Raw genomic sequence first — 122119 nt, forward strand, 5'->3', positions numbered from 1 at the left:
TAACCACATAACCATATAACCACATAACCACATAACCACATAACCATAACCACATAACCACATAACCACATAACAACATAACCACATAACAACATAACCATATAACCACACATAGAACACATAACAACATAACCACATAGAACACATAACCACATAACCACATAAACACATAACCACATAACCACATAACCATATAACCATATAACAACATAACCACATAACCACATAAACACATAACCACATAACCACATAACCATATAACCATATAACATAACCACATAACCACATAACCACATAACCACATAAACACATAACCACATAACCATAACCATATAACCATATAACATAACCACATAACCACATAACCACATAAACACATAACCACATAACCACATAACCATATAACCATATAACAACATAACCACATAACCACATAAACCACATAACCACATAACCACATAACCATATAACATAACACATAACCACATAACCACATAACCACATAACAACATAACCACATAACCACATAACCACATAATAACATAACCACATAACCACATAACCACATAACCATATAACAACATAACCACATAACCACATAACCATATAAACACATAACCATATAACCACATAACCAACATAACCACATAACCACATAAAACCACATAACCACATAATAACATAACCATATAACCACATAACCACATAACCACATAACATATAACAACATAACCACATAACCACATAACCACATACACATAAACATAACCCATATAACCATATAACAACATAACATAACGACATAACCACATAACCACATAAACACATAACCACATAACCACATAACCACATAACCACATAACCACATAACCACATAACCACATAACCATATAACACATAACCACATAACCACATAACAACATAACATAACCATATAAACACATAACCACATAACCACATAACAACATAACATATAACCACATAACCACATAACAACATAACCACATAACCACATAACCACATAACCACATAACCACATAACAACATAACCACATAACCACATAACCACATAACAACATAACAACATAACCACATAACAACATAACCACATAACCACATAACCACATAACAACATAACCACATAACCACATAACCACATAACCACATAACCACATAACCACATAACAACATAACCACATAACAACATAACCACATAACCACATAACCACATAACCACATAACCACATAACCACATAACCACATAACCACATAACAACATAACCACATAACCACATAACAACATAACAACATAACCACATAACCACATAACCACATAACCACATAACCACATAACAACATAACCACATAACCACATAACCACATAACCACATAACCACATAACAACATAACAACATAACCACATAACAACATAACCACATAACCACATAACCACATAACAACATAACAACATAACCACATAACAACATAACCACATAACCACATAACCACATAACCACATAACCACATAACCACATAACCACATAACCACATAACCACATAACCACATAACCACATAACCACATAACAACATAACAACATAACACATAACCACATAACAACATAACCACATAACCACATAACAACATAACCACATAACCACATAACACATAACCACATAACAACATAACCACAAACCACATAACCACATAACCACATAACCACATAACCACATAACCCATAACAACATAACAACATAACCACATAACCACATAACCACATAACCACATAACAACATAACCACATAACCACATAACCACATAACACACATAACCACATAACCACATAAACATAACCACATAACCACATAACCACATAACCACATAACCACATAACCACATAACCACATAACATAACATAACACATAACCACATAACCACATAACCACATAACCACATAACCACATAACCACATAACAACATAACCACATAACCACATAACCACATAACCACATAACCACATAACCACATAACCACATAACCACATAACAACATAACCACATAACCACATAACCACATAACCACATAACCACATAACCACATAACCACATAACCACATAACCACATAACAACATAACCACATAACCACATAACCACATAACCACATAACCACATAACCACATAACCACATAACCATAACCACATAACCACATAACCACATAACCACATAACCACATAACAACATAGAACACATAACCATATAACCACATAACAACATAACACATAACCACATAGAACACATAACCACATAACCACATAACCACATAACCACATAACCACATAACCACATAACAACATAACCACATAACCACATAACAACATAACCACATAACCACATAACCACATAACCACATAACAACATAACCACATAACCACATAACCACATAACCACATAACCACATAACCACATAACATAAACATAACCACATAACCACATAACCACATAACCACATAACCACATAACCACATAACCACATAACCACATAACATAACACATAACCACATAACCACATAACCACATAACCACATAACCACATAACCACATAACAACATAACCACATAACACATAACCACATAACCACATAACCACATAACCACATAACCACATAACCACATAACCACATAACCACATAACCACATAACCACATAACCACATAACCACATAACCACATAACCACATAACAACATAACCACATAACCACATAACCACATAACCACATAACCACATAACCACATAACCACATAACCACATAACCACATAACCACATAACCACATAACCACATAACCACATAACCACATAACCACATAACCACATAACCACATAACCACATAACCACATAACCACATAACCACATAACCAACATAACCACATAACCACATAACCATATAACCACATAAACACATAACCACATAACCACATAAATAACCATATAACCACATAACCACATAACCACATAACCACATAACCACATAACCACATAACCACATAATAACATAACCACATAACCACCACATAACCACATAACCACATAACCACATAACCACATAACCACATAATAACATAACCACATATAAACACATAACCACATAACCACATAACCACATAACCACATAACCACATAACCACATAATAACATAACCACATAACCACATAACCACATAACAACATAACCACATAACCACATAACCACATAACCACATAACCACATAACCACATAACCACATAACATAACCACATAACCACATAACCACATAACCACATAAACACATAACCACATAACCACATAACCACATAACCACATAACCACATAACCACATAACCACATAACCACATAACCACATAACCACATAACCACATAACCACATAACCACATAACCACATAACCACATAACCACATAACCACATAACCACATAACCACATAACCACATAACCACATAACCACATAACCACATAACCACATAACCACATAATAACATAACCACATAAACACATAACCACATAACCACATAACCACATAACCACATAACCACATAACCACATAACATAAACATAACCACATAACCACATAACCACATAACCACATAACCACATAACCACATAACCACATAACCACATAATAACATAACATAACCACATAACCACATAACCACATAACCACATAACCACATAACCACATAATAACATAACCATATAACCACATAACCACATAACCACATAACCACATAACCACATAACCACATAACCAATAACCACATAACCACATAACCACATAACCACATAACCACATAACCACATAACCACATAACCACATAACCACATAACCACATAACCACATAACCACATAACCACATAACCACATAACCACATAACCACATAATAACATAACCACATAACCACATAACCACATAACCACATAACCACATAACCACATAACCACATAATAAATAACCATATAACCACATAACCACATAACCACATAACCACACATAACCACATAACCACATAACCATATAACCACATAACCACATAACAACATAACCACATAACCATATAACCATATAGAACACATAACCACATAACCATATAACCACATAACCACATAACAACATAACCACATAACCATATAACCATATAGAACACATAACCATATAACCACATAACCACATAACCACATAACCACATAACCATATAACCATATAGAACACATAACCACATAACAACATAACCATATAATAACCACATAACCACATAACCACATAACCACATAACCATAACCACACATAACCACATAACCACATAACCACATAACCACATAACCACATAACCACATAACAACATAACCACATAACCACATAACCACATAACCACATAACCACATAACCACATAACCACATAAACACATAACCACATAACCACATAACCACATAACCACATAACCACATAAACATAACATAAACCAACATAACCACATAACCACATAACCACATAACATAAACATAACAACATAACCACATAACCACATAACAACATAACCACATAACAACATAACCACATAACCACATAACAACATAACCACATAACCACATAACCACATAACCACATAACAACATAACCACATAACCACATAACAACATAACCACATAACCACATAACCACATAACCACATAACCACATAACCACATAACCACATAACCACATAACCACATAAACCACATAACCACATAACACATAACCACATAACCACATAACACATAACCACATAACAACATAACCACATAACAACATAACCATAACAACATAACCACATAACCACATAACAACATAACCACATAACCACATAACCACATAACAACATAACCACATAACCACATAACCACATAACCACATAACAACATAACCACATAACCACATAACAACATAACCACATAACCACATAACCACATAACAACATAACCACATAACAACATAACCACATAACCACATAACCACATAACCACATAACCACATAACCACATAACCACATAACCACATAACCACATAACAACATAACCACATAACCACATAACCACATAACCACATAACCACATAACCACATAACAACATAACCACATAACCACATAACCACATAACCACATAACCACATAACCACATAACCACATAACCACATAACAACATAACCACATAACCACATAACCACATAACCACATAACCACATAACCACATAACCACATAACCACATAACCACATAACCACATAACCACATAATAACCACATAACCACATAACCACATAACCACATAACCACATAACCACATAACCACATAACCACATAACCACATAACCACATAACAACATAACCACATAACCACATAACAACATAACATAACAACATAACCACATAACCACATAACCACATAACAACATAACCACATAACCACATAACCACATAGAACACATAACCACATAATAACATAACAACATAACCACATAACAACATAACCACATAACCACATAAACACATAACCACATAAACACATAACCACATAACCACATAACCACATAATAACATAACCACATAACCACATAACAACATAACCACATAACCACATAAACACATAACCACATAGAACACATAACCACATAACCACATAACAACATAACCACATAACAACATAACCACATAACCACATAACCACATAACCACATAACACATAACCACATAACCACATAACAACATAACCACATAACCACATAACAACATAACCACATAACCACATAACACATAACCATATAATAACATAACAACATAACCACATAGAACACATAACCATATAATAACATAACAACATAACCACATAGAACACATAACCATATAATAACATAACAACATAACCACATAGAACACATAACCACATAACCACATAACAACATAACCACATAACAACATAACCACATAACCACATAACCACATAACCACATAGAACACATAACCATATAATAACATAACAACATAACCACATAACAACATAACCACATAACCACATAACCACATAACCACATAGAACACATAACCACATAACCACATAACAACATAACCACATAACAACATAACCACATAACAACATAACCACATAACCACATAACCACATAACAACATAACAACATAACCACATAACCACATAACCACATAACCACATAACCACATAACAACATAACCACATAACCACATAACCACATAACAACATAACACATAACAACATAACCACATAACCACATAACCACATAACCACATAACCACATAACCACATAACCACATAACAACATAACCACATAACCACATAACCACATAACCACATAACAACATAACAACATAACCACATAACCACATAACCACATAACCACATAACAACATAACCACATAGAACACATAACCACATAACCACATAACCACATAACCACATAACCACATAACCACATAACCACATAACAACATAACCACATAACCACATAACCACATAACATAACCACATAACCACATAACCACATAACAACATAACCACATAACACATAACCACATAACCACATAACAACATAACCACATAACAACATAACCACATAACAACATAACCACATAACAACATAACCACATAACCACATAACCACATAGAACACATAACCACATAACCACATAACAACATAACCACATAATAACATAACCACATAAACACATAACCACATAGAACACATAACCACATAACCACATAACAACATAACCACATAACAACATAACCACATAAACCAACATAAACATAATAACATAACACATAAACACATAACCACATAACCACATAACCACATAACCACATAACAACATAACCACATAACAACATAACCACATAACCACATAACCACATAACAACATAACCACATAACCACATAACCACATAACCACATAACAACATAACCACATAACCACATAACCACATAACCACATAACAACATAACCACATAACCACATAACCACATAACCACATAAACATAACAACATAACCACATAACCACATAACCACATAACCACATAACCACATAACCACATAACAACATAACCACATAACCACATAACCACATAACCACATAACCACATAACCACATAGAACACAAAACATGTCCAGTATAAAGGATTGTTACATGAAAGACATAACAACATAACAACATAGAACACAAAACATGTCCAGTATAAAGGATTGTTACATGAAAGACATAACAACATAACCACATAGAACACAAAACATGTCCAGTATAAAGGATTGTTACATGAAAGACATAACAACATAACCACATAGAACACAAAACATGTCCAGTATAAAGGATTGTTACATGAAAGACATAACAACATAACCACATAGAACACAAAACATGTCCAGTATAAAGGATTGTTACATGAAAGACATAACAACATAACCACATAGAACACAAAACATGTCCAGTATAAAGGATTGTTACATGAAAGACATAACAACATAACCACATAGAACACAAAACATGTCCAGTATAAAGGATTGTTACATGAAAGACATAACAACATAACCACATAGAACACAAAACATGTCCAGTATAAAGGATTGTTACATGAAAGACATAACAACATAACCATATAGAACACAAAACATGTCCAGTATAAAGGATTGTTACATGAAAGACATAACAACATAACCACATAGAACACAAAACATGTCCAGTATAAAGGATTGTTACATGAAAGACATAACAACATAACCACATAGAACACAAAACATGTCCAGTATAAAGGATTGTTACATGAAAGACATAACAACATAACCACATAGAACACAAAACATGTCCAGTATAAAGGATTGTTACATGAAAGACATAACAACATAACCACATAGAACACAAAACATGTCCAGTATAAAGGATTGTTACATGAAAGACATAACAACATAACCACATAGAACACAAAACATGTCCAGTATAAAGGATTGTTACATGAAAGACATAACAACATAACCATATAGAACACAAAACATGTCCAGTATAAAGGATTGTTACATGAAAGACATAACAACATAACCACATAGAACACAAAACATGTCCAGTATAAAGGATTGTTACATGAAAGACATAATAACATAACCACATAACCACATAACCACATAACCACATAACCACATAACCACATAACCACATAGAACACATAACAACATAACCACATAACAACATAACCACATAACCACATAACCACATAACCACATAGAACACATAACCACATAACCACATAACAACATAACCACATAACAACATAACCACATAACCACATAACAACATAACCACATAATAACATAACCACATAACACATAACCACATAGAACACATAACCACATAACCACATAACAACATAACCACATAACAACAAACAACCACATAACCACATAACCACATAACAACATAACCACATAACCACATAACCACATAACCACATAACAACATAACCACATAACCACATAACCACATAACCACATAACCACATAACCACATAACCACATAACCACATAACCACATAACCACATAACCACATAACCACATAACCACATAGAACACAAAACATGTCCAGTATAAAGGATTGTTACATGAAAGACATAATAACATAACCACATAGAACACAAAACATGTCCAGTATAAAGGATTGTTACATGAAAGACATAACAACATAACCACATAGAACACAAAACATGTCCAGTATAAAGGATTGTTACATGAAAGACATAACAACATAACCACATAGAACACAAAACATGTCCAGTATAAAGGATTGTTACATGAAAGACATAACAACATAACCATATAGAACACAAAACATGTCCAGTATAAAGGATTGTTACATGAAAGACATAACAACATAACCACATAGAACACAAAACATGTCCAGTATAAAGGATTGTTACATGAAAGACATAACAACATAACCACATAGAACACAAAACATGTCCAGTATAAAGGATTGTTACATGAAAGACATAACAACATAACCACATAGAACACAAAACATGTCCAGTATAAAGGATTGTTACATGAAAGACATAACAACATAACCATATAGAACACAAAACATGTCCAGTATAAAGGATTGTTACATGAAAGACATAACAACATAACCACATAGAACACAAAACATGTCCAGTATAAAGGATTGTTACATGAAAGACATAACAACATAACCACATAGAACACAAAACATGTCCAGTATAAAGGATTGTTACATGAAAGACATAACAACATAACCATATAGAACACAAAACATGTCCAGTATAAAGGATTGTTACATGAAAGACATAACAACATAACCATATAGAACACAAAACATGTCCAGTATAAAGGATTGTTACATGAAAGACATAACAACATAACCACATAGAACACAAAACATGTCCAGTATAAAGGATTGTTACATGAAAGACATAACAACATAACCACATAGAACACAAAACATGTCCAGTATAAAGGATTGTTACATGAAAGACATAATAACATAACCACATAACCACATAACCACATAACCACATAACCACATAACCACATAACCACATAACCACATAACCACATAACAACATAACCACATAGAACACATAACCACATAACCACATAACCACATAACCACATAACCACATAACCACATAACAACATAAACCACATAACCACATAACCACATAAAACATAACCACATAATAACATAACCACATACACATAACCACATAGAACACATAACCACATAACCACATAACAACATAACCACATAACAACATAACCACATAACCACATAACCACATAACCACATAACCACATAACCACATAACCACATAGAACACATAACAACATAACAACATAACCACATAACCACATAACCACATAACCACATAACCACATAACCACATAACAACATAACAACATAACCACATAACCACATAACCACATAACCACATAACCACATAGAACACAAAACATGTCCAGTATAAAGGATTGTTACATGAAAGACATAACAACATAACCACATAGAACACAAAACATGTCCAGTATAAAGGATTGTTACATGAAAGACATAACAACATAACCACATAGAACACAAAACATGTCCAGTATAAAGGATTGTTACATGAAAGACATAACAACATAACCACATAGAACACAAAACATGTCCAGTATAAAGGATTGTTACATGAAAGACATAACAACATAACCACATAGAACACAAAACATGTCCAGTATAAAGGATTGTTACATGAAAGACATAACAACATAACCACATAGAACACAAAACATGTCCAGTATAAAGGATTGTTACATGAAAGACATAACAACATAACCACATAGAACACAAAACATGTCCAGTATAAAGGATTGTTACATGAAAGACATAACAACATAACCACATAGAACACAAAACATGTCCAGTATAAAGGATTGTTACATGAAAGACATAACAACATAACCATATAGAACACAAAACATGTCCAGTATAAAGGATTGTTACATGAAAGACATAACAACATAACCACATAGAACACAAAACATGTCCAGTATAAAGGATTGTTACATGAAAGACATAACAACATAACCACATAGAACACAAAACATGTCCAGTATAAAGGATTGTTACATGAAAGACATAACAACATAACCACATAGAACACAAAACATGTCCAGTATAAAGGATTGTTACATGAAAGACATAACAACATAACCACATAGAACACAAAACATGTCCAGTATAAAGGATTGTTACATGAAAGACATAATAACATAACCATATAGAACACAAAACATGTCCAGTATAAAGGATTGTTACATGAAAGACATAACAACATAACCACATAGAACACAAAACATGTCCAGTATAAAGGATTGTTACATGAAAGACATAACAACATAGAACACATAGAACACAAAACATGTCCAGTATAAAGGATTGTTACATGAAAGACATAACAACATAACCACATAGAACACAAAACATGTCCAGTATAAAGGATTGTTACATGAAAGACATAACAACATAACCACATAGAACACAAAACATGTCCAGTATAAAGGATTGTTACATGAAAGACATAACAACATAACCACATAGAACACAAAACATGTCCAGTATAAAGGATTGTTACATGAAAGACATAACAACATAACCACATAGAACACAAAACATGTCCAGTATAAAGGATTGTTACATGAAAGACATAACAACATAACCACATAGAACACAAAACATGTCCAGTATAAAGGATTGTTACATGAAAGACATAACAACATAACCACATAGAACACAAAACATGTCCAGTATAAAGGATTGTTACATGAAAGACATAACAACATAACCACATAGAACACAAAACATGTCCAGTATAAAGGATTGTTACATGAAAGACATAACAACATAACCACATAGAACACAAAACATGTCCAGTATAAAGGATTGTTACATGAAAGACATAACAACATAACCACATAGAACACAAAACATGTCCAGTATAAAGGATTGTTACATGAAAGACATAACAACATAACCATATAGAACACAAAACATGTCCAGTATAAAGGATTGTTACATGAAAGACATAACAACATAACCACATAGAACACAAAACATGTCCAGTATAAAGGATTGTTACATGAAAGACATAACAACATAACCACATAGAACACAAAACATGTCCAGTATAAAGGATTGTTACATGAAAGACATAACAACATAACCACATAGAACACAAAACATGTCCAGTATAAAGGATTGTTACATGAAAGACATAACAACATAACCACATAGAACACAAAACATGTCCAGTATAAAGGATTGTTACATGAAAGACATAACAACATAACCACATAGAACACAAAACATGTCCAGTATAAAGGATTGTTACATGAAAGACATAACAACATAACCACATAGAACACAAAACATGTCCAGTATAAAGGATTGTTACATGAAAGACATAACAACATAACCACATAGAACACAAAACATGTCCAGTATAAAGGATTGTTACATGAAAGACATAACAACATAACCACATAGAACACAAAACATGTCCAGTATAAAGGATTGTTACATGAAAGACATAACAACATAACCACATAGAACACAAAACATGTCCAGTATAAAGGATTGTTACATGAAAGACATAACAACATAACCACATAGAACACAAAACATGTCCAGTATAAAGGATTGTTACATGAAAGACATAACAACATAACCATATAGAACACAAAACATGTCCAGTATAAAGGATTGTTACATGAAAGACATAACAACATAACCACATAGAACACAAAACATGTCCAGTATAAAGGATTGTTACATGAAAGACATAACAACATAACCACATAGAACACAAAACATGTCCAGTATAAAGGATTGTTACATGAAAGACATAACAACATAACCATATAGAACACAAAACATGTCCAGTATAAAGGATTGTTACATGAAAGACATAACAACATAACCACATAGAACACAAAACATGTCCAGTATAAAGGATTGTTACATGAAAGACATAACAACATAACCACATAGAACACAAAACATGTCCAGTATAAAGGATTGTTACATGAAAGACATAACAACATAACCACATAGAACACAAAACATGTCCAGTATAAAGGATTGTTACATGAAAGACATAACAACATAACCACATAGAACACAAAACATGTCCAGTATAAAGGATTGTTACATGAAAGACATAACAACATAACCACATAGAACACAAAACATGTCCAGTATAAAGGATTGTTACATGAAAGACATAACAACATAACCACATAGAACACAAAACATGTCCAGTATAAAGGATTGTTACATGAAAGACATAACAACATAACCACATAGAACACAAAACATGTCCAGTATAAAGGATTGTTACATGAAAGACATAACAACATAACCACATAGAACACAAAACATGTCCAGTATAAAGGATTGTTACATGAAAGACATAACAACATAACCACATAGAACACAAAACATGTCCAGTATAAAGGATTGTTACATGAAAGACATAACAACATAACCACATAGAACACAAAACATGTCCAGTATAAAGGATTGTTACATGAAAGACATAATAACATAACCACATAGAACACAAAACATGTCCAGTATAAAGGATTGTTACATGAAAGACATAACAACATAACCACATAGAACACAAAACATGTCCAGTATAAAGGATTGTTACATGAAAGACATAACAACATAACCACATAGAACACAAAACATGTCCAGTATAAAGGATTGTTACATGAAAGACATAACAACATAACAACATAGAACACAAAACATGTCCAGTATAAAGGATTGTTACATGAAAGACATAACAACATAACCACATAGAACACAAAACATGTCCAGTATAAAGGATTGTTACATGAAAGACATAACAACATAACCACATAGAACACAAAACATGTCCAGTATAAAGGATTGTTACATGAAAGACATAACAACATAACCACATAGAACACAAAACATGTCCAGTATAAAGGATTGTTACATGAAAGACATAACAACATAACCACATAGAACACAAAACATGTCCAGTATAAAGGATTGTTACATGAAAGACATAACAACATAACCACATAGAACACAAAACATGTCCAGTATAAAGGATTGTTACATGAAAGACATAACAACATAACCACATAGAACACAAAACATGTCCAGTATAAAGGATTGTTACATGAAAGACATAACAACATAACCACATAGAACACAAAACATGTCCAGTATAAAGGATTGTTACATGAAAGACATAACAACATAACCACATAGAACACAAAACATGTCCAGTATAAAGGATTGTTACATGAAAGACATAACAACATAACCACATAGAACACAAAACATGTCCAGTATAAAGGATTGTTACATGAAAGACATAACAACATAACCACATAGAACACAAAACATGTCCAGTATAAAGGATTGTTACATGAAAGACATAACAACATAACCATATAGAACACAAAACATGTCCAGTATAAAGGATTGTTACATGAAAGACATAACAACATAACCACATAGAACACAAAACATGTCCAGTATAAAGGATTGTTACATGAAAGACATAACAACATAACCACATAGAACACAAAACATGTCCAGTATAAAGGATTGTTACATGAAAGACATAACAACATAACCACATAGAACACAAAACATGTCCAGTATAAAGGATTGTTACATGAAAGACATAACAACATAACCACATAGAACACAAAACATGTCCAGTATAAAGGATTGTTACATGAAAGACATAACAACATAACCACATAGAACACAAAACATGTCCAGTATAAAGGATTGTTACATGAAAGACATAACAACATAACCACATAGAACACAAAACATGTCCAGTATAAAGGATTGTTACATGAAAGACATAACAACATAACCACATAGAACACAAAACATGTCCAGTATAAAGGATTGTTACATGAAAGACATAACAACATAACCACATAGAACACAAAACATGTCCAGTATAAAGGATTGTTACATGAAAGACATAACAACATAACCACATAGAACACAAAACATGTCCAGTATAAAGGATTGTTACATGAAAGACATAACAACATAACCATATAGAACACAAAACATGTCCAGTATAAAGGATTGTTACATGAAAGACATAACAACATAACCACATAGAACACAAAACATGTCCAGTATAAAGGATTGTTACATGAAAGACATAACAACATAACCACATAGAACACAAAACATGTCCAGTATAAAGGATTGTTACATGAAAGACATAACAACATAACCACATAGAACACAAAACATGTCCAGTATAAAGGATTGTTACATGAAAGACATAACAAAAACAGTATAAAGGATTGTTACATGAAAGACATAATAACATAACCATATAGAACACAAAACATGTCCAGTATAAAGGATTGTTACATGAAAGACATAACAACATAACCATATAGAACACAAAACATGTCCAGTATAAAGGATTGTTACATGAAAGACATAACAACATAACCATATAGAACACAAAACATGTCCAGTATAAAGGATTGTTACATGAAAGACATAACAACATAACCATATAGAACACAAAACATGTCCAGTATAAAGGATTGTTACATGAAAGACATAACAACATAACCACATAGAACACAAAACATGTCCAGTATAAAGGATTGTTACATGAAAGACATAACAACATAACCACATAGAACACAAAACATGTCCAGTATAAAGGATTGTTACATGAAAGACATAACAACATAACCACATAGAACACAAAACATGTCCAGTATAAAGGATTGTTACATGAAAGACATAACAACATAACCACATAGAACACAAAACATGTCCAGTATAAAGGATTGTTACATGAAAGACATAACAACATAACCACATAGAACACAAAACATGTCCAGTATAAAGGATTGTTACATGAAAGACATAACAACATAACCACATAGAACACAAAACATGTCCAGTATAAAGGATTGTTACATGAAAGACATAACAACATAACCACATAGAACACAAAACATGTCCAGTATAAAGGATTGTTACATGAAAGACATAACAACATAACCACATAGAACACAAAACATGTCCAGTATAAAGGATTGTTACATGAAAGACATAACAACATAACCACATAGAACACAAAACATGTCCAGTATAAAGGATTGTTACATGAAAGACATAACAACATAACCACATAGAACACAAAACATGTCCAGTATAAAGGATTGTTACATGAAAGACATAACAACATAACCACATAGAACACAAAACATGTCCAGTATAAAGGATTGTTACATGAAAGACATAACAACATAACCATATAGAACACAAAACATGTCCAGTATAAAGGATTGTTACATGAAAGACATAACAACATAACCACATAGAACACAAAACATGTCCAGTATAAAGGATTGTTACATGAAAGACATAACAACATAACCATATAGAACACAAAACATGTCCAGTATAAAGGATTGTTACATGAAAGACATAATAACATAACATGAAAGACATAGAACACAAAACATGTCCAGTATAAAGGATTGTTACATGAAAGACATAACAACATAACCACATAGAACACAAAACATGTCCAGTATAAAGGATTGTTACATGAAAGACATAACAACATAACCACATAGAACACAAAACATGTCCAGTATAAAGGATTGTTACATGAAAGACATAACAACATAACCACATAGAACACAAAACATGTCCAGTATAAAGGATTGTTACATGAAAGACATAACAACATAACCACATAGAACACAAAACATGTCCAGTATAAAGGATTGTTACATGAAAGACATAACAACATAACCACATAGAACACAAAACATGTCCAGTATAAAGGATTGTTACATGAAAGACATAACAACATAACCACATAGAACACAAAACATGTCCAGTATAAAGGATTGTTACATGAAAGACATAACAACATAACCACATAGAACACAAAACATGTCCAGTATAAAGGATTGTTACATGAAAGACATAACAACATAACCACATAGAACACAAAACATGTCCAGTATAAAGGATTGTTACATGAAAGACATAACAACATAACCACATAGAACACAAAACATGTCCAGTATAAAGGATTGTTACATGAAAGACATAATAACATAACCACATAGAACACAAAACATGTCCAGTATAAAGGATTGTTACATGAAAGACATAACAACATAACCACATAGAACACAAAACATGTCCAGTATAAAGGATTGTTACATGAAAGACATAATAACATAGAACACAAAACATGTCCAGTATAAAGGATTGTTACATGAAAGACATAACAACATAACAACATAGAACACAAAACATGTCCAGTATAAAGGATTGTTACATGAAAGACATAACAACATAACCACATAGAACACAAAACATGTCCAGTATAAAGGATTGTTACATGAAAGACATAACAACATAACCACATAGAACACAAAACATGTCCAGTATAAAGGATTGTTACATGAAAGACATAACAACATAACCACATAGAACACAAAACATGTCCAGTATAAAGGATTGTTACATGAAAGACATAACAACATAACCACATAGAACACAAAACATGTCCAGTATAAAGGATTGTTAAAACATAACCACATAGAACACAAAACATGTCCAGTATAAAGGATTGTTACATGAAAGACATAACAACATAACCACATAGAACACAAAACATGTCCAGTATAAAGGATTGTTACATGAAATACATAACAACATAACCACATAGAACACAAAACATGTCCAGTATAAAGGATTGTTACATGAAAGACATAACAACATAACCACATAGAACACAAAACATGTCCAGTATAAAGGATTGTTACATGAAATACATAACAACATAACCATATAGAACACAAAACATGTCCAGTATAAAGGATTGTTACATGAAAGACATAACAACATAACCACATAGAACACAAAACATGTCCAGTATAAAGGATTGTTACATGAAAGACATAACAACATAACCATATAGAACACAAAACATGTCCAGTATAAAGGATTGTTACATGAGCTGCATAGGTTTATATGGGAGACATAACAACATAGGTTTATATAGAACACAAAACATTATATCCAGTATAAAGGATTGTTACATTTAAAGGAGAGCTGCATAGGTTTATATAGGAGAGCTGCATAGGTTTACATAACAACATAACCACATAGAACACAAAACATGTTTCCAGTATAAAGGATTGTTACATGAAATACATAACAACATAACCACATAGAACACAAAACATGTCCAGTATAAAGGATTAGGTTTATATAGAGAGCTACATAGGTTTGAAGGAGACATATAGGAGAGCTGCTTAGGTTTAACATAACCATATAGAACACAAAACATGTCCAGTTTATAAAGGATTGTTACATGAAATACATAACAACATAACCTGCATAGAACACAAAACATGTCCAGGTATAAAGGATTGTTACATGAATACATAACAACATAGGTTAACATAGAACACAAAACATGTCCAGTATAAAGGATTGTTACATGAAAGACATAATAACATAACCACATAGAACACAAAACATGTCCAGTATAAAGGATTGTTACATGAAAGACATAACAACATAACCATATAGAACACAAAACATGTCCAGTATAAAGGATTGTTACATGAAAGACATAATAACATAACCACATAGAACACAAAACATGTCCAGTATAAAGGATTGTTACATGAAAGACATAACAACATAACAACATAGAACACAAAACATGTCCAGTATAAAGGATTGTTACATGAAAGACATAATAACATAACCATATAGAACACAAAACATGTCCAGTATAAAGGATTGTTACATGAAAGACATAACAACATAACCATAAGAACACAAAACATGTCCAGTATAAAGGATTGTTACATGAAAGACAACATAACCACATAGAACACAAAACATGTCCAGTATAAAGGATTGTTACATGAAAGAGGTTTATAACAACATAGCAGATATATATACATATGCATATTTACAATATAAATAAATAAATAGTTGAAGAGTTGTGCAGTTTGATAGACGTTGGCACCAAACTAGAAGCTGCTTAGGTTTATATAGGAGAGCTGCATAGGTTTATATAGGAGAGCTGCTTAGGTTTATATAGGAGAGCTGCTTAGGTTTATATAGGAGAGCTGCATAGGTTTATATAGGAGAGCTGCATAGGTTTATATAGGAGAGCTGCTTAGGTTTATATAGGAGAGCTGCTTAGGTTTATATAGGAGAGCTGCATAGGTTTATATAGGAGAGCTGCATAGGTTTATATAGGAGAGCTGCTTAGGTTTATATAGGAGAGCTGCATAGGTTTATATAGGAGAGCTGCATAGCTGTGACTGGAGGGTAGGGGGCTATGCTAGTCATTCAGTGTGTTAAGTCAAAGGCTATTTGTTCCCCCTTCTTTCTCACTCTTTTTTTGTAGATGTCACTGAGGGGTTCCTGGCAAGTTTATCCAATGCCCTTTCCACTGACTCTCACCTCTATTAAAGATGTATACATTGAATTATTTCACACATTGGAACTTCATACTATGATAAACAGTAACTACCCATTGCTAGCAGTATTTATTTTGTTTTATTGTCATCCATGTTTTGGATGGAATTGGAATTGGAATTGTAGGACGCCAGTGCAGTACAACGAAGACGTTAATGGGTTGTAATGTTAGATGCTGTATTTGTTGTGCTTGACCCATTGTTCTCAACTAGGAGATAGAATCCCCTTATATTTCAACCCCGCAACAGGACAAACAGAAGTGTACAATAGTTACTGCCAGGGCCCTCCCTATGTCTGTCTATTACCACTGTGAACAGAGGGACCCAGGGCCCTCCCTATGTCTGTCTATTACCACTGTGAACAGAGGGACCCAGGGCCCTCCCTATGTCTGTCTATTACCACTGTGAACAGAGGGACCCAGGGCCCTCCCTATGTCTGTCTATTACCACTGTGAACAGAGGGACCCAGGGCCCTCCCTATGTCTGTCTATTACCACTGTGAACAGAGGGACCCAGGGCCCTCCCTATGTCTGTCTATTACCACTGTGAACAGAGGGACCCAGGGCCCTCCCTATGTCTGTCTATTACCACTGTGAACAGAGGGACCCAGGGCCCTCCCTATGTCTGTCTATTACCACTGTGAACAGAGGGACCCAGGGCCCTCCCTATGTCTGTCTATTACCACTGTGAACAGAGGGACCCAGGGCCCTCCCTATGTCTGTCTATTACCACTGTGAACAGAGGGACCCAGGGCCCTCCCTATGTCTGTCTATTACCACTGTGAACAGAGGGACCCAGGGCCCTCCCTATGTCTGTCTATTACCACTGTGAACAGAGGGACCCAGGGCCCTCCCTATGTCTGTCTATTACCACTGTGAACAGAGGGACCCAGGGCCCTCCCTATGTCTGTCTATTACCACTGTGAACAGAGGGACCCAGGGCCCTCCCTATGTCTGTCTATTACCACTGTGAACAGAGGGACCCAGGGCCCTCCCTATGTCTGTCTATTACCACTGTGAACAGAGGGACCCAGGGCCCTCCCCTACCACTGTGAACTATGTCTGTCTATTACCACTGTGAACAGAGGGACCCAGGGCCCTCCCTATGTCTGTCTATTACCACTGTGAACAGAGGGACCCAGGGCCCTCTCTATGTCTGTCTATTACCACTGTGAACAGAGGGACCCAGGGCCCTCCCTATGTCTGTCTATTACCACTGTGAACAGAGGGACCCAGGGCCCTCCCTATGTCTGTCTATTACCACTGTGAACAGAGGGACCCAGGGCCCTCCCTATGTCTGTCTATTACCACTGTGAACAGAGGGACCCAGGGCCCTCCCTATGTCTGTCTATTACCACTGTGAACAGAGGGACCCAGGGCCCTCCCTATGTCTGTCTATTACCACTGTGAACAGAGGGACCCAGGGCCCTCCCTATGTCTGTCTATTACCACTGTGAACAGAGGGACCCAGGGCCCTCCCTATGTCTGTCTATTACCACTGTGAACAGAGGGACCCAGGGCCCTGGTGGATTGTAATGAAATTTGCTCTATTTGTTGAATGTGAACACTTATTTCAACATTATAGGAGTAAGGACAGGCATTTCTTTATTTTTTACTTCAGTTTATTTTAGTAAATACTTTCTTAACACTTATTTTTCTTAAAACGGCATTGTTGGTTAAGGGCTTGTAAGTAAGAAATTCACTGTAAGGTCTACCTACACCTGTTGTATTCGGCAAATGGGACAAACAAAATGTAATTTGATTTTTAATTTGAGGTAGAAATGTATTGTATCCCCCTAATGTCTACATGTTACAGAGGAACCCAGGACCCTGCTGGCTCACCTTGCCTTGCACCTACTACTATTGTCTCTGCAAGGATGTAGGATCAGGCCCTTTGGCTGAGTAGAGGTCAGGAGACACAATCCTATGTGCATACAAGTGGGTTTAAAGTGCCCCCTCCTTTCACAGTGGAAGAAAAGAGACCCTCCCCTCAGCATATAGCGTCAATTCTAGCAGCTTCCCAAGGGACCAAGTTCTTTCTCTTGCATCCGGGTGCTGTTCCTCTCTCTCTCACTTTCTCACAGACACTCACACACAGCCTAATGTAACCAATCACAACAGAGCTCCATGAGTAACCCCAGCCTTTCGTAAGCCCTCCTGGCAGTGACTGAGACCTGTGACTTCCCCAGTACACGTGAACCCATTGGGAGAGAATAGGGAATAGGCTTTGCACATGTAATCCTTGTCTCTATGTTTATTTTTTGGTTCATAGACTCTTTCCTTCAGCGGGGAGAATGTGTGCTTAAAATGAGGCGTAGTGATTCCCAACCACGCAAAAGGCCTGATGAATCTGCACTGGTGTGTGTGTGTGTGTGTGTGTGTGTGTGTGTGTGTGTGTGTGTGTGTGTGTGTGTGTGTGTGTGTGTGTGTGTGCGCGTGCGTGCGTGCGTGATTTATACCAATGTACTGTAATGACAATCTAACTATTGAGGGAAGGGATTCAAATGAAATATCTTAGTATTCATGTAGTATTGAAAAGCACATTTCAAGTACTCCTGATAATCTGGTAATACAAATATAGATCATTTTAACAAAATGAAAGGGTGCAGGAACAATAGTTATATTTTTTCCCATAGTGCACGTTTCTCACAATATGCAACGTGGTCATGATTGAATCTTGCCCAACAAGTATTATTATGTTCCTGTATATGTTTTATTACACAGATTACACTCTGAATATTTTCCCACATCATTGCCTTAGTTTTCAACACAAACAATTCAAATCAGACTAGTTTAGTGTCAGTGGTATTTCTCTGAAATTCTATCCTCCATTATGAGTGTTTTGTCAAAGTAATTCCCACAAAACATATAGAACCAATTGACGGCTTGACATTGCCTCTTTTGTCATTGGATCATTTGATCAATAATCATAGTATGCACCTTCTTTTTGTTCTCTCTCGAAGAGCTACTGTTTTCAGAAATATGTACATTTCTGAAGATTCCTATTGTGGATCTGAAAATCTGTGTGTTATGCACTTATTATCATAGTAATTTAAATATACTATATGCACTTTGTCTATTTATGATTTATCAGTGGGTTTCACAGTAACAGTATTTTGAATTGTTTTATTTCTAAATTAAATGTAATTATTTTCTTTAAGGCCCAGTGATGTCACCAGGCGGTAAATGAGTTAATAGACCAATAACATTTACATTTAAATTTAAGCCAACCACGCAGAGCAGACGCTCTATAACAAAGAGAGTTCCAAACCTCTGCCAATAACATCTAGTTTTCAGGTTTCCCTTCCCCACTCAGACCACTCCCAGACAGTCCTAGCAAATTTCTTGCTTGAGAAATTGTTTTTTGCTAAAAGCTGTTTTGGTCCATTTGAATGGAAATCTATTACAATAAGGTACTTAAATTGTTACCCAGAAATTATTTGATATTGATTTAAAAATGGCTGCATTGGGCCTTCAATATAATTGTTTTGCCTTGGAATCTACATTTACAATACTGTACTGTTATCCATTCAGACCTTGAATATTGACTTGGGTACTGCATATAATGTCTTAATGTTTACACCCTGACTGTTCATCAGAACATATTGAGGTCAAAACAAATCTACAGGATTTTTTTGGGAACAAATGTAATTTATCACTGATGTAATTCTAGTAATATTTTTGTATAAACGATCGTTGGCATGTCACATCAAGGCCTAGTGTCCATTATATATTCCCACCAATACAATTCCCTTAAAAACAATATTGTAAATAAAGATGTGAAACGAATCTCTGTGTCCACATAATAATGTCACCTGAAGGTTATCTATAAGAGAGAGTTTTTTTGGTCAGGTGAGTACTACACTTAATAAAGTACTGACAAAGGCATAACATTTGGGGTCACATCTGGCAAACCTTTGCTCCCAGTCAACTGAGACCCTGCTTTATTTTTGGACAGGAATCCTCCTGACCATGAACGTTTTGGTAAGAACGTCTACTGCAGTGCCTTGTTGGGTATAGTTGTTACTGTACATACTTTTAGATCCTCATGCAATTAACAACTCATTAACAACTCATTAACAACTCATTCCTTGTGTGAATCTCATTTATTTATTTTATTGTCCATTTAAAAAAAATCATTTCAGACATGAGTCTATTTTTATTTTATTTTTTACATTAGACTAGAATTGATTGCATTGAAATGGAATTGACACCAACCCTGTAAAACATCCATGATTAAACCCATTTTTCATGAGCTGAAATAAAAGATCCCAGAAATGTTCCCTACACACAAAAAACATATTTGTCTCAAACGTTGTGCACAAATTTGTTCTCATCCCTGTTAGTGAGCATTTCTCGTTTGCCAAAATAATCCATCTACCTGACAGGTGTGACATATCAAGAAGCTGATTTAATGGCATGATCATGACACAGGTGCACCTTGTGCTGGGGAAAATAAAAGGCCACCTATGCCCTCCCAGGCCCACCCATGGCTGTGCCCCTGCCCAGTCATGTGAAGTACATAGATTAGGGTGTCATTTGTTTATTTTAATTGACTGATTTCCTTTTATAAACTGTAACAAAAAAAATTCTGATTGCAGCTTCAGTAAAATATTTTAAATGGTTGTGTTGATATTTTTGTTCAGTATTTATTGCACTGCCACATTTCTTTCTGATTGCAGCTTCCTTGTGGGGAATATTAATCTTCTAGGATGTTATTCACAAATGGATATTCAGGTATACTAAATCTATCTCAAGGCCATCAGACTGCTAAACAGCAATCCCTAACTCAGAGAGGCTGCTGCCGACATTGAGACCCAATCACTGGCCACTTTAATAAATGGATCAATAGTCACTTTAAACAATGCCACATTAAATAATGCCACTTTAACCATGTTTACGTATCTTACATTACTCATATAATATGTATATACTGTATTTTATACCATCTATAGCACCTTGACTATGCCACTCAGCCATCGCTCATCCATATATATTTATATGTAGACATTCTCATTCACCCCTTTAGATGTGTGTGTATTAGGTAGTTGTTAGATATTACTGCACTGTCGGAACTAGAAGCACAAGCATTTCGCTACACTTGCATGATCTGCTAACCATGTGTATGTGACCAATACAAATTGATTTGTATGATGAAGTATTCAGCACTAGATAAACATGACACAATGTTGTGGAAAATATAGAAAATAAATCAAGGTGATCATAAAACCATCATGAATCTTGAGTCATGACTGTCGCAACATTATATGGAATCAGCTGAATCGTTTTGAAAAAAAAATAAACAGTTCCTACACACACTACATTCCAAATACCCTTAGTATATTCTGAGCAGTGCCTAGGCTAGAGATAAGCTATTTTCAGACATGCAGTAGAACTAAATTCCTCTGAGAACGTTTTCAGTATACCATTGTGAATGTATCTTTAGTAAATTCAGTTGAAACAATAAGCTGTCCGTTTTAGGATTCCGAACCGAAGTACTGCAATTTTTTGATAATTATGTTATATCCATTGAAGATTTTTTCAGTCCAATCCATAGATGCATTCCTGATCTTCATCCTAATTTATGGAAAAGGTACACTGCCGGAACTTCATACCATCTGGATTCATACGCCGATTTTATGATCAGGATTTGTTCTTTCCTTTTATGAAATACAATACATTATAGTTGTATGAAGTTGTTTTAAGATTGTTTCTAATATACATATATATATAACGGACTTCACTTTGATAATTTGATAAAGACCATGATATGGTATCTATTTTATTCCTACATGCGGAAGGATAGAGTTGCCACATAATTGTAATTCGGTCTATTACAGTGCGACGCCATCTTAAACCCAATGATTCAACAGCAGTAACCAAGTTGTTCCTTGACTGCTGAGGGGCTAGTCGAAGGACTCGCTTGTGATTGTAATTTTAACGTATTTTTTTATATTTTTTTCTCCCCACGAGGCGTTGGTTTTATCCACCAAAACGCGAGGAGACCGATTTGTGGCTTTTGACAAGGGTAGGCATCTTCGTATTTTTTAAAAATATATATTTTATTTGGGTTTGACATCGAATGTATTGCGTTGTATTTGGTTGGTAGCTAGCTAAGTTAGCTAGTTTGTAGGTAAATGTTTCCCGCAGTCCAAATGCGGTGGCAAGCTATCTGAATATCAGCGCGTCGTGATCACAACTGGAGTCGTACAGAATTGATTGGAATTCACAAGTACAGTTTTATCAGAAACGAATTGAATTCATTTTTAGCCAGCTGGCCATGGTGGTAGCAGGCTGCGCCATGGCCCGGACACTCCCCGCTAGCTAGCGTTTGCTAGCTGCCGAAAACGAGGTGATTTGCTAGCTAGGTCAACATTCCGGCGCTTTGACTCACGTTAGTGGTCGTGAGAAACAACTGTCTAGTTAGCAACTATTGATACAGCTGACTGGAACGTTTTGCCCTATTACTTTTCAATTGGCTTGAACTGGGAGACATTTAAGTAACGTTAGCAAGCTAGTTAAGACTAATGATGGAGAGAATTTTTCAATCAAGCAGCTAACGTTGGCTGGCTAGCTAGATAATAGTAAGAGGTTCCATTTTTGCTAGTGTCACTAGCTACGTCGAAATGGATGGCAATAGAGCAAACACTGTCCCACGTCCAACAGTAACTTTAAATTCAACTGATTTGATTGTAAATAATGTAACATCATTTCAATGTAAGATGCCCATTGTAACTAAGTGGATTTGTTAGCTAACATTGTCAAAGTCAACTAATATTGTTTAATTTCGTCAAACGTGATAGCTGTCACTAAATCAAGTTTTGTTTTAGCAACTGGGTAAAACTGTTTTACTGGACGTCAAGTTAAACAAAGACCGACAAATTCCTTAGCCGTTGTGATTTGAGAGGAAGTTGAGGAGGAGCTTGACTGAAATTTGAGTCGTTGTTGCTCATCGGAAATTCGGGTAGACTGAAGTGGACTTGATGTATGTGGGGGTGGGGAGCTAGCTCGCTGGTGGAACATTTTTCTGCTCTTGCCACCAATTTCTAGTGAAACACAGCGGAACTACTCCGGAAATAACCCTTACAGAACCCAACGTTGTTTAATCGGGATCATCTTGATATTTGGAAGAAACGTGCATAATGTCTTTGCCTTGGACATTGTAAATGACTTAAATGTAAATGTTATCTTGTTTGTTAGCATACAAAATATTGACGATACAATAACGTTGCCACGGATATTGCCGTGATTCATCTACCCAGTAACATTTGCATACTTTCCCGGAGGGTTTGGTGGCTTGTTAAATCACAGTAAGTTATCGAAACTTCGGTCTTGAACAAGGTATGACACACCTCTGAATTAATTGTTTCTGAGAATGAAATTGAGGTTTTAGAATTTGGTGCCGTACATTTCTTAAACTTTTACAGTAAACGGATGCTGTAAAAGTTGCAGAAAGCAAGGGTATGATTCATGATTGGTTTCATGTCTAGTGCAGTAAATAAGAAACCAAGTCTCAAGTCAAGTCAGGGAAACAGTTAAATTCGTTGCAAGAGTTCCAGTCTATTTGCTTGGATTTTTACCACAGTCAATGACGAGTAGTAGCCAAATACAGTAAACAAGACTTGTTTGCTGAGATAATGTTCTTGTTTGACATTGTCATTTATTTTCTTTAAAATCATCTTTATTGATGGGTAGTTAGTTACAATCTTAACTGCAATTGAATGGCTAAAGGCTCTAAAATAATTTGGCCATGGTAGTATGCACAGTAGGCCAAACTGTGGACCAGGAATTAGTAGTTGTGACTGCTGACCGTGTACATTGCTGAGGGGGAGAGATTGTGGTCTCAAATTCAGCTCACAATACAGCCACGTTCACATGTTGCTACGTTTAACCTCCATTTAACTTGGCGGTTGTCTTTTTATACAGACATATGGGTAGCGAACTCAAGATTATACAGCTTGGAAATGTTCATTTGTTTTGCTTATGATCTCTACATTTCTCAATTGCTTTCCATATGTTTACCATTATGTTGGTAGGCTTGGTTGTATCCTAGATAGGCAACCTTTGCAAATTCATCTATGTTCCTCAAACTATCGCTCTTCTGGTGCTCTAGGAATCCATGTCCCTTGAAACAGCCTATTAGGTCCCAGTGTCTTTAGCCCAGGGCAATATGGTAGTGTTTTCAGTCAGACTCCCTCCACCACAGATGTCTGCTGTTTTGACTACTAGCCTCTTAGTGCATGCATTGCAAGCAGATGTGCTGAATAATCTCCATAGAAACTGTGAGTGACTATTAAACATGGGTATGAGGACAAGTATCACATCATAGCCCCTTAAAGTGCAGCCTCCTAATCTGTGATTCATACTGCTCTTTAAAGTTTAAATTGAAGCAATTGCCAGGGATGGTTTTGGATATTGATTGGTTTGCTGCAGTTTATTAAACTTACTCATTGTCTGCTGCTGGGTTCTGATAATGACCCAAATTGGGTAGTGAGCAAAGCTGTTTTCCCATCTGACTCTGTCAGTGTAGCTACTGCTCTGCATGTGGGTTTTCACTTGCCCACCAGAGGGTCTAGTGATCCTTTTATTTTATTTTTGTTTGTGTGTGGGGGGGTACTGTAGTAGAAATGACCAACTTGAATGGATTTCATTACATTCTTGTATAAACTAAAACACAGTTGTGATGGTATCTCTGCTAATGCTGCAGCAAGGTGTTTTGTTGGGCTGGGAGGATACCAGTGTCGCAAAATAAAAATGTTAATTTCAAATAACAAAGCACAAGTTTCAGTCCTTAAAAGTATGTAAAATATTGTGTGCTATAGCTTGGTAAATACATTTTGACTTTGGGTGACGTTTGTTCCAACATTAAGGCTGTTTTCCTAAATATTAAATCCGCTTCATATTTAGTTTCCTTGCCATGATACTTGTATTGTGATACTGGTATCCTCATGGCCCTAGTGTTTTGCATTGGACCTGTCTGAGGGATCATTTTACGTTCAAAGATTTGTTTTTACATCACTGTCACTTGTGAAGCTAAATGATTTTGATAGCGCCATATTCCCTACAGTGCTTTTTAGTTCAGTTTGTCTTATTTAAACATTTGTTTGTAGTAAATATTTCAGCTTTTATTTTGAGTGTCTGAAATGTGGTGTATAAATAAAGCTTGATTTCCTCTTCTAGAGCCCAGAATATAGGGTCTACCAGAACTCTCTTTGATTTCCTCTTCTAGAGCCCAGAATATAGGGTCTACCAGAACTCTCTTTGATTTCCTCTTCTAGAGCCCAGAATATAGGGTCTACCAGAACTCTCTTTGATTTCCTCTTCTAGAGCCCAGAATATAGGGTCTACCAGAACTCTCTTTGGTATTCTTGTTTATTACTCCAAGGGACTGTACTTAACAGATTGGTAGCACATCCTCAAATGAAGACTGTCATTTTTTTTTGTTGTTGTCTTTGAAGTCCCAACCCCCCCATTCCCCACTGTTTTTATTTGGCCTCCATTAGTTTAGCTGCCAAGTTAATGCTTCATACATTTAGCCACCAAGTTAGCAGTTCATTTGATGTCTAGGTAATGCAGCCCTGATTCTGTTTTTTTCCCTCTGCTGGAATTTAGCTGGTCCAATGAAAAGGTTGCTTTGTGCTATTTGTTTTGGCATGAGGTGGAAACGGCTATGAATGAACTTTGCTGTTCTGTTACTTTCAGATCTGGAAGCTGTGCAGGCTGTGGGTTTTGAAAGTAACATGGCTTCCCAGTGTAAGTATTCAGCTTTTTAGAATAACTTAAACATTGCTACCACTGATTTAATTCAACGGTCTTCCCCTCTGGTTGAACTGCCTCCAAGTAACCTAACGCTGGTTGTTTTCTAATGTCTAGCTGATCTGATGGAGCTGGACATGGCCATGGAGCCTGACCGGAAGGCTGCAGTGAGCCACTGGCAGCAGCAGTCGTACCTGGACTCTGGTATCCACTCAGGGGCTACCACCACCGCCCCCTCCCTGAGTGGGAAGGGCAACCCAGAGGAGGAGGATGTGGATAACCAGGTGCTGTACGAGTGGGAGCAGGGCTTCTCTCAGTCCTTCACACAAGACCAAGTGTCAGGTAAAAAAAATACACTACAATACCATGGGCATGCTTGACTGGGATTTTGAACATGTCATATGGTATGAAGTTAATGGATAATAGTTAGTACTTTATTCTACTGACAAACCTCAGCTTTGGCTCCTTTAGAGGAATCTGGCCACCATCTTAGAGAAGTGGCTCTGACCTAACCTCTCCTCCAGACATTGACGGGCAGTATGCCATGACCAGAGCCCAGAGGGTGCGTGCGGCCATGTTTCCAGAGACCCTGGACGAGGGCATGCAGCTCCCCTCCACCCAGTTTGATGGGGCCCACCCCACCAACGTGCAGCGGCTCGCTGAGCCCTCTCAGATGCTGAAGCATGCCGTGGTGAACCTCATCAACTATCAGGATGACGCCGAGCTGGCCACGCGTGCCATCCCTGAGCTGACCAAACTACTCAACGATGAGGACCAGGTGCGTACAACTAACCACAACTGGCCCGCTTTGGTCCCCAACCAACTAAGAAATGCACCTGACTTAATGGTGTTAGGTTGTATAGAGTTCTGTCCTGACCTCTTCCCCTGTCTTCATTCCTCCAGGTGGTGGTGAACAAGGCTGCAGTGATGGTGCACCAGTTGTCCAAGAAGGAGGCTAGCCGCCACGCCATCATGCGCTCCCCCCAGATGGTGTCGGCAATCGTGCGCACCATGCAGAACACCAACGATGTGGAGACAGCCCGCTGCACCGCCGGCACCCTGCACAATTTGTCCCACCACAGAGAGGGTCTGCTGGCCATCTTCAAGTCCGGGGGCATCCCCGCCCTTGTCAAAATGCTTGGGTATGTCGGTCAGCCCCTGGACTGTACCCTGACCGGTCTCTTGAGTTTCTAAGGAAGTTGTTTTAAGATGGACTGCACAGAATCACTGATCTACAAGTCCCCCTGCATCTCACTAACTGTTCATTATGTGGTCAAGATTAGAGGTTGTGTGCAGCGTCTTGCTCTAACTCAGTATTTCCCAAACTGCCACCCCCTTTTTTTTGTTGCTCTAGCGCTTCACAGCCGAGTCAGATAACCAACTCGTCAAGCTTTGATTATTTTATCAGCTGTCATTAAGGCAAAAACCAAAATGTGCACCCTATTGAGTTGGGGAGGAAATGCTGCTCTAACTGTTGCCCCCTCAAACATGGGGGGTACAGTTAGCTAGTTTCTCTGCCATGTAGTTACCTTCCTGTGTGTTCAGTTAGCCTCTGGTACCTTCCAACCTAAAACTGTCTCCTCAGGTCCCCAGTGGACTCAGTGCTGTTCTACGCCATCACCACCCTACACAACCTGCTGCTCCACCAGGAGGGTGCCAAGATGGCCGTGCGTCTGGCCGGGGGCCTGCAGAAAATGGTGGCCCTGCTCAACAAGACAAACGTCAAATTCCTCGCCATCACAACAGATTGCCTTCAGATTCTTGCCTACGGCAACCAAGAAAGCAAGGTAAGGAATTGAAATGAAAATCAGATTAATTTACTGATCTCTTGGTTTTAGACATCTTTGATGCTTCCCTCTGTCCCTTAATTCGGGCATTAATTGTGATCCATCTTGGTGTATTTTAAACGTCTTTGATGCTACCCATCCCCAGCTTATCATCCTGGCCAGCGGTGGGCCCCAGGCCCTGGTCAACATCATGAGGACATACACATATGAAAAGCTGTTGTGGACTACCAGTAGAGTTCTCAAAGTGCTCTCTGTCTGCTCCAGCAACAAGCCTGCAATCGTAGAGGCTGGTACGTACTACCTTTTATTTATGGACCTTATTGATATATCGAAATAAAAATGCATATTGCAAAGTGTGTTCTTGCTCACTTTAGTTCAGTTGTCTCTCCACTGATACTCACAGTGAGCTGGGCTAAAGGCTGTGTGTTTCTCCAGGTGGTATGCAGGCTCTTGGGCTTCACCTCACAGACCCCAGTCAGAGACTAGTCCAGAACTGCCTGTGGACCCTCAGGAACCTGTCAGACGCTGCCACCAAACAGGTGAGGAGCCGTCCCCCACTAGCACACCTCTGTTCCTCTTTCCTACACCTTTCCTACCTGAATTCTTTCTACATAAGAGCTCTCTTTCTGTCTCCCTGCCTTTTTCCATGGAGAAGACGACCTTAGCTGAAGTAGATGTGATGCAGGTAAAAGTAGTCCTTCCTGCCTTTCTGTGTTGGAGCTGTGGCTAGTCAGAGCCCACTTCATCTACAGCCCAGCCCATCGTACCCTTACAGTTCAGCTGAATTACTAAAGGCTCATTAGAGTAAAGCGTTAAACCCACCTGAAGAAGAGGAATTAGTGTAAGCATCTCTCTGAGAAGAAGCGATCAGTGTAAGGCTGTCTGGTGGTTAGCTGTGTTGGTCTGGATGAGACATGCCGGTGTATTCCTTTCCTCCTAACAGGAGGGTATGGAAGGTCTGCTGGGGACCCTGGTCCAGCTCCTGGGCTCTGATGACATCAACGTGGTGACGTGTGCTGCCGGCATACTGTCCAACCTCACCTGCAACAACTACAAGAACAAGATGATGGTGTGTCAGGTTGGGGGGATTGAGGCGCTGGTCCGTACCGTGCTGCGTGCCGGAGACCGCGAGGACATCACTGAGCCGGCCATCTGCGCCCTGCGTCACCTCACCAGCCGCCACCAGGATGCTGAGATGGCCCAGAATGCTGTGCGGCTTCACTACGGCCTGCCTGTGGTGGTCAAGCTGCTGCATCCCCCCTCCCACTGGCCCCTCATCAAGGTAATGTTTGTTTTATGAAAATGGGATGGGGCCAATCAACATTTGTTTCCACATTGGTGCAAGTTAGTAGCAGAACCTTCATTTGTAGACTGAGTTCCCTGACTTGGAAATGAGTACTTGTTTATTTAAATGAAATGGTTTAAATGTGATCTCTTCCTTCCAGGCCACTGTGGGCCTAATCCGTAACCTGGCTCTGTGTCCAGCCAACCATGCCCCTCTGCGTGAGCAGGGGGCCATCCCCAGACTGGTGCAGCTGCTGGTCAGAGCCCACCAGGACACCCAGAGACGCACCTCCATGGGAGGCACCCAGCAGCAGTTTGTGGTAAGACACACAAGCGTAACATACACCTCCACACAGTGCATCTGTCTCCCAATAAGCGCAGTTTCCTCAATGCTCTCTGTAGTCTCTGAACTAACGGTTGTGCTGCACCACAGGAGGGAGTTCGTATGGAGGAGATCGTGGAGGGCTGTACTGGAGCTCTGCACATCTTGGCTAGAGATGTCCACAACAGAATCGTCATCAGAGGACTCAACACCATTCCACTCTTTGTCCAGGTAAGACTTCTAAGTGCTCCTCATAACTACAGAATTTGGATCTTTCTCTTTCCAATTTGAACTACACAGCTTATTTTTTTAATTTATATAAGTAATCTGATCTTTGCAACTCCTGTACCTTCCTCTCTTGTTGCTGCAGCTGTTGTATTCTCCAATTGAGAACATTCAGCGTGTGGCTGCAGGAGTTCTGTGTGAGTTGGCCCAGGACAAGGAGGCAGCGGAGGCCATTGAGGCTGAGGGCGCCACCGCCCCCCTCACAGAGCTGCTTCACTCCAGAAATGAGGGCGTGGGTAAGTTAACAGGCCTCGGTCCACAACCAGCTCTGTTGGCGCCTCAGAACTCTTATGATTGTTAAGCCCACAAATAAATGCAAATGGTGGCCATTCTAAAGCTATGCAGGTCTGTCAGTCATGGGAATTTAGGCCTCTGTCCAGAAGGATCTGTCTAGCTAGCCGTTGGTGCATTAATTTCTATAGATGGTTAAGTGAGATGACTCAACCCTGTTTGTTCTCTCCTCAGCCACCTATGCTGCTGCTGTCCTGTTCCGTATGTCTGAAGACAAGCCCCAGGACTATAAGAAGCGTCTGTCTGTGGAGCTCACCAGCTCCCTGTTCAGGACGGAGCCTATGACCTGGAACGAGGTGTGCTGCTGTTCAGTCACTTCTGTCTGCTGCGTCTCAAATGGCACGCGGCTTATGGGCCCTGGTCAAAAGTCGTGCACTATAAAGGGAATAGGGTGCCAATTGGGAAGCAGCCTGGGAGATGTGTCATACATTAAAGTATTAGATGTGCTTGGATCTGGAGCCAGGATTCTGTATTTACTAAGGAAGTGTCTTGTGTTCATAGCCCATGACACAACTTCTGGGCAGAACACCTCAGGGCTGTTAGTGATTACTGTCTGACGTGACCCTCATTCCTGATGTTGTGTTCTCTTGGTCCTTCTCTCTCTAGACAGGAGATCTGGGCCTGGACATCGGCGCTCAGGGAGATGCCCTGGGCTACCGTCAGGAAGGTAAGCACTGTCTCATGGTGCCTTGTCCTGGTGTGCAGCTCTCAAACTGCTGCTCACATAACAGCCCAGCTCTCAGCCAGCACCTGGGCTCCTCCAGCAGCAACCCCCTGACACTAACTCTCCCGGCCCCACTGTGCTAGCTAGCTAAAGCTTGCAACTGGTCAGCAGCACAGCTGTCCACTTTAGCTTTGAGACCAAGTAGTTTGGATTTGTAGTGGCTTTGTCTGGATTGGTATTATGATTGGTTGTTTTGATCCTACTACTGTGTGATGCTTGTGTTAATAAGCTCTAACAAGTGTGTGTGTGCTCCCTCCCTCCATCACTTCCATTGGCAGACCCTAGCTATCGCTCCTTCCACTCTGGGGGATATGGGCAGGACTCCATGGGTATGGACTCCATGATGGACCATGACATGGGTGCCCACCACCCCGGCCCTGAATACCCAGTCGACGGGCTGCCCGACCTGGGCCACGCCCAAGACCTGATCGATGGGCTTCCCCCAGGCGACAGCAATCAGTTGGCTTGGTTTGATACTGACCTGTAAATAGACTACTTTTTAGGTAAGGAGCTGTGTTAAGACTAGGCACCACGGCTGTGTTTGGCGGTGACAGGCTGGTGCATGCTGGGACTTCTACTACTGTGGCTGAAGTTTCTAACTCTGCTCTTCTAGCTTCTCTTCATGCTCTGTGGTCCCATAGTAATGCTGGTGCCTCTCCTCTCCGCTTCTCCAGGTGTATCGTCTGATCTGAATGAACCTGCATTGTGATTTGGCTGGAGAAGTTGCTGGGAGGTTTTTGAAAGTGGGCTAGTATCTCAGAAAGTGCCTGACACACTACTGAAAGCTGAGTTTCCTATGGGAACACGTGGAGTGGAAGTAAAACTTTGTTCTGGTCTTTTGTGGGAGTTAAAACTGCGTTAAAGGAATTCCTGGAGTGGGTTACTCAAAGAAAATGACGCTGAAGAGTGGATCTAAAGATGGAATTTAAAACCCTGGTCTGTATTTTTTTACATTTTATTTTGTATTGATTCTTCAGTCTGTAATGGTACTGATATAGCTTGTTATTATACTCGCCTGTCTTTTCTGCACTCATTTGTATCCATTTTAAGTCTCTCGTAGTGTTAAGTTATAGTGGTAATGCTCCAATTAAAATGATATGGTGTAGAACACTAATCAGTTGAATTGTATTCTGATCAAGTGTAACATTGTGTAGCTTTTGTATAAAACCAAGAATTGGAAATGGTCCAAATATTTTCTTGCTTTAAGTGTGCACTGTTTGTAGTGTCACAACTGTTCCAAAGGGTCTGTGGGGGGGCAGCAGTTTCTTTTTTTAAATGTCTTTTAGTTGATAGCTGTTCAAGGAGGTGAAAAGAATCCCTAATTATTGTAGCCTGCTGTGCTTATTGGAGACATGGTCATGACATGGCTAAACAATAAAAATGGACGTTAATTTCAGCTGTCTTGGTGGTTTATGGAACTGACTCGTTTTCAGGTCGTTAGGCTACATGGGGGGCAAATGTGTCCTTTGTTTGTACTCTAAACTTGCACATCCTTTAAAAAAACCTAAAGTATTGTAAAGTGATATTAGAATGGAACGCAAAACCACAATGGATGCCAGTTTTATTATAAAGCTATAGAGCAAGGCACCATAATGGAGACACGGTTTATGTTGCTGATCACTGTGAATTATGGTCCTTCCCGAAGCCAATCCATTGTTGCTGATGAATCAACATTCTAGAATCCAATCCCTGTCAGGATCTCCGCTGCCAGTGAAACCACAGCAACATCAGCATGGGACCTGGGAAGAGATGAGGACAATGGACAGATGTGATGATCTCTTCTCCTCCCCAACCTGTTGTTTTCCTCCCTAAACCATTCCATGGAGCCAGTTAAAACTCATTCCTGTTAATTCCATCAGCAGAGCACTCCATTGAACTAGGCTTTGAAAAATAGACATACTTCTTGTAGCCTAAATTAAATTTCAAACACTGCTCTCATTTCGCCCATCTTCAAAAGGCCACATTTTTAATTTGGCTACTTGTAGTAGTTGACGACTGACTTGCCCAATAATGTAGAGTCCTATGTTATGTCAACTTTCAAGAGTTGGACAAACTATGCACCTCCAGTCCTCTCCTGACTGTCACACTGGCAATCAGCAGTAGAAATGAAGCCCCCCCCCCAGTTCAGTAGAAAGCTGACGGATGAGGCAGGAGAAATGTAATCACTCAAATTCAGTGCTATTGCTGCAAGGGTTGACATCAATGAACAATGTTGAGGCTAGTGTTTTTCCAGTGTTCTGATGGGGTAGAACAGTTAGAACAAAGCTCATGAGGCATTCAAATGTATGTAGCAACTGCTGACTGCCCCTTTTAAGAATCAAAAGAAAATAAATTCCCCTTGGTTGCCATGGTGAGCGAGGTGGTGACGTAGTCCAGCAGTCACACATGGAGAAAAGTTTGGAATTTCACAGCCACTTTGCCCCAAACCCCAATATTGTCCAAAGCTCTGCTTCATAAGCCTGGCTTGGCAACTTCAAAGGGATTGTTTTTCCATTTCAGGAAGGGAGAGAGGGAGGCCTCTAGCAGCCCAACAATGGGCCACTATCCCCAGTTCGAGACGCAACGGGCTCAAGGAATCTTTCATCGCACAACCCTGCCTTGGCCTCCCACATGAATGGATCAAAGCAGAGCCCTGAGGACAAAGCTGGAGTTCTAGAGAGAGATCAGAGTGGAGACTGGAGAGTCTGAATACACACCTGGCAGAATGACTCAGTCTCTGAAGAATATGGACCAGCTCTTGACCCTCAGCCGAGCTGTACCACAAACTGTCTGTAGTAGCTGGGATCTGGGGAAAAAAAGACAATGACCAAGTACACACTACAAAAACAATGGATCAGGTTTCACAACTCATATAGCCTTGGGGTTATATTTCTATAGGATGTAGCCAGGCATAGTTACTACTGAACGAACAGACAATTCACTCACTGAAGCTTTAAAAGCTGGCCTACATTGGAGCACACACAAAATGGAGGCAGATAAAGGAGGAATGTCTGTGCTAATGGAAAACAGGTGTTGTTTGTTCTCTCCCCTGCCTACTGTTACATTAGAGGCTCCAGCCTTCCGCTCACTGCTCCATAAGCATTTAAAGTCCTTCTACACCACAGGACCGTAGCAAAACTGCTTTCAAATACATTTTTTTTCCCCAAAAATATTTGTTTGAGCATGCCTGGAGAGCCAGATGGGCAGGGTTCTAAACTTTTGGGACTATTCTATTGGTTCCCATTGCACCAGGCAAACTCAATCAAGCTCAGCTAAAGTATTTGAACCCAGGTCTGGTTCACAGGCGTTGGACAAGAGTAGACATCTGACGTCACGTTGGAAAATCAACAGCAGCAGGGAGACAAAGTGCTGCCCCTATACTGACATCTGGAGCAGGTGCTTTATTACATCTCCTTAGTCCAGCTTAGAAACAGGAAGAGGTGGGGAGACAAGGCAGCCAAGGACTGGTTCCCACTTGACAGGAAAGAAAGGAGTGTTTCTGCCTGTGATCTCCAGCTTAGTGTATAGAGCCTGAGCCCAGGCATGCATGCAGAACAAAGGGGGCTGACTGAGGGAGAGGGGGGGGCAAAACCCAGTACAGGGGTATGGAGCCAGGGCCAGGGGGGATCTCAGTATCATCTCTCTGACAATGGAGCCTGGAGCTACGGAGCTTCTCCAACCAAGGCAGCCAGGGTCTCTAGTCTCTCCTGTCAACCTGAACTGGGCCACCAGATGAGGTGAGTGATGCAGTCTGGGACTCAAGGCTCCATGCTTCACAGCTTCAAACACAGCATGGTCAAAGAGAGAAGGTAGGTTTGGGATTAAGGAAGAGCACAAATTAGAATCTTACTTAAACTTTGCTTGAGGGCGGTCTTAGCTGCAATAGACACAACCCGCCAGCAACCTGACCCCCAAGCCGGCTTCTCGCTTTCCAATCCTCTGGGTGAGAAAAGTTCTGTATCAACGCTACTTCAGTTCAAGGCAATGCTCTGGTCCTTCTTGATAATACCCTCTCTCTCAGACCCTCTCATCCCAGAGAGGTGCTGCCTAAAAGGTGAGTCATTGAGTTGTCAGTGGTCCTCGTGGCCTTGTATGTGAGCTGCTCTTTTAGTGGGATGGAAAGGTGATGACAAGGCGTCCGTGTTTAATGTATCTGGACGACTAAACCAACTAGCGGGGGTAATTACTCCGCTGGGTTTATGGAGCTGCAAATACATTTTCATTGTAATCTCCTGTGACATCGCCGGCTCCTTCCACTCTGCCAGCAAAGTACCGCCCGTTGCCAGGCAACAGGGTTAGGTACCTCGGAGGAGAGACTTTCCCTAATTCTCTGAGCTCCTCTCTCGTCCTATAATTCTATCCGCTGTAATATTGCTTAATACCCCAGCTGTCTACAACCCCATGCTATTCTCCACAACAATACTGTTTTTTTACAGATGTCATAATACAATAAGAAATAGGCTAGCATTTCCAGGTTCCCTCTTCTTCCCTGGTCCTATTCTTAGTATCCACACAGAACACTATCCAAGAGAACTGTATTATCATCAGTAGGTGGCTAGTAGACAACACACTCCCCTTTTACTGAAATACCCTGCCTGCATGGGTAACTATGTTGAATGAGAAAGCAGCGTAGCTTTCCTCTGTGTGCTATTAAACAGTGTCAGACTAAGCGAGTCACTAAAGAACTATGCTTAGCTACAGTTGTCAGCGCTACACATCGTTGGAAAGTCGGTTGCATGCTGTGCAGCAGACAAATTGGAGAGATGGAGGCTTAAAATAGCAGACAGTCACAGCTGGGACCGCTTTTAAACACCTGACCATAAATATGGTCCTCATCTGAGCCTGAGCATGTTTACACTGCTGTGTGTGTGTGTGTGTGTGTGTGTGTGTGTGTGTGTGTGTGTGTGTGTGTGTGTGTGTGTGTGTGTGTGTGTGTGTGTGTGACAGGGAGAACCATCAGTGAGATGGAGGTATAGAGAGAACATGAGAAAGAGAGGAGAGAACATGGGAGTGAACATGAGAGAGAAAGAGGAGAGAACATGGGAGAGAGAGAGAACATATGAGAGAACATGGGAGAGAGAGAGAACATGAGAGAAAGAGAGAGAACATGGGAGGGAGAGAGAACATGAGAGAGAAAGAGAGGAGAGAGAGAACATGAGAAAGAAAGAGAGAACATGGGAGAGAGAGAGAACATATGAGAGAAAGAGAGGAGAGAACATGGGAGAGAGAGAGAACATGAGAGAGAGAGAGGAGAGAACATGGGAGAGAGAGAGAGAGTTATGTGGTGGGTGGCTCTGCTGTCCTGAATCCTGACTCCATACTAACAGGTTATCAGATAACCTGGCCCAACTGCATACATCTGATGTATTGTATATCTGTGTTAATCCGCTTTGGACCATAGCCTCCCCTAAGTCGGGACAAGCCTTTTGCCAGTTCAGAGAGAGAGAGATAAACGTTAGAGCAAAACAACAATCAACAACCCAACCCTCCTTCCCGTTCACTCCTCCTCCCCTCACTCCCCCATCTTCACAAACAAGTGGATTGTTCAGAATGTTTAACATGTAAACTCAGGCTGGTACATCAAAGCTAACATGGGATGGTAAACCCTAGTCCCTGTAATTACAGAGTGAATTAACATGGTTGAGAAGCTATTAGTAGAACCCATTCACAGATACAGTCTGAGGGGATCTACTTTTAAAACTCATGTGGACAAGAGGAGCTGACGGGCGGACTCTCTCTCATAATAATAATGATGATCAGCTCTCTCCAGTGTTCTCTGTAGATTTAAGGTCCTTCCACTTGACTGTTTTGCTTTATTTCCTCCCGTAAGATTAAAGTGAGATCCTCTCTGGTGCTGCTCTTTAACCTGTGTGGAATTTAGCAGAATGGGTTCCAGGAGCAGCTCTCGCATGACGAGTAACCTTGTGTTAGTTCCCAGAGGCGGGAGACCCGGGGTAGAACCCAGCTCGGTCACACCAGCACTCACACAGAAACACATGTTCCTTGTTTGTTCATGGTATAAATTCAGTTTGATCAACACACGAATGACCTCAGACGGTCTGAGGAGCATCAGAGTGTGACCTGTCTCTCTCTCTGTGGTCCCTGACTGACTGTTGAGATCAGTGTGTTGAGCTGCAGCGAAGGGAGAGGGACAGGCTCTGCTGCTCTCTACCATGGTCCCACCTACCTCAGCTTAGATCACAGTGTCTGACACACACATACACTACAGAGAGACAAAGAGAGAGAGAAAGAGAGACAGAGGCAAATGAATCAGAACTCAAAAACGCCCGGAACTTCCAATTACTGGAAGTTTCCTTCTTTTCGGAGGCCCTTTTGTAACCTCAATTCAATTAGTGTTCCAAGTCGTTAACTGAATATTCAAGCCGTTTTCAGATGAAATGAAAGGCAAGGGCAGAGTGGGCTAGGGGATAAAACATTTGTTAGGCATGCTAATAACTAGTGCTGCTATTCAGCCTCCGTCAGACTACAGACCCAGAGGACTCTCTGTGACCATGGCTGAGGCGGTAATGACCAGGTTTTGCCCAAATGAGCCAAATAAAGCCCTGACTTAATTTATTCAGAATACAGGACGTGAACTGTACTACACACTCACTTCCTACTTATCTAATTGGCTAGATGCAACCCATCTATCATTATGAGGACTCAGAGGGAGTTGGGGTGCAGGGTTGTGGCAACACACATGTCTTCACTTTGATTGAAAAGATCAAAAGGTATTTGATTGCACACATTTGATTCCCTTATAAAACACAAACAGGGCTGGATAGTTGTGGTGTGTCTTCATGTGGCCGGTCAAATGGAAAGTATTTTGTTGAAAGAGATTTGCTGCAGCTAAAGACCTGATGACATTTTATTAACTGTCTGGCTCTGTCCCAAATGGCACCCTATTCCCTAGACAGCGCCGCAGTACTTGTTACAAGAAGTAGTGCACTATAAAGGGAATAGGGTGCCATTTGAGAAAACACCCCTGGTATTCATGAGGCTGTTTACTAACAAGTGTAGTCCAGTCAGGCCACAGGCAGCAGGTCCAGTCTACAGTACTGGGGATGGATATGTCAGGCTACAGGTCCAGTCTACAGTACTGGGGATGGATATGTCAGGCTACAGGCAGCAGGTCCAGTCTACAGTACTGGGGATGGATATGGGGATGGATATGTCAGGCTACAGGCAGCAGGTCCAGTCTACAGTACTGGGGATGGATATGTCAGGCTACAGGCAGCAGGTCCAGTCTACAGTACTGGGGATGGATATACAGGCAGGCCCAGGTCCAGTCAGGCAGGCAGCAGGTCCAGTCTCCACAGTACTGGGGATGGATATGTCAGGCTGGGGATGGATATGCCTAGGCTACGCCAGCAGGTCCAGTCTACAGTACTGGGGATGGATATGTCAGGCTACAGGCAGCAGGTCTACAGTACAGTCTACAGTCCAGTCTACAGGGGATGGATATGTCAGGCTACAGGCAGCAGGTCCAGTCTACAGTACTGGGGATGGATATGTCAGGCTACAGGCAGCAGGTCCAGTCTACAGTACTGGGGATGGATATGTCAGGCTACAGGCAGCAGGTCCAGTCTACAGTACTGGGGATGGATATGTCAGGCTACAGGCAGCAGGTCCAGTCTACAGTACTGGGGATGGATATGTCAGGCAGGCAGCAGGTCCAGTCTACAGTACTGGGGATGGATATGTCAGGCTACAGACACAGGTCCAGTCTACAGTACTGGGGATGGGATGGTCTACAGTACTGGGGATGGATATGTCAGGCTACAGGCAGCAGGTCCAGTCTACAGTACTGGGGATGGATATGTCAGGCTACAGGCAGCAGGTCCAGTCTACAGTACTGGGGATGGATATGTCAGGCTACAGGCAGCAGGTCCAGTCTACAGTACTGGGGATGGATATGTCAGGCTACAGGCAGCAGGTCCAGTCTACAGTACTGGGGATGGATATGTCAGGCTACAGGCAGCAGGTCCAGTCTACAGTACTGGGGATGGATATGTCAGGCTACAGGCAGCAGGTCCAGTCTACAGTACTGGGGATGGATATGTCAGGCTACAGGCAGCAGGTCCAGTCTACAGTACTGGGGATGGATATGCTCAGTCCAGCTACTGGGGATGGCAGGCTACAGGCAGCAGGTCCAGTCCAGTCTCAGGCTACAGACACAGTACTGGGGATGGATATGTCAGGCTACAGGCAGCAGGTCCAGTCTACAGTACTGGGGATGGATATGTCAGGCTACAGGCAGCAGGTCCAGTCTACAGTACTGGGGATGGATATGTCAGGCTACAGGCACAGGTCCAGTCTACAGTACTGGGGATGGATATGTCAGGCTACAGGCAGCAGGTCCAGTCTACAGTACTGGGGATGGATATGTCAGGCTACAGGCAGCAGGTCCAGTCTACAGTACTGGGGATGGATATGTCAGGCTACAGGCAGCAGGCCCAGCTCCAGTCTACAGTACTGGGAATGGCTATTGTGTAGATTAGAAATTATAAGAGAGTCTTGGCAAGAGATAACCTCAAAGGTTTTTCAACAATAAAATGCCAAGGCCAAGAGCAACCCATTTTTTCTCAGTTTGACATCATTGCATGAATATGTGACATCCACTTGAATGGTGACCAGGAGCTGCAAATAAAATGAGAAGGTTTGGAAGCAAAATAATAGATGTCAAAGAAAGGTGACAATAATTGGGGACATTTCTTAGTGATTTCATGAAATCAAAATATTTTGCAATAAAACATTGGTCACTTAGCTAGACCACAGCGACTGATATACGTAGGCCTAACGTTTCTTCTAGGCTCAACGCAACAACAGGTTGGTTATAAATTAAACAATATCTGATATTAAAATAAAGGTGTGTATTATTGTTCAATTGGACATCCTTGGTGGTCCAAGATGGCCCTTGTGTGCATCCAAAATGGCTCCCTATATAGTGCACGACTTCTGACCAGAACCACCAACATAGTGCACTATAAAGGGAATAGGGTGCCATTTGGGATGCGAACTCCAGCCATCTTATTGAAATAAATCCTGAAGGCTCCACCATCTAACCCAGGGGTGTCAAACTCATTTTTCCCCGGGGGGGGGGCACATTTGGTCTTCAACGAGGTCTGAGGGAGGGGGGCACACTGAAAATGTGTTATATTTCCTTGCAATCAAAATGAGCAAAAAATTGTCCTCTATCCTTCAAATGTTTTTTTCTCGATACTCCCTGTTTAGCTTTAATTAAAGTATATTGAGTTTGTTCCCCCACCCCAAAAAATATATAGATATATAAAAATGTCATTTATTTTTACTCAAACCATGAGCCGTATGTTTGACAGCCCTGATCTAGCCCAAAACAAACCTTTCTCCCTTGACACAAACCTGACCCCTCTCCTATCTCCTGTCCTCTGTCTTCTTTCAACTGCTTTGTGAAAGGGGTGTCGCTCGGATGCCATTTCTGACATTGTAAGGTAATTGGCTATTTCTTTGATGAGGCAGAGACAAAAGTGGTTGTGCATTAGATGGGTACAGCAGTGAAATTAATGCATGCTAATTAAGCAGCTCTTTGTTGCAGGGAGGGTGCTGGGGAAGATGAGAAGGCTCTGTAGCACTCTGTTCTCTATGGGACAGATTGAGCACCCATTGTCAACGGCTCACTCAGGTGTAAATGAGCCCTCTGTGTTATTTTGGAAAGATTGGAAAAATTGATGATGTGCAACATGCATAGTCAATGAGAGCTAGGGAGCACAGAGAGGAAGAGAGAGGCTGATACTACAATACTCTGTCAACCCAGCCCAGTACTGGCCAGTGGAATAGAGAGAGAGAGAGAGAGAGAGAGGCTGATACTACAATACTCTGTCAACCCAACCCAGTACTGGCCAGTGGAAGAGAGAGAGAGGCTGATACTACAATACTCTGTCAACCCAACCCAGTACTGGCCAGTGGAATAGAGAGAGAGGCTGATACTACAATACTCTGTCAACCCAACCCAGTACTGGCCAGTGGAATAGAGAGAGAGAGAGAGAGAGAGAGAGAGAGGCTGATACTACAATACTCTGTCAACCCAACCCAGTACTGGCCAGAAGAAGAGAGAGAGAGAGGCTGATACTACAATACTCTGTCAACCCAACCCAGTACTGGCCAGAAGAAGAGAGCCTAGAAGGCTGATACTACAATACTCTGTCAACCCAACTGGCCCAGTACTGGCCAGAATAGAGAGAGGCTGATACTCCCCTCTGTCCTAGCCTAGAAGACTGGCCCTCCCTAGAGAGAGAGAGAGGCTCCCTCCTAGCCTAGAAGACTGTCTCCCTCCCTAGCCTGGCCAGAAGACTGGTCCCTGATACTAGCCTAGAAGACAATAGCCTGTCCCTAGCCTAGAAGACTACTCTCAACCTCCCTAGCCCTCCCTACTCTGTCCAACCCAGCCAGAAGAAGAGAGAAGACTGATACTACCCTCAACCCAACCCAGTAGCCTAGAAGAGGCTGATACTACTCCCTCCCTAGCCAGTACTGGCCAGTGGAAGAGAGAGAAGACTCCTAGCCTAGAAGACTCTCAACCCCCCAGCCTAGAAGACTGATAGCCTACAATCTCTGTCAACCCAACCCAGTACTAGCCTAGAAGACTGTCTCCCTCCCTAGCCTAGAAGACTGGCTCCCTCCCTAGCCTAGAAGACTGGCTCCCTCCCTAGCCTAGAAGACTGGCTCCCTCCCTAGCCTAGAAGACTGGCTCCCTCCCTAGCCTAGAAGACTGGCTCCCTCCCTAGCCTAGAAGACTGGCTCCCTCCCTAGCCTAGAAGACTGGCTCCCTCCCTAGCCTAGAAGACTGGCTCCCTCCCTAGCCTAGAAGACTGGCTCCCTCCCTAGCCTAGAAGACTGGCTCCCTCCCTAGCCTAGAAGACTGGCCCTCCCTAGCCTAGAAGACTGGCCTAGAAGACGGTCTCCTCCCTAGCCTAGAAGACTGGCTCCCTCCCTAGCCTAGAAGACTGGCTCCCTCCCTAGCCTAGAAGACTGGCTCCCTCCCTAGCCTAGAAGACTGGCTCCCTCCCTAGCCTAGAAGACTGGCTCCCTCCCTAGCCTAGAAGACTGGCTCCCTCCCGTCCCTAGAAGTCAATGCCAAACTGCTATACATCTTCCAGTGGCAACGCTGCCAACAGGCTGTCAATCAGTGAGGAGCTGGGGGCAGTATTTGGCTCTGCTGCTCATCCATCCACACTGGCATGCCACAACCCTCAGCCCCCACTCTTGGCTCTCCCAGTGTTCCTCAGTGTCCAGACTAATGGAGCAGGACCTATCATCCCATTTCATCTCCCAGGGAGAACTGGGAGTTGTACCACACACACACACACACACACACACACACACACACACACACACACACACACACACACACACACACACACACACACACACACACACACACACACACACACACACACACACACACACACACACACACACACACACACACACACACACACACACACACACACACACACACACACACACACACACACCCCATCTGTTCTACTTGTCTCTCTTTCTGCTCAGCGAGACCCATGAAACAACCCCAGACTCCTGTCTGCCTGCATGTCTTCCTGTCTTCATGTCTTATTGCCTTTACCTCCCTTATCTTACCTCATTTGCAAACACTGTATATAGACTTTTTCTATTGTATTATTGACTGTATGTTAAACCCCATCATCCTCAGTAAAGTTGTTTAACCACCATATGTCTAGTTAAACCCCATCATCCTCAGTAAAGTTGTTTAACCACCATATGTATAGTTAAACCCCATCATCCTCAGTAAAGTTGTTTAACCACCACCATATGTCTAGTTAAACCCCATCATCCTCAGTAAAGTTGTTTAACCACCACCATATGTCTAGTTAAACCCCATCATCCTCAGTAAAGCTGTTTAACCACCATATGTATAGTTAAACCCCATCATCCTCAGTAAAGTTGTTTAACCACCACCATATGTATAGTTAAACCCCATCATCCTCAGTAAAGTTGTTTAACCACCATATGTCTAGTTAAAACCCCATCATCCTCAGTAAAGTTGTTTAACCACCACCATATGTCTAGTTAAACCCCATCATCCTCAGTAAAGTTGTTTACCTAGTTAAACCACCATATGTCTAGTTAAACCCCATCATCCTCAGTAAAGTTGTTTAACCACCATATGTCTAGTTAAACCCCATCATCCTCAGTAAAGTTGTTTAACCACCACCATATGTCTAGTTAAACCCCATCATCCTCAGTAAAGTTGTTTAACCACCACCATATGTCTAGTTAAACCCCATCATCCTCAGTAAAGTTGTTTAACCACCATATGTCTAGTTAAACCCCATCATCCTCAGTAAAGTTGTTTAACCACCATATGTCTAGTTAAACCCCATCATCCTCAGTAAAGTTGTTTAACCACCATATGTCTAGTTAAACCCCATCATCCTCAGTAAAGTTGTTTAACCACCACCATATGTCTAGTTAAACCCCATCATCCTCAGTAAAGTTGTTTAACCACCACCATATGTCTAGTTAAACCCCATCATCCTCAGTAAAGTTGTTTAACCACCATATGTCTAGTTAAACCCCATCATCCTCAGTAAAGTTGTTTAACCACCACCATATGTCTAGTTAAACCCCATCATCCTCAGTAAAGTTGTTTACCCACCATATGTATAGTTAAACCCCATCATCCTCAGTAAAGTTGTTTAACCACCACCATATGTCTAGTTAAACCCCATCATCCTCAGTAAAGTTGTTTAACCACCACCATATGTCTAGTTAAACCCCATCATCCTCAGTAAAGTTGTTTAACCACCACCATATGTCTAGTTAAACCCCATCATCCTCAGTAAAGTTGTTTAACCACCATATGTCTAGTTAAACCCCATCATCCTCAGTAAAGTTGTTTAACCACCACCATATGTCTAGTTAAACCCCATCATCCTCAGTAAAGTTGTTTAACCACCACCATATGTCTAGTTAAACCCCATCATCCTCAGTAAAGTTGTTTACCACCACCATATGTCTGTGTCTAGTTAAACCCCATCATCCTCAGTAAAGTTGTTTAACCACCATATGTCTAGTTAAACCCCATCATCCTCAGTAAAGTTGTTTACCACCACCATATGTCTAGTTAAACCCCATCATCCTCAGTAAAGTTGTTTAACCACCACCATATGTCTAGTTAAACCCCATCATCCTCAGTAAAGTTGTTTAACCACCATATGTCTAGTTAAACCCCATCATCCTCAGTAAAGTTGTTTAACCACCACCATATGTCTAGTTAAACCCCATCATCCTCAGTAAAGTTGTTTAACCACCACCATATGTCTAGTTAAACCCCATCATCCTCAGTAAAGTTGTTTAACCACCATATGTCTAGTTAAACCCCATCATCCTCAGTAAAGTTGTTTAACCACCACCATATGTCTAGTTAAACCCCATCATCCTCAGTAAAGTTGTTTAACCACCATATGTCTAGTTAAACCCCATCATCCTCAGTAAAGTTGTTTAACCACCACCATATGTCTAGTTAAACCCCATCATCCTCAGTAAAGTTGTTTAACCACCATATGTCTAGTTAAACCCCATCATCCTCAGTAAAGTTGTTTAACCACCATATGTCTAGTTAAACCCCATCATCCTCAGTAAAGTTGTTTAACCACCATATGTCTAGTTAAACCCCATCATCCTCAGTAAAGTTGTTTAACCACCATATGTCTAGTTAAACCCCATCATCCTCAGTAAAGTTGTTTAACCACCATATGTCTAGTTAAACCCCATCATCTCAGTTAAACCCCATCATCCTCAGTAAAGTTGTTTAACCACCACCATATGTCTAAAGTTGTTCTAGTTAATGTCTACCCCATCATCCTCAGTAAAGTTGTTTAACCACCATATGTCAGTAAAGTTGTTTAACCACCATATGTCTAGTTAAACCCCATCATCCTCAGTAAAGTTGTTTAACCACCACCATATGTCTAGTTAAACCCCATCATCCTCAGTAAAGTTGTTTAACCACCACCATATGTCTAGTTAAACCCCATCATCCTCAGTAAAGTTGTTTAACCACCATATGTCTAGTTAAACCCCATCATCCTCAGTAAAGTTGTTTAACCACCACCATATGTCTAGTTAAACCCCATCATTAAACCCCATCATCCTCAGTAAAGTTGTTTAACCACCACCATATGTCTAGTTAAACCCCATCATCCTCAGTAAAGTTGTTTAACCACCACCATATGTCTAGTTAAACCCCATCATCCTCAGTAAAGTTGTTTAACCACCACCATATGTCTAGTTAAACCCCATCATCCTCAGTAAAGTTGTTTAACCACCACCATATGTCTAGTTAAACCCCATCATCCTCAGTAAAGTTGTTTAACCACCACCATATGTCTAGTTAAACCCCATCATCCTCAGTAAAGTTGTTTAACCACCACCATATGTCTAGTTAAACCCCATCATCCTCAGTAAAGTTGTTTAACCACCACCATATGTCTAGTTAAACCCCATCATCCTCAGTAAAGTTGTTTAACCACCACCATATGTCTAGTTAAACCCCATCATCCTCAGTAAAGTTGTTTAACCACCACCATATGTCTAGTTAAACCCCATCATCCTCAGTAAAGTTGTTTAACCACCACCATATGTCTAGTTAAACCCCATCATCCTCAGTAAAGTTGTTTAACCACCACCATATGTCTAGTTAAACCCCATCATCCTCAGTAAAGTTGTTTAACCACCACCATATGTCTAGTTAAACCCCATCATCCTCAGTAAAGTTGTTTAACCACCACCATATGTCTAGTTAAACCCCATCATCCTCAGTAAAGTTGTTTAACCACCACCATATGTCTAGTTAAACCCCATCATCCTCAGTAAAGTTGTTTAACCACCACCATATGTCTAGTTAAACCCCATCATCCTCAGTAAAGTTGTTTAACCACCACCATATGTCTAGTTAAACCCCATCATCCTCAGTAAAGTTGTTTAACCACCACCATATGTCTAGTTAAACCCCATCATCCTCAGTAAAGTTGTTTAACCACCACCATATGTCTAGTTAAACCCCATCATCCTCAGTAAAGTTGTTTAACCACCATATGTCACCATCATGTCAGTGTTGTTAAACCCCATCATCCTCAGTAAAGTTGTTTACCACCACCATATGTCTAGTTAAACCCCATCATCCTCAGTAAAGTTGTTTAACCACCACCATATGTCTAGTTAAACCCCATCATCCTCAGTAAAGTTGTTTAACCACCACCATATGTCTAGTTAAACCCCATCATCCTCAGTAAAGTTGTTTAACCACCATATGTCTAGTTAAACCCCATCATCCTCAGTAAAGTTGTTTAACCACCACCATATGTCTAGTTAAACCCCATCATCCTCAGTAAAGTTGTTTAACCACCACCATATGTCTAGTTAAACCCCATCATCCTCAGTAAAGTTGTTTAACCACCATATGTCTAGTTAAACCCCATCATCCTCAGTAAAGTTGTTTAACCACCACCATATGTCTAGTTAAACCCCATCATCCTCAGTAAAGTTGTTTAACCACCATATGTCTAGTTAAACCCCATCATCCTCAGTAAAGTTGTTTAACCACCACCATATGTCTAGTTAAACCCCATCATCCTCAGTAAAGTTGTTTAACCACCACCATATGTCTAGTTAAACCCCATCATCCTCAGTAAAGTTGTTTAACCACCACCATATGTCTAGTTAAACCCCATCATCCTCAGTAAAGTTGTTTAACCACCACCATATGTCTAGTTAAACCCCATCATCCTCAGTAAAGTTGTTTAACCACCACCATATGTCTAGTTAAACCCCATCATCCTCAGTAAAGTTGTTTAACCACCTAGTTAAACCCCATGTTTGTCTGTCTAGTTAAACCCCATCATCCTCAGTAAAGTTGTTTAACCATATGTCTAGTTAAACCCCATCATCCTCAGTAAAGTTGTTTAACCACCATATGTCTAGTTAAACCCCATCATCCTCAGTAAAGTTGTTTAACCACCACCATATGTCTAGTTAAACCCCATCATCCTCAGTAAAGTTGTTTAACCACCACCATATGTCTAGTTAAACCCCATCATCCTCAGTAAAGTTGTTTAACCACCATATGTCTAGTTAAACCCCATCATCTCAGTTAAAGTTGTTTTACCACCAATGTCTGTTAAAGTTTCCATCATCCTCAGTAAAGTTGTTTAACCACCACCATATGTCTAGTTAAACCCCATCATCCTCAGTAAAGTTGTTTAACCACCACCATATGTCTAGTTAAACCCCATCATCCTCAGTAAAGTTGTTAACCACCACCACCACCATATGTCTAGTTAAACCCCATCATCCTCAGTAAAGTTGTTTAACCACCACCATATGTCTAGTTAAACCCCATCATCCTCAGTAAAGTTGTTTAACCACCACCATATGTCTAGTTAAACCCCATCATCCTCAGTAAAGTTGTTTAACCACCACCATATGTCTAGTTAAACCCCATCATCCTCAGTAAAGTTGTTTAACCACCACCATATGTCTAGTTAAACCCCATCATCCTCAGTAAAGTTGTTTAACCACCATATGTCTAGTTAAACCCCATCATCCTCAGTAAAGTTGTTTAACCACCACCATATGTCTAGTTAAACCCCATCATCCTCAGTAAAGTTGTTTAACCACCACCATATGTCTAGTTAAACCCCATCATCCTCAGTAAAGTTGTTTAACCACCACCATATGTCTAGTTAAACCCATCATCTCACCACCATATGTCTAGTTAAACCCCATCATCCTCAGTAAAGTTGTTTAACCACCACCATATGTCTAGTTAAACCCCATCATCCTCAGTAAAGTTGTTTAACCACCACCATATGTCTAGTTAAACCCCATCATCCTCAGTAAAGTTGTTTAACCACCACCATATGTCTAGTTAAACCCCATCATCCTCAGTAAAGTTGTTTACCACCACCATATGTCTAGTTAAACCCCATCATCCTCAGTAAAGTTGTTTAACCACCACCATATGTCTAGTTAAACCCCATCATCCTCAGTAAAGTTGTTTACCACCACCATATGTCTAGTTAAACCCCATCATCCTCAGTAAAGTTGTTTAACCACCACCATATGTCTAGTTAAACCCCATCATCCTCAGTAAAGTTGTTTAACCACCACCATATGTCTAGTTAAACCCCATCATCCTCAGTAAAGTTGTTTAACCACCACCATATGTCTAGTTAAACCCCATCATCCTCAGTAAAGTTGTTTAACCACCACCATATGTCTAGTTAAACCCCATCATCCTCAGTAAAGTTGTTTACCACCCACTAGTTAAACCATATCCTCAGTAAAGTTATGTCTAGTTAAACCCCATCATCCTCAGTAAAGTTGTTTAACCACCACCATATGTCTAGTTAAACCCCATCATCCTCAGTAAAGTTGTTTAACCACCACCATATGTCTAGTTAAACCCCATCATCCTCAGTAAAGTTGTTTAACCACCATATATGTCTAGTTAAACCCCATCATCCTCAGTAAAGTTGTTTAACCACCACCATATGTCTAGTTAAACCCCATCATCCTCAGTAAAGTTGTTTAACCACCACCATATGTCTAGTTAAACCCCATCATCCTCAGTAAAGTTGTTTAACCACCACCATATGTCTAGTTAAACCCCATCATCCTCAGTAAAGTTGTTTAACCACCACCATATGTCTAGTTAAACCCCATCATCCTCAGTAAAGTTGTTTAACCACCACCATATGTCTAGTTAAACCCCATCATCCTCAGTAAAGTTGTTTAACCACCACCATATGTCTAGTTAAACCCCATCATCCTCAGTAAAGTTGTTTAACCACCATACCTAGTTAAACCCCATCATATGTCATATGTCTAGTTAATCCCCATCATCCTCAGTAAAGTTGTTTAACCACCATATGTCTAGTTAAACCCCATCATCCTCAGTAAAGTTGTTTAACCACCACCATATGTCTAGTTAAACCCCATCATCCTCAGTAAAGTTGTTTAACCACCACCATATGTCTAGTTAAACCCCATCATCCTCAGTAAAGTTGTTTAACCACCACCATATGTCTAGTTAAACCCCATCATCCTCAGTAAAGTTGTTTAACCACCACCATATGTCTAGTTAAACCCCATCATCCTCAGTAAAGTTGTTTAACCACCATATGTCTAGTTAAACCCCATCATCCTCAGTAAAGTTGTTTAACCACCATATGTCTAGTTAAACCCCATCATCCTCAGTAAAGTTGTTTAACCACCACCATATGTCTAGTTAAACCCCATCATCCTCAGTAAAGTTGTTTAACCACCACCATATGTCTAGTTAAACCCCATCATCCTCAGTAAAGTTGTTTAACCACCATATGTCTAGTTAAACCCCATCATCCTCAGTAAAGTTGTTTAACCACCACCATATGTCTAGTTAAACCCCATCATCCTCAGTAAAGTTGTTTAACCACCACCATATGTCTAGTTAAACCCCATCATCCTCAGTAAAGTTGTTTAACCACCACCATATGTCTAGTTAAACCCCATCATCCTCAGTAAAGTTGTTTAACCACCACCATATGTCTAGTTAAACCCCATCATCCTCAGTAAAGTTGTTTAACCACCATCATGTCTAGTTAAACCCCATCATCCTCAGTAAAGTTGTTTAACCACCACCATATGTCTAGTTAAACCCCATCATCCTCAGTAAAGTTGTTTACCATATGTCTAGTTAAACCACCATAAATGTCTAGTTAAACCCCATCATCCTCAGTAAAGTTGTTTAACCACCACCATATGTCTAGTTAAACCCCATCATCCTCAGTAAAGTTGTTTACCCACCACCATATGTCTAGTTAAACCCCATCATCCTCAGTAAAGTTGTTTAACCACCACCATATGTCTAGTTAAACCCCATCATCCTCAGTAAAGTTGTTTAACCACCACCATATGTCTAGTTAAACCCCATCATCCTCAGTAAAGTTGTTTAACCACCACCATATGTCTAGTTAAACCCCATCATCCTCAGTAAAGTTGTTTAACCACCACCATATGTCTAGTTAAACCCCATCATCCTCAGTAAAGTTGTTTAACCACCTAGTTAAACCCCATCATCCTCAGTAAAGTTGTCTAGTTAAACCCCATCATCCTCAGTAAAGTTGTTTAACCACCACCATATGTCTAGTTAAACCCCATCATCCTCAGTAAAGTTGTTTAACCACCACCATATGTCTAGTTAAACCCCATCATCCTCAGTAAAGTTGTTTAACCACCACCATATGTCTAGTTAAACCCCATCATCCTCAGTAAAGTTGTTTAACCACCATATGTCTAGTTAAACATCATATGTCTAGTTAAACCCCATCATCCTCAGTAAAGTTGTTTAACCACCATATGTCTAGTTAAACCCCATCATCCTCAGTAAAGTTGTTTAACCACCATATGTCTAGTTAAACCCCATCATCCTCAGTAAAGTTGTTTAACCACCATATGTCTAGTTAAACCCCATCATCCTCAGTAAAGTTGTTTAACCACCACCATATGTTTAACCACCATATGTCTAGTTAAACCCCATCATCCTCAGTAAAGTTGTTTAACCACCACCATATGTCTAGTTAAACCCCATCATCCTCAGTAAAGTTGTTTAACCACCACCATATGTCTAGTTAAACCCCATCATCCTCAGTAAAGTTGTTTAACCACCACCATATGTCTAGTTAAACCCCATCATCCTCAGTAAAGTTGTTTAACCACCACCATATAACCACCACCATATGTCTAGTTAAACCCCATCATCCTCAGTAAAGTTGTTTACCACCACCATATGTCTAGTTAAACCCCATCATCCTCAGTAAAGTTGTTTAACCACCACCATATGTCTAGTTAAACCCCATCATCCTCAGTAAAGTTGTTTAACCACCACCATATGTCTAGTTAAACCCCATCATCCTCAGTAAAGTTGTTTAACCACCACCATATGTCTAGTTAAACCCCATCATCCTCAGTAAAGTTGTTTAACCACCACCATTGTCATGTCTAAAGTTGTTTAATATGTCCCATCATCTAGTTGTTAAACCACCATATGTCATCCATCATCTCAGTAAAGTTGTTTAACCACCACCATATGTCTAGTTAAACCCCATCATCCTCAGTAAAGTTGTTTAACCACCACCATATGTCTAGTTAAACCCCATCATCCTCAGTAAAGTTGTTTAACCACCACCATATGTCTAGTTAAACCCCATCATCCTCAGTAAAGTTGTTTAACCCACCATATGTCTAGTTAAACCCCATCATCCTCAGTAAAGTTGTTTAACCACCACCATATGTCTAGTTAAACCCCATCATCCTCAGTAAAGTTGTTTAACCACCATATGTCTAGTTAAACCCCATCATCCTCAGTAAAGTTGTTTAACCACCATATATGTCTAGTTAAACCCCATCATCCTCAGTAAAGTTGTTTAACCACCACCATATGTCTAGTTAAACCCCATCATCCTCAGTAAAGTTGTTTAACCACCATATGTCTAGTTAAACCCCATCATCCTCAGTAAAGTTGTTTAACCACCACCATATATTCTAGTTATCATCCTCAGTAAAGTTGTTTAACCACCACCATATGTCTAGTTAACCCCATCATCCTCAGTAAAGTTGTTTAACCACCACCATATGTCTAGTTAAACCCCATCATCCTCAGTAAAGTTGTTTAACCACCACCATATGTCTGTGTCTAGTTAAACCCCATCATCCTCAGTAAAGTTGTTTAACCACCACCATATGTCTAGTTAAACCCCATCATCCTCAGTGTTTCTAGTTAAACCCCATCATCCTCAGTAAAGTTGTTTAACCACCACCATATGTCTAGTTAAACCCCATCATCCTCAGTAAAGTTGTTTAACCACCACCATATGTCTAGTTAAACCCCATCATCCTCAGTAAAGTTGTTTAACCACCACCATATGTCTAGTTAAACCCCATCATCCTCAGTAAAGTTGTTTACCACCACCATATGTCTAGTTAAACCCCATCATCCTCAGTAAAGTTGTTTAACCACCACCATATGTCTAGTTAAACCCCATCATCCTCAGTAAAGTTGTTTAACCACCACCATATGTCTAGTTAAACCCCATCATCCTCAGTGTCTAGTTAAACCCCATCATCCTCAGTAAAGTTGTTTAACCACCATATGTCTAGTTAAACCCCATCATCCTCAGTAAAGTTGTTTAACCACCACCATATGTCTAGTTAAACCCCATCATCCTCAGTAAAGTTGTTTAACCACCACCATATGTCTAGTTAAACATCACCAGTATGTTTAACCACCACCATATGTCTAGTTAAACCCCATCATCCTCAGTAAAGTTGTTTAACCACCATATGTCTAGTTAAACCCCATCATCCTCAGTAAAGTTGTTTAACCACCACCATATGTTTCATATGTCTAGTTAAACCCCATCATCCTCAGTAAAGTTGTTTAACCACCACCATATGTCTAGTTAAACCCCATCATCCTCAGTAAAGTTGTTTAACCACCACCATATGTCTAGTTAAACCCCATCATCCTCAGTAAAGTTGTTTAACCACCACCATATGTCTAGTTAAACCCCATCATCCTCAGTAAAGTTGTTTAACCACCACCATATGTCTAGTTAAACCCCATCATCCTCAGTAAAGTTGTTTAACCACCACCATATGTCTAGTTAAACCCCATCATCCTCAGTAAAGTTGTTTAACCACCACCATATGTCTAGTTAAACCCCATCATCCTCAGTAAAGTTGTTTAACCACCACCATATGTCTAGTTAAACCCCATCATCCTCAGTAAAGTTGTTTAACCACCATATGTCTAGTTAAACCCCATCATCCTCAGTAAAGTTGTTTAACCACCACCATATGTCTAGTTAAACCCCATCATCCTCAGTAAAGTTGTTTAACCACCACCATATGTCTAGTTAAACCCCATCATCCTCAGTAAAGTTGTTTAACCACCACCATATGTCTAGTTAAACCCCATCATCCTCAGTAAAGTTGTTTAACATCACCACCATATGTCTAGTTAAACCCCATCATCCTCAGTAAAGTTGTTTAACCACCACCATATGTCTAGTTAAACCCCATCATCCTCAGTAAAGTTGTTTAACCACCATATGTCTAGTTAAACCCCATCATCCTCAGTAAAGTTGTTTAACCACCACCTAGTTAAATATGTCTAGTTAAACCACCATATGTCATCATCCTCAGTAAAGTTGTTTAACCACCACCATATGTCTAGTTAAACCCCATCATCCTCAGTAAAGTTGTTTAACCACCATATGTCTAGTTAAACCCCATCATCCTCAGTAAAGTTGTTTAACCACCACCATATGTCTAGTTAAACCCATATGTCATCATCCTCAGTAAAGTTGTTTACCACCACCATATGTCTAGTTAAACCCCATCATCCTCAGTAAAGTTGTTTAACCACCACCATATGTCTAGTTAAACCCCATCATCCTCAGTAAAGTTGTTTAACCACCACCATATGTCTAGTTAAACCCCATCATCCTCAGTAAAGTTGTTTAACCACATCACCATATGTCAGTCAGTAAAGTTGTTTAACCACCACCATATGTCTAGTTAAACCCCATCATCCTCAGTAAAGTTGTTTAACCACCATATGTCTAGTTAAACCCCATCATCCTCAGTAAAGTTGTTTAACCACCACCATCATGTCTAGTTAAACCCTAGTTAAATCATCCTCAGTAAAGTTGTTTAACCACCACCATATGTCTAGTTAAACCCCATCATCCTCAGTAAAGTTGTTTAACCACCACCATATGTCTAGTTAAACCCCATCATCCTCAGTAAAGTTGTTTAACCACCACCATATGTCTAGTTAAACCCCATCATCCTCAGTAAAGTTGTTTAACCACCATATGTCTAGTTAAACCCCATCATCCTCAGTAAAGTTGTTTAACCACCACCATATGTCTAGTTAAACCCCATCATCCTCAGTAAAGTTGTTTAACCACCACCATATGTCTAGTTAAACCCCATCATCCTCAGTAAAGTTGTTTAACCACCACCATATGTCTAGTTAAACCCCATCATCCTCAGTAAAGTTGTTTAACCACCACCATATGTCTAGTTAAACCCCATCATCCTCAGTAAAGTTGTTTAACCACCACCATATGTCTAGTTAAACCCCATCATCCTCAGTAAAGTTGTTTAACCACCACCATATGTCTAGTTAAACCCCATCATCCTCAGTAAAGTTGTTTAACCACCACCATATGTCTAGTTAAACCCCATCATCCTCAGTAAAGTTGTTTAACCACCACCATATGTCTAGTTAAACCCCATCATCCTCAGTAAAGTTGTTTAACCACCACCATATGTCTAGTTAAACCCCATCATCCTCAGTAAAGTTGTTTAACCACCACCATATGTCTAGTTAAACCCCATCATCCTCAGTAAAGTTGTTTAACCACCACCATATGTCTAGTTAAACCCCATCATCCTCAGTTTAACCACCATATGTCTAGTTTAACCCCATCATCCCATATGTTTAACCACCATATGTCTAGTTAAACCCCATCATCCTCAGTAAAGTTGTTTAACCACCATATGTCTAGTTAAACCCCATCATCCTCAGTAAAGTTGTTTAACCACCACCATATGTCTAGTTAAACCCCATCATCCTCAGTAAAGTTGTTTAACCACCACCATATGTCTAGTCAGTAAAGTTGTTTAACCACCATATGTCCCATCATCCTCAGTAAAGTTGTTTAACCACCACCATATGTCTAGTTAAACCCCATCATCCTCAGTAAAGTTGTTTAACCACATATGTCACCATATGTCTGTGTCTAGTTAAACCCCATCAGTTAAACCCCATCATCCTCAGTAAAGTTGTTTAACCACCACCATATGTCTAGTTAAACCCCATCATCCTCAGTAAAGTTGTTTAACCACCACCATATGTCACCATCATGTCTAAAGTTAACCACCATATGTCTAGTTAAATCATCCTCAGTAAAGTTGTTTAACATCACCACCATATGTCTAGTTAAACCCCATCATCCTCAGTAAAGTTGTTTAACCACCACCATATGTCTAGTTAAACCCCATCATCCTCAGTAAAGTTGTTTAACCACCACCATATGTCTAGTTAAACCCCATCATCCTCAGTAAAGTTGTTTAACCACCACCATATGTCTAGTTAAACCCCATCATCCTCAGTAAAGTTGTTTAACCACCACCATATGTCTAGTTAAACCCCATCATCCTCAGTAAAGTTGTTTAAACCACCATATGTCTAGTTAAACCCCATCATCCTCAGTAAAGTTGTTTAACCACCACCATATGTCTAGTTAAACCCCATCATCCTCAGTAAAGTTGTTTAACCACCATATGTCTAGTTAAACCCCATCATCCTCAGTAAAGTTGTTTACCACCACCATATGTCTAGTTAAACCCCATCAAAGTTGTTTAACCACCACCATATGTCTAGTTAAACCCCATCATCCTCAGTAAAGTTGTTTAACCACCACCATATGTCTAGTTAAACCCCATCATCCTCAGTAAAGTTGTTTACCACCACCATATGTCTAGTTAAACCCCATCATCCTCAGTAAAGTTGTTTAACCACCATATGTCTAGTTAAACCCCATCATCCTCAGTAAAGTTGTTTAACCACCACCATATGTCTAGTTAAACCCCATCATCCTCAGTAAAGTTGTTTAACCACCACCCCATATGTCTATGTCTAGTTAAACCCCATCATCCTCAGTAAAGTTGTTTACCACCACCATATGTCTAGTTAAACCCCATCATCCTCAGTAAAGTTGTTTAACCACCATATGTCTAGTTAAACCCCATCATCCTCAGTAAAGTTGTTTAACCACCACCATATGTCTAGTTAAACCCCATCATCCTCAGTAAAGTTGTTTAACCACCACCATATGTCTAGTTAAACCCCATCATCCTCAGTAAAGTTGTTTACCACCATATGTCTAGTTAAACCCCATCATGTCTGTGTTTAACCACCATATGTCTAGTTAAACCCCATCATCCTCAGTAAAGTTGTTTAACCACCACCATATGTCTAGTTAAACCCCATCATCCTCAGTAAAGTTGTTTAACCACCACCATATGTCTAGTTAAACCCCATCATCCTCAGTAAAGTTGTTTAACCACCACCATATGTCTAGTTAAACCCCATCATCCTCAGTAAAGTTGTTTAACCACCACCATATGTCTAGTTAAACCCCATCATCCTCAGTAAAGTTGTTTAACCACCACCATATGTCTAGTTAAACCCCATCATCCTCAGTAAAGTTGTTTAACCACCACCATATGTCTAGTTAAACCCCATCATCCTCAGTAAAGTTGTTTACCCACCACCATATGTCTAGTTAAACCCCATCATCCTCAGTAAAGTTGTTTAACCACCATATGTATAGTTAAACCCCATCATCCTCAGTAAAGTTGTTTAACCACCATATGTCTAGTTAAACCCCATCATCCTCAGTAAAGTTGTTTAACCACCACCATATGTCTAGTTAAACCCCATCATCCTCAGTAAAGTTGTTTAACCACCACCATATGTCTAGTTAAACCCCATCATCCTCAGTAAAGTTGTTTAACCACCACCATATGTCTAGTTAAACCCCATCATCCTCAGTAAAGTTGTTTAATATGTCTAGTTAAACCCCATCATCCTCAGTAAAGTTGTTTAACCACCACCATATGTCTAGTTAAACCCCATCATCCTCAGTAAAGTCTGTTAAACCACCACCATATGTCTAGTTAAACCCCATCATCCTCAGTAAAGTTGTTTACCACCACCATATGTCTAGTTAAACCCCATCATCCTCAGTAAAGTTGTTTAACCACCACCATATGTCTAGTTAAACCCCATCATCCTCAGTAAAGTTGTTTACCACCACCATATGTCTAGTTAAACCCCATCATCCTCAGTAAAGTTGTTTAACCACCATATGTCTAGTTAAACCCCATCATCCTCAGTAAAGTTGTTTAACCACCATATGTCTAGTTAAACCCCATCATCCTCAGTAAAGTTGTTTAACCACCACCATATGTCTAGTTAAACCCCATCATCCTCAGTAAAGTTGTTTAACCACCACCATATGTCTAGTTAAACCCCATCATCCTCAGTAAAGTTGTTTAACCACCACCATATGTCTAGTTAAACCCCATCATCCTCAGTAACCACCACCAAAGTTGTTTAACCACCATACTAGTTAAATATCATCCTGTGTCTGTTTAAAACCCCATCATCCTCAGTAAAGTTGTTTAACCACCACCATATGTCTAGTTAAACCCCATCATCCTCAGTAAAGTTGTTTAACCACCATATGTCTAGTTAAACCCCATCATCCTCAGTAAAGTTGTTTACCACCACCATATGTCTAGTTAAACCCCATCATCCTCAGTAAAGTTGTTTAACCACCACCATATGTCTAGTTAAACCCCATCATCCTCAGTAAAGTTGTTTAACCACCACCATATGTCTAGTTAAACCCCATCATCCTCAGTAAAGTTGTTTAACCACCACCATATGTCTAGTTAAACCCCATCATCCTCAGTAAAGTCTAGTTAAACCCCATCATCCTCAGTTGTTTAAACCACCATATGTCTAGTTAAACCCCATCATCCTCAGTAAAGTTGTTTAACCACCATATGTCTAGTTAAACCCCATCATCCTCAGTAAAGTTGTTTAACCACCACCATATGTCTAGTTAAACCCCATCATCCTCAGTAAAGTTGTTTAACCACCACCATATGTCTAGTTAAACCCCATCATCCTCAGTAAAGTTGTTTAACCACCATATGTCTAGTTAAACCCCATCATCCCAGTAAAGTTGTTTACCACCACCATATGTCTAGTTAAACCCCATCATCCTCAGTAAAGTTGTTTAACCACCACCATATGTCTAGTTAAACCCCATCATCCTCAGTAAAGTTGTTTAACCACCACCATATGTCTAGTTAAACCCCATCATCCTCAGTAAAGTTGTTTAACCACCACCATATGTCTAGTTAAACCCCATCATCAGTAAAGTTGTTTAACCACCACCATATGTCTAGTTAAACCCCATCATCCTCAGTAAAGTTGTTTAACCACCACCATATGTATAGTTAAACCCCATCATCCTCAGTAAAGTTGTGTCTAGTTAAACCCCATCATCCTCAGTAAAGTTGTTTAACCACCACCATATGTCTAGTTAAACCCCATCATCCTCAGTAAAGTTGTTTAACCACCATATGTCTAGTTAAACCCCATCATCCTCAGTAAAGTTGTTTAACCACCACCATATGTCTAGTTAAACCCCATCATCCTCAGTAAAGTTGTTTAACCACCACCATATGTCTAGTTAAACCCCATCATCCTCAGTAAAGTTGTTTAACCACCACCATATGTCTAGTTAAACCCCATCATCCTCAGTAAAGTTGTTTAACCACCACCATATGTCTAGTTAAACCCCATCATCCTCAGTAAAGTTGTTTAACCACCACCATATGTCTAGTTAAACCCCATCATCCTCAGTAAAGTTGTTTAACCACCACCATATGTCTAGTTAAACCCCATCATCCTCAGTAAAGTTGTTTAACCACCATATGTCCATCATCCTCTAAAGTTGTTAAACCACCATATGTCTAGTTAAATCATCCTCAGTAAAGTTGTTTAACCACCACCATATGTCTAGTTAAACCCCATCATCCTCAGTAAAGTTCACCTCAGTAAAGTTGTGTTTAACCACCACCATATGTCTAGTTAAACCCCATCATCCTCAGTAAAGTTGTTTAACCACCACCATATGTCTAGTTAAACCCCATCATCCTCAGTAAAGTTGTTTAACCACCACCATATGTCTAGTTAAACCCCATCATCCTCAGTAAAGTTGTTTAACCACCATATGTCTAGTTAAACCCCATCATCCTCAGTAAAGTTGTTTAACCACCATATGTCTAGTTAAACCCCATCATCCTCAGTAAAGTTGTTTAACCACCATATGTCTAGTTAAACCCCATCATCCTCAGTAAAGTTGTTTAACCACCACCATATGTCTAGTTAAACCCCATCATCCTCAGTAAAGTTGTTTAACCACCATATGTCTAGTTAAACCCCATCATCCTCAGTAAAGTTGTTTAACCACCACCATATGTCTAGTTAAACCCCATCATCCTCAGTAAAGTTGTTTAACCACCATATGTCTGTGTCTAGTTAAACCCCATCATCCTCAGTAAAGTTGTTTTAACCATCATCCTCAGTAAATGTTTAACCACCACCATATGTCTAGTTAAACCCCATCATCCTCAGTAAAGTTGTTTAACCACCACCATATGTCTAGTTAAACCCCATCATCCTCAGTAAAGTTGTTTAACCACCACCATATGTCTAGTTAAACCCCATCATCCTCAGTAAAGTTGTTTTAACATCATCCTCAGTAAAGTTGTTTACCACCACCATATGTCTAGTTAAACCCCATCATCCTCAGTAAAGTTGTTTAACCACCACCATATGTCTAGTTAAACCCCATCATCCTCAGTAAAGTTGTTTAACCACCACCATATGTCTAGTTAAACCCCATCATCCTCAGTAAAGTTGTTTAACCACCACCATATGTCTAGTTAAACCCCATCATCCTCAGTAAAGTTGTTTAACCACCACCATATGTCTAGTTAAACCCCATCATCCTCAGTAAAGTTGTTTAACCACCACCATCATCCTCTAGTTAAACCCCATCATCCTCAGTAAAGTTGTTTAACCACCATATGTATAGTTAAACCCCATCATCCTCAGTAAAGTTGTTTAACCACCACCATATGTCTAGTTAAACCCCATCATCCTCAGTAAAGTTGTTTAACCACCACCATATGTCTAGTTAAACCCCATCATCCTCAGTAAAGTTGTTGTTTAACCACCATATGTTTAACCACCTATGTCTAGTTAAACCCCATCATCCTCAGTAAAGTTGTTTAACCACCACCATATGTCTAGTTAAACCCCATCATCCTCAGTAAAGTTGTTTACCATATGTCTAGTTAAACCACCATATGTTTCTAGTTAAACCCCATCATCCTCAGTAAAGTTGTTTAACCACCACCATATGTCTAGTTAAACCCCATCATCCTCAGTAAAGTTGTTTAACCACCACCATATGTCTAGTTAAACCCCATCATCCTCAGTAAAGTTGTTTAACCACCACCATATGTCTAGTTAAACCCCATCATCCTCAGTAAAGTTGTTTAACCACCACCATATGTCTAGTTAAACCCCATCATCCTCAGTTAAAGTTGTTTAACCACCACCATATGTCTAGTTAAACCCCATCATCCTCAGTAAAGTTGTTTAACCACCACCATATGTCTAGTTAAACCCCATCATCCTCAGTAAAGTTGTTTAACCACCACCATATGTCTAGTTAAACCCCATCATCCTCAGTAAAGTTGTTTAACCACCATGTCTATGTCTAGTTAAACCCCATCATCCTCAGTAAAGTTGTTTAACCACCACCATATGTCTAGTTAAACCCCATCATCCTCAGTAAAGTTGTTTAACCACCACCATATGTCTAGTTAAACCCCATCATCCTCAGTAAAGTTGTTTAACCACCACCATATATGTCTAGTTAAACCCCATCATCATCATCCAGTAAAGTTGTTTAACCACCACCATATGTCTAGTTAAACCCCATCATCCTCAGTAAAGTTGTTTAACCACCACCATATGTCTAGTTAAACCCCATCATCCTCAGTAAAGTTGTTTAACCACCACCATATGTCTTTAAACCATCACCAGTAAATGTTTAACCACCTATGTTAGTTAAACCCCATCATCCTCAGTAAAGTTGTTTAACCACCATATGTCTAGTTAAACCCCATCATCCTCAGTAAAGTTGTTTACCACCACCATATGTCTAGTTAAACCCCATCATCCTCAGTAAAGTTGTTTAACCACCACCATATGTCTAGTTAAACCCCATCATATGTCTAGTTGTTAAACCCCATCATCCTCAGTAAAGTTGTTTAAACCCCATCATCCTCAGTAAAGTTGTTTAACCACCATATGTCTAGTTAAACCCCATCATCCTCAGTAAAGTTGTTTAACCACCACCATATGTCTAGTTAAACCCCATCATCCTCAGTAAAGTTGTTTACCACCACCATATGTCTAGTTAAACCCCATCATCCTCAGTAAAGTTGTTTAACCACCACCATATGTCTAGTTAAACCCCATCATCCTCAGTAAAGTTGTTTAACCACCACCATATGTCTAGTTAAACCCCATCATCCTCAGTAAAGTTGTTTAACCACCACCATATGTCTAGTTAAACCCCATCATCCTCAGTAAAGTTGTTTAACCACCATCCATATGTTTCATATGTCTAGTTAAACCCCATCATCCTCAGTAAAGTTGTTTAACCACCACCATATGTCTAGTTAAACCCCATCATCCTCAGTAAAGTTGTTTAACCACCATATGTCTAGTTAAACCCCATCATCCTCAGTAAAGTTGTTTAACCACCACCATATGTCTAGTTAAACCCCATCATCCTCAGTAAAGTTGTTTAACCACCACCATATGTCTAGTTAAACCCCATCATCCTCAGTAAAGTTGTTTAACCACCACCATATGTCTAGTTAAACCCCATCATCCTCAGTAAAGTTGTTTAACCACCACCATATGTCTAGTTAAACCCCATCATCCTCAGTAAAGTTGTTTAACCACCATATGTCTAGTTAAACCCCATCATCCTCAGTAAAGTTGTTTACCACCACCATATGTCTAGTTAAACCCCATCATCCTCAGTAAAGTTGTTTAACCACCATATGTCTAGTTAAACCCCATCATCCTCAGTAAAGTTGTTTAACCACCACCATATGTCTAGTTAAACCCCATCATCCTCAGTAAAGTTGTTTAACCACCACCATATGTCTAGTTAAACCCCATCATCCTCAGTAAAGTTGTTTAACCACCATATGTCTAGTTAAACCCCATCATCCTCAGTAAAGTTGTTTAACCACCACCATATGTCTAGTTAAACCCCATCATCCTCAGTAAAGTTGTTTAAACCACCATATGTCTAGTTAAACCCCATCATCCTCAGTAAAGTTGTTTAACCACCACCATATGTCTAGTTAAACCCCATCATCCTCAGTAAAGTTGTTTAACCACCACCATATGTCTAGTTAAACCCCATCATCCTCAGTAAAGTTGTTTAACCACCATATGTCTAGTTAAACCCCATCATCCTCAGTAAAGTTGTTTACCACCACCATATGTCTAGTTAAACCCCATCATCCTCAGTAAAGTTGTTTAACCACCATATGTCTAGTTAAACCCCATCATCCTCAGTAAAGTTGTTTAACCACCACCATATGTCTAGTTAAACCCCATCATCCTCAGTAAAGTTGTTTAACCACCACCATATGTCTAGTTAAACCCCATCATCCTCAGTAAAGTTGTTTAACCACCACCATATGTCTAGTTAAACCCCATCATCCTCAGTAAAGTTGTTTAACCACCATATGTCTGTGTCTAGTTAAACCCCATCATCCTCAGTAAAGTTGTTTAACCACCACCATATGTCTAGTTAAACCCCATCATCCTCAGTAAAGTTGTTTAACCACCACCATATGTCTAGTTAAACCCCATCATCCTCAGTAAAGTTGTTTAACCACCATATGTCTAGTTAAACCCCATCATCCTCAGTAAAGTTGTTTAACCACCACCATATGTCTAGTTAAACCCCATCATCCTCAGTAAAGTTGTTTAACCACCACCATATGTCTAGTTAAACCCCATCATCCTCAGTAAAGTTGTTTAAACCCATCACCACCATATGTCTAGTTAAACCCCATCATCCTCAGTAAAGTTGTTTAACCACCACCATATGTCTAGTTAAACCCCATCATCCTCAGTAAAGTTGTTTACCACCCACATCATCCTCATATGTCTAGTTAAACCCCATCATCCTCAGTAAAGTTGTTTAACCACCATATGTCTAGTTAAACCCCATCATCCTCAGTAAAGTTGTTTAACCACCATATGTCTGTCAGTAAAGTTGTTTAACCACCACCATATGTCTAGTTAAACCCCATCATCCTCAGTAAAGTTGTTTAACCACCACCATATGTCTAGTTAAACCCCATCATCCTCAGTAAAGTTGTTTCAGTAAAGTTGTTTAACCACCATATGTCTAGTTAAACCCCATCATCCTCAGTAAAGTTGTTTAACCACCACCATATGTCTAGTTAAACCCCATCATCCTCAGTAAAGTTGTTTAACCACCACCATATGTCTAGTTAAACCCCATCATCCTCAGTAAAGTTGTTTAACCACCACCATATGTCTAGTTAAACCCCATCATCCTCAGTAAAGTTGTTTAACCACCACCATATGTCTAGTTAAACCCCATCATCCTCAGTAAAGTTGTTTAACCACCATATGTCTAGTTAAACCCCATCATCCTCAGTAAAGTTGTTTAACCACCACCATATGTCTAGTTAAACCCCATCATCCTCAGTAAAGTTGTTTAACCACCACCATATGTCTAGTTAAATGTCCCCATCATCCTCAGTAAAGTTGTTTAACCACCACCATATGTCTAGTTAAACCCCATCATCCTCAGTAAAGTTGTTTAACCACCACCATATGTCTAGTTAAACCCCATCATCCTCAGTAAAGTTGTTTAACCACCATATGTCTAGTTAAACCCCATCATCCTCAGTAAAGTTGTTTAACCACCACCATATGTCTAGTTAAACCCCATCATCCTCAGTAAAGTTGTTTAACCACCACCATATGTCTAGTTAAACCCCATCATCCTCAGTAAAGTTGTTTAACCACCACCATATGTCTAGTTAAACCCCATCATCCTCAGTAAAGTTGTTTAACCACCACCATATGTCTAGTTAAACCCCATCATCCTCAGTAAAGTTGTTTAACCACCATATGTCTAGTTAAACCCCATCATCCTCAGTAAAGTTGTTTAACCACCACCATATGTCTAGTTAAACCCCATCATCCTCAGTAAAGTTGTTTAACCACCATATGTCTAGTTAAACCCCATCATCCTCAGTAAAGTTGTTTAACCACCACCATATGTCTAGTTAAACCCCATCATCCTCAGTAAAGTTGTTTAACCACCATATGTCTAGTTAAACCCCATCATCCTCAGTAAAGTTGTTTAACCACCACCATATGTCTAGTTAAACCCCATCATCCTCAGTAAAGTTGTTTAACCACCATATGTCTGTGTCTAGTTAAACCCCATCATCCTCAGTAAAGTTGTTTAACCACCATATGTCTAGTTAAACCCCATCATCCTCAGTAAAGTTGTTTACCCACCACCATATGTCTAGTTAAACCCCATCATCCTCAGTAAAGTTGTTTAACCACCACCATATGTCTAGTTAAACCCCATCATCCTCAGTAAAGTTGTTTAACCACCACCATATGTCTAGTTAAACCCCATCATCCTCAGTAAAGTTGTTTAACCACCACCATATGTCTAGTTAAACCCCATCATCCTCAGTAAAGTTGTTTAACCACATCACCATATGTCTAGTTAAACCCCATCATCCTCAGTAAAGTTGTTTAACCACCACCATATGTCTAGTTAAACCCCATCATCCTCAGTAAAGTTGTTTAACCACCATATGTCTAGTTAAACCCCATCATCCTCAGTAAAGTTGTTTAACCACCACCATATGTCTAGTTAAACCCCATCATCCTCAGTAAAGTTGTTTAACCACCACCATATGTCTAGTTAAACCCCATCATCCTCAGTAAAGTTGTTTAACCACCACCATATGTCTAGTTAAACCCCATCATCCTCAGTAAAGTTTTGTTTATCACCACCACCATATGTCTAGTTAAACCCCATCATCCTCAGTAAAGTTGTTTAACCACCATATGTCTAGTTAAACCCCATCATCCTCAGTAAAGTTGTTTAACCACCACCATATGTTAAACCCCATCATCCTCAGTAAAGTTGTTTAACCACCCATATGTCTAGTTAAACCCCATCATCCTCAGTAAAGTTGTTTACCACCACCATATGTCTAGTTAAACCCCATCATCCTCAGTAAAGTTGTTTAACCACCACCATATGTCTAGTTAAACCCCATCATCCTCAGTAAAGTTGTTTAACCACCATCCCAGTAAATGTCTAGTTAAACCCCATCATCCTCAGTAAAGTTGTTTAACCACCACCATATGTCTAGTTAAACCCCATCATCCTCAGTAAAGTTGTTTAACCACCACATATGTCTAGTTAAACCCCATCATCCTCAGTAAAGTTGTTTAACCACCACCATATGTCTAGTTAAACCCCATCATCCTCAGTAAAGTTGTTTAACCACCACCATATGTCTAGTTAAACCCCATCATCCTCAGTAAAGTTGTTTACCACCACCATATGTCTAGTTAAACCCCATCATCCTCAGTAAAGTTGTTTAACCACCATATGTCTAGTTAAACCCCATCATCCTCAGTAAAGTTGTTTACCACCACCATATGTCTAGTTAAACCCCATCATCCTCAGTAAAGTTGTTTAACCACCACCATATGTCTAGTTAAACCCCATCATCCTCAGTAAAGTTGTTTAACCACCACCATATGTCTAGTTAAACCCCATCATCCTCAGTAAAGTTGTTTAAACCCCATCACCAGTAAAGTTGTTTAACCACCATATGTCTAGTTAAACCCCATCATCCTCAGTAAAGTTGTTTAACCACCACCATATGTCTAGTTAAACCCCATCATCCTCAGTAAAGTTGTTTAACCACCACCATATGTCTAGTTAAACCCCATCATCCTCAGTAAAGTTGTTTAACCACCACCATATGTCTAGTTAAACCCCATCATCCTCAGTAAAGTTGTTTAACCATACCACCCCATCATATGTTTCTAGTTAAACCCCATCATCCTCAGTAAAGTTGTTTACCACCACCATATGTCTAGTTAAACCCCATCATCCTCAGTAAAGTTGTTTAACCATCCATATGTCTAGTTAAATGTCTAGTTAAACCCCATCATCCTCAGTAAAGTTGTTTACCACCACCATATGTCTAGTTAAACCCCATCATCCTCAGTAAAGTTGTTTAACCACCACCATATGTCTAGTTAAACCCCATCATCCTCAGTAAAGTTGTTTAACCACCACCATATGTCTAGTTAAACCCCATCATCCTCAGTAAAGTTGTTTAACCACCATATGTCTAGTTAAACCCCATCATCCTCAGTAAAGTTGTTTAACCACCACCATATGTCTAGTTAAACCCCATCATCCTCAGTAAAGTTGTTTAACCACCACCATATGTCTAGTTAAACCCCATCATCCTCAGTAAAGTTGTTTAACCACCATATGTCTAGTTAAACCCCATCATCCTCAGTAAAGTTGTTTAACCACCATATGTCTAGTTAAACCCCATCATCCTCAGTAAAGTTGTTTAACCACCACCATATGTCTAGTTAAACCCCATCATCCTCAGTAAAGTTGTTTAACCACCATATGTCTAGTTAAACCCCATCATCCTCAGTAAAGTTGTTTAACCACCATATGTCTAGTTAAACCCCATCATCCTCAGTAAAGTTGTTTAACCACCACCATATGTCTAGTTAAACCCCATCATCCTCAGTAAAGTTGTTTAACCACCATAACCACCATATGTCTAGTTAAACCCCATCATCCTCAGTAAAGTTGTTTAACCACCACCATATGTCTAGTTAAACCCCATCATCCTCAGTAAAGTTGTTTAACCACCATATGTCTAGTTAAACCCCATCATCCTCAGTAAAGTTGTTTAACCACCACCATATGTCTAGTTAAACCCCATCATCCTCAGTAAAGTTGTTTAACCACCATATGTCTAGTTAAACCCCATCATCCTCAGTAAAGTTAAACCCCATCATTGTTTGTTTACCACCACCATATGTCTAGTTAAACCCCATCATCCTCAGTAAAGTTGTTTACCACCACCATATGTCTAGTTAAACCCCATCATCCTCAGTAAAGTTGTTTAACCACCATATGTCTAGTTAAACCCCATCATCCTCAGTAAAGTTGTTTACCACCACCATATGTCTAGTTAAACCCCATCATCCTCAGTAAAGTTGTTTAACCACCACCATATGTCTAGTTAAACCCCATCATCCTCAGTAAAGTTGTTTAACCACCACCATATGTCTAGTTAAACCCCATCATCCTCAGTAAAGTTGTTTAACCACCATATGTCTAGTTAAACCCCATCATCCTCAGTAAAGTTGTTTAACCACCATATGTCTAGTTAAACCCCATCATCCTCAGTAAAGTTGTCTAGTTAAACCCCATCATCCTCAGTAAAGTTGTTTAACCACCATATCATCCTCAGTAAAGTTGTTTAACCACCATATGTCTAGTTAAACCCCATCATCCTCAGTAAAGTTGTTTAACCACCACCATATGTCTAGTTAAACCCCATCATCCTCAGTAAAGTTGTTTAACCCTAGTTAAACCACCATATGTCTAGTTAAACCCCATCATCCTCAGTAAAGTTGTTGTTTAAACCCCATCACCACCATATGTCTAGTTAAACCCCATCATCCTCAGTAAAGTTGTTTAACCACCACCATATGTCTAGTTAAACCCCATCATCCTCAGTAAAGTTGTTTAACCACCACCATATGTCTAGTTAAACCCCATCATCCTCAGTAAAGTTGTTTACCACCACCATATGTCTAGTTAAACCCCATCATCCTCAGTAAAGTTGTTTAACCACCATATGTCTAGTTAAACCCCATCATCCTCAGTAAAGTTGTTTAACCACCACCATATGTCTAGTTAAACCCCATCATCCTCAGTAAAGTTGTTTAACCACCATATGTTTCTATGTCTAGTTAAACCCCATCATCCTCAGTAAAGTTGTTTAACCACCACCATATGTCTAGTTAAACCCCATCATCCTCAGTAAAGTTGTTTAACCACCATATGTCTAGTTAAACCCCATCATCCTCAGTAAAGTTGTTTAACCACCACCATATGTCTAGTTAAACCCCATCATCCTCATGTCTAGTTAAACCCCATCATCCTCAGTAAAGTTGTTTACCACCACCATATGTCTAGTTAAACCCCATCATCCTCAGTAAAGTTGTTTAACCACCACCATATGTCTAGTTAAACCCCATCATCCTCAGTAAAGTTGTTTAAACCACCATATGTCTAGTTAAACCCCATCATCCTCAGTAAAGTTGTTTAACCACCACCATATGTCTAGTTAAACCCCATCATCCTCAGTAAAGTTGTTTAACCACCACCATATGTCTAGTTAAACCCCATCATCCTCAGTAAAGTTGTTTAACCACCATATGTCTAGTTAAACCCCATCATCCTCAGTAAAGTTGTTTAACCACCATATGTCTAGTTAAACCCCATCATCCTCAGTAAAGTTGTTTAACCACCATATGTCTAGTTAAACCCCATCATCCTCAGTAAAGTTGTTTAACCACCATATGTCTAGTTAAACCCCATCATCCTCAGTAAAGTTGTTTCATATGTCTAGTTAAACCCCATCATCCTCAGTAAAGTTGTTTAACCACCACCATATGTCTAGTTAAACCCCATCATCCTCAGTAAAGTTGTTTAACCACCACCATATGTCTAGTTAAACCCCATCATCCTCAGTAAAGTTGTTTAACCACCACCACCTAGTTAAACATCATCCTCAGTAAAGTTGTTTAACCACCACCATATGTCTAGTTAAACCCCATCATCCTCAGTAAAGTTGTTTAACCACCATATGTCTAGTTAAACCCCATCATCCTCAGTAAAGTTGTTTAACCACCATATGTCTAGTTAAACCCCATCATCCTCAGTAAAGTTGTTTAACCACCACCATATGTCTAGTTAAACCCCATCATCCTCAGTAAAGTTGTTTAACCACCATATGTCTAGTTAAACCCCATCATCCTCAGTAAAGTTGTTTAACCACCACCATATGTCTAGTTAAACCCCATCATCCTCAGTAAAGTTGTTTAACCACCACCATATGTCTAGTTAAACCCCATCATCCTCAGTAAAGTTGTTTAACCACCACCATATGTCTAGTTAAACCCCATCATCCTCAGTAAAGTTGTTTAACCACCATATGTCTAGTTAAACCCATCATCCTCAGTAAAGTTGTTTAACCACCACCATATGTCTAGTTAAACCCCATCATCCTCAGTAAAGTTGTTTAACCACCATATGTCTAGTTAAACCCCATCATCCTCAGTAAAGTTGTTTAACCACCACCTAGTTAAACCCCATCATCCTCAGTAAAGTTGTTTAACCACCATATGTCTAGTTAAACCCCATCATCCTCAGTAAAGTTGTTTACCCACCACCATATGTCTAGTTAAACCCCATCATCCTCAGTAAAGTTGTTTAACCACCATATGTCTAGTTAAACCCCATCATCCTCAGTAAAGTTGTTTAACCACCACCATATGTCTAGTTAAACCCCATCATCCTCAGTAAAGTTGTTTAACCACCACCATATGTCTAGTTAAACCCCATCATCCTCAGTAAAGTTGTTTACCCACCACCATATGTCTAGTTAAACCCCATCATCCTCAGTAAAGTTGTTTAACCAAATATGCAAACCCCATCATCCTCAGTAAAGTTGTTTAACCACCACCATATGTCTAGTTATCATCCTCAGTAAAGTTGTTTAACCACCATTAAACCCCATCATCCTCAGTAAAGTTGTTTAACCACCACCATATGTCTAGTTAAACCCCATCATCCTCAGTAAAGTTGTTTAACCACCACCATATCTGTGTCTAGTTAAACCCCATCATCCTCAGTAAAGTTGTTTAACCACCATATGTCTAGTTAAACCCCATCATCCTCAGTAAAGTTGTTTAACCACCATATGTCTGTGTCTAGTTAAACCCCATCATCCTCAGTAAAGTTGTTTAACCACCATATGTCTAGTTAAACCCCATCATCCTCAGTAAAGTTGTTTAACCACCACCATATGTCTAGTTAAACCCCATCATCCTCAGTAAAGTTGTTTAACCACCATATGTCTAGTTAAACCCCATCATCCTCAGTAAAGTTGTTTAACCACCACCATATGTCTAGTTAAACCCCATCATCCTCAGTAAAGTTGTTTAACCACCATATGTCTAGTTAAACCCCATCATCCTCAGTAAAGTTGTTTAACCACCATATGTCTAGTTAAACCCCATCATCCTCAGTAAAGTTGTTTAACCACCACCATATGTCTAGTTAAACCCCATCATCCTCAGTAAAGTTGTTTAACCACCATATGTCTAGTTAAACCCCATCATCCTCAGTAAAGTTGTTTAACCACCATATGTCTAGTTAAACCCCATCATCCTCAGTAAAGTTGTTTAACCACCACCATATGTCTAGTTAAACCCCATCATCCTCAGTAAAGTTGTTTAACCACCATATGTCTGTGTCTAGTTAAACCCCATCATCCTCAGTAAAGTTGTTTAACCACCACCATATGTCTAGTTAAACCCCATCATCCTCAGTAAAGTTGTTTAACCACCATATGTCTAGTTAAACCCCATCATCCTCAGTAAAGTTGTTTAACCACCACCATATGTCTAGTTAAACCCCATCATCCTCAGTAAAGTTGTTTACCACCACCATATGTCTAGTTAAACCCCATCATCCTCAGTAAAGTTGTTTAACCACCATATGTCTGTTAAACCCCATCATCCTCAGTAAAGTTGTTTAACCACCATATGTCTAGTTAAACCCCATCATCCTCAGTAAATTGTTTAACCACCATATTTGTCTACCATTAAACCCCATCATCCTCAGTAAAGTTGTTTAACCACCACCATATGTCTGTGTCTAGTTAAACCCCATCATCCTCAGTAAAGTTGTTTAACCACCATATGTCTAGTTAAACCCCATCATCCTCAGTAAAGTTGTTTAACCACCACCATATGTCTAGTTAAACCCCATCATCCTCAGTAAAGTTGTTTAACCACCATATGTCTAGTTAAACCCCATCATCCTCAGTAAAGTTGTTTAACCACCACCATATGTCTGTGTCTAGTTAAACCCCATCATCCTCAGTAAAGTTGTTTAACCACCATATGTCTAGTTAAACCCCATCATCCTCAGTAAAGTTGTTTAACCACCATATGTCTAGTTAAACCCCATCATCCTCAGTAAAGTTGTTTAACCACCACCATATGTCTAGTTAAACCCCATCATCCTCAGTAAAGTTGTTTAACCACCATATGTCTAGTTAAACCCCATCATCCTCAGTAAAGTTGTTTAACCACCACCACATGTCTAGTTAAACCCCATCATCCTCAGTAAAGTTGTTTAACCACCATGTCTATGTCTAGTTAAACCCCATCATCCTCAGTAAAGTTGTTTAACCACCATATGTCTAGTTAAACCCCATCATCCTCAGTAAAGTTGTTTAACCACCACCATATGTCTAGTTAAACCCCATCATCCTCAGTAAAGTTGTTTAACCACCATATGTCTAGTTAAACCCCATCATCCTCAGTAAAGTTGTTTAACCACCACCATATGTCTAGTTAAACCCCATCATCCTCAGTAAAGTTGTTTAACCACCACCATATGTCTAGTTAAACCCCATCATCCTCAGTAAAGTTGTTTAAGCACCATATGTCTAGTTAAACCCCATCATCCTCAGTAAAGTTGTTTAACACATACCATATGTCTAGTTAAACCCCATCATCCTCAGTAAAGTTGTTTAACCACCATATGTCTAGTTAAACCCCATCATCCTCAGTAAAGTTGTTTAACCACCATATGTCTAGTTAAACCCCATCATCCTCAGTAAAGTTGTTTAACCACCATATGTCTAGTTAAACCCCATCATCCTCAGTAAAGTTGTTTAACCACCATATGTCTAGTTAAACCCCATCATCCTCAGTAAACTTGTTTAACCACCATATGTCTGTGTCGAGTTAAACCCCATCATCGCGATAGTGATTTGATGTCTGACAGAACTGTTGGTTTTGAGTGTGATGGGTAATAATGTGTATTACAGTACCAGACAGTGTCTACGTCCCAAAGGGAACCCTATTCCCTACATAGTGCACTACTGTAGACCAGGGCCCATAGGACCAGAGCCCAAAAGTAGTGCACTATATTGGGAATATTGTACTATTTGGGATACAGCCAACGACACCACAATCTTATCATCACCTGGCCTAGACCGACCGCCAAGCTGTTCTCTGTCAGCTTGTTCCCTCTGATAAGAAGCTGCAGTTGGGTTCATTAAAGCAGATTGTCATGGTGATAACAGAGAGATAGAATGGGCTTGTTGAGAGGATTCTGTTGGCACACAGACACAATGCTGTAATCACTCAGCCCAAATGTTTTGATTGATTGATTGAATAACTTGTTTATGATGGCTGTGATGTAAGTGATGTTCTAATGTAATGTAATGTCCTTGTTATATTTATTGCCTTAGGGCACCATTGAAAATGAGACCCTGGTCTCAACTGAGCTGGTTAAACAAAAGTGAATAAAAACATCTGTGGCTGTCCCAACCATAATGCCAGTAAAGGAGATACGGCCAGAGGAAGTGAAAACAGCTGAATGGGTGGCAGTGACAGAGAGAGCAGGGTGGCATACAAACTAGCAGCTGCCTGGCAGCAGAACTGAGCCAAACTGAACTGCTCGGGCATCCATCTACTCTCAAGAAGTAACGTGTCAGAGGGAGCAGTAAACGTCCACTTATTCATTGATAGAAAGCTCCATGTAGAATTGTACAAGTGAGAACGAATCAAATGCTATCATGACTAAAATGACCAAACGGTCAAAGCAGTCACTAGTGAAGAAGCTACTTTGGAATCGATGCATTGTATATTTAGTGAAGTAGGTGATGGTGAGGCCTATAGTAATATTGTATCCTCTATTTTACATCACTGAAGACTAAATTAATGCAAGTTCATGGTGCCCATGAAAGTCTGTTGTGCAAATCCCTTATTGTGAACTCTGACCACTGCCCCGAGGCACAATACCCAGGTCAGGAGAGAGAGAGGAACGGAGGAAGAGAGAAAGAGTGAATCAGAAGAAAACTATAGTCCAGTCTATCCACAGGACTTAATGAGCACCAATGGTGTGTCTCCAGAGAGAGGGTTCATACTGTCTGCTACACTAGTGGACTGTCTCTGCTCTGAATTATTCATCGGCTCAATATGGGGAGCGACTGACCCTCCTCCTAGCCTCAGTTTCTCTATCTGCTTCCCAAATGGCATCCTATCCCCTATATATCCCCTATGGGCCCTGGTCAAAAGAAGAGCACTATATAGGGAATAGGGAAGCCATTTGGGACGCACATATGTCTCTGTCCTGCGAGCTCCCACTAGGCCTGACTAGACACAAGATGGCTGAAAGAGAAGAGAGAGAAGCAGCTAGCAGCATCCCAGGGTCACAGGAGTCAGGATGTAACATCTGGAACCAGGGACCAAGAGGGAGGGAGGTGGAATATATCCAGGACCAATTCCTCCAGGAGGGACAGACAGAGGATTCAGACTGCAGGTACAAGGATTAGAAAGAGGACATCGCCGCTAGCGGTCGATTCTGCAAAACAAATAATCAACTCTGGTTTCCTTCCAGAGGACCACAGTGGAAATAAGCCCTCAGTCTTTGCGGTGTAGTCTCTGGCTGGAGCAACCTTCTACTTTTAATTATCCAATTCCCCTGCCAGGTGAGGCTGTTCATGCATTGTGGAGAAGAACAAATATAATCCTACATTTTGTGTCTACATTTCACAGAGAAGATGATCAGTTATGAATAGAACAGATGAGGAGGGTGAATTAGGGGACACAACATGAATCATATTTAATCCAATTCATGAATATATCCAGATAGAGGTGTCCAATATAGAGCCAGCGTAACAGAAGTGGCACCCCTGTGACACACATGATGTCATTGAAGCGGGGAGGCTAACATCCAGACGGGAAAGGGGAGGCTAACATCCAGACTGGAAAGGGGAGGCTGATTAAATTCCACCCATAACTTACGATGCATTCAGTGTAGTGTGTTGTCCCGGATACATACTTCTACACCTGCATGGCTTGCTGTTTGGGGTTTTAGGCTTACATCAGCACTTTGAGATATCAGCTGATGTAAGAAGGGCTATATAAATAAATTTGATACATACATACAGGCAGGTGCCGTGTGTGTGTGTGTGAGAGAGAGTGAGAGAGTGAGAGAGTGAAAGAGTGAAAGAGTGAGAGTGAAAGAGTGAGAGAGAGTGTGAGAGAGAGAGTGTGAGAGAGAGAGTGAGAGAGAGAGAGTGTGAGAGAGAGAGTGTGAGAGAGAGAGTGTGTGTGTGTGTGTGTGTGTGTGTGTGTGTGTGTGTGTGTGTGTGTGTGTGTGTGTGTGTGTGTGTGTGTGTGTGTGTGTGTGTGTGTGTGTGTGTGTGTGTGTGTGAGAGAGAGTGTGTGTGTGTGTGAGTGAGAGAGTGTGAGTGAGAGCGAGACCAACTGAATAAGGCCAGGTCACTTAATCGCATTAACACCCAGGTGGAAGAAGTGCTTGTGTGCTAATTAGGACAGGGACAGACAGACATGAATCAATAGGAGATAGAGGAGAGGCTGAGGCCCAAAAGGAACCCTATTCCATATACAGTGCACTACTTTCGACCAGGGCCTATAGAGAATAGGGTGCAATTTAGAACAGAGCCAGAGAGCTCAGCTCACCATATAATATGAAGCACCCAATACACTCATTACACCCGACAGTGCTGCCTGTCCTACGGTCTGTCCACTCCAATGGAGCCTCCGCTGCCTATCCTACGGTCTGTCCACTCCAATGGAGCCTCCGCTGCCTATCCTACGGTCTGTCCACTCCAATGGAGCCTCCGCTGCCTGTCCTACGGTCTGTCCACTCCAATGGAGCCTCCGCTGCCTGTCCTACGGTCTGTCCACTCCAATGGAGCCTCCGCTGCCTGTCCTACGGTCTGTCCACTCCAATGGAGCCTCCGCTGCCTGTCCTATGGTCTGTCCACTCCAATGGAGCCTCCGCTGCCTATCCTACGGTCTGTCCACTCCAATGGAGCCTCCGCTGCCTATCCTACGGTCTGTCCACTCCAATGGAGCCTCCGCTGCCTGTCCTACGGTCTGTCCACTCCAATGGAGCCTCCGCTGCCTATCCTACGGTCTGTCCACTCCAATGGAGCCTCCGCTGCCTATAAAACGGTCTGTCCACTCCAATGGAGCCTCCCTGCCTATCCTACGGTCTGTCCACTTCAATGGAGCCCAAGCTGCCTGTCCTACGGTCTGTCCACTCCAATGGAGCCTCCGCTGCCTGTCCTACGGTCTGTCCACTCCAATGGAGCCTCCGCTGCCTGTCCTACGGTCTGTCCACTCCAATGGAGCCTCCGCTGCCTATCCTACGGTCTGTCCACTCCAATGGAGCCTCCGCTGCCTGTCCTACGGTCTGTCCACTCCAATGGAGCCTCCGCTGCCTGTGCACGGTCTGTCCACTTCAATGGAGCCTCCGCTGCCTGTCCTATGGTCTGTCCACACCCAATGGAGCCTCCGCTGCCTGTCCTACGGTCTGTCCTCCAATGGAGCCTCCGCTGCCTGTCCTACGGTCTGTCCACTCCAATGGAGCCTCCGCTGCCTATCCTGATGAACGGTCAAGTCCACTCCAATGGAGCCTCCGCTGCCTATCCTACGGTCTGTCCACTTCAATGGAGCCTGGTGCCTATCCTACGGTCTGTCCACTTCAATGGAGCCTCAAGACTGGCCTAGATACGGTCTGTCCACTTGATGAGCCTCCGCTGCCTATCCTACGGTCTGTCCACAATGGAGCCTCCGCTGCCTATCCTACGATCAATGGAGCCTCCGCTGCCTATCCTACGGTCTGTCCACTCCAATGGAGCCTCCGCTGCCATCCTACGGTCTGTCCACTCCAATGGAGCCTCCGCTGCCTATCCTACGGTCTGTCCACCAATGGAGCCTCCGCTGCCTGTCCTAGGGTGGTCTGTCCAACCAATGGAGCCTCAAGCTGCCTATCCTACGGTCTGTCCACTCCAATGGAGCCTCCGCTGCCTATCCTACGGTCTGTCCACTCCAATGGAGCCTCCAAGCTGCCATCCTACGGTTGTCCACTTCAATGGAGCCTCCGCTGCCTATCCAAGACGGTCTGTCCACTTCAATGGAGCCTCCGCTGAATCCTACGATGTCCACTCCAATGGAGCCTCATTCGCTGCCTATCCTACGGTCTGTTGGTCCAATGGAGCCTCCAAGAAGACAGGTCTGTCCACTCCAATGGAGTAGCATTACGGTCTGTCCATGAACCAATGCCTGTCAAGCCCAAACTCATTTCACACTATTGAGATGAAAAACAAGACTGGTGCAGATAGGGTAGCGTTGGTCCAAACCCGATGAACAAGAAGACTGGTGCAGATAGGGTGGCGTTGGTCCAAACCTTGATGAACACCAAGACTGGTGCAGATAGGGTAGCATTGGTCCAAACCTTGATGAACACCAAGACTGGTGCAGATAGGGTGGTGTTGGTCCAAACCTTGATGAACACCAAGACTGGTGCAGATAGGGTAGCATTGGTCCAAACCCGATGAACAAGAAGACTGGTGCAGATAGGGTAGCATTGGTCCAAACCCGATGAACAAGAAGACTGGTGCAGATAGGGTAGCATTGGTCCAAACCCGATGAACAAGAAGACTGGTGCAGATAGGGTGGCGTTGGTCCAAACCTTGATGAACACCAAGACTGGTGCAGATAGGGTAGCATTGGTCCAAACCTTGATGAACACCAAGACTGGTGCAGATAGGGTGGTGTTGGTCCAAACCTTGATGAACACCAAGACTGGTGACAGATAGCCGAGGTGTTGGTCCAAACCTGATGAACACCAAGACTGGTGCAGATAGGGTGGTGTTGGTCCAAACCTTGATGAACACCAAGACTGGTGCAGATAGGGTGGCGTTGGTCCAAACCTTGATGAACACCAAGACTGGTGCAGATAGGGTGGTGTTGGTCCAAACCTTGATGAACACCAAGACTGGTGCAGATAGGGTGGTGTTGGTCCAAACCTTGATGAACACCAAGACTGGTGCAGATAGGGTGGTGTTGGTCCAAACCTTGATGAACACCAAGACTGGTGTAGATAGGGTGGTGTTGGTCCAAACCTTGATGAACACCAAGACTGGTGCAGATAGGGTGGCGTTGGTCTAAACCTTGATGAACACCAAGACTGGTGTAGATAGGGTGGTGTTGGTCCAAACCTTGATGAACACCAAGACTGGTGCAGATAGGGTGGTGTTGGTCCAAACCTTGATGAACACCAAGACTGGTGCAGATAGGGTGGTGTTGGTCCAAACCTTGATGAACACCAAGACTGGTGTAGATAGGGTGGCGTTGGTCCAAACCTTGATGAACACCAAGACTGGTGTAGATAGGGTGGTGTTGGTCCAAACCTTGATGAACACCAAGACTGGTGTAGATAGGGTGGTGTTGGTCCAAACCTTGATGAACACCAAGACTGGTGCAGATAGGGTGGTGTTGGTCCAAACCTTGATGAACACCAAGACTGGTGTAGATAGGGTGGCGTTGGTCCAAACCTTGCATTCTTGACTCCCACACCCATCTTTCATTGCGCCACATTTTAAACTGCCACAGATGCATTTGCTCACTGATGTAGCCTACATTCAAGGGCATGCACATTCACATGTTCAGATGAAGACAAGCCAGAAGAACACACACTGCCGCTGCGTAGGCCTCCACTTCATTCTCTACGGCGCACTTTCATCACAGCACTTTTTAGTTGAACACAAAAGGGGGTCAAAGCAGCCAGGCTCTTTCTCCCTTACGCCCACCAGGGCAGGTGTTCTCAGGCGGGAAATACAGACTCAAACAACAACAACAACAACAACAACGCCTGTCTGCCAAATGACAGCCCATCTCTGATTCTGCATCCTAATGACTAACAAGGCTAATTAAGCTGTAGCGTTAATGGTAATTCCAGTGTGTGTGCGTGTGTGTAATTCCAGCTCAGCCCCATGATCAGACCATCACAGAGAAAAAAGGAGGGATTTAGTGAACAACACAATGGTGAGCCCAGATATACATTTTAAATGACTTGCCAGGGAACCAGGGAATGATGAAACACAATCTGTTAAGAGTTTCTCCACAGATTAGAGGTTCTATACATCCACCCACTCTTCTCCATAGGAAGGAAGGATTGGGAGAGCTTAAGACCACACAGAACTGGCGCTAGACCAACAGACTTAATATGAATATGTCCATACAGCAGTACAGCTATCTGTCCATTTAAAAAAGCAGCTTAACTACAGTACAAAACAAGCATTGAATCACAACAAATGTCTGGTTTGGTTCCAATTGAGGAAGCACAACAACTGCTATAAGTATACTACCATACCAACGCTGCTGCATCCCCATATTTCCATGTTACAGCTACTTACAGACAGACTCACTGCTGAGCCACACGATGTTACAGCTACTTACAGACAGACTCACTGCCGAGCCACACAATGTTACAGCTACTTGCAGACAGACTCACTGCCGAGCCACACGATGTTACAGCTACTTACAGACAGACTCACTGCCGAGCCACACGATGTTACAGCTACTTACAGACAGACTCACTGCCGAGCCACACGATGTTACAACTACTTACAGACAGACTCACTGCCGAGCCACACGATGTTACAGCTACTTACAGACAGACTCACTGCCGAGCCACACGATGTTACAGCTACTTACAGACAGACTCACTGCCGAGCCACACGATGTTACAGCTACTTACAGACAGACTCACTGCCGAGCCACACGATGTTACAGCTACTTACAGACAGACTCACTGCCGAGCCACACGATGTTACAACTACTTACAGACAGACTCACTGCCGAGCCACACGATGTTACAACTACTTACAGACAGACTCACTGCCGAGCCACACGATGTTACAACTACTTACAGACAGACTCACTGCCGAGCCACACGATGTTACAACTACTTACAATCCTTATCCCAGTCTGCTGCTCCCACATGCTTCAACAGGGCCACCATTGTTCCTGTTCCCAAGAAAGCTAAGGTAACTGAGCTAAATGACTATCGTCCTGTAGCACTCACTTCCGTCATCATGAAGTGCTTTGAGAGACCAGTCAAGGACCATATCACCTCCACCCTACCTGACACCCTAGACCCACTCCAATATGCTTACCGCCCCAATAGGTCCACAGACGATGCAATCGCAATCACACTGCACACTGCCCTAACCCTTCTGGACAAGCGGAATACCTATGTAAGAATGCTGTTCATCGACTACAGCTCAGCATTTAACACCATAGTACCCTCCAAACTTGTCATTAAGCTCGAGACCCCGGGTCTTGACCCCGCCCTGTGCAACTGGGTCCTGGACTTCCTGACGGGCCGCCCCCAGGTGGTGAGGGTAGGAAACAATATCTCCACCCCGCGGATCCTCAACACTGGGGCCCCACAAGGGTGCATTCTCAGCCCTCTCCTGATCTCCCTGTTCACCCATGACTCTGCGTGGCCATGCATGCCTCCAACTCAATCATCAAGTTTGCAGGCGACTCTACAGTGGTAGGCTTGATTACCAACAACGACGAGACGGCCTACAGGGAGGAGGTGAGGGCCCTCGGAGTGTGGTGTCAGGAAAGTAACCTCACACTCAACGTCAACAAAACAAAGGAGATGATTGTGGACTTCAGGAAACAGCAGAGGGAGCACCCCCCTATCCACATCAACGGGACAGTAGTGGGGAAGGTGGAAAGTTTTAAGTTCCTCGGCGTACACATCACGGACAAACTAAATGATCCACCCACACAGACAGCGTGGTGAAGAAGGCGCAGCAGCGCCTCTTCAACCTCAGGAGGCTGAAGAAATTCGGCTTGTCACCAAAAACACTCCCAAACGTTTCACCGCGTGGTACGGCACAACGCATCACCGGGGGCAAACTACCTGCCCTCCAGGACGCCTAGACCACCCGATGTCACAGGAAGGCCAAAAAGATCATCAAGGACAACAACCACCCGAGCCACTGCCTGTTCACCCCGCTATCATCCAGAAGGCGAGGTCAGTACAGGTGCATCAAAGCAGGGACTGAGAGACTGAAAAACAGCTTCTATCTCAAGGCCATCAGACTGTTAAACAGCCATCACTAACTTTGAGTGGCTGCTTCCAACATACTGATTCATCTCTAGTCACTTTAATAATGAACAATTGATGTAGTAAATGTATCACTAGTCACTTTAAACAATGCCACTTTATATAATGTCTACATATCCTACATTACTCATCTCATATGTATATACTGTACTCTATACCATCTACTGCATCTTGCCTATGCCGTTCGGCCATCGCTCATTCATATATATTTATGTACATATTCTTATTCATTCCTTTACACTTGTGTGTGTAAGGCAATTGTTGTGAAATTGTTAGATTACTTGTTAGATATTACTGCATGGTCGGAACTAGAAGCACAAACATTTCGCTACATTTGCATTAACATCTACTGACCATGTGTATGTGACAAATAAAATTGGATTTGATTTAGACAGACTCACTACCGTGCCATCCTCTGTTACAGCTACTTACACAGACACACTCACTGCCGTGCCATCCTCTGTTACAGCTACTTACACAGACAGACTCACTGCAGTGCCATCCTCTGTTACAGCTACTTACACAGACAGACTCACAGTGCCATCCTCTGTTACAGCTACTTACACAGACACTCACCCATGCCCTCTGTTACAGCTACTTACACAGATCGTGCCATCCTCTGTTACAGCTACTTCACTCACTACCGTGCCATCCTCTGTTACAGCTACTTACACAGACAGACTCACTGCTACCAGTGCCATCCTCTGTTACAGCTACTTACACAGACAGACTCACACTGCCATCCTCTGTTACAGCTACTTACACAGACAGACTCACTACCGTGCCATCCTCTGTTACAGCTACTTACACAGACAGACTCACTGCAGTGCCATCCTCTGTTACAGCTACTTACACAGACACTCACTACCATGCCATCCTCTGTTACAGCTACTTACAGACAGACATCCTCTGTTACAGCTACTTACACAGACAGACTCACTCACCGTGCCATCCTCTGTTACAGCTACTTACACAGCTATCCTCTGTTACAGCTACTTACACAGACACTCACTACCGTGCCATCCTCTGTTACAGCTGTTACAGACACTCACTACCGTGCCATCCTCTGTTACAGCTACTTACACAGACTCACTACCGTGCCATCCTCTGTTACAGCTACTTACACAGAGACTCACTGCAGTGCCATCCTCTGTTACAGCTACTTACACAGACACTCACTACCATGCCATCCTCTGTTACAGCTACTTACACAGACAGACTCACTACCGTGCCATCCTCTGTTACAGCTACTTACACAGAGACTCACTACCGTGCCATCCTCTGTTACAGCTACTTACACAGACAGACTCACTACCGTGCCATCCTCTGTTACAGCTACTTACACAGAGACTCACTACCGTGCCATCCTCTGTTACAGCTACTTACACAGACAGACTCACTACCGTGCCATCCTCTGTTACAGCTACTTACACAGAGACTCACTACTCGTGCCATCCTCTGTTACAGCTACTTACACAGACAGACTCACGTGCCATCCTCTGTTACAGCTACTTACACCACTCCTCTGTTACAGCTACTTACACAGACAGACTCACTACCGTGCCATCCTCTGTTACAGCTACTTACACAGAGACTCACTACCGTGCCATCCTCTGTTACAGCTACTTACACAGAGACTCACTACCGTGCCATCCTCTGTTACAGCTACTTACACAGACAGACTCACTACACAGAGACTGCCATCCTCTGTTACAGCTACTTACACAGAGACTCACTACCGTGCCATCCTCTGTTACAGCTACTTACACAGACAGACTCACTACCGTGCCATCCTCTGTTACAGCTACTTACACAGAGACTCACTACCGTGCCATCCTCTGTTACAGCTACTTACACAGACAGACTCACTGCCGTGCCATCCTCTGTTACAGCTACTTACACAGACAGACTCACTGCTGTGCCATCCTCTGTTACAGCTACTTACACAGACAGACTCACTACCGTGCCATCCTCTGTTACAGCTACTTACACAGAGACTCACTACCGTGCCATCCTCTGTTACAGCTACTTACACAGAGACTCACTACCGTGCCATCCTCTGTTACAGCTACTTACACAGAGACTCACTGCCGTGCCATCCTCTGTTACAGCTACTTACACAGAGACTCACTACCGTGCCATCCTCTGTTACAGCTACTTACACAGAGACTCACTACCGTGCCATCCTCTGTTACAGCTACTTACACAGAGACTCACTACCGTGCCATCCTCTGTTACAGCTACTTACACAGACAGACTCACTACCGTGCCATCCTCTGTTACAGCTACTTACACAGAGACTCACTACCGTGCCATCCTCTGTTACAGCTACTTACACAGAGACTCACTACCGTGCCATCCTCTGTTACAGCTACTTACACAGAGACTCACTACCGTGCCATCCTCTGTTACAGCTACTTACACAGAGACTCACTACCGTGCCATCCTCTGTTACAGCTACTTACACAGAGACTCACTACCGTACCATCCTCTGTTACAGCTACTTACACAGAGACTCACTACCGTGCCATCCTCTGTTACAGCTACTTACACAGAGACTCACTACCGTGCCATCCTCTGTTACAGCTACTTACACAGAGACTCACTGCCGTGCCATCCTCTCTACAGTTACACAGACTCACTACCATGCCATCCTCTGTTACAGCTACTTACACAGACTCACTCACTACCGTGCCATCCTCTGTTACAGCTACTTACACAGAGACTCACTGCCGTGCCATCCTCTGTTACAGCTACTTACACAGAGACTCACTACCGTGCCATCCTCTGTTACAGCTACTTACACAGAGACTCACTCCTCTGTTACAGCCATCCTCTGTTACAGCTACTTACACAGACACTCACTACCGTGCCATCCTCTGTTACAGCTACTTACACAGAGACTCACTACCGTGCCATCCAAGACAAAGCAACAGTGGTGGAGTAGCAAGGTCTTTATTTTAGTGTGATATATTATTCACAATGCTAGGAACACACTGCAGCTCATTAGTAGAGAGGGTAAAGGAGATAGCAGGAGAAGACCTCGGGTTGGATCCGTCTTCACGGAGCAAGAGGAGTGTCCAGAGACTACGGCCTGTAAATTGTTAATAAACTTTCATTGAGCGGGAGAGCAGCGAGAGAGCAGCGCAGAGTATAGTAACATGTCTGATGATAAATTAGCCCCGGGGCCCCTTGTTAAAGTCAGATAGAGCCAGGTGCAAGGTTTAGCTGTAATAGGGTAACCTGACATGTGTTATACAGCCGTTATAGTTGTGGGCTGAGCTGTTCTCTTCTGTGTTGAACTGTGATGTTCTGCTTTTCATAGACTCCTGTCATGTCTGCACCCTAACACAAGGCCATTGTGTTCTGGAACTGTTGCTCCTATAAAATAACTGTTGTGTAAACAACATGATTGTATTTTCAGCCCTCCTCTATATGAGGGACCATCTCCCTAGTGAGTTCTTCCCTGACTGTAAATCAGACAGATCTCCCTCATAGCTGCTTGTATTAAATATTTGTATATTATACCTTAAATAGTCTCTGCCTAAATCTTTGGGATTGAGTTATCCATTATCCACAACAAAATATAGCTTGCATTTTATAATAGATTAAAGACTTTTGTTACACATCACCATAGTGATATGAATATTGTTTTGCAATTTTCCATCACAAAGAGCAGGCTAAATTAGGTGAAGGTTAATTTGGAAAGACTAAATTGAAAGGTCAGTCTATCTACTGCTATAATGTGAAATAAAGTTTTCATGAGTCTTCATACTTTACTGACAGCTACAGTTTACCAAATCAATAAAACTGCTGCATTAAAAAGTACAAGGTGGCATGTTAACCTGCCACAGCTTGGACTGGATAAAGGAGAATGAGATAGCTTTAAGGCAGAAGATACAGCAATATAACAGGTTTTAAATATATATCTGGCTTAGCCTGAGGGTTTTGTGTTGTAAATTGTATAGCGCAGCATGGCAGGTATTTCTATACGGGTGATGACTCACTTTGTCAGAAAATGAATTGAACCTGAATGAAGCAATCAAGGATCATGTCTTGTAGAATGTAGCCTGAATCTATAATACATCATGTCCTGTAGAATGTAGCCTGTATCTATAATACATCATGTCCTGTAGAATGTAGCCTGTATCTATAATACATCATGTCCTGTAGAATGTAGCCTGTATCTATAATACATCATGTCCTGTAGAATGTAGCCTGTATCTATAATACATCATGTCCTGTAGAATGTAGCCTGTATCAAACATCATGTCCTGTAGAATGTAGCCTGTATCTATAATACATCATGTCCTGTAGAATGTAGCCTGTATCTATAATACATCATGTCCTGTAGAATGTAGCCTGTATCTATAATACACAAACATCATGTCCTGTATAATGTAGCCTGTATCATCATGTCCTGTAGAATGTAGCCTGTATCTATAATACTGTATCATGTCCTGTAGAATGTAGCCTGTATCTATAATACACAAACATCATGTCCTGTAGAAAACATCATGTCCTGTAGAATGTAGCCTGTATCTATAATACATGTCCTGTAGAATGTAGCCTGTATCTATAATACATCATGTCCTGTAGAATGTAGCCTGTATCTATAATACATCATGTCCTGTAGAATGTAGCCTGTATCTATAATACATCATGTCTATAATATCATCATGTCCTGTAGAATGTAGCCTGCCTGTATCTATAATACATCATGTCCTGTAGAATGTAGCCTGTATCTATAATCCATGTCCTGTAGAATGTAGCCTGTATCTATAATACACAAACATCATGTCCCTGTAAAATGTAGCCTGTATCTATATCTATAATATCATCATGTCCTGTAGAATGTAGCCTGTATCTATAATACATCATGTCCTGTAGAATGTAGCCTGTATCTATAATACATCATGTCCTGTAGAATGTAGCCTGTATCTATAATACATCATGTCCTGTAGAATGTAGCCTGTATCTATAATACACAAACATCATGTCCTGTAGAATGTAGCCTGTATCTATAATACATGTCCTGTAGAATGTAGCCTGTATCTATAATACATCATGTCCTGTAGAATGTAGCCTGTATCTATAATACATCATGTCCTGTAGAATGTAGCCTGTATCTATAATACATCATGTCCTGTAGAATGTAGCCTGTATCTATAATACATGTCCTGTAAAATGTAGCCTGTATCTATAATACATCATGTCCTGTAGAATGTAGCCTGTATCTATAATACATCATGTCCTGTAGAATGTAGCCTGTATCTATAATACATCATGTCCTGTAGAATGTAGCCTGTATCTATAATCTAGAATAGCCTGTATCTATAATACATCATGTCCTGTAGAATGTAGCCTGTATCTATAATACATCATCATGTCCTGTAGAATGTAGCCTGTATCTATAATACATCATGTCCTGTAGAATGTAGCCTGTATCTATAATACATCATGTCCTGTAGAATGTAGCCTGTATCTATAATACATCATGTCCTGTAGAATGTAGCCTGTATCTATAATACATCATGTCCTGTAGAATGTAGCCTGTATCTATAATACATCATGTCCTGTAGAATGTAGCCTGTATCTATAATACATCATGTCCTGTAGAATGTAGCCTGTATCTATAATACATCATGTCCTGTAGAATGTAGCCTGTATCTATAATACATCATGTCCTGTAGAATGTAGCCTGTATCTATAATACATCATGTCCTGTAGAATGTAGCCTGTATCTATAATACATCATGTCCTGTAGAATGTAGCCTGTATCTATAATACATCATGTCCTGTAGAATGTAGCCTGTCATCTATAATACATCATGTCCTGTAGAATGTAGCCTGTATCTATAATACATCATGTCCTGTAGAATGTAGCCTGTATCTATAATACATCATGTCCTGTAGAATGTAGCCTGTATCTATAATACATCATGTCCTGTAGAATGTAGCCTGTATCTATAATACATCATGTCCTGTAGAATGTAGCCTGTATCTATAATACATCATAGAATGTAGCCTGTATCATCATGTCCTGTAGAATGTAGCCTGTATCTATAATACATCATGTCCTGTAGAATGTAGCCTGTACATCATGTCCTGTAGAATGATCAGCCTGTATCTATAATACATCATGTCCTGTAGAATGTAGCCTGTATCTATAATACATATCCTGTAGAATGTAGCCTGTATCTATAATACAGAATGTATAATAATACATCATGTCCTGTAGAATGTAGCCTGTATCTATAATCTATGCGGGTACATCATGTCATGTCCTACATCATGTAGAATGTAGCCTGTATCTATAATACATCATGTCCTGTAGAATGTAGCCTGTATCTATAATACATCATGTCCTGTAGAATGTAGCCTGTATCTATAATACATCATGTCCTGTAGAATGTAGCCTGTATCTATAATACATCATGTCCTGTAGAATGTAGCCTGTATCTATAATACATCATGTCCTGTAGAATGTAGCCTGTATCTATAATACATCATGTCCTGTAGAATGTAGCCTGTATCTATAATACATCATGTCCTGTAGAATGTAGCCTGTATCTATAATACATCATGTCCTGTAGAATGTAGCCTGTATCTATAATACATCATGTCCTGTAGAATGTAGCCTGTATCTATAATACATCATGTCCTGTAGAATGTAGCCTGTATCTATAATACATGTCATGTCCTGTAGAATGTAGCCTGTATCTATAATACATCATGTCCTGTAGAATGTAGCCTGTATCTATAATACATCATGTCCTGTCAGCCTGTCTATAAGAATGTCCTGTAGAATGTAGCCTGTATCTATAATACATCATGTCCTGTAGAATGTAGCCTGTATCTATAATACATCATGTCCATGTAGAATGTAGCCTGTATCTATAATACATCATGAATCCTGTATCTAGAATGTAGCCTGTATCTATAATACACAAACCGTCCAACTAAGAAAATAAAAACACATAGACACTGTAGGCACTTAAAGGAAAACTCTTTCCCAAAACTAACTTTTGGTAAAATGCATCATACTGGCAGACAGCACCACAAATGACCACTATATTACATCAGTGACTCAAGAGAATGTGATGGCTCTTTTCTACACATCTTAGAAAAAACGTGCTTTCTAGGACAGATGCTAAAAGGGTTCTTTGGCTGTCCCCATAGGATAACCAGGTTTGAAGATCACATTTTGGTTCCAGGTAGAACCCTTTTGAGTTTCATGTAGAACCCTCGATGGAAAGGGTCCTACCTAGAACCATAAAGGGTTCTACCTGGAACCAAAAAGGGTTCTCCTATGGGGACAGCCAAAGAACCCTTTTGGAACCTTTTTTAAAAAGATTGTAAGGTTCGAAGATCCAGTGGTGGGCTGTATTACTGCTACATGAAGTGGATGGTGGGGTGAGGACAGAGAGGAGGCAGAGAGAAGTCTGGTCTACAGCCCGAGGGATTCCTGCTGTGGAAGGCAACAGGCTGACAGGTGAGAAACCACAGGACATCAATGAGAGAGAAAAAGAGAGTGAGAGAGAGAAGGAAGGAAGGAGGGGGTAAAAGTGAAAGAGAAAAGGAGAGAGAGCAGGTTGGTTAACACAGTAATGAGGTGAAGGGGCACTCGCCACAAAATGACGTCTTCTCTTTCTCCTCTGTCACTCAGACCCTTCACTCCTCCTCTCTACCCATCTTCTGCTGGCTACTGACTACCTTACCTCTCCTCCCCAATACAAGCATTACATAGATAGTATAGACACAGACCAGTCAACAATATGTGAATCCCAAATGGCACCCTATTCCCTATAAAGTACAGCAATTCTTTCCAGAGCATTTACCCTTGGATGGTTTACAATTATCTTAACAATGTCCTTAGCAGAGCTTCAGTTGAAATGTAAAGGTTGGGAGTTGCTTGGCAACAAACCTAATATCAAACATCACTCTCTTTCTTCCTGCCCAGAGGCTCCTTTGAAAATCTCCCATTTCCCAACTAATTGCTTTCATACTGATATCAAAAAGCAATGTCTCACGGTGTTGTTATCCATTACATTCAGTCATCAGTCAGGTTGAAGACACTTTTGAGACATATCAAAAAGCCTGAACATACAACCAGACCACAATATCAATTCATGGTCCCCGATAATGTAAGTAACTGCATAGGCTCACATCACATAAGTGCATTGTAGTCTGGGTATCTGAGCTGAACCAACAGGTTAAAGACTGTTTCAAATAATGCATCAATTAAAGCAGAAAACAGTGAGTGAAGTGATGACATTCCTGAAGCCCAATCACTGTAACTGTGGCTCCTGTACAGTATTACTTCCATATTTCTCACTTCTTTGTTCACAGGAGTTATTTTGGAATGGATAGTCCCCCGATTTCCCACCCCCATAGGAGAGAGAGAGACAACAAGGCAGGCTTGAGGTCAGCTGCCCTGCCATTCCTCCAGGCCAGCTCTGAATCACTCCCCACCACAAACACTGGAACAACAGTACAGTTCGTGGCCCCCAGCCACCCGACCTATTCAGTAAAGAAGAACATACACACAAGCGTACGCACACATGAACACACACACACAAACTGGCTCTCTCTTCCTTTAATCGCTCTTTCCTCTCTCTTTCGAGGTGCTGCTGACACCTCTACTCCTACTACTACTGCTACCACTGCTGCTACTACTGCTACTACTGCTGCTACTACTGCTAGCTACTTGGATGGTTTACTAACAATGTCCTTACAGACTGCTACTACACTATACTACTCCTACTACCACTCTACTACTGCTACCACTGCTACTACTGCTGCTACTACTGCTACTACACTATCAAAAAGCAATGTCTCACTATCCTACATTCAGTCATCACTGCTACTTTTGAGACTGCTACTACTGCTGCATAGGATAATAAGTGCATTGTAGTCTGGGTATCTGACTGCTATGCTAGCCCAATCACTGTAACACTACTACTACTACTGTTTCAAATAATGCTGCTACTACTGCTACCCACTACACTGCTATACTACTCCTACTACCCAATCACTACTGGCTACTGCTACCAGTACTACTTCCTATTTCTCACTACTTTGTTCACAGGAGTTACTAATGGATAGTCCCCCGATTTACTACCCCCCTACTGACTACAACTGCTAGGTCAGCTGCCCTGCCATTACCTCCAGGCTAGCTCTGAATCACTCCCTACCACTACACTGGAACAACTGTACAGTTTGCCCCCAGCCACACTAAAGAAGAACATACACACTGCTACGCACACTGCTACTACAAACTGGCTCTACTCTTCCTACTACTCTTTCCCTCTCTCTTTAGGTGCTGCTGACACCTGCTACTACTACTACTACTGCTATACTACTGCTACTACTACTACTACTGCTACGACTGCTACTACACTATACTACTCCTACTACTACTGCTGCTACTACTGCTACTACACTATACTACTCCTACTACCACTGCTACTACTGCTACTACTACTACTGCTACTACTCCTACTACTACTGCTACGACTGCTACTACACTATACTACTCCTACTACTACTACTGCTACTACTGCTACTACACTATACTACTCCTACTACCACTGCTACTACTGCTACCCATTGCTACTACTGCTGCTACTACTGCTACTACACTATACTACTCCTACTGCTACCACTGCTACCCACTGCTACTACTACTGCTGCTACCCACTGCTACTACTGCTGCTACTACTACTGCTGCTGCTGCTTCTACTACTGCTACTACTACTACTGCTACTGCTGCTACTAATGCTACTACACTATACTACTCCTACTACTACTGCTACCACTGCTACTATTGCTACCACTGCTACTACTACTGCTACTAATACTACTACTACTACTGCTACTCCTACCACTGCTACTACTACTGCTGCTGCTACTACTACTACTACTACTACTACTACTACTACTACTACTACTACTACTACTACTACTACTACTACTGCTACTACTACTACTACTACTACTACTACTACTACTGCTAATACTGCTACTACTACTGCTACTATTATAACACAGTAGTATCTTAAGCTGTAACTAGTGCTATAGGTGGGAGGGTTCTCTACTCACCAGGCGTTTGATGATACGGAGCAGTAGTCTGTGTTGTTTAGGTTGGGTCTGGAGCTGCAGCGCGTGGCTGAGGCTCTGGAGGTTCAGGGGGCTGAGGGAGTCAGGGCTGTCCCCTCCATACAGCTGCATCAGCAGGGACAGGCACTGACTGGTCTCCTCATACACCTCCGCATCCTCACACGGCAGCTACATAACAGGGAACACACACAAAGACAACTGAATATTCTTTATTTATTATTATTATTTTTTCTCCCCAATTTCGTGGTATCCAATTGTTTTAGTAGCTACTATCTTGTCTCATCGCTACAACTCCCGTACAGGCTCGGGAGAGACGAAGGTTGAAGGTCATGCGTCCTCCGATACACAACCCAACCAAGCCGCACTGCTTCTTAACACAGCGCGCATCCAACCTGGAAGCCAGCCGCACCAATGTGTCGGAGGAAACACCGTGCACCTGGCAACCTTGGTTAGCGCGCACTGCACCCGGCCCGCCACAGGAGTCGCTGGTGCGCGATGAGACAACCCTACCGGCCAAACCCTCCCTAACCCAGACGACGCTAGGCCAATTGTGCGTCGCCCCACGGACCACCCGGTCGCGGCCGGTTACGACAGAGCCTGGGCGCGAACTCAGAGTCAACTGAATATTATTAAGATGTGCCGGGGCTACCAAAAGTTCTCCAGGAATGGGGTGCTCATCTGGGATAGCTTTCTGCAATACTTCTACGCAACACAAGACCAGTCGTGTTAATTAATTATGGTTACTGCTTTTATACAACTGTTCTATTCAGCTCTACTGTACTTTATTTTCAGAAAGTCTTTTGGTTTCTGCTCTTAGAGAAATGTCAACCTTGACACCTGTAATGAGATAACACAATGTAAACCACTGTGATGTGATTAGACTGACTCATCATCACCTGGTCCTGTGTATAATCACCAAACCACTTCTGCTAACTACAGTAGTGGAAGCTGTGAGGGGAGGACGGCTCGTAATAATGGCTGGGATGGAGTAGAATACCATTCCATTTATTCCATTCCAGCCATTATTATGAGCTGTTCTTCCCTCCCCTTCCACTGACCTACAGCCTAGCCACCAGCAGGCTAAAGACAGCCAAGCCACTAGCATGCTAACTACAGCCTAGCCACCAGCAGGCTAACCACAGCCAAGCCACTAGCAGGCTAAAGACATCCAAGCCACTAACATGCTAACTACAGCCTAGCCACCAGCAGGTTAACGACAGCCAAGCCACCAGCAGGCAAATGACAGCCTAGTCACCAGCAGGCTAACGACAGCCTTGCCACCAGCATGCTAACTACAGCCTAGCCACCAACAGGCTAACTACAGCCTAGCCACCAGCAGGCTAATGACAGCCAAGCCACCAGCAGGCTAACGACAGCCTAGTCACCAGCAGGCTAACGACAGCCTAGTCACCAGCAGGCTAACGACAGCCTAGCCACCAGCAGGCTAACGACAGCCTAGTCACCAGCAGGCTAACGACAGCCTAGTCACCAGCAGGCTAACGACAGCCTAGCCACTAGCAGGCTAACGACAGCCTAGCCACTAGCAGGCTAACTACAGCCTAGCCACTAGCAGGCTAACTACAGCCTAGCCACTAGCAGGCTAACTACAATCTAGCCACTAGCATGCTAACTACAGCCTTGTCAGTCTAGAAAATAACCATTCCAAGAGGTGATAAACATCCCGCTTTAATTTTCACTTTATTCTTTGGTTCAATCTGGTCTCAAACTGGATTTGGTTCCTTCACCATTTCCCTGTCATCATCATCTCTGTATTTCCCTTCTCTTCATGTTGCCAGGTGTCAAATACCACTCATAGTGACAGGCTGCCATGGCAGCGATGAGTGACATATCAATCAGTGGGAGAAATCTCCATTAACTCAGCTGTCTCGTCTTCCCTTCCCTCTTCCATTCCACTTCTTCATACTCTGTAATAAGTGTCTCCGTCCCAAATGGCACCCCATTCCTTATATAGGGCCTGGTCAAAAGTAGTGCACTATAAAGGGAATAGGAATCCATTTGGGACACTCCCTTGCCATGCTGCTATTCCATGGACAGCTCAGCCCATATTGGTGCTGAATAAGAGCCATGATGACGTCTCGGAAGGAGATTTAGAATGTATCCTGAGACTGATAAAAATAACGCAGGTCTGTGCTGAAGGTACATATGGGGGGGGTTACTGTGATAGGCAGTTCCATAGTTTCTGTTCCATTTCTATATTTCTGTGTCAAACAGTACTGACTGACTGATGAAACATCCATGGGAGGACTATCTGTGCAACTAGGTGTAATAGTAGCCTGGTATCATGTCTGGTTGTGCTGTATAGCGAACTCCTATGATCATTATTTGGCAATAACAAACATATGAGTTGGCTATACAAAACAAACAGATGTGGGACCAAGCTAGGTATAGTGGCCCTGCCCTCATGAGAGTGTCTCCTGTTGACATTAGAGGCTAGGAGGCTAGGTATAGTTAGGTATAGTGGCCCTGCCCCAATGAGTGCCTGCTGTGGACATTAGAGGCTAAGGGGTTAGACTAGGGAGCTAGGCTAGGAGGCTAAGCTAGGGAGCGAGCCTAAGGCTAGGGGCTAGGTATAGTGGTCCTGATGAGAGTGCCTGCCGTAGACATTAGAGGCTAGGGAGCTAGGTTAGGTATAGTGGCCCTGCCCTGATGTGTGCCTGCTGTGGACATTAGAGGCTAGGGGTTAGACTAGGGAGCTAGGCTAGGAGCCTAGGGATCTAGTGGGCTAGGTGGGCTAGGCTAGGGGGCTGCTAGGCTAGTGGGCTAGGCTAAGGGGCTAGGCTAGGGGGATAGGCTAGGGGGATAGGGTAGGGGGCTTTGAAGCTTCATCATCGAGTGAGAGAGAGACACACTTTGGGTTATAAGCAATAGACCTTCTATAGGAACCCATCACATCACTGTGACCTAGTAATGAAACTGAGCTCAGCTCAGGGCTTCTCCCTCTAGTCCCCACCCAGTCCTCTATTTCAGTAAAAGCTAAAAGCTAGGGGCGTAATCACTGGGGTTTAGGCTCCTTTCACCGCTGATTCGTTGCTGCCCTCTTCTCCTCTTCCCCAGTCCCATGGGGCTAAGGGGCAAATGAGGAGCTGCCTTGGGAGGGGCGCAGAGAGGGCCTAATCCTGCCCCTTTTGTACGTCGGCCGCCACTCAGCACGAGCCAAATGCCAAAATCCCAAACAATGATCCAGAAAGAGCCCGCCCCCAGGTCTATCCCAAAAGGCCCAGCATTCTAAACTCCCTGCTCAAGCCAAACCCACCACTGAAAGGCTCTTTAGTCTCACTGTGCAGTCCTGTGCTGATAGTATTGTTCAGATGCCAATACTAAGTCAAAACAGACAAGAGTTAACACCTGCTCAGCAGGCTTTACATCAATATCCTGTTTACTCAACAGTGGTAGTAGATGCATCTAAAGAAGGATAAGAAATAACATGCAATGAATCCAATGCATGAAATAAAAGCTATTAAAGTGGGCTGAAAGAGGAGAGGGGAGCAACTAGTGGACTGACGTGTGGCAGTGCTGCCCTCTAATGCTGCCCTCAGAGTGCTGCTGCTGCCCTCAGAGATCTGCTGCTGCCCTCAGAGTGCTGCTGCTGCTGCCTTCAGAGATCTGCTGCTGCCCTCAGAGATCTGCTGCTGCCCTCAGAGTGCTGCTGCTGCCCTCAGAGTTCTGCTGCTGCCCTCAGAGTTCTGCTGCTGCCCTCAGAGTTCTGCTGCTGCCCTCAGAGTTCTGCTGCTGCCCTCAGAGTTCTGCTGCTGCCCTCAGAGTTCTGCTGCTGCCCTCAGAGTTCTGCTGCTGCCCTCAGAGATCTGCTGCTGCCCTCAGAGATCTGCTGCTGCCCTCAGAGTTCTGCTGCTGCCCTCAGAGTGCTGCTGCTGCCCTCAGAGTGCTGCTGCTGCCCTCAGAGTGCTGCTGCTGCCCTCAGAGTTCTGCTGCTGCCCTCAGAGTGCTGCTGCTGCTCTCAGCGTACTGCCCCCATCATGACATAACATACTTCCCCTGCCCTAAACAAATGTATTCATTAACTCACACACGCACACACAGACGCAAACACACACAAACTCTCCCAGGCATACTCTAATTCTTTGTCAGTAAGTAACATTGAGAGGGATCCTGAGGTGTATTTACTAGGACACCGAAGTCTGTATTTAACATGTATTCAATAAGGCCTCTCTCTGCCTCAAAACACATACGTCTTCTTGATGCACTGTGCTGGTGAAGGGCTAGATATATTCATAAACATTCTTCAACATGCGGAGCAAATGTTAATTTACAGTCGCTGTAAAATTGCATATTATCAGGCACAGAGTTTGGGAGCTCATGCTAAATTGTATGTATTTGCATAATTTCCCATAAAATCCTTTGCTATTGCTGTAAAAAGAGGCAGGGTTATATCAGCAGTATAACACTGATTAGAGGTTTGGTTGTCTCCTTCCAAGACATGGCTGTTTTTAGTGTGCAATCTGTTTGTGACAGACCACAAGTGGAGGTCACCGAGAGAGCAGGTTTGTGTTTCAGACCCTGTTGTGACACACTCTGTTCAGCCCCCCCCCCCATAATGACACAACATACTCCCCCTCCCCATAACAAACATATTAATTTACACACACACAAACACACAAACAAAGCCCCAGTCAAACAGAAGCCTATTCAGACAGAGGTTGAGTGTGGTTCAACTGCAGGTCGCTGACTTCCAGACAGGCACATTGTCATGCTCTCAGCTCACTGTTTTTATGCAGAAATATGTTGACACAAGGCTAGCAGTCTGGGCTGCTGGTGCACTGAGTGGTGGTGGTGGTAGTGATTGTGGTGGAGGGAGGTGGGTGGGGCTGGTACAACATTGAGTCACTCCCCCTACGGCTCAGAGGGACAGCTTGGCTGGGCCTGAGACTGGGGCTGTGGAGGTGGATGAATCCTGGGTCTGAGTACAGGCTGTCTCGTGTCTGTGGCCAGGGGTAAACACATAGTGGGCTCCATGCAGCACCACGGGGCGTGCTGGCATAAAGCGTTTAAAAGGCCCTCCCAGTGGGTCTGTTCTCCTATGCCATCTGTGTGATTTACATGGCCAGAGGGGAGGCTTGCATAGTGTTCCTATGTGTGTGTGTTCACTCAGTTCACTCACATGTTATGACAGGGGATATTTTTATCTTTCAGAAATACCAACTGAGAGTATGGTGGACCAGAGGTACTCTAGGGGGAGGCCATATGGTGTGTGTGTACTCTCCCCCATGTGACTCTTTGCTTTGCTATGTGTGTGTACTGTGTAGGAGTGTGGCACTACCATGTGCAACAGATACAACCTGTCCACTGGACAGTCGTCAATCCTTCAAGCCCCTGGTACTTTATGAAGGTGAGTTACCTTGACCTAACCTCAAGGCCAAAGTTAGCCGTGAATGAGAAATACTTTTGAGAAATACGAAGGCCCCGGAAATCCCAAATGCTTTTTATTTTAAGCCTATTTCACAGTGGAATGATGGGGCTAATAATACAATTAACTATGTAATAACCTCAACTCTTCATTTTAAAACGCAGGAGCCATCTATCTCAAGACGCTGTCATCATTATTCATAAATCTATTTCTATAGATTCTTATATCACAGAACCAGCAGAAACCATTAAACACAATGGGTCCTCCATTATTGATGATGCGTTCAGAATCCCCTCCAGTTTATGATGTTGTATCAGCAACAGGTCAAGTTTTCAGGGGCTTGGTCAAAAGTCATGACTGACAATGAAAATATGATTTAATATTGTTTGAAATGAATTATTTCAAGCTGACTATTTGATGTATTATCATAAGACTAGCTACACTCAATTAGAATGGAAATCACATCAAAAATACACTGGGAATGGATCATTACTTTTTCCTAACATATTTGTGTCATGTTGAATAATATTGGCAAAGATGAACCAGCATTTACCTGGCAGTGGCTAGCTCTTCCAAACCCCTTGATCTGAGGGCTCCAGCACTTTTCAAACAACTTATATCAAGTATTTTTGGATATCCTATATAAATACACTGCACTGTTTTTTAAACTGTAATAATAACCCATCCAGTACTAACAGGCAGACAGACAGGTACAGACAGACACAGACAGGTACAAACAGACAGACAGACAGGTACAGACAGACATACATTCGTACAAACAGGCAGACAGACAGGTACAGACATGACACAACATACAAACTCCCCAGACAGACATGTACAGACAGACATACAGTACAAACAGACAGACAAACACAGACAGACCCTCCCAGGTACAAACAGACAGACAGACAGACAGGTACAGACAGACATACAACACAGACAGGTACAGACAGACATACAGGTACAACAGACAGACAGACAGACAGACAGACAGACAGACAGACAGACAGACAGACAGACAGACATACAGGTACAGACAGACATAATGATACAGGTACAGACAGACAGACATACAGGTACAGACAGACAGACCCTACAGGTACAGACAGACATACAGGTACAGACAGACATACAGGTACAAAGACAGACAGACAGGTACAAACAGACATACACAAACAGACAGACAGACAGGTACAAACAGACAGACAGGTACAAACAGACAGACAGACAGACAGACAGGACAGACAAACGACAGGACAGACAGACATACAGGTACAAACAGACAGACAGACAGACAGGTACACAACAGACAGGTACACTGACAGACAGACAGACAGACAGACAGACAGACAGACAGACAGACAGACAGACAGACAGAAGGCTAGCAGTCTTACCTCATGAGCAGTGGTGGTGGTGGTCAGTGATTGTGGTGGAGGGAGGTGGGTGGGGCTGGTCTCTCCCTGGGAGTCAGACAGGTACTCAGACAGACAGCTTGGCTGGGCCTTCAGACAGAACTGTTGAGGTGGACAATCCTGGGTCTATACAGGCTGTTTTGCGTGTCTGTGGCCAGTAAAGACAGACAGCTCCATGCAGCACCACGGGGCGTGCTGGCATAAAAAAGCGTTTAAATGGCAGGTATTATTATATCCCAGTGGGTCTGTTGAGACATACAAACAGCCATCTGTGGACAGACATGGCCAGCGGGGAGGCACACACAGTGTTCCATGTGTGTGTGTTCAGCCAGTTCATCACATCTGCTAAATATTGGCTGAGAGTCTGAGATGAACCAGAGGAGTCTTGTGTGTGTGTACTCTGTGTGTGTGTACTCAGCTTTGCTATGTGGTGTTGTTGATGACTACCAGTGCAACAGTATACAGTCCTGTTAGACAGTCGTCAATCCTTCAAGCCCCTGGTACAGTGAAGGTGATTACCTTGACCAACCTCAAGGCCAGTGTTGCCGTGAATGGAAATACTTTTGAGAAACAGCTGGTCCTGTGGAAAGCAAATGCTTTTTATTTTAAGCCTATTTCACAGTGGAATGATGGGGCTAATAATACAATTAACATGTAATAACCTCAACTCTTCATTTTAAAACAGAGCCATCTATCTCAGACAGCTGTCATGTTATTCATAAATCTATTTCTATAACTTATATTACAGAACCTGTTAGAAACCATTAAACCACAATGTTGTTTAGGTTGATGATAGTAGAATCCAGTATTTAGTGATGTTGTATCAGCTGTAACAGTCAAAAGTTGTTTAAGTTCAGAACACTAGGTTATATGTTGTTCAGACAGTCAATAGGGGAGTCAAAAGTCATGACTGACAATGAAAATAGATTTAATATTGTTTGAAATGAATTATTAGCTGACTATTTGAGTATTATCATAAGACTGTTACACTCAATTAGAATGGAAATCACATCAAAAATACACTGGGAATGGATCATTACTTTTTTCCTAACATATTTGTGTCATGTTGAATAATATTGGCAAAGATGAACAGCATTTACCTGGCAGTGGCAGCTCTTCCACCCCTTGATCTGAGGCTCCAGCACTTTTCAAACAACTTATATCAAGTATTTTTGGATATCCTATATAAATACACTGCACTGTTTTTAGGTTGTAATAACACATCCAGTACTAACAGGCAGACACAGGTACAGACAGTACAGGTACAAACAGACAGTAGCAGTGTACAAACAGGACATACAGGTACAAACAGCAGACAGACAGGTACAGACAGCATACAGTACAAACAGGTTAGACAGACAGAACAGTAAGACAGACAGGTACAGACAGACATACAGGTACAAACAGACAGACAGACAGAACAGACAGACTAGACTGACAGACAGACAGACAGACAGACAGACAGACAGACAGACAGATTACAGTACAGACAGACAGCTGTACAGGTACAGTTTAGACAGACAGGTACAGTACAGACAGACATACAGGTACAGACAGACTGTACAGGTGTTTACAGTTAGTACAGGTAGAACAGTATTACAGTCCTGTACAGACAGACTGTAACAGTGTTACAAAGGTTAGTACAGTAGAACAGTATTACAGTCCTGTACAAACAGCAGTAACAGTGTTGTTTAGGTTAGTACAGTAGAACAGTATTACAGTCCTGACAGACAGCAGTAACAGTGTTGTTTAGGTTAGTACAGTAGAACAGTATTACTAGTCCAGACAGCTGTAGACAGTGTTGTTTAGGACAGACAGTAGAACAGTACAGACAGTCCAGACAGACAGACAGACAGACAGTGTTGTTTAGACAGACAGACAGACAGACATTACTAGTCCTGTTACCATCTGAATGAGCAGGGATGTTTAGTTGTACAGTCAGAACAGGTTTGTTGATGAGCAGGAGCAGTCCTCTGCAGCCTGGGTCTAGTACCTAGAACAGTATCACTAGTCCTGTAGCACACAAGCACACAGTGTTGTTTAGGTTAGTACAGTAGAACAGTAACTGTCCTGTTGACAGCTGTAACAGTGTTGTTTAGGTTCAGTACAGTAAAGAAAACAGAAATCAATAGTCCTGTAGGACAGCTGTAAAACAGTGTTGTTTAGGGGTTAGACAGTACAAACAGTATTACTAGTCCTGTTAGACAGCTGTACAGGCAGTGTTGTTTAGGTTCATACATAGAACAGTATTACTAGTCCTGTTAGACAGCTGTAGCAGTCTTGTTTGGTACAGTAGAACAGTAATACTCGTCCTGTTGGACAGCTGTAACAGTGTTGTTTAGGTTAGTACAGTAGAACAGTATTACTGGTCCTGTTGGACAGCTGTAACAGTGTTGTTTAGGTTAGTACAGTAGAACAGTATTACTGGTCCTGTTAGACAGCGTAACAGTGTTGTTTAGGTTAGTACAGTAGAACAGTATTACCAGTCCTGTTAGACAGCTATAGCAGTGTTGTTTAGGTTAGTACAGTAGAACAGTATTACTAGTCCTGTTGGACAGCTGTAACAGTGTTGTTTAGGTTAGTACAGTATAACAGTATTACTGGTCCTGTTAGACAGCGTAACAGTGTTGTTTAGGTTAGTACAGTAGAACAGTATTACTAGTCCTGTTAGACAGCTGTAGCAGTGTTGTTTAGGTTAGTACAGTAGAACAGTATTACTAGTCCTGTTAGACAGCTGTAACAGTGTTGTTTAGGTTAGTACAGTAGAACAGTATTACTAGTCCTGTTAGACAGCTGTAGCAGTGTTGTTTAGGTTAGTACAGTATAACAGTATTACTAGTCCTGTTAGACAGCTGTAGCAGTGTTGTTTAGGTTAGTACAGTAGAACAGTATTACTAGTCCTGTTAGACAGCTGTAGCAGTGTTGTTTAGGTTAGTACAGTAGAACAGTATTACTAGTCCTGTTAGACAGCTGTAGCAGTGTTGTTTAGGTTAGTACAGTAGAACAGTATTACTAGTCCTGTTAGACAGCTGTAGCAGTGTTGTTTAGGTTAGTACAGTAGAACAGTATTACTAGTCCTGTTAGACAGCTGTAGCAGTGTTGTTTAGGTTAGTACAGTAGAACAGTATTACTAGTCCTGTTAGACAGCTGTAACAGTGTTGTTTAGGTTAGTACAGTAGAACAGTATTACTAGTCCTGTTAGACAGCTGTAGCAGTGTTGTTTAGGTTAGTATAGTAGAACAGTATTACTAGTCCTGTTAGACAGCTGTAGCAGTGTTGTTTAGGTTAGTACAGTAGAACAGTATTACTAGTCCTGTTAGACAGCTGTAGCAGTGTTGTTTAGGTTAGTACAGTAGAACAGTATTACTAGTCCTGTTAGACAGCTGTAACAGTGTTGTTTAGGTTAGTACAGTAGAACAGTATTACTAGTCCTGTTAGACAGCTGTAGCAGTGTTGTTTAGGTTAGTACAGTATAACAGTATTACTAGTCCTGTTAGACAGCTGTAGCAGTGTTGTTTAGGTTAGTACAGTAGAACAGTATTACTAGTCCTGTTAGACAGCTGTAGCAGTGTTGTTTAGGTTAGTACAGTAGAACAGTATTACTAGTCCTGTTGGACAGCTGTAACAGTGTTGTTTAGGTTAGTACAGTAGAACAGTATTACTAGTCCTGTTAGACAGCTGTAGCAGTGTTGTTTAGGTTAGTACAGTATAACAGTATTACTAGTCCTGTTAGACAGCTGTAGCAGTGTTGTTTAGGTTAGTATAGTAGAACAGTATTACTAGTCCTGTTAGACAGCTGTAGCAGTGTTGTTTAGGTTAGTACAGTAGAACAGTATTACTAGTCCTGTTGGACAGCTGTAGCAGTGTTGTTTAGGTTAGTATAGTAGAACAGTATTACTAGTCCTGTTAGACAGCTGTAGCAGTGTTGTTTAGGTTAGTATAGTAGAACAGTATTACTAGTCCTGTTAGACAGCTGTAGCAGTGTTGTTTAGGTTAGTACAGTAGAACAGTATTACTAGTCCTGTTAGACAGCTGTAGCAGTGTTGTTTAGGTTAGTATAGTAGAACAGTATTACTAGTCCTGTTAGACAGCTGTAGCAGTGTTGTTTAGGTTAGTACAGTAGAACAGTATTACTAGTCCTGTTGGACAGCTGTAGCAGTGTTGTTTAGGTTAGTACAGTAGAACAGTATTACTAGTCCTGTTAGACAGCTGTAGCAGTGTTGTTTAGGTTAGTACAGTAGAACAGTATTACTAGTCCTGTTAGACAGCTGTAACAGTGTTGTTTAGGTTAGTACAGTAGAACAGTATTACTAGTCCTGTTGGACAGCTGTAACAGTGTTGTTTAGGTTAGTACAGTAGAACAGTATTACTAGTCCTGTTGGACAGCTGTAACAGTGTTGTTTAGGTTAGTACAGTAGAACAGTATTACTAGTCCTGTTGGACAGCTGTAGCAGTGTTGTTTAGGTTAGTACAGTAGAACAGTATTACTAGTCCTGTTGGACAGCTGTAACAGTGTTGTTTAGGTTAGTATAGTAGAACAGTATTACTAGTCCTGTTGGACAGCTATAGCAGTGTTGTTTAGGTTAGTACAGTAGAACAGTATTACTAGTCCTGTTGGACAGCTGTAACAGTGTTGTTTAGGTTAGTACAGTAGAACAGTATTACTAGTCCTGTTAGACAGCTGTAACAGTGTTGTTTAGGTTAGTACAGTAGAACAGTATTACTGGTCCTGTTAGACAGCTGTAGCAGTGTTGTTTAGGTTAGTATAGTAGAACAGTATTACTAGTCCTGTTGGACAGCTATAGCAGTGTTGTTTAGGTTAGTATAGTATAACAGTATTACTAGTCCTGTTGGACAGCTGTAACAGTGTTGTTTAGGTTAGTACAGTAGAACAGTATTACTAGTCCTGTTAGACAGCTGTAGCACCATTAGTCTCACCCTTAACATATTCAAATCTTCAAATCTCCTTTAAAACAAATGCCTGGCCTTAACAGCAGTCACCTCCTGGGAGGTAGATTTCATTTCTATGACAAACTGGCTGTTCCCTTTGGTGGATGGAAATAGATGTAGAACAAATCAAAATAAGACTGGCTGGTTGGTTGGGTTAGACTGAAAGACACTCTCCATCTGGTTCTCTTCTGGTTTCTCAACCCCTCCCTCTCCTCTCCCTCCTTTTCTCTCTCTCCCTCCTCTCCTTTCCCCTCTGTCCTCTCCCTCCTCTCCTCTCACTCCCTCCCTCTTCTCCTCTCCCTGCTCTCTCTCTCTCTTTCCTTCTGAGGGACTGCTGGCTTATTTTAAGCAGGTTTTTCGGTCAGCACAAAACTTTGGGAAGGAAGATTGGCTGTCTGCAGTTAATGTGATTATTATTCCATGCTATTTTTTCAGCTCTTCTTCTTTTGCTTAATTGTGAAGCATGTAGAACTTTCTCGATTAACTTCCTCATCCATTTAAAATATTAATTCTGAGTGAATCAGAGAGAGAGAGAGAGAGCGAGACAACTTGAAGACGACACTGGCCACATATTCTTCCTTCCTTATCATTATTACCTAAATGAATTTGGTTTGTGCAGAAGCCCTTTTAATGAGCTTTGCATTTTTTCATTCCAGTGAGAGAATTGATTTCCATTATGTCATTCCCTCTCCTCTCGTCTCCTCTGTTCTCCCAATGTCCGGGCTGCATAAATATGTATACCAGGAAGTGGACGAAGGCTCTGTAGAGGACAACTAAAGCTAATGAGGGGCAGTGGGAGACAATGGAGTGTCCCTCGGGTGGGGGACCTTGTGAATCCTTAGTGTCTAAAAGATGAACTTCAATGGGATATATTTGCTTCTTACTGCTCATCCCACTGGAAGTTGAGAAGAGGCAAATATATAAAATACAGTGCATTCAGAAAGCATTCAGACCTCTTGACTTTTTCAACATTTTGCTACGTTACAGCATTAAATAGTGTTTTCCCCTCCCCAATCTACACACAATGCCCCATAATGACGAAGCAAAAACAAGTTTTTATCAAATGTATAAAAATAAAAATAAACTGAAATATCACATTTACATAAGTATTCAGACCTTTTACTCAGTATTTGTTGAAGCACCTCGAGTCTTCTTGGGTATGATGCTACAAGCTTGGCACAACTGTATTTGGGGAGTTTATCCCATTCTTCTCTGAAGATCCTCTCAAGCTCTGTCAGGTTCGGAAGGAATTGCTGCACAATTATATTTTTGGTCTCTCCAGAGATGTTTGATCAGGTTTAAGTCTGGGCTCTGGCTGGGCCACTCAAGGACATTCAGAGACACTGTGAAGCACGGTGATGAGGTGTGATGGTGCTTTGCTAGGACCAAAAGACTCCTCAACAGCTTCTACCTCCAAGCCATAAGACTGCTGAACAACTCCTAAAATCGCCACCGGACAATTTACATTGACAAAATGTAAAAAACTGAACTCCCTCCTGTTACCTCTGGTACCGTCCCCAACTATACGGGAGTCCTTTCCTTCCCCAGTCCCTCCCCTGTGTGCTGCCCTTCTGGCAACTTTATGCGACTTGTACAGGTGGTGAGCAATCAGCCCTTGATTCCTCACCAATCCCCAATCAGCCCCAAGTAGTCCTGGCCGGAGAGCCCGTCGGGACCTGGCACGTCCAGCACACCCCCCCCCCTAACTCTGTCATCAGTGTGACGTATGTCTCCCTTCTCAATAGGTCATCCGCGTTTCCATGCTTCGCCCCTGACCTCTGCACAACAGAAAAAGAGAAGCGTTGAAGGGACAAGAACCACCTGGTGACCCGATCGTTTGAGTCCTTTCCCCTGGACATCCAGACCAGGGGAGCATGGTGCGTGACCAGGGTGAAGTGGGTACCTTACAGGTAATACTTGAGAGTGTCTAGTGCCCACTTCACCGCTAGACACTCTTTTTCAACAATAGAGTACTTTTTTTCTCTAGGTATCAGCTTTCGGCTGATGTACATGATGGGGTGCTCCTCCCCATCGGCACCTGGAAATCGGCCGTTACGAGAATCGGATGGGAGACCAGTGCTTATTTCAGGAGGCTCACTTCTGTCTCGTCCGTCCATTTCACTGTTTTCGGGAGGTGGGCCCTGGTTAGATCGGTGATGGGGGAAGCTATAGCCGCAAAGTTGGGGATAACCCCAGGCTGCCAATGGTACATGCCAATATCCTTTGGTCAGGTCAAGTGTGCTGATGTACCGGGCCTTTCTCAATCGGTCTATGAGTTCGTCCACCCTCGGCATGGGGCTTATGTCGTTCACACCCCGGGAAATCATTACAGAAGCACAGGCTACCGTCCGGTTTGGGCACCAACACGATGGGGCTGCAACATGCACTGTGAGACTCTTCAACGACCCCCATCCTCAGCATAGCCTCCGCTTCCTTTTAAACTGCCTTCCTTAGGGCCTCCAGAATCCGTTATGGCCTCTTTCATACCGTTTCCCTGGTCCGGGTACAGATGTGGTGTTCAATGAGGGTCGTGCGGCCTGGCTTCTCGGAGAACACAGCCATGTTCCGATCGACGAGCTCCCTGAGCTCTTGCTTCTGGGCCGGGTTGAGGTCCTCATTGCTCAGGTCCACCACTGGTACCGTTGGCGTCCTGGGTCTTGACCATAACACGGCAAGGCTGTCCTCTCGTGCCACTTCTACAATCTGTTGGGGCTTCCGCATCCCCGGCTGCCGTACGCGGCAATTGACAGGTCCCAGCTTCTCGATCACCTCGTATGGCTCGTGCCATGTTGCCAGGAACTTACTTTCGACCGTGGGGATTAAGACCAATACCCTGTCTCCCACCTGGAATTCTCGGGGCTGGACTCTCTGATTGTAGACCTGGGTTTGGGCGCATTGGGCCTTCTCCAAATGTTCCCTCACGACTGGCCATATGGCTGTCATCCTCTCCCTCATCGTCTCCACGTGCTCTACCACGCTGCGTAAGGGGGTCAGTTGGGGTTCCCACACCACCTTGGCGAGGTCCAGTAGAGTTCGAAAGGGGAAAATCCAGTGTACTGGGGTACTTTTCAGATTGAGAACATTAGGTGGGGTAGTAGCTGGTCCCAGTTCTTCCCGTCCTGCTCGATGACCTTCCGCAGTATTTCTTTGAGCGTTTTAATTGAACCGCTCAACGAGCCCATCCGTCTGCGGGTGGAAGACGGCGGTCCGGATCCGCTTGATCTGCAGGAGAGCACACAAATCTTTCATGAGGCGGGACATAAACTCAGTACCTTGGTCTGTCAGGATCCCGTTCGGGATGCCCACCCAGCTAAAGAGGTGGAACAGCTACCGGGCGATTCCCTTGGATACCGCCCATAGGGGAATAGCCTCAGGATAACGGGTGTCATAGTCCACTATTACCAGGATGTACCGGTGTCCTCGTGCTGTTTTTACCAGGGGTCCCACTATGTCCATGGCGATGCGTTCAAAGAGCACCCCGATGATCGGTAGGGGGACCAGTGAGTTTCGGAAGTGTGCCTTTGGGGCAGTCATTTGACACTCTGGGCAGTTGCGGCAGTAATCTTCCACGGCCCTCCTCATCCCGGGCCAGTGGAACCGTGCGGCGATCCGTTCCCAGGTCTTCTCCATTCCCAGGTGCGCCCCCAACAGGTGGGTGTGGACCAGCTGAAGAACAGTGCCCACGTACCGTCGGGGTAGCAACAAAACCTCTCGAAGTTCCCCTGTTGGCGCGACACCTGATACAAAAGGTTATTCTTGATTTGGAAATGGGGTATCGCCAGTCACTCACCCCCGGAAGTAGCTGTCCATCCACCGCTATCACTTGGGCTGCGGCGGCTTTCAAGTTAGGATCCTCCCACTGGGCCGTCCCGAATTGTCCCCTCAGTTGGCCTCCAGGGGGTGTCTCGACTGGCCCCTCGAAATCGAGGAGGGTGAGGCTGGGCTCTTCCTCCTGTGGGTTGGGTTCCGGCACCCACTCTGACTCCGGACCCGTAGATATAGGTTGATCAACCGTTTGCTCCCGGGCCGCAAAGGCGATGGGTCGTCCTCGCTCTCGTCTTCGGCGGGCTCTAACCTTCTTCCTCAGCTCGTGCCCCCACAGGGCCACAAACAGCTGACAATCTTGTCCCAGTAGGAGAGGTACCGGCAACTCTGTTATTGCGCCCACCATCATCTGGCAGTTCCCTTGTGGTGTCACGATGTTGGCTCAAACGGTTGGATACCGCTTTGTGTCCCCGTGAACACAGGAAATGGACATCTCCCTGCCACATTCAGTATACTGGTACAGCAGGCTCGTGGTTACAAGGGTAACCATATTTCCGGAGTCTAATAGAGCTTCCGTGTCATGTTTATCAACCTTCACCGGAACCACGGGTGCAGTTGATTCGTGGTGTGACCAACAGGAGGTGACGCAGTTCACTGCGTGACACACCTCGCCTCCGGGGCTTGCTGATGGCATCGACTCCTCTCGAGCCGGGCAATTCCAGGCAGTGTGCCCCCGGGCGCCACACTCAAAACACCTTCTTTGGTCTCTGTCTACCTGGGGTCGTCGGTGGCGGGTCGGCCCTACACCAACCGTCTCTCCACGGGTTTGCGGTCTCTTGGCCCTGCCGACTGTCGGTTTGGGGTACACAGCAGTGGGGTTGTCTTCAAGAGACCATCTCCAGGATACCGTCTTCTGGGCTCCGGGTCTTGCTGTATCCTGTGAGGATCAAAAACTGAACTTCCTCCTGTTACCTCTGGTACCGTCCCCAACTATACGGGAGTCCTTTCCTTCCCCAGTCTCTCCCTTGTGTGCTGCCCTCCTGGCAGCTTTATGCGACTTGTACAGCTGGTGAGCAATCAGCCCCCGATTATTCACCACTTCCCAATCTGCCCCAATTAGTCCTGGCTGGAGAGCCCGTCAAGACCTGGCACGTCCAGCAGATGGAGCCATCGCCTCGTGATGTATACTCTGTCTGTCAACAGGCCTTGACGAGTCTCCCCCTGGTGGCTGACCTGCAAAATATAGCTACTTCCTCACTGAGTGATAGGTGGACATTGGCCCTACACACACTCAAGCCCTCCGCCAACGCATGCACACACGCACAGACACGTAGAATCAGGAATTCCCCAGGGCAGCTGTCTAGGCCCCTTACTTTTTCATTCTTTACTAATGACATGCCACTGGCAACATTATACACGTCAGCTACTACAGCAACTGAAATGATTGAAACACTTAACAAAGAGCTGCAGTTAGTTTCAGAATGGGTGGAAAGTAATAAGTTAATCCTAAATATTTCAAAAACTAAAAGCATTGTTTTTGGGACAAATCTTTCACTAAACCTCAACTAAATCTTGTAATTAATAATGTGGAAATTGAGCAAGTTGACTGTCAACATATTGATACAACAGTAGCTAAGATGGGGAGAAGTCTGTCCATAATAAAGTGCTACTCTGCCTTCTTATCAGCACTCTCAACAAGGCAGGTCCTACAGGCCCTAGATTTGTCACACCTGGACTACTGTTCAGTCGTGTGGTCAGGTGCCACAAACAGGGACTTAGGAAAATTACAATTGGCTCAGAACAGGGCAGCACGGCTGGCCCTTAAAAATACATAGGGAGCTAACAATGATATACATGTCAGTCTCTCATGGCTCAAAGTGGAGGAGAGATTGACTTCATCACTACTTGTTTTTGTAAGAAGTGTTGGCTAATGGGGATCCCTAATAAATACACACACACACACACACACACACACACACACACACACACACACACACACACACACACACACACACACACACACACACACACACACACACACACACACACACACACACACACACACACACACACTTAACCTCCCCTTCACCGGCTTGTTCGAAAAGAGATTATGGATACAGGTAGATTTGCTCGATATGGGCCAAAAATAAAATTGCGATTTTCTTACCAAATTTTGCGATTGTCTTACGGAATATTGCGATTGCGATTTGACATGCGATATACACTAAAACCCCTGCGTGAACTGTTGGAATCATAGAAATATAATGATTTATATTAACTCATTTGGGATAGGGGGCAGCATTTCCACTTTTGGATGAATAGCGTGCCCAGAGTGAACTGCCTCCTACTCAGTCCCAGATGCGAATATATGCATATTATTATTAGCATTTGATAGAAAATACTCTTAAGTTTCTAAAACTGTTTGAATGATGTCTGTGAGTATAACAGAACTCATATGGCAGGCAAAAACCTGAGAAAAATTCCAAACAGTAAGTGGGAAATCTGAGGTTTATAGTTTTTGAACTCAGCCTTATCGAATACACAGAGGGATATGGGTCAAGACGCACTTCCTAAGGCTTCCACTAGATGTCTACCATCTTTAGAAACTTGAATACGGCTTCTACTGTGAAGTGGGACCGGATGAGAGCTCTTTGAGTCAGTGGTCTGGCAGAGTGTCACAGCCTTATGACGCGCGGTCACGAGAGTTAGCTCTCGTTCCATGGCTTTTCTACAGACAATGGAATTCTCCGGTTGGAACATTATTGAAATGTTATGATAAAAACATCCTAAAAATGGATTCTATACTTAGTTTGACAAGTTTCTTCAACCTGTAATATAACTTTTTGAACGTTTCGTCCGACTGGACCAGATCGCGCTTTTGGATTTGTTTACCAAACGCCCTAACAAAAGAAGCTATTGGACATAAATGATGGACATTATCGAACAAAACAAGAATTTATTGTGGAACTGTGATTCCTGGGAGTGCATTCTGATGAAGATCATCAAAGGTAAGTGAATATTTATATTCATAAATAGCATTAATGTTGACTACCCAACATGGCGGATATTGCTCTGGCTGGTTTAGGCTCTGAGTGCCGTTCTCAGATTATGCTTTTTCCGTAAAGTTTTTTTGAAATCTGACACAGCGGTTGCATTAAGGAGAAGTGTATCTAAAGTTCCATGCACAACACTAGAATTTTCATCAACATTTATAATGAGTATTTCTGTGAATTCATGTGGCTCTCTGCACAATCACTGCATGTTTTAGAACTACTGAACGTAATGCGCCAATGTGAAATTAGATTTTTTGATATAAATATCCACTTTATCGAACAAAACATACATGTATTGTGTAACATGAAGCCCTATGAGTGACATCTGATGAAGATCATCAAAGGTAAGTGATTCATTTTATCTCTATTTGTGCTTTTTGTGACTCCTCTCTTTGGCTGGAAAAATGGCTGGGTTTTTCTGTGGCTTGGTGGTGACTGAACATAATCGTTTGTGGAGCTTTTAGCTGTAAAGCATTTTTGAAATCAGACACTGTGGCTGGATTAACGAGAATTGTATCTTTAAAATGGTGCTTAATACTTGTATGTTTGAGAAATATGATTTATGAGATTTCTGTTGATTTGTATTTGGCACCCTGCAATTTCATTGGCTGTTGGCGAGGGTTCCATTAGCGGAACGGGGTAACGGAGCAGCATGCAAATATAGAACGACTCTAACAGGAAGGAGGAGGAGCTGTGCTGCTTGAGTGACAGGGGCGGGGCTTGGTATGTGTGGGAAGCAGCCCCAAGAGAAAGGGAGAGAGACGACAAACAGAGTAAACGATGAAAACAGACGTTACACGCGGCTGAGTGGCGCTTCAAGGTATTGCATGCAATATGGATCTCTTGCGATATGGATATTGCACATGATTCCGATGTGAAGTGGAGTAATTGTGCAGCCCTAGATACTGTACGTTTAGCATACCTGGAGTGCAATGCGCACCACTCTGGATGTGCTGGTCAGTACATTGTGCAGAGTGTCCAGTAGAGACAACAGGAGATCATGGCTACTCTTTCTCCCAGGCCTCTCCTCTCTCTCCACGTACAGGACGGCTGCCTCGCTGAAGACACTGCAGACCACCTCCACCAGACCTGAGTAAAACACAACACACACAGCATGAAGGATGACCAGACCTGAATATAACACAACACACACAGCATGAAGGATGACCAGATCTGAATAAAACACAACACACACAGCATGAAGGATGACCAGACCTGAATAAAACACAACACACACAGCATGAAGGATGACCAGACCTGAATAAAACACAACACACACAGCATGAAGGATGACCAGACCTGAATATAACACAACACACAGCATGAAGGATGACCAGACCTGAATAAAACACAACACACACAGCATGAAGGATGACCAGACCTGAATATAACACAACACACACAGCATGAAGGATGACCAGACCTGAATAAAACACAACACACACAGCATGAAGGATGACCAGACCTGAATATAACACAACACACACAGCATGAAGGATGACCAGACCTGAATAAAACACAACACACACAGCATGAAGGATGACCAGACCTGAATATAACACAACACAACACAGCATGAAGGATGACCAGACCTGAATATAACACAACACACACAGCATGAAGGATGACCAGACCTGAATAAAACACAACACACACAGCATGAAGGATGACCAGACCTGAGTAAAACACAACACACACAGCATGAAGGATGACCAGACCTGAGTAAAACACAACACACACAGCATGAAGGATGACCAGACCTGAGTAAAACACAACACACACAGCATGAAGGATGACCAGATCTGATTAAAACACAAGACACACAAGATGAAGAGGATCAAACAAAGGCAGTGTCCCAAATAGCATCATATTCCCTATATAGTGCACTACTTTTGACCAGAGCCCTATGGGAATAGGGCGCCATTTGGAACACAAACAAGAGGCTTTAGCTGGTGCCAGAGGACATAAACAAAGAACCAATGGCTCCACCACACAGAGTTTTAAAGTACAAGCTGGTGTTTTACAAGGCCTCAATACAACTCACTCTACTTAAAATGAAGTTGCACTTCTCTTCCATTGATGAAGTACATGAACCAGTTTCAGGCCTTGAGAGAAGGCCCTTTATGATACATCACAGAGAGTAGCTCTCTCTGACTGATGGGCTACTTCCTCCAGTATGATCTATACAGGACATTAGATCATATATAAACCTCGAGATGCTTCCATTGGTAGCAATATTATGATAGAAAATAGACAAATAATGACAGAAAAACGTAAATGCGAACTGGGTGCTTTTTGCACATGGAGGATGCCCCTCTAGACAGTCTGTATGATACAGTTATATCACTGAGTTACAAATCATACGTCTCCTCCATCCCAATTACTACAGAAAGATATCATCTCTTTCCACTGACACAAAACCTTTGCCTTCTCCTGTCTAGTGCTTTGTTTGCCATGCCTTGTTGAAATATTAAGAGTGTATGAATAATCTGCTTCGTCTTTAATAAAGACAGAATAACCTTTTCAGACAGTTTCTCAAGAGCGCTCTTCTCTGTCTGACCGGTCACCCCGGATCAGGGCAGGTAGTTGAACCCTGTGCTGCCATCTGAGTGAGAGCAACGCTCTCTCCACAATAAACACCTGAGTCTTCAGAGGAACCATCCAGCTTTGAATAGATAGGTACATCTACCAAGGGAGAATGACAGTGATAATATGACACATCATTATCTGTCATCTGGAATACAATGAGCAGCAGATTTCACCTTGACAAAAATTACCTGACAAAAATAAACCATGCAGTCAAAAAAACTCCCAGTTTTACATAAAGAAATGTGAAGGACGGTACAAAAATCCTCAGAAAAGAACTAGGCTTAAATATATTCAGAATAGATTTGCCTCAGAAAAATTAACTCAATGCTGGGCAGATATTGTCTGATTGCTCAACAAACTGGCTACGGCAGGATGGCTGCATTAGTGCTGCTTCAGAGGAAATGATGAAAGGAGTAGAGAGAGAGAGGGGGAGAGAGAGTGAAATAGAGAGAGAGAAGGGGGAGAGTGAAATAGAGAGAGAAGGGGAGAGTGAGCGAGAGGAGACAGAGAAAGGCATACAGACGGACAGAGGGCCAGTGAGAGTGACGTCCATATTCAATGTACTGTGGAGAACCATTCTGATGAATAATATCCTGATGATGAATAATAATACAAAACAGTCTTCAACAGCGCTCCTCTCCCTATAGGAAGACCCTTCTTTAATAAGACTGGTTTTTGGTTTTGTATTTTTGTTTTTCTCCCCAATTATGCAATATCAAATTGGTAGTTACAGTCTTGTCCCATCGCTGCAACTCCCAGACTCGGGAGAGGCGAAGGTCGTGAGCCATGCGTCCTCCGAAACACGACCCGCCAAGCTGCACTGCTTCTTGACACAATGCCTGCTTAACCCGGAAGCCACCGCACCAATGTGTCGGAGGAAACACCGTACACCTGGCGACCGTGTCAGCGTGCATGTTACGGATACAGGTATCCTGGGGGTATTTGTATTTCTCTTCTGTTCTAGTAACAGGTGGCAGTCATCAGTCATATCATTCTGAAGACACACCTCCTCCTGTTTCCCTTACCCAATTACATCCCCTTTCCCTTGGTTTAAAAACCCAGTCCGTTGTTTTCCCAGTGTCTCTCTCGCTTTCTCTCTATGGATTTGCTGAAGACCACATATTCTTTCATACCCCACAGTTTAGTTTGTTTGTGCAGATACATCTCACATTGTCTGTTATCATGTGAGTATGTTCTGCTGTGGTGTATTGTTGGTTGGTTGGTGGGAAAAGGGGATAACCAGCCAAGTCACCCTTGGGCATACATTACCCGTAGGAAAACATTGTCTGTTATCATGTGAGTATGTACTGCTGTGGTGTATTATTGGTTGGTTGGTGGGAAAAGGGGATAACCAGCCAAGTCACCCTTGGGCATACATTACCCGTAGGAAATCTTTGTCTAAATACCCCAGTTAGAACTGGGTGGACCACCCCCTGTATTTTATTGGTTAGTTAGCTAGCAGTTCTTTACCCATTAAGACTAGCATAGGGGTTTTGGGATATTTATTATTTCTTTCCTTGGGTCCAGCTCAGCCCCTTTTCCCCACACCCAATTACCCTGTGCTTGACAATAAACCTAAAGTGTTTGATGGTAGGTTTAGGTTGTCTGTGGATTTCTGTTAGTTCTCACTGTTCCTTTTCACTGTTGTGATTTGCATGAGATATGTTAGGGTCTCGTTTCCCTCCCCCCTAAACTGATGTGAAAAGGGGGTTCATAACAGTGCACTCCACCCGGCCCGCCACAGGAGTCGCTAGACAGCGATGGGACAAGGACATCCCGGCCGGCCAAACCCTCCCCTAACCTGGACGACGCTGGGCCAATTGTGCGCCGCCTCATCGGTCTCCCGGTCGCAGCCGGCTGAGACACTGCCTGGGAACCAATCTGTAGTGACGCCGCTAGCACTGCGATGCAGTGCCTTAGACCGCTGAGCCACTCGGGAGGCCCTGAAGAGTGTCTTTTACCTGGAAATGGGAGTGGTTATAACCATGCTAATGAGAGTACCTGACAACAACCCTTCTGCCTGCCTGCCTGTCCATCGGTTTGTCTGTCTGTCTGTCTGTCTGTCTGTCTGTCTGTCTGTCTGTCTGTCTGTCTGTCTGTCTAGCTATCTGCCTGCCTGCTGAGAAACACACAAAGGCCATACTAGAGAATGAAGGGCTCGCTGGAAAAGGTCTGTGTGTGGGTAGAGTACATGTGTGTGTGTGTGTGTGTGTGTGTGTGTGTGTGTGTGTGTGTGTGTGTGTGTGGCTATATTCAAGCCTCTTCATGAATGACAAGGTTCTTCTGGAAGTGTTGTGTTTTGACTGTGTGGTGACCTGAGGCAGCAAGACTGTTTATCTGTGTTTACCACTCCAGACTTTTTAGAATGAGACATTTCTCTCTCTCTCTCTCTCTCTCTCTCTCTCTCTCTCTCTCTCTCTCTCTCTCTCTCTCTCTCTCTCTCATTTCTCTCTCTCTCTCTCTCTCTCTCTCTCTCTCTCTCTCTCTCTCTCTCTCTCTCTCTCTCTCTCTCTCTCTCTCTCTCTCTCTCTCTCTCTCTCTCTCTCTCTCTCTCTCTCTCTCTCTCTCTCTCTCTCTCTCTCTCTCTCACTCTCTCACTCACTCACTCTCACTCACTCACTCACTCACTCACTCACTCACTCACTCACTCACTCACTCACTCACTCACTCACTCACTCACTCACTCACTCACTCACTCACTCACTCACTCACTCACTCACTCACTCACTCACTCTGCATTTCTGAAGATAACTCATGAATATCTCCACAATGCCTTGCATTATGCCACAGACAATATAATTACTGTGGTGAATGGCCTAAACACCAGGCAGAAAAGCAGACAGGCGGGACATTGTCCTTTACAGTTCAGGGAAGCTATCCAGATCTCAACAGAAAGCTTCAGTTGCCATAGTGAAACGTAATAGGATGAATGGCTCTCGACAATTAAATGACTGTAGGTCTGAATAAACCCCTCAGAGAAACAGATACTTGACTGTAGGTCTGAATAAACCCCTCAGAGAAACAGATACTTGACTGTAGGTCTGAATAAACCCCTCAGAGAAACAGAACTTGACTGTAGAGATCAGAGAAACAGATACTTGACTGTAGGTCTGAATAAACCCCTCAGAGAAACTGTAGGTCTGAATAAATCAGAGAAACAGATTGACTGTAGGTCTGAATAAACCCCTCAGAGAAACAGATACTTGACTGTAGATCTGAATAAACCCCTCAGAGAAACAGATACTTGACTGTAGGTCTGAATAAACCCCTCAGAGAAACAGATACTTTGTGCACTGTATACAATATACACAGGGTATAAAACATTAGGAATACCTTCCTAATATTGAGTTTCACCCTCTTTTGCCCTCAGAACAGACTCAATTCATCGGGGCATGGACTCTACAAGGTGTCCAAAGCATTTCACAGGGATGCTGGCTCATGTTGACTCCAATGCTTCCCACAGTTGTCAAGTTGACTGGATGTCCTTTGGATGGTGGACCATTCTTGATACACACAGGAAACTGCTGAGCATGAAAAACCCAGCAGCTCTGCAGTTCTTTACAAACTCAAACCGGTGTGCCTGTCAACTACTACCATACTTCATTCAAAGGCACTTAAATATTTTGTCTTGCCTATTCACCCTCTGAATGGCACACATACACAATCCATGTATCAATCATTCTTTAACCCATCTCCTCCCCTTCATCTACACTGATTGAAATGGATTTAACAAGTGGCATCAATAAGGGATCATAGCTTTCACCTGGTCAGTCTGTGTCATGGAAAGACACTCAGTGTACTAAAACACAACAAGCAGTTGTGCTGCTACTCTACTTCTTCGTGCATGGCTCCGCACGGCACTACACAGCACTCCCAGGGGTCCCTTATCTCCACACTGGCCAATTAGAAAACTCATCTCATCCACTCACTGGCTGTCTCTCTCTCTCTCTATCACACACACACAACCGGCCCTGCCGCGTTCGTCCACTCTCCCTCAGTCTCTCTCTCTCTTAAAAGAAGCCAATTATACCAGTTTTCCACTGCCTGCGTTTTCGTGAGCCTGATCTGGAGTGGGCCACTAGCACAGCCAGAGACGGAGACAGAGAGAGGAGAGCTGCTAGAGATAGCTCTAATTACCAGGGTTATATTTAGTGCTGGGTCAACACATTCCTCAGAAAAGGACCTGATTGGTGCATAATGATGCTGACTTCATAAAGTCACTCGCAAGTGACCCTCCTGTAATGAGAAGGGTAAAGGAGGAAAGAGAGGAAGTCGCCCCCTATTTTGAAGGACGAACGTCAAGCCCCGGAGTGGAAGTGGTATTCCTATTGGTTGACAGGGGGAGGTGGGGAGCGGGGCTTTTGTTGACAGACTGAGGGGTTTCCTCTTTCCTGTTCTGCTAGGTAGCAATTACAGCCAGGGACCTGAAAGCTTTCTGACACTCACACCTATAATTCACAGGGCCCCAGCCCCGCGCTCCAGCATGATGCAACATGCAGACAAAATACAATTACTGACACAAACAGAGGTACGAACTGTTTGACACACCTGCAAAACGCCACCGCACCACAGAGTAGACTCTCCCGTAGCTAACAGCTAAACCATTTCCATAGCATTCTGAATACATTCTCCACTGAGCAGGTGCTACATGTTGTGCTGCTCCACAGTAATATAATGAGTAACCATTCAACATTGTCACTATGCAGCAGAAGCATTCAGTCAGTATAAGTGGAGCCAAAACAAAGATTCATTCTGTACTGATAATCCTCTCACTCACCTAATAAATTAAAAGCTCACACACTGCCATCTTCCTCTAATTTACTGTACCAATGTATAGCAACGTGTGTTTATTGAATAATCTCCATATCCATGATTAAATAGAAGATGAAGTATCCATGATTAAGTAGCATCTTCTGTTAGCAGCATCTCTCTCTGCCAGTCTACACTCGGCTCCATCATTTCGGCACATGACCTCTCCTATCATTGCTATGCAGATGACACTCAACTACTCTTCTCCCTCCCCCCCTTCTGACACCCAGGTGGTGGCACGCATCTCTACATGCCTGGCAGACATCTCAGCTTGGATGTCAGCCCAACACCTCAAGCTTAACCTTGACAAGACTGTGCTGCTCGTCCTCCCGAGGAAGGCCTGCCCGCTCCAATACCTCTCCATCACGTTAACATCTCCACGGTGTCACCCTCCCAGAGTGCAAAGAACCTTGAGTTGACCCTGGAAAACACCCGTTGTTTTCTGCTAACATTAAAGAAGTGACTTGCGGGGGCGCTGGTGAGCAGCAACATGTGAAGACACGTTTTATCGGTGCTCCTGTCCAGGGCTGTAAGAGGTGCATAACTGGCTGCAGGGAAGTCAGGCGCAGGAGAGCAGACATAGGTAACAACCGGAACACTTTATTTAGGCAAAACAAACTGCACCCAGAAACAACAAAATACGGGTTAAAATAACCCGCCGCAAACCAGTTAGAAATGCACAAACACTTTACAACAAACAATTCCACACACAGACATGGGGGGAACAGAGGGTTATATACACGTCACGTAATGAAGGAATGTAAACCAGGTGTGTGGGAAAACAAGACAAAACAAATGGAAAATGAAAGGTGGACCAGCGATGGATAGAAGACTGGTGACGTCGACCGCCGAACGCCACCCGAACAAGGAGAGGAACCGACTTCGGCTGAAGTCGTGACAAGGGCGAACATTTTACTATTAATATTTTACGAACACCTCCCCTACCGTGTTAATTTAGTAATATTTTATTAGGAATCAAACTAAAGAGAGGATGAGTCGACCAAATATTTCACTCCAACTTTGGTGCCGAGTTCAGAGGGGCAGCCATCCTTATCAGAAAAGGCCCTGTTTGTATCCTCCACAGTCATTTCAGATACTAATGTCAGATATGTTATAGTAATGGGGAAATTGTTTAGCACACAGGTTGTTCTGGCTAACCTCTATGCTCCTAAGTGGGATGACGCTACAGTTTTATCTGGCCTCATTGCAATACTTCCCCACCTCAACTCTCATCATTTGATATTGGGCGGAGATTTGAATTGTGTATTACATCCATGTCTAGACAGATCCAGACCAAAGCCCAACAATGTCATTTCAAAATCAGTCGCAGTGATCAACTCATTTCTAGAATCCTATCATTTGTCTGATGCACAGATAAGGAGCAATCCCACTGCTAAACAATACTCCTTTTTCTCCAGTCCACCACTCATACTCTTTGACTTTTTCCTTCTGGACAATAGAATTCTTCCTTTTGTAACTAATAGCCAATCACAGCATTGTTATCTCAGACCATCTCAGCCCTGTCCAGCTAAATATCCGCTTTCCGGACAGTACTGTGTCACAACGCGTGTGGTGACTTGACCCACTACTACTATCCTGTAGCGTCTTTTAAAAATACAACTCACATTGATGTCTTTTTACAGATCAACGTCACCCCTGACATGTCTCACTCTACTGTGTGGGAGCCTATAAAACCTTATCTAAGGGGAAATCATTTCATACACAGAGTATGACAACAGCACACTAAACGCTTATTGGAGCCATCTCAACTCATTCTAGATGTGGACAACAGATATGCCTCTTCTCCGACTCCTGAACTCTACAAAGAGAGACTGCTACGCCAGATTGGAATTTGACAAGCTTTCCACTAGACAAATGGAGCAGCTTCTGTTTAAGTCGAGGCAGACATTTTATGAACAAGGAGAGAAAGCTGGCAATTTGTTATCTCACTAGCTTCAACAATCCGCTGCTCGCAGCACCAAACCTGAAATCTGTGTTGCAGCTGATTTAACTTCGACCAATCCCAAATAAATCAACAATCAATTTAAGCAACTCTACTCTGCTCTTTACTCGTCAGAGGCTCTTCCTGACACATCTCGTATACATGCATTTCTAGACACTCTGGACACCCCTGTCTCAATTCTGTTGAACAAACTAACATGGGATGCCTAAATAAGTGATGAGGAAGCTACTCTGGCAATCCAGTCCATGCAGAGCGGTAAAGCTCCTGGGCCTGATGGCTTCCCTATTGAATTTTATAAACCAGTCTCCTCAAAACTATCCCCTATCCTCAGCTCAATGTACAATGACATCCTTTCTAATCAGAAACTGCCCCAGACACTTACCCAGGCGACTATTTTGGTTTTGCTTAAAAGGACAAGAATCCCTAGACTGTGGCTCATACCACCGTATAAGCCCCTTGTGCTGTGATTATAAAATTCTCACTAAGGTCCTCTTGTGCCGTTTAGAGACAGTGACTCGGCCCACACCGGATTTATCTCAGGTAGACAATCTTTCTATATTATGCGCCAGCTATTTAACGTTCTCTATTCTGTCCACTCAACTCAACAGCCAGAGGTCGTCATCTCTCCTGATGATGAGAAGGCTTTCAACTGGGTTGAGAGGGAATATCACTTTACAGTACAGAGAGATTTGGGTTTGGCCCGTCATTCCTTTCCTGGATGAAGATTCCCAGTGGCTTCTGTTCGCACCAACACTGTTACCTCCAGCTACTTCCCTCTCTCCACAGGGGGCCAGGCAGGGTTGTTGTTTATCCCCTTTCCTATTTGATATGGCTAGTGAGCCTCTTGCTATCGGCCTGCATGCGGAGGAGAGGATTAAGGGAATATTAAGGGAACATTGCTCACAAAGGTGTCCATATATTCAAACAATCTTCTTCTATACATCTCTAACCCTGTGGAGTCTATACCCCATCTCTTGGACATGCTACAAGGTTTGGACATTATCTGGTTAAAAGTGAAACCTAACAAGTCTGCTCCTCCCCAATAATGAATTAGCAGAAGGTATTGGGTATGACAATTTCCATTTAAGGTGGAGCATCAGGTCTTTACATATTTGGGATTAAGGTCACACACTCATTTACGGCTCTGTTGAAACATAACTTCAAAACACTCCTGGAGCGCACTAAGCAGGATTTCATAAGGTGATCGTCTCTTCCCATTTCATTAGCAGGTCGGAAGAATTCTGTTAACATGACTGTACCACCT

At 41.8% G+C, this 122119-nt stretch overlaps 2 protein-coding genes and 1 long non-coding RNA gene across 5 annotated transcripts; 2 read left to right on the forward strand and 1 right to left on the reverse strand.

The window, feature by feature from the left end:
• Positions 1-25028: 25028 nt before the first annotated feature.
• ctnnb1 (catenin (cadherin-associated protein), beta 1) lies at positions 25029-35015 on the forward strand. Of its 3 annotated transcripts, none has more exons than XM_052506931.1 (17): positions 25029-25198; positions 28873-28923; positions 29044-29268; positions 29451-29704; positions 29830-30068; positions 30512-30713; positions 30859-31003; positions 31149-31252; positions 31369-31398; positions 31657-31995; positions 32159-32317; positions 32431-32550; positions 32690-32840; positions 33070-33191; positions 33502-33562; positions 33898-34122; positions 34294-35015. In XM_052506931.1, the coding sequence occupies exons 2-16, from the start codon at positions 28911-28913 to the stop codon at positions 34104-34106; spliced, it is 2373 nt and encodes a 790-aa protein (XP_052362891.1). In that variant the 5' UTR covers positions 25029-25198; positions 28873-28910; the 3' UTR covers positions 34107-34122; positions 34294-35015. The 3 variants fall into 3 exon arrangements, with proteins under 3 accessions (XP_052362891.1, XP_052362893.1, XP_052362892.1); XM_052506932.1 differs by lacking the exon at positions 25029-25198 and adding an exon at positions 26460-26480; XM_052506933.1 differs by lacking the exon at positions 31369-31398.
• Positions 34292-101646, reverse strand: LOC127922933 (serine/threonine-protein kinase ULK4-like). Its single transcript, XM_052506934.1, has 4 exons — positions 101632-101646; positions 92914-93099; positions 36316-36404; positions 34292-35358 (listed from the first exon to the last, which is right to left on the reverse strand). Exons 1-4 carry the CDS (start codon positions 101632-101634, stop codon positions 35295-35297), a joined length of 342 nt encoding a protein of 113 aa, XP_052362894.1. The 5' UTR covers positions 101635-101646; the 3' UTR covers positions 34292-35294.
• LOC127922934 (uncharacterized) lies at positions 40761-43746 on the forward strand. Its single transcript, XR_008112894.1, has 3 exons — positions 40761-40838; positions 41083-41226; positions 41909-43746. It is a non-coding gene; the product is annotated as an uncharacterized LOC127922934 (long non-coding RNA).
• Positions 101647-122119: the final 20473 nt, after the last annotated feature.

This window comes from Oncorhynchus keta, unplaced genomic scaffold (assembly GCF_023373465.1).
Source record: "Oncorhynchus keta strain PuntledgeMale-10-30-2019 unplaced genomic scaffold, Oket_V2 Un_contig_27733_pilon_pilon, whole genome shotgun sequence".
NCBI lineage: Eukaryota > Metazoa > Chordata > Actinopteri > Salmoniformes > Salmonidae > Oncorhynchus > Oncorhynchus keta.

Coding starts and splice junctions, on each gene's coding strand:
- ctnnb1 (XM_052506931.1), top strand. Junction 32,551..32,689: donor CCATTCCACTCTTTGTCCAG/GTAAGACTTCTA, acceptor TTGTTGCTGCAG/CTGTTGTATTCTCCAATTGA. Junction 32,841..33,069: donor CTCCAGAAATGAGGGCGTGG/GTAAGTTAACAG, acceptor TTCTCTCCTCAG/CCACCTATGCTGCTGCTGTC.
- LOC127922933 (XM_052506934.1), bottom strand. Junction 36,405..92,913: donor TCCGTATCATCAAACGCCTG/GTGAGTAGAGAA, acceptor TTTTTTCCCCAG/ATCCCAGCTACTACAGACAG. Junction 35,359..36,315: donor AGACTGAGTCATTCTGCCAG/GTGTGTATTCAG, acceptor ATCTCTTCCCAG/GTCCCATGCTGATGTTGCTG.